The 121896-nt window shown below is 44.2% G+C and overlaps 1 protein-coding gene and 1 long non-coding RNA gene across 6 annotated transcripts; one reads left to right on the top strand and one right to left on the bottom strand.

Annotated features, from left to right (window-relative positions):
* Positions 1–550: 550 nt before the first annotated feature.
* Positions 551–109853, top strand: PALD1 (phosphatase domain containing paladin 1). 5 transcript variants are annotated; one of them, XM_083740689.1, is made up of 20 exons: positions 551–1274; positions 49467–49661; positions 50355–50457; positions 51071–51250; positions 52725–52889; positions 53847–54007; positions 55910–55985; positions 57434–57585; positions 59004–59100; positions 59979–60083; positions 65660–65755; positions 67205–67339; positions 68381–68497; positions 69449–69628; positions 70977–71174; positions 72422–72562; positions 73414–73485; positions 74541–74681; positions 95481–95636; positions 109469–109853. In XM_083740689.1, the coding sequence occupies exons 2-20, from the start codon at positions 49480–49482 to the stop codon at positions 109616–109618; spliced, it is 2607 nt and encodes an 868-aa protein (XP_083596815.1). In that variant the 5' UTR covers positions 551–1274; positions 49467–49479; the 3' UTR covers positions 109619–109853. The 5 variants fall into 5 exon arrangements, with proteins under 5 accessions (XP_083596815.1, XP_083596816.1, XP_083596814.1 ...); XM_083740690.1 differs by lacking the exon at positions 551–1274 and adding an exon at positions 9005–9174; XM_083740688.1 differs by lacking the exon at positions 551–1274 and adding an exon at positions 10849–11511.
* On the bottom strand, positions 5585–10787 carry LOC310845587. Its single transcript, XR_014564847.1, has 3 exons — positions 10681–10787; positions 7106–8388; positions 5585–5980 (listed from the first exon to the last, which is right to left on the bottom strand). It is a non-coding gene; the product is annotated as an uncharacterized lncRNA (long non-coding RNA).
* Positions 109854–121896: the final 12043 nt, after the last annotated feature.

Below are 121896 nucleotides of genomic sequence, written 5' to 3'. Positions count from 1 at the left end.
AAGAAGATCAAACATGTCCATTCTTAAGGAAATCAGCCCTGAGTGCTCACTGGAAGGAGAGATCGTGAAGCTGAGGCTCCAATACTTTGGCCATCTCATGAGAAGATAAGACTCCCTGGAAAAGACCCTGATGTTGGGAAAGATGGAGGGCACAAGGAGAAGGGGACAACAGAGGACGAGATGGCTGGACAGTGTTCTGGAAGTTACCAGCATGAGTTTGACCATGAGGCAGTGGAAGACAGGAGTGCCTGGCATGCTCTGGTCCATGGGGTCACGAAGAGCCGGACACGACTAAACAACAACAAACAACAACATGCTTTCTGGCAAACGAGTAAATCTGCACACCCAAGTTTCTGAAGCCACGTCCATCCTTCGGCGGTTCAAAACATGCACTGAGCTTTAGGTTTGAGTTCTGCATAATGAGGTGTGTGCAAAGAAAGAAAGAAAGAAAGAAAGAAAGAAAGAAAGAAAGAAAGAAAGAAAGAAAGAGGAAAGGAGGGGCGGTTCCGAGTGCTGCTTTTTCCTGGGACGGGCGCAAGAGCAGTAGCTGAAAAGAGCCATCTGTCTGCGCCGGGAAACAGCTGCAGCAGCTGGGAAAGCGCAGCCGGCTGCGCATGTCCCTCCCTCCGCCGCCGGCGCTTTTGTGCGCACATTTGTAGCCAAGCGAGGGCGGCCGGTGAGCCTGAGGGGGTTCCGTCCGCTGGAGAAGAAGCGGCGATCGGAACCTGGAGCTAGGGCAAGAGGCAGGAACTCCGCCCGGCTCCTTGTTTTGGGAGGAGCGCGCGGCAGTGGATGCGCCCCGGGCTCTGGGGAGGAGGAGGAGGAGGAACAAAAGGCTGGCCCAGGCGGCGCCCCTCGGCGCAGCTCCTCTCTCCAGAGCCGACAGGGGATGCCGTCCCTCCGGTGAGTGAGTCCCCTCCTTTGGTGCTCCGCCTTTTGGGTCCGTCCCGCCGCCCTCGCTCTCCGCGTCTCCTGGCGAGCTGGCAGGAAGTGCTGCTGCCTCCGCTGCTGCCTGAGTCTCGTCTCCATGCACCGGTTTACCGCTAAGAGCCACCGGGAAGGAGGTGAGGCAACAGGGGCCGCCTTGAGTTCCCCAGCTCTCGTGACTCCCGCAGCCCGCCGGGGATCGGAGGCCTGCCCTGGCGAGGGCAGCTGTCGGGGCTGAAGGGCAAGATCTCAGCCGTCGCCCCTGCAGACTTTCTTGGATGCGAGACGCTCGCTGGCTTGGCGAAGGGAACCTCGCGTTGGCATCCCGGCGCGCTTCATGCCTACTCGTAAGTAAACCCCACGGGGCTCATTGCAGCTGGCTTCCTAGGAAGAGGGGTTTGGGGTTGCAGCCTCACAGCAGGCTGGTCCATACATGTTTACTTGGAAGTAAGTTTCCTTCAGTGGGACTGAATTGGGTTCGTGTCCTATTGCATGCATGCATACTCTGAATGGGCAGCATGTGTGCGATCCAATATTTTTCCTTTAAAAAAGAACACCAAAACACCCCATTCCTGGTCGGAGACCAAAAGGCATTGTTAAATTAGGCATTGTTCCACGGTTTCCTTTGCATAGGTAGGGGAAGGTGTGGGTGCAATTCTCTGTGTGGGTCTCTAAGGCAGTCATCTCCATCCTGACCTCTCCAGATACCTTGGAGTACCAGTTCCCATCAGCCACAGCCAGTGGGGTCAGTGGTCAGGGGTGATGGGAGTTGTGGTCCAGAACATCTGGAGGACACCAGGTTGGGAAAGGCTTCATAGACGGTATGAGCCTCACTTTGTAAGAGACACAGAGCGAAAGGTCCTGTGTTCAAAACCTAGGCGCACTCTTACATACAGCCCTCTTGCGTTAGTTTGTGGCCATCATCTAGAAATAACTAATGTGAATCTCAGTAGGATCTGGGGGTTTTTTGTATGTGTGTTTAGGATCAGTTTTAAAGTGTGTTAAGTGGTGCTTAGTGCATGGCTAAAAGAATTCACACATGTATTATTGTTGTTTTTACTCAGAGTAGACCTACTGAAATTAATCAACCTAACTTAGCTGTGTTCATTTATTTCAGTGGGCCTATTCTTAGTGAAACTTAGTGGAATGCCACCCTGTTCTGTTCTGATCTCTTGCCTCATGCCTACTGTTTTAAGCACTTCTTTGTTCACACAGTCAATGGGGCTGTCTTATTTCTCTGCAACAGCCTGATCATCCACAATGTTGCTAACTGGGGGGGGGACCCACCTTCCTAGAAAATTGAGCCTTCTCTGCTTCATTTGCTTTCATTTTGACTCTTCAGCCTTTACCCTAAAAATATATACAGTATATCTTCCCAAAAATACCCTCAGGGAAAAAAGAAGAAAACATTCCACATCTCCCCGTGGGATCCCTGATGGAATCAGGACTCTTTAGTCTAGCACAAAAGCCTTGCAACCAGAGGAGGCAGTTCCTTCCATTAGGAAGGAAATAGGTTTGCTTTGCCTTGGGAGTTAGAAGGCCTGCACTGACTGGGAGCGATATTTAGCATTTTCAAGGCTTTCCCTGCTAGACTTGGCCATGTACCAAACCACATAGTGTGCTTACTGCATGAGTCTTCTCCAAATGCAACTGTAATTTCTTTGCTTCACCTCACTTGCTATGCTGCAAGATACAAATGGACACGATCATAATAGAAAACCCTTACTGAGTCAGCACAGGCTGCTGCTGGTTTCCATGGCATGGCTTCTGCTTTTACTTAAATACAGTATAAATGGGTGCATCCAGACCTGTGATGTATTGCCCACCCTCCATCCCCTGACATGTCACTGTCGCTCCTTTCTAAGTGAATTTTCTCACAGCAGCGCCTGCTTCTCCTTATAGAGCTCCTACTGCAATTGTTGTGGACCAGTCTTTCTGAACACTTCCCCTCTTCCCAGCCACTGGCAGTGTTTGCACATAATGCTAAGCCAGCATCCGCCAGCCTTTTGGAGCCTGTGGGCACCTTGGGAGTTTTGAGAGAGTCTCATGGGCAATATTCCCTCTGGTTGCTTCTCTCTTCCACCCCCGCCATGTTCCCCCTACAGAGAAAAAGAGATTTCCTTTGCATAGGTAGGGAAAGGTGTGGGTACAACTGGGGTCCAGGTAAAAGTAGGATCCTGTGGAATTAAAAACAAATCCTCTTGAATTCGCATAACTTTACAAGGAGACTCCAAAAAGCACACTACAAAATGAAAGTTTACAATGGTAGTAAGGCGTTGTAGATCCTGTGCCTGCTATTAACAGGGAAAGAAACCATTGGTCCTCCTGGATATTTATGACATAAGATGGCAGCAACACCATCAACAAATCACAGAAGTCATCCGTAGACAATAGAAGAGACCTATGATTTAACAGAGGTTTTGAGTGGATCCCTTGTAAAAAAAAAAGTTATGAGGATCAAAAGGATTCATGTATCAAGGCCATGTTTTTGCAGGTCATTCAATGGAGATGTGATTTCAGGATGGTTTGGTGGGGATGGAGGGGAGGCAGGATCCATGGGGAGATTATTCCATTTCAATATTATTCAATTTACTGTGTAAATTGCACCTGCCTTAGTTCTCTGGCATTCCCTCTTTCCCCTCTCTGGCACTGTCTCCCTCTTGACTCCTGCAACACCCAGCTTGGTCTTCTTTGCTTCCCCTCCGATCACTGTTTTCCTCCCCCCCAGCCGCTCAAACCCTTTCTCTCCTGCCCTTCTTAGTTGCTCCAGTTTCTGCTCAGGTGCCGCTCTGGGCCTTGAGAAGCATATAGAGCTGAAAGAGGAAGTGGGAAAGGGGACCACTCTTCCCATGCTTGCTTTCATCTCTATGTGCTTCACAAGAAGAAAGGTAACCCTTGCCCCTTCACCAGGAAGTGCGGAGGACAAGCAATAGAGTGTGCAGAAGCTTTGTGTGCACCAGAAGCTTTGTGTGCACCAGGGCACCAGAATGTCTTCAAGGGTGCCATTGTGCCCGAGGGCATCATGTTGGGGACCCCATAAATATGGTTTAGTAAGCCATAATGTGCATAGGCTGTGTCCTGAGAACTCCTGCTTTGCTCCTGTCTTTGCACAAATGTGTAAACAAACCATGATGGGGATAGCTTACCACAGGGATCAGCAAACATTTTCAGCAGGGGGCCAGTCCACTGTCCCTCAGACCTTGTGAGGGGCCAGACTATAATTTTTTTGGAGGGGGGGAATGAACGAATTCCTATGCCACACAAATAACCCAGAGATGCATTTTAAATAAAAGCGCATATTCTACTCATGTAAAAACACCAGGCAGGCCCAACAAATAACCCAGAGATGCATTTTAAATAAAAGCATACATTCTACTCATGTAAAAACACGCTGATTGGGCCGGCTCCGGCTCCCGGGTCTTCGTTTGCTTACCCATGGCTTAGCATGATGTCCAAGCCCAGGATTATGGTTGTGCTTCATTGTGGTTTAATAGGGTGAAACAAACCAAGATTCTGGATTTGAATACCGGGCTATGCAGCTCAACTATCTCCATTGTGGTTTGTTTACTTGCTTGTGCAAGGTGGAGGAAAGCAGCAGTGCTTGGACTGTGTGCACAAGTTAGTTTACTAAACCGTACTGAATGGCTTAGTGTAATGTGCAAACACTTGTCTTTTATTATCATAGACTTTTTAAAAAAAGCAACAACATATTTTTGATGAACGCACATTGTTGCTGCTGTGTGCCTGGTGACCTATACCTCTGTGTTAATTTTATCTGTTGAAAGGGAAGGACTCAGATCTCAGGCAGAAAACATACTTGGAAAGACATTTGACAAGAGGCCTTTTCTGTCCATGGAGAGCCACTGCCAGTCAGAATATTAGACAATACTGCACTGGCTTTGATAGAAGATTGCTTATTATGTTCTTCTTAAAGAGGCTGTAATGTCACCCCTTCACAATCCTCTCAAAGCTTCTCCCATTTTTTGGCTGTGGTTGGAATGTGTCTTTTTGTTGTTGTTGTAGCATACAGTTTATATTTTACTGGCCTTGCATCTGTGGGTGTTCAAATTCAGCATTATCCCCACCTAAGAGTGCCTCTCTTGTCATGCGGATAGTGCATCAATGGCATAATCAAGTGGGTGCTCTCCGCTGGTCTGGCAAACTGTCTGTTGTTTGTTCTACTCATTGCTTTCTGAAGCAGAAATCCTTGTATGCTTAGCTACACCTGTGCATAAAAGACAGCAGTCACAAGCTTGCAAGGGTATCCTAGAGAGCAGCTGGGCTTCTGGTGTTTTGGCGCTCCAAATGTGGAGCTACTAATCTCTTGCCCTTGCTTAGACTGGGTTATGGAGCCTTTGCATGCCTGTATGTTAGTAGTAGTGGTAGTAAGTAAGTAAGTCCATCTGACTGGGTTGCCCCAGCCACCCTGGGTGGCTCCTAACAAAATATTAGAAACAATTTCGGCTTTAGACCTATAACAGTTACCAGAGAATAATTCTCCTTAAATTTCAGTGTAGGCTTACTTTTGAATAGGCATGTATAGGATTGCCCTGTTGATGACAGTTTTGTTCTAGAAATTTGTTTTTGTTGATAGAGAATTACTAGGGTTTCTTCTTGAGTGTTTGTGCTCTGCAAACAAATCCAGAATGGTCCAGAGTGGATCATTAGACTTCTTTTATTTGTTGCTTTTTCACAAAAAAAGCCACAGAACCCCGTCACCAATTGTTATGTACAATTCTTATCCATGCATCTTTTAAAATCTTGTGTTCTTATTATGCAGTTACAACCACTGCTTTTCTCTCTCTCTCTGTGGGGATACTCAAGGGTACGCAGTACCAGAACCTTTTTTTTTTCTAGTAGAAAAGTACAGGTTGCAATTATTTTGTTCTTGCATTCATTCATGCTGGCATCTGATGAGTCTGCAGCCTGTAAGTTTTATCCAAGGAAGAGTGTTGGACAGGCACATCCGTAGGGAGAGTCCAGCTCTCCCTCCCATTCACTGTGGATGCATATCTGAGGTATAAGTCTGAAAGTGGGAGCATAAGCAAATGTCCTGGAAGCAAATTAAAATGCACAAGGCATTAAGACTGGTGTCTGAAGCAGGTAGGTCCATATATGATCTTCACGGTGCATTGTCTAGTGGCAGGCATTTTGCACATAGTTTCAAAGTCTAGAGAAGAGTTTTGGAATTAATTTCCAGTCTGCATGCCTCGCGTTGCACAAGGGCTCAGTAAACAAACACAAGACCTGTGTTGTTAAGGCTGCAAGCTTTTATAGCTGTTTGCTGAGGACCAACTTCAATGGGGATACAAATTAAGAATTTGAAGGTAGCATTTCCTTCTAACGACATATTATGTTTGCTTTATATAAAATTGCCATACATACATTACATTCTTTACAGATAAACTTAAGCAAAAAGGGGGGGGGGTTGCTTGCAATGTGGAGACAGAGGCAAAGAGTCTGAAAATGAACAAGTGCAATTGCATGCATTTAGCTTATAGAAGAGGAGGATTGTGAATGGCAACTTGCAATTTTATATACCAAAGCTTTCTTGCACTTCCTTCAGTATCTCAAAAAGGCAACTCTCCTGTAGTTTTAATAATATGCAGATGTATCCAAGCAAGAGGAGGTAGTTAATCAGCTGATAGCCCTGTGTATTGTAGGGGGAAAACACCCCACAACTTGTAGTGCTTACACATGTTTTGAAAAGTGTTTGATGTGGGTCAGTGGTGTGAAGTAGTACCTGAGCCCTGCTCCACGTTCCAGATCTTAGGAATATGTCATTTGTAAATTTGCCTTCTGTTGTTGAACTGCCCACCACGTGTAAATGGGTAAAATTTCTGTAAAACCTTTCCCAATACAGTAGTTTCAAACAGAGCTTTCTGAACTTTTCATGTTGGTGATACAGTACTCTTTTTAAACATGTGTCATTTTGCGAAACAGTAATTAAGTTTTATGAAACAGTAATTAAGTTTTACTTTCCAGCCCTGGTAGGAGCAAGCTCTGGTTTTTTTGTTTTATTAAAGATTTTGTTGATTTACAAAAGTGTACAATATCTCTCTCTCGTGTTTTTTCTTCCCCTGTAACATTTTTACAAATCAGTTTCATTTGTTGAGACATTAGGAAGAAAAGGGGAAAGATGGGTGGGGTTGGGTGGCGATGTTTCTATTTTACTTACTATATGTAGGGTTTGGTGTGAGCGTTGCTTGTGCAGGTTCTTTGCTGTTCGCTTGTGTTCCTTTGGTGGTGAGAGAGGTTTGGTAAGCTCTGGTTTAAAGGAAGCAGTTTGTGTGGGAATGCCTTACTTTGCCAGAAGAGGTCCCCATTTGACAACTTATTGAAGTTTTTGATATGCTATAAATAAAAATAGAACCGAGCTGTCCTGGTGTTAAATGCGATGGTAATGAATAAAATAATACAGCAATGATTAAAAGGTATAGATCTAGTATTAAAGTAGCTGTTGACTTTTGTGGTTCATATTGATGGCTTTGCTGTGCACCATTTAGAGTTTTTTTAAAATATGAAGTGGTTTAGAAATGAGCTTTAGGTGTGGAAGGAAAACAGCAAATGATTGTGGATGAAAAGTGGTGGGAACCCACTGACCTTCTAGATGTTGCTGAACAGCGCCACCCGCGTCCCTCTACCAACCATTCTTAGATGTGCTCATTCATATATCAGCTTGCATCCCTATGAGTCACAGAGAACCTAATGGCATGTACCATGCCAGAGGCACCTGAAAGTAAAAATAGTGTTTCTGATCTTATTTATGTCAACAAAAAGGCTTGTGGCACCTTAAAGACGGAGCAGATTTATTACGGCATAAGCATTTGTGCATCAGGGTACACTTGGACCTTGGTGCATGAAAGCATATGCTACAATAAATGTGTTAAGGTGCCACAAATCTCAGTTGTTTTATTTTTTGTGGCAAACAACTAAGACAGCTACTTATTTGGAAGATGGCACATTTATGACAACATCAAACAACTTGCACTGCTTGAAGGAGAAAGGCCAGTGGCAGAGATTTTGGCAGGAAACCCCCCCCCCCATTTGCATTATCTTTTTTTCAACCATCTTTTAAAACTTTTTAAACAAGCAGGCTTTTTAAAATCCCAAAACCCATTCACTCAGGGGACTTAATGGAGGCCTGGGGCTACTTGACCTTTACCGAAGTTAAAATGGTTACCAATGCAGAGGATTGTCCCATATTAGGTTGCTGTTGGTGCCGGTACGGCAAATTTGTGTGGTTTCCTTACAAACATTGTTTTTCAGAGCCCAAGCGTCTCTCTCACCACGGAACAGAACTCTTGCAGGCTTCCTTTCCTTAGGAAAGTTAATGCTGAGCTGTTTCCCCCTTTCCTCTTGAGCTCTCGGGTTTCACAAATAGCATTGTGGCAGCAAGAGTTAACAACAAAGATCTGTGAAAGGAAATCTCCACCACTTGGAAACAGCTTGGCAACAGTCCTCATTTGAAGAAGTGGGGGGGGGGGTGAGAAGAGAAAATAAAATGAAAATACTGTAAATCCATTCTCTGGGCAGAATTGGCAACAACAGGAAAGTATCCCCCCCCACCCGCGATTGTTGCAAAATTCTGCTTAGCTTTGAATTTTGCCTTAAAAAGGGGGGGGGCAATATAATGTGAACTTTTAGCTCTCTTCCTTTGTTGGCCTGCTGTGTCTTGCCCATTTTATCTGTTTGAAAGGACCTTTGTAAATCTCCACCACACATTCCTTGCAGGGGAAATTTTCTGATTTCTTATGCCATGCCTTTTAGTTTTCTTGGTGCTCAGAGTGACGTATGCTTGAGCCTATTGAAAGCAAACCCAGGCCACAGCACCCTCAGCAGCGTGGCCAGTAAGGAGTTCCTGGGCCAAGCCAAAGTAAAATGAATTCCTCATGCCAGCTTGTAAGGAGCCAGTGTAGTTTGGCTAGTATCTTAACATCCATAGCATGAGCATTGTATTAACAGCTTTCCAGGCCTTCAAACGTTACCATTTTCGGGCACTGCCTGGGTTCCCTTTACATTCCTCCTGATGTTTATTGGGCTGAATGCCTTTTCACTACTTTTCCTTTGGCTCAGTGGCCTCCTATAAATATTTGGCTTCTCCTTGGCAGCTCCAGTGCAGGTTGGCAGCATCGTAGTAGGAGGAAGCATAATATTTAAAGAGCGTGTCTCATTTATGCATGGTTGCCACTTAATCCAATGCTTTCTCAGATGAAACTTGCTGACCGTAGAGAGAGACTCTGAAAGGTGAGGGATGTGATAATGTTAGGGTGGGCAAAGATATTTCGTAGCCCTACCTGGAGTTGCCAGGGACTGAACCTGCGATCACCTGCTTACAAATAATCGACTCTACGACTGAGCTAGCTGCAGACGTTAAACAGTTTTCCACAGAAATGTTTTAGAAGCCAATAGTGAAAAACGTCACAACTGTTTACTAGCAGAGCTGGCCCTACTATTAGGCAGAGTGAGGCCACTGCCTCATGAAGCTGATTTTGGGTGTCATGAAATAGTAGCAAATTACTGTTTTGATTGTTGTTGTTTCACTCCCAAGGTGAGATGCCTGTGAGATATTTTTTTTCCATTTTGGGGGCCAAAATGTGAGTACGGCACACCTTGACTGGGGGAGGGCACTTTGAATTTCTGCCTCAGGTAGGAAAATGTATTGGGCTGACTCTGCAAAAGAAACACCAAAGCAAAAGGCTATGACATTGGGAGTATTTGGATGTGTGGTGGGCCTCCTTAGGCAGGGCAAGATCTGTTTTGCTGGGTCTGGTGTGTGTGTGTGTGTACCTTCTCTCTGTTTCTGTTCTGATGTCTGCAGCTGAATCTGAAGAGAAACCTGAAACTGAACTTATATATTTATATTAGTTGGACCTGGAAGCTTTTGCTTTTCTTCCCTTGTGCTATGGTGCTGCTCTCTGTTTTAGTTTTTTTTGGGTGGGGCAAAACTGCAGACTGCAGGTGAAAATGGATGGTGGATGAGACACGAGGAGTAATAACCTTGGGGCTGCTTCATGCATTCGGCGAAATAGTGGGAAAGGGATGCGCAACTGACGTGCTTCCAGGTATCGCGAAAGGAGAACGGGTGCATCTCTCCTGCAAAGTGATGCACATTTGGAACACTGACATCTTGCCAGAGAGGAGCTAACAGTTCCTTATGAAACTGCTGAGTCAACATTGTGCCAGCCATCTCAGGACCTTGTTCACTGCGGAAATGATTAGCAGTTCAGTGCAATAAGATGGATATATTTTAAAAATTGACTTGAAGTATTGTTGCATGTTAAGACTAATGGACCTCATATTACCTGCCAGGAGAGTGGTTAATACTAAATCAAGCAATTTCTGGTTCTTCCACCGACCTACACCATAAGAAATGAGTCTTGAGTCTTTGCTCCAAGCAGATTGTAATTTAGATTTTTAAACAGTAGCAGAAGTGATAAGGGATATGTAGAAAAGTTATTGGCTAGGATGAAGCTGAATGAATGCAATCAAGTGCAGTTGCACGTAGGCTATTTTCCATTAGCACCTCCCTTTTCAAAGAGAGAAGCTTTTATTAATTCTCCTCACTTCTCCAAATACTCAAGGCTGCCTATGCTTTTGAAAAACACAATGAAAACCATAGACATCAGTATGCAGCCCCTGTAAAGCCAGCCGGTAGATAATGACACATTCTTATGTGATTGTATGCCAGTCCCTGCCTGTTTAATTTTATATACTGATAGTTGGGTGGGAATAAAATATTTTAGTAATTACCTTGAGAGTGTTGGAGCATTTCAAGGAAAGAACAACCATCAGTCGATTCCTTGTTTTACGGATTCTGCTTTTCCTCCTGGATTGGTGGTTGCTGAGACATCTCCTGAAAAGGAGAATAAACGCGAAAAGCGAATGATGGCAGAAAGCTACATCTAGAAAAGCATCCCTGTCAGGGGAGATGGTGGTGTTTCTCAAAGGTGCAGAAGAAGCCCGTCTAGCGGTTCGATTCCTGAGCCGAGAAATCTGCGCTTTCCTCATCTTCTGTACGAAACCTTGTCCTGTCTTGGCAGTCTCTATGGCCTGTGGTCTCCAAGTGCCTTGTGGCTTTGGTTGCCAGGAATCCCAAGCTTTTCATTGGCAGAGAAGCCCACTGAGCTGGCCCTCTTTTTATATAAAGCCCACCCCCCACACCCTCCAGCGCACAGACAGCCGAGGCTGTTCTGCTCAGAGTGTGCTGATTCTGCCGGCCCCTGTTTTCATTGGCAAACGGGATAGGATTTTTGATCTCTCGAAAACAAAAGTGCTACAGTCTCTCGGCTTCGGCTGAGAAGACTCTGCTGCAGCAATTGTTTTGCCCCCCCCCCCACCCCCAGAGATGGTTTTAACTGCTTAGCCACCAAAGTAGCAGCGGCGACAGCAGCAGCAAAGCCTTTGATGGAACGTCCTGAGAATTTGCAGAGAGAAAGGAGGGAAGAAGCTCCCTTTTAAATCGCTCCCGAGAAAGTTGGGCGGCATCGTTTGAATCGCCGAAGTTTATGTATTTATTTATTGTTGTTCTTCAGTGCACCAGGAAAAGGATACTGGATGCGCTCCCTTGATTCCTCAAGTCAGGTACCTTCGGAATTTTCTCCTCTCTGCTGTTCTCTTTTATGGTTCGAAACCCTTTCCTCCCACACTCTGGGATGGAAAAAGGGTCAGTTCTTCCATGGATGTAGAAATCTTTGATACCTGTTTTGCTTGCCTCGTTTAAACAGGTCCCTCTTCATCTCAGCTCCTCACTTACTGATTTCTGTGGCTACTTAGTAGGTTTGTTTGTTTATATATCTATAAAAGCAAATCAGAAATGTCAGGTGCTTAGCCCTTGGATTTTCTATTTTAATTCTCAGGTTTGTGGAAGGTGCCTTACATTCTTGGGTGTTGCATGTTGTCTTGATGTTGTTGAAATGCAATTTGCTTTGAGCATTGAGCACATTGGAAACATACAAAATTTGCTACCTTTCTGCACCAATGTGCCTTTTTTTTAAGCTATATGAAACAAAAGTAATCTTTCACAAACTGGAGATTGACTTTTAAAAAAGAAAGAAAGCAAGCAGATCAATACATATCGTTTATATACAGCTTTAGGTTGTTCAATGTATTAGCTAGACTTTTAAAAAAGGAAGAAAGCAAGCAGATCAATACGTAATGTTTATATACAGCTTTAGGTTGTTCAGTGTATTACCTAGATAAAAACCCTGATATATGACCAACAGGAAGTTATGAATGTTGGGCTTATCTGTGGAATGGAAAATTATTCTCTCTGTAATCAAGGAGGGACTACCCCCCCCTTTTCTGTTATTGTTTTTAAAGTTAGGATTCTGAGAATTCTAATTTGGAACTTGTGGACAATAAAAAATGTCATTGAGACCCTAGGTGCGCAGTATGTGGTGCGTCCTCGCTATCTCTGTTTTTCTTTTCTTTTTTCTTAAGGACTAGCATGCTGATCTGGAAGTGAATGCTGCTGACAGTGGAATGCGTTTCCAAGTGCGCTTAGAATTAAAGCCATAGTTTTATTTCTTCTTGTGCCAGATTTGGAAAACTCCCATGCAGCAAGTTTCTTTGGCAGTCTCCCAAGTCTATTTGTGCCTCCCATGGCTTGTTTGTAAGCCTAACGGTTTTCAAGACAGTATACTATAGCAAATGGGGGTGGGGAACCCATTGTTTCCCTGGCAGAGGCTAAAGGCACTTTGTGGTGGAAAGGGGAAGGAAAGGCCTTGTGTGATGTTATGCTGAATGGTTTATTTGTTTTTTAAATGCTTGATTGTTCATACTTGCATCTGTGCATCAAATACATATCTTCCTTATTTTACATAAGTCAGTTATATCAAAATGAAAACCCAACAAAAGAATATAAGTCCTCCTGCAATATATTTAGTAAATAAGTTTGACTTCCTGTCCTTTCCCAATTTTTCCACTCTAATAAACCTATTGCCTCATGAAACAATAATTCTGTTTTCTCCCTTTTATATGCCGAATGTTTTAAGGGATGGACTTAGGGCCAGGTCCTTTTCAGTGATGGCTCCAACCTGGTGGAATGCTCTGTCCCATGAGACTAGGGCCCTACGGGCCTATAAGACAGAGCTATTCCACCTGGCCTTTAATTTGAATTCAGCCTGATCTTTTATTTTCCCTTTCTCCCCCCCTCCCCTTTTATGAAGATTACTCGCTCTGGGACCCCACAGCTAATTCTCCCCTGGCCTCCTCGCTGGCCCACGTAGGACTAATTCAGCCAGCTAGCCCTGGTGACTATCTAATGTTTATTGGATGGATTTCCCCCAAATTGATTTTTGAACTTTGAATGTTATTGCCATTCATGCTTTTATGCTGTATTTTATGCTGCTTCTATGTTGTATTACAATTAAGTGTTTTAAATTTGTTGTTAGCTGCCCTGAGCCCGGTTTTCTGAACTGGGAAGGGTGGAGTATAAATAAATAAAATATTATTATTAGGCTGCAATCGTGTATCCCAGGAGTAAGCCCCCATTGAACTCAATGGAACTTATATCTGAATATGTTGTTATAGGATTGTGCTGTTAGTTAGCTCGGAGGGCATCAGAACATTTTGCACAGCCATGTGCAGCCCATGAGCCTGTTTGAAACCTTCAGAATGAGGGTATGGGAAGGTTTGAAATGGGTTTGTGTCCTGGGAGTGGCTTCATTGGTCTGCTGTAGCAAAAGCAACCTTATAGCTGCAGCTGGTTTACTGTATTATATACAAATCATATCCACACCATGGCTTCCCCCAAGGAATCCTGGGAACTGCAGTTTATGAAGAGTGCTGGGGATTGTAGTTCTCTGAGGGGGTAAACCACAGATCCCAGGATTCTTTGGGGGAAGCGACGTGCTTCACATGTGTGGTACGGATGTGACCCCAAGGTTTTTGTGGGCTAGAAACTTGCCCCATCTTCATCAAAGATGTTTGAAGCAGTTTTCTTTCTACTCTCTCTTGTATTGCTCAAACCATTGGCTTACCTTTTGTATGGGAGGGGGAAAAACCATGTGTGTAGGACAATGGACCTACCCCAGCAAACACTTGATGCATGTGATATAGTAGGATAGTGGTTTTCATCTTTTTCAAGTCCACGTCTTTCTTGACAAGCTACATTCTTTCTGCGGCTTCCTTGTGGAAGCCACTTACACTGGGATGCGGGTGTCACTGTGGTCTAAACCACTGAGCCTCCTGGACTTGCCAATCAGAAGGTTGGTGGTTCAAATCCCTGCAATGGAGTGAGCTCTGGTTGCTCTGTCCCAGTTCCTGCCAACCTAGCAGTTTGAAAGCACACCAGTGCAAGTAGATAAATAGGTACCACTATGGCTTCCATCACAGTGTTCTGTTGCACCAGAAGCGGTTTAGTCATGTTGGCCACATGACCCGGAAAACTGTCTGTGGACAAATGCCGCCTCCCTCAGCCTGAAAGCGAGATGAGCGCCGCAACCCTCTTATCACCTCTGATCTGGTAGAAAAAAGGATGAGGTAACTGGAGAACCGAAGTTTCCTGAACGACGTCTACGGGCCTGCTGTTTTCTTTTGTTTGTGTTTGGCATGTACGAGGTCTAATTTTTGAAAAGAGGAGTTTGGGCTTTTATGGCGCTCCCTCTGCCTCATCTGCAAGCCCTACCACACCCTAGATGTGTGAGGTGGGAATGCAGCCTGCATCTTCAGAAGCCCTTAGGTTGGTTCATGCATGCCTCGGCTAGTCTTGACGTTAGTAAATAGGTATCAGGACTGAGGTCTGGCTCAAATTAAGCCCTGGATGTTGAGTAGAACTCTAAAATTACACTTCTGCAGGCACTGAGACGTTTCTATTATGGAGGGTGTGCTGCCAGCTGTCTGACGGGATCAGCCTTTGTGTTCCTAACCCGGCTCCAAACCATGCCTTGTCACAGAACTATTGTTAAGAGGCTGCTATAAGGAGCTATAAGGCAGTCTGCCTGTCTGCCTCTGGATGTCTTTCTGTCTTGTTTTCAGTAATTTGGTGGAGTAGTGAAGCAATCTTAAGCTCGTATGTGCCGGAAAAGTAATTGGCCTTTTTAAAAATTAAGATTGTTATCTAAATCTAGGACATGTGCTAAAAAGAACTTAGATATTCTTGCTGAAGGAGTGGGGAGGAGTGGGATCATATCTTGCTGGCCTTTTTGTAGTGTCCTGTGAAAGATCACTTTCACACAAAATGTGTGAGGCAGTATGAAATATGCTCCTGTTGCTGAGACAATGAGGTTGACAATCCCTCCCTTGCTGTATTGCAGAGAGGATGGCCAGGTAAACTGCCACAGTGTTTTCTCTGTTTCCTTGGCAGTGGGTGTGGGAATGTTCAGGGAGGCAGGAGAGGATATATTGTTTAATGATATCCTATCTATCTTGTGTTAGCAAGTTCTGTGTCTTAGCAGAGTTTAAACATTCCCCTTTAAACGCACAGCGGTTTGCTTATTGCAGGTTCGTCTGAACCTCTCTATATAAGATTCCTGGTAAGATCCCTTATTGTCCCTCTTTAAAAGAATAGACAATCTTATTAAAGTCTATATAAAAGTAATTTACTCACATTCATTCAGTTCACAGTTGGATCCCTGAAGGCAGACTTAGGGTACAAAAGTATATATACATGTGGAACTAACCTATAAGAGATTCAGGTAGGTAGCCGTGTTGGTCTGACACAGTCAAAATAAATAAATAAAAAATAAAAAATTGTCTAGTAGCACCTTAGAGACCAACTAAGCTTGTTCTTGGTATAAGCTTCTGTGTGCATGCAGTGACATGTTCTGCTAACATGTAGAAAAACGAAACGGAGAAGAAGGAGCAAAAGAAGAACATGTGCTCCCCTACCCAGATTAGGCCACGCCCAAATCTAGTCACACGCAGAGGAAGTTTGTCCCAGCTCAGGAGGAAACAGTTATGTTTTCTCCTGGTTGGTACAAAGCATCCCATAGCATGTCCATTCTAGGAATGTTGTACTTGACTGCTAGGTGTTTCATATCCCACTGTGGGTGGGTGGAGGGCACTCCCTTGTGTGCAGGGCAGGGGTAGCCCTGTTTGTTATCAGTATTACCCCACATGGCCAAATATGATACCAAGCATGACTTCATCTTGCTATCTGCCTGATCCTGGATTGGGTGGGATTACTCAAGGAGCCTAGGACTTGCCGATCATATGGTCGGCGGTTCGAATCCCCGCAGTGGGGTGAGCTCCCACTGTTCGGTCCCAGCTCCTGCCCACCTAGCAGTTCGAAAGCACTCTTAAGTGCAAGTAGATAAATAGGTACCGCTTTATAGCGGGAAGGTAAATGGCGTTTCCGTGTGCTGCGCTGGTGCTGGCTCGCCAGCTGCAGCTTCGTCACGCTGGCCACGTGACCCAGAAGTGTCTTCGGACGGCACCAGCTCACGGCCTCTAGAGCGAGATGAGCACGCAACCCTAGAGTCGGACACGACTGGCCCGTACGGGCAGGGGTACCTTTACCTTTACCTTTACTCAAGGAGGTATATAGAATGGCAGCAAAGTTGAGAAATGTATACTGCAAAGTATACAGCTGGGCAAAGAGAGGATGGGGGGGGCATCATTTGCCCCCTCCAAAATCACAACTTTCTTTTTGTCCTGAGAATGTTCAAACATTCAGCCACAGCCCTAATTCACTGTACAGTGGTACCTCGGGTTAAGAATGTAATTCATTCTGGAGGTCCGTTCTTAACCTGAAACTGTTCTTAACCTGAGGTACCACTTTAGCTAATGGGGCCTCCCGCTGCCGCTGTGCAATTTCTGTTCTCATCCTGAAGCAAAGTTCTTAACCCGAGGTACTATTTCTGGGTTAGCGGAGTCTGTAACCTGAAGTGTCTGTAACCCGAGGTACCACTGTACAGAAATTAACACAAAGTGGGACTGTCAAATCCACTTATTTACTTTTGCTGTCATTTTGAAAACTGCTGTTACTGAAACAAGCAGACTGAGGATTGTGGCATAGGTTGCATTTTTTAAAAATTCAGACTTTGTTTACATACAAATGTATTTCTAAGCTGCATAACATTTTAAACATTTGTAAAACGAAAACACTAAAACAATGTAATAAAAGCTGAGAGGAAAAACAGAAGTCCAGAGGTAGTGGTACAGGGTCCAGTCTTCTGGATCAGAGAAAGCCTTTATGCATATGCCTTTACAAGACTCCTAAAGCAAACAATTGATGGTGTTTCTCTTTTATATACAAATATGATCTCCAGTTTATTTACAAATATGATCTCAATGGATGTTTGACTTTGGAAACCATGATGTTTCCAATCTATTATGTAACGTTAAAAAAGTGTTTGTAATTCATGATTTTGAATCGGGTATGCACCCCAAATGCTATTTAACCAGGAAAAGTAAATATTGGGAGGAATCAACTTGGTTCTCTGTTTTGCTAGTTTCCCCTCTGCTTTGGCAGAGACTGTGGCAATGGGGATGGATCAGCTAAGATAATCTCTGCTCTTCTGTTTGTTCTCCTGTTGATTCAAGCAACCTCGCCTCCCAGAATCGCAGAATAGGTACAACCCAATGAAAACATGTAAAATCATGCTAGTTACATAAATTCCCGACCTTATGCATATGTGCCCCATTGCATTCAACGAAATCTTACCTGCATATAAGACAGCACAGTGCAGGATTGCAACCTCCCTCAAGATTCCTTGGAATTAGTGGAGCTTATTTCTGAGTAGACATGTATGGGATTGCATGCTCAACTTAAGGAGATTGACATTTTTATGGCATTCAGTGTCGCAAAATGTGGAATTGTCTGCTAGGATAGATAGTTTAAAATAATAATAATAATAATAATAATAATAATAATAATAATAATAAAAGGCAGATGATGGAGGATTGGCTGCTATTAGCCTTGATAGCTAAATAGAAGCCTCCATCATCATAGGCAGACCCTGCTTGTCATCTTCCCAAAAGCAATTGGATAGCAATTGTTGGAAATGCCATTTCATTGTTTTCTATACCAAACGGATCACTGCGCTTTGCAAGGGAGGGCCTCCTTCCTGCCAGTAATACCCATTAGGATATCTCTTCTGTGCAAGGTAGGAATTGTGTATTTTCTGTGGTAGCACCTAAACATCTCTGTTGTCTTTTTGAGATGAGCATAAACAGTTGTGGACTGTAAAGTGGGACGTCTGCTAAAACCTTTGTTTGCACTGGGCAGGGTGGTGTGCAAGGTTAAAGAGCCCTTGTGCTTTGGCAGCTCCCAGAGAGATGCATAATGAGACGTGGTGTTTGGGAAGCTCACAAGGACTTCAGTTGTTGTCTTCTGCAGTTATATGCTGCTGGCCAGCTCGTATTTTCCATTGCAAGTCTTGGCCTTCTTCCACCTCACTCACCTTCTTTCATGCTCATAGCTCCTAGAAACCTTATTGACATTTATATTCTAACTTTCCTCCAAGAACTTCAAGGGGGTACACACACATGGTTCTCTGTATCTCCATTTTGTCCTCAAAAGGCTGAGAGACTTTGGGCAAATGGCCCAAAGTCACACAGCCAGCTTTGTGGCAGAATGGGGATTTGAACTCTTGACCTCTTGGGTCCTAACCTGACACTTTAACCACTATACCACATTGGCTGTCCTGATGGGAGTTGCAGTCCAACAACTTTTTGAGGACCACAGATTCCCCATCTCTCCTGTAAAGGCTGTTAATCTGACAAAAATACAGTTGTGCCTTGGTTGACGAATGCCTTAGCAGTTGAACATTTTGACTCCTGAAAGCTGTAAACCCAGAAGTGAGTGTTCTGGTTTGTAAATGTTCTTTCGGAAACCAAACATCCGGCGGGTTTCCTGCGGCCGATTGGAAGCCGCGCCTTTTGGAAGTCGAAGGGACTTCCGGAACGGCTTCCTTTCGGCTTCCAAGGTACGGCTGTAAATCCAAAGTTAGGTATTGGAATAAAAAAACTGTAGTGAAAGGGGCATAGATCACCTCGTCTTCTGTTTTAAGGCCAGACCATCAACACATCCCCTCCTGCCTGTGACACACCTAGATTGAGGTTGCAGTGTACCATATTTGGAGAGCAACTGTACCCCTACGGCTGCTGGAGGAACGATTGGCTGTAGGTGACAGAAAAGCTGTGTGTCACAGGGAAAGGCAGAAGCCCCCTCCCTTTCTCTCTTTGCACCTCCAAATACAGTGGAACTGAAATAGAACTGGTCAGGCTTCCCACCCCCAAATTTCTCTCCATGCTGCTCCCTTTCCAGTTACTAGCAGGTAGATGGTTCCGAAGTAAGTTTTATTTGGGTGGTTGCTAGGCTGCATGTGTATAATCTGGCCATGGGTAAGAACAACTTCTATGAGTTGACGAGAGCCTTCCGATAATAAGCATATTGCCTTTCTGGGCTAACCTCAGATTGTACTGCAGCAGCTCCAAGCAAAACTGGAGAGCGCCAGGGTCTGCTGCCCTAAAACAGGGAGGGAGATTTTTGCTGAACTGCTTTGTGATGTTCATCTGGTCCCCATTAACTGGTCTAGTGCTACTAGTCACATAGGATAAAACACAACCAGAGGTGGATCAGGGGCTTAATTCTATTTTGTAAAGTATTGTATTCATGTATTTAGAATGGCCGTGTACTGCATTTAATAACTTGCCCCATCGTCATAGACGATCAAGAATCCCATACAGGGGAATGAGCAGGCTGGTGGAGGCAATGGTTTTTGTTTTGCTTTTAAGAGCGCCCCCCCCCCCCCAATTACAGACTGTGCTCTCAGGTGTCTTAATTCTTTCAGTGTGGAAATATTATGAGTGTCTTGTAAACATGGTCGTTGCTGTTTTCAGGATTCTCTAAATTGGCAGGAGGAATGGTGGTTTTTGCTACGAATAGAACAAAATCATAGTCTTGAGTTTCCAAATATACATCCTTTTGTATGCTGTGTGCTTTTCCCCAGGCCAAAGCTTACACATGAGTGTTTCTTGTTATCTTAAGTGCTATGTAGCATTTGGGTTTAGCCTGGGTGTTTCCTCTTATACTGGGTCGAAAACCTCATACTGATCCTTAGGTTCTTTCCCTTCTCTTGGCTTCTGTACGAAGAGATTTCTGGTCACCACGAAGAGCAGCTCTTTGCAGCTATAGATAACCACTTCATTCTTCTTCTTTTATGCAGAGGCATCAATAGATGTGGTGCCTGTAGAATCAACATGAGCAAAAACACACCAAACCCAGTTTTGTGGTTTCACACACACCCTCTCTTTCTTGACCCAAAGTACATAACAAGATTGTGGGGTGATAAGATGCATGCCATCTATAGCTCTTTAGAGGAGCAGTGAGATACGAAAGAAATGGCAACCCGCTATTTATTGTGTTATGACACCATAATTAGGGGCCTCTCCAAATTTTCCTTGTATTTGTGCATTCATGATGATTTGTTCATGTGATAGTATCGGGTAGATTATACATGATCCTGCTTTCAAAATTGTTTGCTTTTGCAAAAGCTTTGGGAGCAGACACTCTGCTTCATTTCTAACCAGTGCATGCCCTGTGGCTTCCTGCTGAAATCCCGTAATTTTTCATACTGCAAATGTCCCCAGGTTGTTTTTTTTGTCTCGCTTTTGTTGCACAAGGGTGCTCCTCCAGACCTCAATAATGTGAGAACACTGGGGGGGGGGGGAGCATAGCAGAACAAATAATGAAATGAAATGATGTGAGGATAATACAGTATGAAACTACCACAAATTATTGCAGTTGCATCAGTGGCATGCTGCAGAATTTACCTTAAAAAACCCACCTATCTAAAGGGGCCCAAGTCAATTTTTAACGTGTATTTCTCTGCTATTAAAAGAATACTTATGGTCCAAAAACTCTAGTGGTTGTCTCCACCATGGGGAAAAAAATATCCATTTTTAAATTTATCCCAGAATATTCAAGCTGTTCACAACTACCCACTACTCTGTTCCCTTACAATTCAATTTTTGCTGTTAATTGCATGGCTTCAGATGCTTCTCAGATAAAACTGAATTCTGGGCTATAGGATCCCTATTGCAACCCCTGAAATTGGCCCCAAGCAAGTTTTAGGAATAGACCATTAGTTCCTTTTAAAAATGTGGGCAATAGCCTGCTTCAGAACAATATTTTAATAGATGCTTGGAGAAGCTACTGGAAATTGAGGCTTTAAAACTCCATTTGGCTTAAATACTCATGTTTCACTGTGCATAACAGTAATAAATTTGGGGGAAAGAAATTTAATCTCCCTCTTCATGTAAACACACTGAGGTTCTAATAAGCCATCTAGATTCCTTGGTTTTTGGCAAGCAGCTTCTTCCTTTGCATATATTTGATGAAAATTATATCTGTTATGTCTAGGTTTCCACCATTTCTCCTTACACTGAAAACAGATGTTGTTAATAATATTTCCTCAGCAGTGCATGCCTCTGTTAAGTTAGTTCACAATTCCAATTATCATTGTGCGATATCCCTTCTATCTTCTTGAAGCAATAGCTGCTTCAGTTAAGTTGCCCAGTACAGTTATACTGGTAGATATAGTTTAGTTTAGAGTAATTTAGAAGCACAGAATTTGTAGAGTCGGAAGGGATAACAAATTTGGCCGTCCAGCTGTTTTGGGACTACAATTCCCATCATCCTTGACCACTGGTCCTGTTAGCTGGGGATGATGGGAGTTATAGTCCAAAAACAGCTGGAGGGCCAAGTTTGGCCACCACTGGCACTATGAGGATAATTTAGTCCAACCCCCTGCAATGCAGGTATCACTTGCCCAACTTGGGGCTTGAACCCACGACCTTGACACTAAGAGTCTCATGCTGTACCAGCCAAGCTATACCAGCCACAAGAACACTTGGCAGCAGTGGGATTCAAACCCACACCTCCAGAGACTTGCCCCGTAAGATAGTCTCTCTTCCCATTGACATATTATTATAGTATGAAATAACTGCATGCACCCTATTGTCATTTTAAACGTGAAAAAATAACTCCCAAGTTCTACCCTAATGTTTCTCTTCAAGGCAACTAGAACAGCATGGGTTTTTTTTTTAATTTCAGCCCAGCAATTGCAGAGCCTTGCTTGACAGCCTCCACTGCAAGATTTTATTTGGTGAATTCAGCCCTGTATATAGGCTGGAGGGTGTTCAGGGATATAAATTGTTAAGTTGTGGGTGAACATGTCAGACAACACAGCAATTCTTCAAACAGCTCTTGTTTATTCACAGGCCAGAACAGAACTGAAGGGTTCAGCTAGCCTGCTTATATAGAGGTCCACTAGAATGCAACAGTAACCATTTTCTGTAACTATCCAATCACTGAATGTCACTTTCAATCCCTTATTTGTATATGTGGACTGAGTGAAAACTATCTACAGTATCCCCCTGTAGGGTGAGAACTTCAGTACTTAACATATATATTGGTCTAATGAGTAACAACTAAACAAACCTCTACTATCTTGCAGCTGTGCAAAATTTCCTTTGCTGTGCAGTCAAGGTAATTCTCAATTAATTTATGGTTCAGTGAAATTTCTAAGGTTTAACGTATGACCTACTGGGCTGCGAGCCTATGTACGAGGAGGATACTTAATGTGTTACTGCTTTACCAAAGACAAAGGATTATTGTAAGGCATTTCAGTCTCATTAATGCCTGATTTGCTGTTGTCAAAAGCACTCAGCTCATCTACCAGGCAGACTCAGCTTCTGTGCTGCACAGTCTGAAAGCCCCTTAGTGCCCAGTTTAAGAGGTCTTGGCTGCTGTTGACTAGTTTCTTCTTCACTTATTCTATTCTCCGTTTGCAAGATTGGATTATGGTGCATCTGCTATATGTAAGAGTTTTATGACTTAAGTGTAGTGCTGTAGGATGGAGCAGGGCCTCTGTGTGGGAGACCCTGCTTTGTCACAGAGCACCTTGTGTGCAAAACAGCCCGTGCTCAGATGTGAGCTCTAGGGAGACTTGAGGAATTTGGTCTTTGCAAATTGCTTTGCAAAAAGACCTGATCTGCTCTTCTCAGACTATAACGCACGGGTCGGAACATAGCTGTCGGGACCATGTTCTAAAGTGTAGCTAGGCAATGAAGCAGCTGTTACAGTATTGGAAAGCTCTGAAGCGCATAGCCCACTATTTGAAAGGGACTTTGCACTACAGGCTGAGGTTCTCCAGTCAGAAGACTGGTGGTCTTGAAATCTTTGCAGATGCTCGTTTTGGAAGTGACACCACGGATGGTACAAGCACTTCTGGAGTATGCTACGTGTACAATGGTTGTCTGTTTGACTGGCTGTGCAAGAAGCATGACAGTAAGCCTAAGTTCCTGTGAAGCAGAACTCAATGCTCTGTCATTTTCACTCATGGATTGTGAATAGTTGATGCAACTGTTTCAGGACATCAGAGTTTCTGTGAAATGTCCTATACAAGTGTATCAAGACGATAGATCCTGTTTGGCTTTGTTGAACTCAGAGTTGCAAGCAAAGAACTAAGTACTTGCAGATTAAGCTACATCGTGCAAGAGAGTGTATTCAAAAAGGACTCATTCAGGTGTCCTACATGCCAGGAAATGAAATTCCTGCTGATCTGTTGTCTAAGGTTGTTAACAGAGAACAACTTAAGGTTTATGTACAGAGGTTGCAATTGGGTTGAACCACAGGTACTAAAGGTTACATGGAAAGGGGGAGAATGTTAGGATATTTCCTAACAGCAGCATGCTTATTTTCTATTTCTCCAGCTGTGGCAACATAGCTTTTGTTAGTTGACTCTACAAGTACGCCTTTAAATGCGTATGTTGACAGAAAGTGCACATGTAAATATTTTGAGATGATTTAAAAAACAGACAGGCCCACAGATTAACGTGGGAATGAAATGGAGCAACTCTGCCCCGCAGTGCCAAGGACTGCCGATATCCACACGGCAATGTTGCTCCTCCCAGAGTGTTAACTGTGCTGCAAAAGAGGTATAAAGAATTAAAACTGCTAGGCCTTTTCTTTTCTTTTTTGGATAGCCTGTTTGTCAGTGAGATGATGACAGCTTTTGCCTGCTTTGTATAGGTCCTCATGGCTGCAGCCTTCAGCACAGTCGCTCTAGGTTACAGTCCCACTGAAACCAGCAACACACTTTGAAAATTAATGGTTTGAAGACTCTTAATAAGCCCTGCAAGGGAACTCTGAGTTTGAATTGTCTCTATGCTGGAGCCCTGGTCGCAGGGCTTGTTGATGTGCCACAGAGCGACAGGGCCACAAATGTTCTAGGAGCAGGGTGAGATCAGACGAAGAGGTGTTGCCGATTATAAAAAAGGCCTCTCCTGCTGCACAGGAAGTGTCTCTTGGCACAGATTGAGCTTAATTAAACAGCCCGCAAAAGCTGCTGCCTTGGCTTGAGTGGAGAAAACAGGAACCTTTTCCTCCCCTCCTAGAACTGCGTGCCTAATGTTCTTTCCGGCAATTATAAGGGGGCAGGCTGCTTTTGCTTCCAGTCCCTTTCTTCCTTTTCCCAAGAGGTTTTGGTTTCAGTTGGTTTGCAAAGGAACCCCTTGTGCTGAAAGAAACCTGGCGAAATTTGCCCCCCCTGTGCAAAAAGTGGGCCACTTTTTGCAATTCATCTCTCCTTCTGTCACTGTTGACCCTTTGGCTTTTTGATTGACCTGTTTTGAAGCCTTGAAGAAGCAAGGTGCTGTAAACCACGGCGCAATTAGGAGATACTGTGTAATTCATTGGGACAGCCTTACTGTTTTGTTTGTTGAAAATATTCATTACTTGTTTTTCTTCAGTACAGATGCTAGGGGTGGGATGCAGAATACGTATTAAATAACAATATGTATTAAATAAAGTACAGTCAAACCTCCCTTTGGTTACGTAAACTTTGGGATGCGTGTGCGGCAAACCCGGAAGCATTTTACTGGGTTTCTCAGTGTGTGCATGCGCAGAAGTGGTCCTCAGGTTGCAGAAAACTCGGGATCTGACCGGACCTCCGAAACAACAGATCCCATCTGCAACTGGAGGCACCACTGTATATAATCAAATAAATACAGCAGCTGAAAGCAATAGTGCAGCTTAAATAATACAGTTGCTCCTTGGATCCCAAATGCCTTGCAAGTTGAATGTTTCGGCTCCTGAACGGCGCAAACCCGGAAGTGAGTGTTCCGGTTTGTGGATGTTCTTTGGAACCTGGACGTTAGATGGGGCTTCCACGGCTTCCGATTGGCTGCAGGAGCTTCCTGCAGCCAATCACAAGCTGCCCCTTGGTTTCTGAACGTTTTTTAAATCGAACGGACTTCCGGAACGGATTCTGTTCAACTTCCGAGGTATCACTGTAATCAGCTTTAAATGCCTGGGCAAATAAAACAGGTTGTGCCCAATAAAGATGTCCTGTTTTCACAAGGACTTCTGCTTGTACAACAGAAATTCCCCTCCTCTTCCATTTGTGTGTCTCCCAAATATAATATTTTTTGGTGGTGCATTTTGTTGAATAAAACCCAGGGTCTTTTAAATAAAGTATCATCCTCACCACCACCACCACCATCATCATCGTTGTTGTTGTTGTTGTTGTAACAATAGCGGAAAATATCTAAAAAATAAAACAGAATTTTCTACAAGAATACAGGATCATCTTAGACTTAGAACACATAAGACAAACTGGCACATAAAATTGCACCTACCTGCCATAAAACTTAAAAAAGAAAAGAAAAGCTGACATCTGAAACCGAACAGAAGATGACTGGCTGTTACTCATTGCTGAAATATATTATACCATATATGGTCATGGGGGGGGGGGCTGCGGAGCAGGACTACCTCTGTTTATATATTCAGCGAAGCTATGCCTAGTTGTCTCAGAAACAGCGCTGCTTGTGTTATTTCTGACTGCTTTAACCAAACTGGGTTAGCTTCTCAGCTAAAGCTGCCTGCCATTTATTCCTCATGCACGGAAAAAGAGGTAGACTTTAAGGCTGGAGGAAAGAGGCTTGCAAGTGCATGGCAGGTAACAAATCTAGGCTGGATCTAGACACATCAAAGAGGCGTTTCTGTTGAACGCGTTGCATACTTTGTATGAAAAATTGGGTAAGCAAAAACCAAACTCTACAGTGCCATCTGGTGTCACAGTGTTAGAATGCATAAACTGTGCCTGTAAAGCGTTTTTTCTTTGCCAGTGTAGCTGAGTCCCTGGTGGAGACTTGCAAATTGATTGGGGCTGAATAAGGTTTCCAGTGCACCTTGCTCTCCTCCATAACAAGCAAAAGCAAACTAACTTACATAAAACTTAGTGGGACCCTCACCCCACCCACTTGCAGCCCATTTCTGTGCATGCTTACTCTGAAGTAAGTCCCATTGTGGTCCATGGGCTTTATTCCTCACCTTTCTTTTATCCAAAGGAGGCCTTAAAATGGGGGAGGGGAAAAAGAATTTTGGGAGGGGCACACATCCCTTCCATCAGAATGAATGTGCATAAAATGCTATTTTCAGGCAGAGCAGTGCTTTAAAATGTTGTAGCATCCATGTCATACTTTTTGCAAATTTCTTAGATTCAGCAAGATTTACTTAGATTGAGTAGGATATGAGTTATCCTGAATCCCTCATTTTACCTAGTCAACTATGATACATGTCACCAGATCCTATGCATGTTCACTCAGATCCAAATCCAATGAGTGCACTTATTCACAGCTGAGTGTGCATAGGATTTCTGTTTTAAAGTGGTTGTATGCTGATGAAGAGTTCAACGTTTTAAAGTTTAACTGATTTTTTTTGTTCTGTTTTTTGCTACTTAATTGCATTATGTAGCCTCCTCCCTCCTAAACCTGGTTCACACACCAGATTTATTAAGCCATAACTAAGTGTTAGGTTTCTGGGCAGGGTTCACACATAACTGTGGTTTGATTGCTACCAGCAAACATGAACTGAAGCCACAGTTGATTGTTGGCTAAATAATCTTTGTTTCAGCTATGGCTTGGTGCTATGTGTAAACCATTTGGATCCCTTCCAGTCAGGATTTAGGCCTCATCATGGGACTGAAACTGCCTTGGTCGCACTGGTTGATGATCTCCGGTGGGCTAGGGACAAAGGTGAGAGCTGTTTCCTAGTTCTGCTGGATCTCTCAGCGGCGTTTGATACCATCGACCATAACATCCAAGACGGTCGTCTTGAGGGGCTGGGAGCTGGGGGCACTGTCATACAGTGGTTCCGCTCCTTCCTCCTGGGCCGTGTTCAGAAAGTGGTGGTGGGGGATGAGTGTTCAGACCCCTGGGCTCTCACTTGTGGGATGCCTCAGGGTTCTGTCCTCTCCCCCATGCTTTTCAACATTTACATGCAGCCACTGGGAGAGATCATCAGGAGGTTTGGGCTGGGTGTTCATCAGTATGCGGATGATACCCAGCTCTACCTCTCCTTTAAATCAGAACCAGTGAAGGCGGTGAAGGTCCTGTGTGAGTGTCTGGAAGCGGTTGGAGGATGGATGGCGGCTAACAGATTGAGGTTGAATCCTGACAAGACAGAAGTACTGTTTTGGGGGGACAGGAGGCGGGCAGGTGTGGAGGATTCCCTGGTTCTGAATGGGGTAACTGTGCCCCTGAAGGACCAGGTGCGCAGCCTGGGAGTCATTTTGGACTCACAGCTGTCCATGGAGGCACAGGTCAAATCTGTATCCAGGGCAGCTGTTTACCAGCTCCATCTGGTACGTAGGCTGAGACCCTATCTGCCTGCAGATTGTCTTGTCAGAGTGGTACATGCTCTGGTTATCTCCCGCTTGGACTACTGCAATGCACTCTACGTGGGGCTACCTTTGAAGGTGACCCGGAAACTACAACTAATCCAGAATGCGGCAGCTAGACTGGTGACTGGGAGCGGCCGTCGAGACCATATAACACCGGTCTTGAAAGACCTACATTGGCTCCCAGTACGTTTCCGAGCACAATTCAAAGTGCTGACCTTTAAAGCCCTAAACGGCCTCGGTCCAGTATATCTGAAGGAGCGTCTCCTCCCCCATCGTTCTGCCCGGACACTGAGGTCCAGCTCCGAGGGCCTTCTGGCGGTTCCCTCACTGCGAGAGGCCAAGTTACAGGGAACCAGGCAGAGGTAGTGACATCCCATCAGATGTCAAAGCGATAAACATCTACCTGACATTCAGAAGACATCTGAAGGCAGCCCTGTTCAGGGAAGTTTTTAATATGTGACATTTTAGTGTCACCCAGCACCCTTCCTTAACCATTGTGTGTTCGGCCACCCCATGCCAAATGCTCACTAAACTACAAAACCATGGGGCAAGAGCTGCTAGGTAAAGGTAAAGGTAAAGGTACCCCTGCCCGTACGGGCCAGTCTTGACAGACTCTGGGGTTGTGCGCCCATCTCACTCAAGAGGCCAGGGGCCAGCGCTGTCCGGAGACACTTCCGGGTCACGTGGCCAGCGTGACATCGCTGCTCTGGCGAGCCAGAGCCGCACACGGAAACGCCGTTTACCTTCCCACTGGTAAGCGGTCCCTATTTATCTACTTGCACCCGGAGGTGCTTTCGAACTGCTAGGTTGGCAGGCGCTGGGACCAAGCAGCAGGAGCGCACCCCGCCGCAGGGATTCGAACCGCCGACCTTTCGATCGGCAAGTCCTAGGCGCTGAGGCTTTAACCCACAGCGCCACCTGCGTCCCTAAAGAGCTGCTAGAGAACAAGACAAATGTTGGACAAACAGGGTCTGTTTGATTATCTGTAGAACAACTCATAGTTAACTCATGGCTTACGAAACAACCATGGCTTAGCATTATATGTAAACCAGACCCATGAGTTCGCTTTGTTTCTGCACTATGACACTGATATCTGTATACAGTTTCTGAGCTTCAATAAACTTGATTGTTTTGAACCATGTTTTCCCCTAAATTTTCCCAAAGGCCAAAACTAAGACATTTGAATACCTTCGGGTGTGGTTCAATTCTCCACAAAGTTTGAGGTTTTTTTTTTCTTTTTATAAAAAAGCGACAACCCTAGAGAGCCTATTTACTTTCTTCTTCCCACTCCCTCCCTGGCTTCAAAATTCCCAGAAATTTCCCATTTCTGCTCAGTGCTGTCCACCTCTGCAAGTAAAACTTAATCCTTTTAAAATGCCCTTTGCCTCTCCATCCCTTCGTTCTGTCTGAATTTCATCAACAAGCCTTATCCAGTACTGTTTGCTGCTTTTAAAGTCACTCAAAACAAGGAGTGCAAGCTGGTGGCTGCAATTACAGAGATAAGGTCCCATCAAAACCATCTCTGTTGGAAAGAGGACGCACCATTGACTTTAAAAATGCTGTTAACTTTTTGACAGAGGACTTGAAAAGAAATGCATGGGATGTGCCGGATGTTCACTGGGAAATGCCAGAGGACAACCTGCTCAATGAAGTCATTTCCTTCCTTGTTCTCCAGAGCGCTAGCTGCTGCTTTCTTCCACAATAACATTTCCATTTTTACTGCCTGCTGCTGTTGTCCCATTTTCCTCCCATGGTTCAGGTCATCGGCAGATGTGATTCTGAATTTGCACGCTGAGCTTTGAAACGGAAATATCTTTGTCTTCCTTGAATGATCTCTCTTTCCTGTCAAATGAGGCCCTTTCAGAACAGACTGTGTCAGCAAAGGTGCAGTTCTTTTTTAAAACAAGTTCTTTTTTAAAAAAGGAAGCATCAATACTAAGCCTTAGAGATAAAACTAGAACGCTACTTTTGCTAAGGGTTAGCAATGGTCTAAGGGACGTGGGTGGCGCTGTGGGTTAAACCACAGAGCCTAGGACTTGCCAATAAGAAGGTTGGCGGTTCGAATCCCCGCGACGGGGTGAGCTCCCTTTGTTTGGTCCCTGCTCCTGCCAACCTAGCAGTTCGAAAGGACGTCAAAGAGCAAGTAGATAAATAGGTACCGCTCTGGCGGGAAGGTAAACGGTGTTTCCATGTGCTGCTGTGGTTCGCCAGAAGTGGCTTAGTCATGCTGGCCACATGACCCGGAAGCTGTACGCCGGCTCCCTCGGCCAATAAAGCAAGATGAGTGCCACAACCCACGCCTGGACCTAATGTGCCCTCTATTCCTGGAGGTAGGCTTTTATTAATCTTCTTGGCTCTGGTTTCCAAAGGTTATGACATAGACTTTTTCAGCATCCTCTTCCTTTCTGGGGAAGGAGGAAATGGGGAGATGTCATGCAAAACTAGTTGCTTGAGATCCCTTTATCCCCAACTCCCATCCTCCTGCTGTACTCACAGGGGCAGAAGAGAATCATGGACCAGCGTGATGCATGGTTATTCACCAATAGCCCATATCTTACTGATGGCCAAGGTTAATTCTCCTGGTAGGCATCCCCTCTGACAAAGAGGTGGCTCTGAATGTGTTGCGCTCTGTCCCTGTTCGGGTGAATGTACGCCTGACTGCCAGGTAGGGATAGGGCAGCAATTCTGTTCAGTTGACATTTAAAGGCAAACCTACCTGATGTGCACTTTCCAAACTATACACGAAATGATACAGAGTCTTTCTTCAAAATCAACACTTCTCTGAGTTTTGCAATGCAGTTCTCTAGCCAAATATTGTGTACCAAAATGCAAATACTAGAGTAAAGTGTGCATTAAAATGCATATATATATATTAGTGAAAATAGCTTTAAAACATATTAGGGAAAGCTGTGCATATTAGCTAACATTACGTAAAGGTAAAGGGACCCCTGACCATTAGGTCCAGTCATGACCGACTCTGGGGTTGCGGCGCTCATCTCGCTTTATTGGCCGATGGAGCCAGCGTACAGTTTCTGGGTTATGTGGCCAGCATGACTAAGCCGCTTCTGGAGAACCAGAGCAGCGCACGGAAACGCCGTTTACCTTCCCGCCAGAGCGGTACCTATTTATCTACTTGCACTTTGATGTACTTTCGAACTGCTAGGTTGGCAGGAGCAGGGACCGAGCAACGGGAGCTCAGCCCGTCACGGGGATTCGAACATTACATACAGACATGTATATGTGAAGAAAATCACTGATGCATTTTCATGTGGACTCTTTTTAAAAATGCAATCTGACGTGGAGAACTGAACTTAATATTGGAAAAAGGAGAAACTGAAATCAACAGATGCACCCACCCCTCCTTCTAATCTACATGATCAGGAGGTTCAGCTCTTTCTGGACTATATACTATTTTAGCCTTCAGATGTTGTTTTGTGTGCTTACTGTTTGTTTACATGACGGAGTCATACCTTAGCCTTCAGTAAATTCCCAGCAGGGCTTATGAAACTTAAAACCAATGTTATTTTAAAAGGAACAAAAACAAACAAAGAAATGATGCCTGGCTAAATATTGAAAACGAGTGCGGGTGCAACATTTACACATTTCCTACCTGCAGGCTGAAATAGAGCTTCATTGCAACAATTTAGCTGATCATGTGGCTCAACTTGCTTTGCAAGTCTGCAACACTCTTGGGCTGTTTGTACGCATTATGGTTTTCTGTGGTTCCAGGGTGCTTCCTCAACTGGCTTTTGAATCCATGTACACACTGCATTACCCACAATGCAGGGCTGCCCTGCCGTTCCTTGAGAAATAGTGCTGTTCGATGCGTTCCTTCTCTCAAACCACCTTCAACCCAAATTGAAAGCTTAAGCCACATTTACTTCGTAGTTGAGCTGAGATGTACAGAGCTGTCTGAGACCAGCTGTTGCCTATGCGCAGATGACAGCTTCATGAACAAGAGCTAAGGGGGTTTTAAGTGTGCGGAAACCAAGCAGCTATGGGAACTTGCTGTGTTTTAAGCTGCTAACGTGCATCTAGCCTTAAGTTCTGTTATTGAGCAGTAGTCTATTTAACAAGAAAGTAGAGGTTAAAAAACTGTGATTTGCTGAGACCACTATGGTTCTGAGGCTGATGGAAGTATTTGACCAAGTCCAACACTCCAGCCACCAATATTTCACTGGCTTTCAAAATCGGCCATGAGTCTGTAGAAATCCACTTGTGTTGTGAGTATCTTATCTGCTTAGGCATGCTTGAAGACATTTAAGTGCCAGTATTTGGGATGCAATGGGATGAGGGGTGGGTGGAAAAATAAGAATTTTCATGGCGCTGCTGTCTAGCTCACTGGCCTTTCAAGGTTTTTAATTTATCACAGTTATACAGTGGTCCATGGGGTCATGAAGAGTTGGACTGAACAACTAAACAACAACCTCATTGCGAGAAGTGAGGTTACCGGGAACCAGACAGAGGGCTTTCTCGGTAGTGGCGCCCACCCTGTGGAACACCCTCCCTTCAGATGTGAAGGAAATAAGCAGCTATCCTATCTCTAAAAGACATCTGAAGGCAGCCCTGTTCAGGGAAGTTTTTAATATTTAATGTTGTACTGTTTTTAACACTTGATTGGGAGCCGCCCAGAGTGGCTGGGGAAACTCAGCCAGATGGGCGGGGTATAAATAATAAATTTATTATTATTATTATTATTATTATTATTATTATTATTATTATTACCTTCCTTTTCAAACAGAATGTGTTCTGTTCGATTCCCGGAACTGTTCAAAAACCAAAGCGTGGCTTCTGATTGGCTGCAGGAGCGTCCTGCAGCCAATTGGAAGCCACAGAAGCCATGCCAGAAGTCCAGCTTCTGAAAATCGTTCAAAAACTGGAACACTCACTTCCGGGTTTCGATCGTTTGAGAGCTGAGGCGTTCGGCTTCCAAGGTACGACTGTATACCCCTTTTTCCTCCAAGGAGTTCAAGGTTGTTTGACATGGTTTCTCCCTTCCCCATTTTACCCCTGCAACAAACCTGTGAGATAGGTTAGGCTGAGAGACAGTGACTGGCCCAAGGTCACCGTGTGAACGTCGTGGGGATTTGAACCCTGGTCTCCCAGACCATAGTCCAACACTCTAACCATTGTGCCACACTGGCTGTGACTTGGACAGAGGCTTTTGGGGTTAAAGATGGGTGCCTGCATGTTTGGGCATTTGAGGGCGTGAGTCCAGACTTTCCCCCTCCCTTTTTCTTTGCATCGATTCTCTCAGCTTAGAAAGAAAGAAAGAAAGAAAGAAAGAAAGAAAGAAAGAAAGAAAGAAAGAAAGGTGAAGAGATACATCCATTGAACGAGCCCAGTCCTGGACAGATGTATCCTGCAGCTGTGGGCCTCTTTTCTCCTCCCCGATAGACACACTGTCTATATTTAGTTCCATTGTTATGCTTGTCTCTCTGATTCCTTGCCAAGCTCGCTGCTTTGGTGGAATGTAAATTCAAGATGTGTGAATAATTGTGATGCTGGACAACCCAGGGAGAAGAACGAGGCGCCCATGCGAGGGGCTGGTGCAGGATTTTGATATTTCTATGGTAGTTAACTCTGCAAAGCAATTTTTTGAACAAAATGTGGAGTAGCCCCTAATAAGCAAAGGGCTTTTAGATATACTAAAAAACCAAACAAAAAACCAGACTAGGGCTGAGCGATATCTGGTTTTCAACATCGTGATATGTCAGCAGCTAAATATCAGGATATTCCGATATATCACAGTGTCTGAAATTGGAGATCAGGCGTGCGGGTGAGGGAAGGAGCAGTCAAGGAGATCTGGCAGGTGGTGTGTGTGTGTGCAGATCAGGTTTGGGAATGAGGGAAGGAGCAGTCACAGAGATCGTGTGGCTTGCGGGGATGGGGATGGGGCAGCCAGCAGTGGCGACCAGCGAAGATGCACATCCACTGTGGCTGCTGCTGCTTTCTTGCTGACTGAGAAAAGTTGATCTGCCTCAGTGCCAGAGGGAGGTTTTTCCACGGTGCCTTGAAGTGAGGGCAATCAGTTGCCTTGTTCTCCCTCAATGTGAGAGGAAGGCAGCACCTCATAATCGGCTGCCCTAGTCTCCCTCAGCAAGTGGGAAGGCAGCTCAGATCAGCAGCGTTATCGGCTGAAATCATGGCGCGATATCAACGGTTCCTTGAAATCGACTGCCCTACTCTCCCTCGGGCAAGGAGTTGCGTATTGCTGCGTATTGCTGGGTCAAAATTGTTATCGCGGTGCGATTTCAAAACCGATTTTGGCCAACATATCGAATATTCGCATGGTGCAAAAACAGACCATAAAATTTGTGGTATTACCATACAAAAATGACAAAAAATGTAGTTGGGAGGCACGGATGGGGCCGCGGCCCCCTGGGTGCCTTCTGGGGTCCCCGGACCCCTAATTGGGGACCACTGCTCAAAAGAAACACTTGCCTGACAGAACCAGTGTCTTCGGCACTGGGTCGTTGCAGTATTTTTTAATCACATCTCTTTAATTTGGAGCCACGAGAGCTCAAAGAAAAGATGTATGCTGTAAATTCCAATGAACCTGGAAAGCTATCTTCCTTGGGGTACATATGAGCTACCTGCATGTTACTAACTTCTGAGTGACCTATTGTAAAGAGAGAGACAAGTTCCTGCAGCAGTCTTGCCACCTGATCTGATGGTGATTGGAGTTAGCTTGGATTTGGTGTCCTTTGTGGATTTTGAAAGCGGGTTTTCATGTTTAATGCCATTGAGGGGGCAGACAAATGTGTATGCTTTCTAGTGAATAAAATGAAAAGCAAACGCTGACTCAGCAGTTGAGGCTGCAGCTGCTTTGCAATCTGAGAGCCCTTTCCTTGAGATGTTTGGCGCAGAGAGGAAGCAGACTTAATCCATTAAAAAAACCACTTGGAAGACTATAGTCCTTTTAAAAAAAAAGTGTATTTTTTTATTTGGGGAGAAAAAGGCAGATGGTTATTTCTTTGGATGGTTGTTTGGCCATTCTGGAAAGAAACTCTGTGTTTGTTCACTCAGTTGTGAAGCCCCTATTCTCTTTCCCCTTTGTTTCAACTCCTTTCATTCCCCTTTGCCTCTGTCCCCCTCCTTTTTTTTTAATTTGCTGCCCCCAACATTCTTCTGGAAGAGCTGAAGGTTTGGTCTTCTGCCAGACTCTGTTGGTTTTGTGGGGTGCTGCTTTCTGTGGAAACGAGGTACAAGACATGCAGGCATTTCAAGCATTAGAAAGAAAAGCGTGCAGGATGATTTTCGCTGCGCAACAACTTTCCAGAGAATTGCACCAGTCACAAAATTGCATCGGATTGTATGACCATAGGTTCTCTCTGCATTTGATCAGGAATCCTGCACAGTCCCTGGGAATGCACAGTCCCTGATATTTCTTTCTGTAAAAAATTGAGCAAGTTTCTACCCTTTAAGAGAGAGGCTTTAGATTCAGTTTTCTACAATACATAAGATTAATTTCACTACATAGATTTCTGACTTTGCTTGGCCAACTTTGAAATAACTTGCCGATGAGGTAGTTTAAAAGTATGTTTATCCAAACAGGTAAATTTAAGCACATAGGCAAATCTGTATTTGGGGAGCCCGAATTGTTGAGGTGTATTCGACGACAACAAGGAACTGAGCCATTAATGTCATTGGCCCAGTCCTGTGGAATACTCTGCCGATGGAAATTCATCGGGTGCGTTTGTTTCAACTTTTAAATGCCTGCTGAAGACTTCTCTAGTCTATCTGGCATATTAAGAATTGCATCTTTCCACAACAGTTTTCTGTTTTTAACTGTTTTATATGGCTTTTAACGCATGGTTCTATGTACGGTCATTGTGAACCACTTTGATACTTTCCTTAAGGATTAGCAGAATACATTTTTTAAAAAATAAATAAACTAATGTACAGTCCACAGAGTTTCAATTTTTTTCCTTGGCTGCAGAATTTGATTTTAGACTCAGATTTTTTTTGGGGGGGTCTCCTTTAAAAGTACACTTTATACTTGACAGTTTACTATGGTCCTCTGCTGAAAAGAGCTGACAACAAGTGATGATGTACTGACTTTCCTGAAGCTGTTCTATCTTTGGCAATCACTCGTAGCCAAGTAAGGTTGTCTTCCATAACCACGGTTTTAACAGTGAGTCCATAGGTGACTGTGGAGGCCAATTCTGGATCCACATGTCCTTCCACAGTGGGTACATAGGTTTCTGGGTGGGAGTTGATCATGGTGAGGGTTTGCCAAATGTGCCTTCCTCTTAGCTCATTTCTCTCTTTTCTTCTGAGTTTGAGCATTGGAGTGCTCGCAGGCCAGTGTTTCCCAGTTGTTGGTGTTTATACTACATTTTTTTAGATTTGCCTTGAGAGAGTCTTTAAACCTCTTTTGTAGACTACCAGCATTACGCTTTCCATTTTTAAGTTCAGAATAGAGTTGTTGCTTTGGAAGACGATAATTGGGCATCCGCACAACATGACCAGTCCAACGAAGTTGATGTTGAAGAATCATTGCTTTGACACTGGTGATCTTTGCTTCTTCCAGTACACTGACATTAGTTCACCTGTCTTCCCAAGTGAGGTGTAAAAATTTCTGGAGACACAGTTGATGGGATCTTTCGAGGAGTTGGAGATGGCATTTATAAGTGGTCCATGCTTCATAAGCATACAGTAAAGTTGTAAAGGCTGTAAACACAAGTGTTTTTTGTACATAGCACATTTCCTTTGTTATTGTAGATCAGTGGTCCACCTGGTTAAATGTCCATTTCTGGTTGTAAATCCCCCAGCATCTGATAGCTGGAGAGCTCTAAAAGAAAAGTGGAGGTTACATAGGTGACTACCATGGCTATTAGTTACATCCTTCCTCCATATCTTCATCTAATTCTATTTTTAAGGAATAAATAAACATTTAACCCCATCTGCACAATACATTTGAAACAGTATCGTGCCTCTTCAAACAGTCATGGTTTCCTCCCCCCAAAACATCCTGGGAAATGTAGTTTAAAGGTGCAGAGTTGTTGGGAGACCCCTGTCTCTTTGTAATGTACAAAGGTAAGTGCCACATCCATTGAACTACCCGTTTTTGTCTCTAGCCTTGCCCCGCACTGAAAATATGGTCTCTAAAAGACCTACCCCTTCCATCACTTCCTCCAGGTAGACTAGAGTTGTCTACCTGGTTCTGCCCCCGACATTTGGCTAGCAAGCTACTTTTTTAGCCTTGGCCCTACTTTTAGCCTTGGCCTGCCTGGTGTTATATAGCACTGAGAGGTGAGAAACAGCCTGAAATTCTTCTCCCATCCCCCATTTCATGGATAGGCAAACTAAGGCCTGGGGGTCAATCGCCTTCTCAATCCGGCCCACGGATGGTCCGGGAATCAGTGTGTTTTTACATGAGTAGAATGTGTGCTTTTATTTAAAATGCATCTCTGGGTTATTTGTGGGGCATAGGAATTCGTTCAATTTCCCAAAACAAATATAGTCCGGCCCCCCACAAGGTCTGAGGGACAGTAGACTGGCCCCCTGCTGAAAAAGTTTGCTGTCCCCTGCCCCATTTCTTTGCTTGATCCCACCATCACCACACACACTTCAGATGTTGTTCTATAATATTATCCCACTACCTTTGCCTCCAGTGATACTCCTGCATACTTTGAAGGAGTGAGAGTAAAAGAGACAGAGAGAGAGCTGGGAAGAGAATGTCTCTTGTTTCTTTGCAGAGAGAGGCTTGGGGAATAGCTGTCCCTTCTCCTATACACATGTAAATGGGATGCATTCATTCTCTTGTCTTGACTGGAGGACTGTTTGAGGCATGCTCTGTGTGCCAATTTGCCATCTTCCCTGGAACTGGGTCCAGGCGCTGCTGCATAATTCTAGCCTGTCAGTTTGGATTGGCTGTTTGGGAGCTTCACTGAATGAAATGGCGTTCTGTAGCAAATGAGGCTGGCTAAAGGTCCATTTTCTCCAGGCCAGAGCACTGATGCTTAAAACCAGCAGATTTCCCGGTGATGCCGTGAGAGGGAGAGGCTGGTGTACGTTTGGCTGGCTCAAATGCTTATCAATCTTCCTTCTGTCGATGTGGACACAGATGAATTGTGCAAAAACTCCGCTGGTTTTTCTACATGCACCCCACACACAGACAGTTGTTTTGCATGATTACAGCATGATGTTTATTGTCTGTGTGTGGAGGTAATTTCATGCACATTATCAGCAAATGTATGTACAGTTAATCTTAGCTAAAACTAGTGTCTTAGTGTTCAATTTTGCATGCTTCTGAAAAATCGTAGATGGGTGAATGCTAGATTTTATTACTGGAAGAGCATTCTTGTACATTAGTTGGGCATTGCATTGGTGGTTGATGTTGGCTTCTGTTTTCCTATATAAAAGAACATTTCTCCAACGAAATTAGGGACATCCCATTCCATAATGATAATTTTACTATTTATACCCCACACATCTTACCTGATGTTGGCTTCTGTTTTCCTATATAAAAGAACATCATACTTTCCAACATTTCTCCAACGAAATTAGGGACATCCCATTCCATAATGATAATTTTACTATTTATACCCCACACATCTTACCTGGTTGCCCCGGCCACTCTGGGCAGCTTCCAACACATAAAAAACATAATAAAACATTAAACATTTTTTTAAAAACTTCCTTATACAGTGGTACCTCTAATTACGTTCACCTCTGGTTACGTATCCTTTGGGATATGTATGTGGCAAACCTGGAAGTATCTCTCCAGGTTTCGCCGTGCGCGCATGCACAGAAGCTCTGAAACGCGGCATGTGCAGAAGCGGCACCTCCAGTTGCGAATTCCTCGGGATGCGGCTGGAACTCCGGAACGGATCCCATTGGCAACCGGAGATACCACTGTACAGGTTTGCCTTCAGACATCTTGGGAGTCAGATAACTCCATACCCACCAACATTTCTCCAATGAAAATAGGGACATCCTAAGGAAAAGTGGGACACTCCAGGATCAAATCAGAAACCGGGACGGCTTCTCTAAGTCAGGGGTGCCCTGGAAAATAGAGACACAAGAGGGTCTGGAACGTTGTTGAGGGGAATTATGAAAAAGCTTGTGAATTTAATACAATTTTGCAATTCCAAACACAACTTGCAAGACAACCCAAAGCAAGTTTACCTAGAATAACTCTGAATGAACTTGATAGAGGCTTGCTTTCTAGGAAGTGTGTGTGTGTTTCAAGATTGCTAGCTTAGTCAGATAGGGTTGGTGAGGCTTGTGGCAGAAGTCAAGGCCAAAACAGGGGACAGCCTTGCTTTTGTGAAGTATATGGAACATATGCAGTGACTTTTGCTCTGGACTCATCAGCCCAGGAGTAGGCAGCAGATTAGTGCCAGAAAGGCTGACTCCACAAAGGAGACCACTGTGACTAACTGGGGTTCCTGTTCATGTGAAGGAGCTCCAACATGGGTGCACCTGTATGTGCACAGATACCAGATGCCTGGGAGTATGGCAGAGGCTATGGGGTATGCAGTGTTGGGGTAGGCCCTGGAAATGTGGTCCCACTTTCCCTCTACACCAATGTTTCTCCAACTTGGGTCCATAGCTGTTGTTGGACTACAACTCCTATCACCCCTGGTTAGCAGGGCCAGTAGTCAGGGGTGATGGGAGTTGTAGTCCAACAACAGCTATGGACCCAAGTTGGACAGACACTGGTGTAGAGGGAGAAGTTGGGAGTCGAACACTGAACAGCCTCAGTGACTCCTGGTTTCTGTTTGTATTTATTGGTTTGGAGATAAAAATCTGCAAGGGCCCTGGGGTGGCATACAAGGGGCTATTAATCCATTTCAAGTACTTTTGAGGTCTACTAGGCTGAGAAATAGAAATAAGCCACGAAAATCTCCTTCAGGGTTGTGTGTGGGTTTGAATCCACATTTTACAACACTGTGCTGACTCAAAAGCATATTTGACAGGAAAAGTTAAACCAGATCTTTCAAATAAACATTCTCCTTCTGTCATGTGTATCAGCATTTCTTTTTTTAAAAATAAAAATACTCCCATTATAGTAACAAATGAGGGGAAGGAAGAAGCAGAACTGCCTCTGAAGAGAATTTTCTGCCGCTTTCTCTAAGTGTCAGCTGTCGTTTTAAGGACATCGTGTTTCTGTGGGAAGGAGTCCTTACGAACTCCTTCATGTTTCAGATCCTGACAATATAGCTGCCGTCTCTGAGAGCATCGTTTCCATCTGTCTCCTCCAAGCTTTCCTACATCTCTTTGAGACTGTTGTGGTGAAATGTTTGGCAGCGGAAAAGAAATCTTATTTTCTTCTTTGGAAAGTAAATGCGGCTAACCGAGGAGGACTATTAGTAGAGTGGTGACACTTGCTTTCCCAGTGGAAAAAGGCTTTATCAAAATTTGCTGATTGGAGATGGTTCTCTCCACTTGAAGCATTGCATAGTGTTTGCCAGTCAGGAGTGATGCTTCCTACCATAGTAGCCAACTCCTAGGGGCCGATGGTGTGTGGGTACCACACCTTGTGATCAGTTATGTGGGGGAGGGGTTTACTTGCCCCTTGGAACCCCTGCTTCCCATCCCCCTTGCCTCATCCTGCTCTTCTTTCGGAACATAGAAAATAATGAAGCTATGACTGCCAAGCCAATAGCAACGAGTCTGGCCATTATTCCTTCGCAAGAACAGGGCTTTTATCTGAATACGCATAGCTTCTGCACATGGTGAACTTGATAGAGCTGGTGAGGCCCAAGGACCAGATTTAATGCAGCTTGAGGCCTGTTGATATCTTTAATTGCCCTTTCTGAGGTTGTGTGAGGGAAGGAAGGAAAGAGGCGCTTGTGGGGTTTCCTGTCCCAGGTGTGGAAAAAACACCAACCTTCTATGCACCTTGACCAGAACCCCTTCAACCCTCCCCTCCCCTCCCCTCCCCTAGCCCCAGTTCTGTATTCAAAGGGGGTCATAGCTATATGGGAAACTAATGGGAAAGCAATGAGGTCACTGGCCCATACGCTTTCCCTGTGATTCTTCTCCTGTTTGCACTTTTTTTTTAAAAAAAATAAATCACTCCTTCTCCAATTACTAGGTCACAAATTGCCCCCTTCCCATGTCACCGCAACTGTTTGGGACTTCCTTCCCTGTAGTGAAATTCCCATGAAGTGTGGTGAGCATGAATGTGAACAAAGCAACCATATAGTTGGGGGAGTACAGTGGTACCTCGGGTTACATACACTTCAGGTTACATACGCTTCAGGTTACAGACTCCGTTAACCCAGAAATAGTGCTTCAGGTTAAGAACTTTGCTTCAGGATGAGAACAGAAATCGTGCTCCAGTGGCGTGGCAGCAGCAGGAGGCCCCATTAGCTAAAGTGGTGCTTCAGGTTAAGAACAGTTTCAGGTTAAGTACGGACCTCCGGAACGAAATAAGTACTTAACCTGAGGTACCACTGTAGTATGAGACTTGCCCAGCTAGGAGTGAGGAATATCCCATCCAAATGTTTGTGCACCTCTAATTGTTTGTGCCTGCAAAGCCCCTTTCAACCAAGGGAGAATGGGATGTGTGTTTCCTCGGAAACACGCCTTCTGCTTGATCCTCTGAACGGGAATGGAGCGAAAAGTGTTTAGATCTATTGAAGAAGAAGATTGAAAAGGATGAAGCCGGTTTTGGAATCCTACCCAAACACGTTCTTTTATTACATGTATTCTTAAACTCTGTTGATTTTATCCATATTTTGATAATTCTGCTATTATGTCGACTTGTGATTAAAGTCTGTTGATATCGTCATTTTCTTACGCATATTTGCTACTATTTTATGTAAACTCTGTAGATGTTTTTTTTTTTCCTGGTTAAGCAGTCTGTAAAACTTGTTAAACAAAATAACAGAAAGGTTGGGGTTAGCAACTGCATCTCAGTGCATGTTCTTTGCTACTTAGTGCGGCAGCATTTTGGAGACCGGTAACGACCTCTTCTGCCTGGTTCAAACAACAGGAAAATAATGCCCTTCTTCATAGAAATAGGATGCAATGGAAGAGTTGTTGGCAATTATGGGGCAGTTTCTCCCAGTCTCTCCATTCCATTTAGACTGGGAGAAACTGCCCCATAATTGCCAACAACTCTTCTATTTCTTGCAACATCTGGAGTTAACTTCTTTCAAAAGAGAGAATTTGAGGTTTTGTGGCCGAAGGGTTGTTTTGCCTTCTAAAAAGCCATTTCTTTTTAATGATGTGCCAATTGCCCTTGTGCTGCATTTCTTCTTATGTGTGGTGGCAGCCAGGAATATGAAAACACGACTAAATGCTATCACAAATGGCAGCGTTTTTAAGATCAACGATTTACAGATTAACTTTATTGAAAACTAGCTGTGTAGGAAGTTATCCTCCCACATTGGCTGTTTTCCTTTAAGTGTATAGCAATTTCTGGCTGGATGGTGAATATGGTATGCTCAGTTTCTCCTGTGGGCTGTTTTTAATATACTGGGTCTAAGATGGTAACAGTTTCCCATAGACATTGGTGCCATTCAGAAGATTACGTATGTTGAACTTCAGTTTGCTCTTGGGGAAATTACTGCCACAACAGTACACCAACTTGCAATTCACTATTATAGCCTGCTGTTCAGTCCTGTTTGAAAGTGCTATATGCTCGTCCTTTGGTTAATTTCCACAATAACCCTGCATAGTAGCAAGAATGTTTATGCCACTCATTCACCTCAATTGATTTGCTGAGATACAATCTGGTTAAGTTACTTCTGCATTTTCCATATTCGGATCTGTGCAGTGCAATATGAACGGTTAAATATTGCACCAGCCTTTTGAAGTAGATTGTCTCTCCGGTCAGTAAAGTCCTAAATGGACATTTAGGAAGATCAACTACTTTGGGACCTTCTCATATTAATATTTGTGATACGGTTATTTCTATAGTTATATGTAATTTTTTTAAAGCCCCCACTACCATTGCTTTTAAACAATTAATTCTAGGATTTCTCTCTAATTCCAGTGCCTTTGCCTTTAATCTTCCTCTATTGTGCTTCTTGCCATGGTATTTCCTATATGCCTTTCTCATCAGTTCATAGCCTTTAAAATTTAACCCACTGAGAAAGAGAGCTTGCAGCACCCTGATGCTGATGGTCTGTGTATTGTCCTTCATGAACCACATGTCACAAGATGCTTTTGGCTGCTTCCAACACAGAGATAGGAAAGCAGAGTGATATTTATTGTCATGTTTTGCTTCAGAAGCCTTGTGAATCAGTGCATCACAATTGGCCTGGACCAGATTAGCTTCTGCTGCAATTGATCCTGGGGTGTGGAGGAAGTTCAGGTTGGAGTTAGACATTAAGGCAGTTGTAAAGCTGCCGTGGGAATACTTGCGGATCATCCTCCTTGATTACTCCTAGCAATATGGAACATGTGGTGTCATTTTACTGCATGTTTCTCTCTCCCGCCCAAGAAGCAACCAACACAGCAGGTTCAAATTGGGGAAACCTGCAGAATAATGACGACGGTATGTCATGTGTCTTGGGTGACCCAGCAAAAGAGGCGCATGAGAGATGGGGCTGTTGTTTATGGGAGCATTTGTACACCATTCCACTAGAACTCAAAAGTGAACAGAGAACAGGGTAGGGAAGAAAATTGATTCTACCAAGTATGTTGTTCTCGACTGGCTGAGTTACAGCAGCAAGTGTAAGCCAGGGGGTTGGGGAGACTTCACCATCGGAGTTTCGTGTGACTGGCTTTCCGAACTTTCAGCTGTAAACATCAGTCTCTGCTGCTTAGAAGGCAGCCAGCTGCTTTGAGCAGCTGGAACACGTCACCACGAGCGTGTTGTTCTTGGGAACTGAGAGAGCTCCAAGGAAATGTTGCCTCCTTCACTCAAAAGTCACCAGTTCTGGGAATAAACAAATAAAGCGGCTAAAACTTTCACCTAAAAGTGAGCTTCGGAAAAGTAATTTTGTGGCCAAGGCTGTTTAGCAGGAAAACATTTCATGGTTCAACCGTGCCCACTCCCATGCTAATATAGTCAGGGTGTGTTGACTGGGTGGGTCTATATTTGGTGTGCCTGAAATTGCTAGCAGAATTCTTGACTTCCAGGAACAGAGTCTCTGCTTCTCTGATTCCTAGAATTATTTTCCTCCTCCAAGGTGGCACACAGTTTTCAGTCTGACAACAATTTCATTTTTGCTGTTCTTGGTAACGAAAGCACATCCCTCCGTTGCTCTAATGATGCAAAGAATTACTCCACTGCGGGATAAATATACAGTGTAGATGTGGTCACTTGGTTAAGCTGCACCATCCTGCTTGGCGGCAAGAAGAATTACACCATACAATGAAGCCACCCGATTAGAAGTCTGGGGAAACAGTAAAATTCTCTTTACCAGTTGGCAGGATGCTGCAGATGAATCAAATGGCTGTGTGCAAGTTATCACCGGGTAAATGGCGGTCTGAAGCCATCCATGATAAGGCTTTCTTCGATATGTTGCGTCCTAACATTCTCACTAAAAAAACCTTTAGAACACAACAGAAGCATGTTGTAACCCACTCATAACCTTTGACACATGGTTTTTTAAGGGTTTGGGTGGGGTAGGAATGGAGGTAAGGCTATTGATCAAGAGAAAGGCTTTCTTGGCTTAATTGAAGTTCTTGGTCTGCTCCTCTGCCAAACGCAGACCAATTAGGAATACGGGAATGCAGCCAGGTTTGCATTTTGTTAATGAAAGATCCAAGCAAGCAAGGAAATGAAGCTCTGATGTTATGCCCCCCCCCCCCCCCCGCTGTAGCTGTCTTATTATAAACCATTCATATAACACCATCTGTTTTGTGGCACTTGTCAAAAAGAGGTAGGGCTTGTCCCTATCCCAAGAGGCTTACAATCTGAAATAGGCACAGGGGAACAAGAGAGGAAATGGAAGCATGGGCAGAAAATGGGATTGCTTCAATTGCATGCACTTGGGTTGATCATGAGCAATAGACCTAAGTGGGAGAGAATCAGGACCCAGTAAGGAAACAGGAAGTCCCGGGGCAGGAAGTCAGGGAGAGAACCCCACCCATGCTATATCTGAGCTGGAGCAAACTGGTGTGTGAACCTGCGCAGAACTCAATCCAACATTTTACCTCCAGTCTAAATCCTTCAAGTGCTTTGTCACAGGTAAGGATGATGAACTTGCAGCCCATAATCCCCCTTGGGGGCTAGTAGTCAGGGATGATGGTGGTTGGAATCTTAGCATCTGGAAGACCATTGATTTCCTCAGCCTTGCAAGAATGTGGAGGTGCTACTGGGATTAAGGAACGGTAATCCTGTGGGCTATACATGAGGGGGACAATGTGCTGAACAATATGAACAGGCTTTTCAGAGGCCTGGTGTTGCAGTTTACGAGGTAGGAGGAGCCCTATAGAGCCCACCTGGGCAAAGATGCCACGCCCAAGCAGCCTTCCTTGACACACACAGTTTATTCCACCTATTGGCATCCTGCAGGAATATTCCAATTTTAAATATTCTTCTCTGTTTCCCCATGTACACTGTATACAGCCTGAAGGAAGAAGGAAATGTCATTGAACATGCATGTAATAGTGCTTTATAAGGGATGTATTGAGGCTTTTCCCTAATGTTGTAGACAGCACATTCCTATGGACGGCAACAACTCTTTATAAACTAGTCTGACAAAGTAGACTTTGCCAGCTATACAAACAGAGGCCAAGTCTTGTTTAAAATGTTTCAGTAACTTCTGAATATTGTCACACAAATGCTTACTAGGCCTAGCATCTCCCTAGTCTTAATCACCAGGTGTGCTGGGCCAGGTGTTAATGTAGTCTGCTATAGAATCTCTAATTGAATACTAATTTAATACCTGTGGGTCTGTTGTTGTGGGTGCTTCTGGTTAAGTTCTATTTAAATGGGGGAAGACTGGAGTCAGGTCTTATTAGCAAAAAAAAGCCTGGTCTCTGCCTCAAGGTGCTTGCAAAATTTTGACCATGAGTGACTGGAGGCAAGGGTTACAGGAGAGGAAGATAGGCAAATGAAGTTACAGATGCTTGGGCTTTGTTTAGGGTGGGAGTAGGATTAAGCTAAAAGTTTCATTGAAGAGGTGGGTTTTGAGCAATGCTTGGAATGAACTGATTCAGATTAACCAATTCACTGTATTAATTAAAAAAAAATCTCTGAACTGCACCTGAAAGTAGTTCATAGAATTTCTAGGTGAACTGAACATGAATTAAGTTCCTTTGGCAGTGGAACTTTGGGTGATTTTTAATTCAGTTCCAAATTTAATTCATTATGTACTGTGTACATGCTACCCCAGGCAAATGTTACTCTATGGTTTCTGGTGAGTTTTCTTATTGCTTTTCTTATCACAAAAATAAATCTGTATTTTCTTTTTTTTGGGGGGGGGGAGTAGGTCTGTGGCGCAAAAGGTCCATATCAATTTAACTGTGTAACCTGAATAGTCCAGTAGCACCTTAGAGACCAACTAAGTTTGTTCTTGGTATAAACTTACGTGTGCATGCACACTTCTTCAGAGAAATGTGCATGCACACGAAAGCTTATACCAAGAACAAACTTAGTTGGTCACTAAGGTGCTACTGGACATTTTTAATTTTTTAAAAATATCTTTTGACTGTGTCAGACCAACACGGACACCTACCTGAATCTGAATTTGCCAGTATGTGATTGGGGCCTATCTGAAAATAGTCACAGTTTAGAAGCACCAACAAATGGAGAAGAGGAAAAGAACGAATGACCTGGAAAAGGCATTAAGACAGTTGCTCAAAAGCAGACTTGTGATGGGTAAAGTTCTATGCAGATATTTTATGGAGTGTGCTTAGAAAACAAAACTTAGGGTGTCAAAAGCCCACCTGCTATAATCAGTATCATGATATGCTGGCTTGTGCTTAATTCTTTTGGATTTTTGAAGGAGGTGGGCATGTCTCTTTGCTTTTCAGCTATATGCCCATTCACCCACTTGCTCAGGTGCACCATCTGCTGACTGACTTAAAAACAAAAACATATTTGGGCACTTTGATGGAAATTCATTCATCTTTCCCATGCATTTTTTTTAAAAAAGCTGCATCTGTCACAGCAAAATTCTCATTAGAATGAGGCTTCAAGTTGGGTCAGTTACAAATTTGCCCCCCCCCCTCACTACCCATTGGTTAATAGGCGAAAAGGTTTACCATTTTAATTAGTTTAGATGCTAGAAGGAGTTGCAGGGGTGGTCTTTTGCTGCTGCAGCAGCAGTTAAAACCCTTATCATATGACATTTCAAAGACTTAAGGCATTGATAAGATGCTTTCTCAGGAAACGGTCATTCCTTTTCATCTTTCTAGTCCACAAGCCTTACTACATAGAGGAATATACACATAGTTAAGTGGCTTGCGGGATGCGGGTGGTGCTGTGGGTTAAACCACAGAGCTTAGGGCTTGCTGATCAGAAGGTCGGCAGTTCGAATCCCAGTGTCGGGCTGAGCTCCCGTTGCCCGGTCCCTGCTCCTGCCAACCTAGCACTTCGAAAGCACGTCAAAGTGCAAGTAGATAAATAGGTACTGCTCCGGTGGGAAAATAAACGGTGTTTCCGTGCGCTGCTCTGGTTCGCCAGAAGCGGCTTAGTCATACTGGCCACATGACCCGGAAGCAGTACGTCGGCTCCCTAGGCCAATAAAGCGAGATGAGCGCCGCAACCCCAGAGTCGGCCACGACTGGACCTAACGGTCAGGGGTCCGACCCTTTACCTTCTAAGTGGCTTGCGGTGTGCAGCTTTAGGCTGCAGCAATACAGCAAGCTCCATTTCTGCTTCACAATACCCTTGCTGTGAGCTACAACTATTTGTTAAATTGCCATTACAAGGTGGCAAGAGAGCTTGGCCTTAGGAATTGCCCAAGTAAAAAAAAGGTGGGGTGTATAAGGGGTGGGGGGCCGCTGAACATTTTGCACATATTCACAGCCCCCTCAAAATACCAATAAATAAATAAACCAACCCAAACAAAACTGGTAATGCTCGGGTCCCCAAAGCAACAAACAACCCCCCTCCCACTCTCAAAACAAAGAAGAAGGGGAAGTCACTCCTCCCCCCCACAAAAGGAACAGACAACCCCCCCCAACCAAACGATCATCAAAAGTATTTTATTTTAAAAGTTGAAAGGGGTAGGTGACATTGGTGGGTGCAAAGTGCGGAGGCCCGCAGGTGCTGTGATCCCCAGAGGTTGACCGATAAATGTCACGGTCCAGTTCACGGGCCATCAAAGTCCTGGCAGGGGGACCTCAAGACCGGGAGCAAGATGGCAGGGTAGGAGCAGGAATGGGGGGCCAGAAGCCAGGAGTCAGGAAGCCAAGAGTCTGAGGGTCAGAAATCCGGGAGTCAAGAAGCCAAGGGTCCGAGGGTCAGGAAGCAAGGAGTCACAAAGTCAGGGGTCCGAGGATCAAGAAGCAAGGAGTCAAGAAGCCGAGGTTCAAGGATCAGGAAGCAAGAAGCCAAATGCTGCAAGGGAGGGAGCGTGTTGCTGTGGCAAAAAGCCGAAGGGAAATGCTGACCTTATATCCCTTCCCAGCTCTTGCCACCAGGTGCTGTGAGTTACCAATTGGCCTCACCTCTGGGGCCGCACCTTGCCTCTTCAGAACACACTTAGGAAGGCCCCAGTCCTGCAAAGTCCTATTGGTCACGGGGGCCTGGCTTCTGCATGCACACCTGACAATAAATATGACTCTTCCAAGTATTGCCTGTGAGGCATGCTAGACACACGATTATGAGTGTTGCGTTCCAAATATTTACGTGGTTCTGCATGGGACTAGGCATGAAGGCAGTGGCACTCCTGATGCTCTCTGTATAGCTGTATGTGAACTTGGAGAAAGATGGGGAAATAGACTGATAAAGAGAAGCCTCCAAGGCCTATGTGGATTTGATGCTGTGGGGAGGAAAGGGTGAAGAACAGGCCGTTAATTAAAAATGGGATACTGGCTCACACTGTAGTAGCCACAAGCTTCCAGTTCAAATATTGTCTTTGTCACAAGCTCCCTAGATACAAAGCGTGTCCAAGTTCCTGTGAGAGTTGGAATGTTATTAAGCTAGTTATGAATAGGATTAGGAAGAAACAGGGCTCAACTTCGTACTTCGATGCTGGAGTGTGTGTGTGGTGTGTGTCCTGCGTTTTGCAGCTTAACGTGACTTAGTTTCCAAGAGTTTTAATGAAATTGAATCTTTATTGAGTCACCCACTGTTTGTTGCCTTGGGACCTAGAAGGTAGCACTCAAGATGTATCTCTCTGTGTTTTCCCAGTAATGAAAGAAGGCTCATATACCTGGGATTAGTTTGGGGAGGGGGGAAGTCTGTAGTGGAATCCAGCCACGGCAGTAGGCGGTGCAAAAATATCCTGCATATTCCTCGGAGGATATGGCCACTTCCTCAAACTAGTCCTGTACTCCACTAATGCTTAGAAGCCAACAAAACCCATCTATAAATGTCAAGATAAGCGTAACTGGTGGAACTATAAATGGGTGGCTTTCAGACTTACTGCTTTCAGCACCGGCTCATCTGCTAAGGATGCTTGGCACATCTGCCACAGAACTCCAGCACTGCAGAGTGGCTTTTTTGGGAGATGCACAATCACCTGTTTCTGAAGGGCTCAGGCCAGGCCTGTCTGATCTTCCTTTCCTGAACTGAGTGTGCAGCATTCTCTATCACACTTGCATACCTACCGTAGGGGAAGATCAGTGGTGGTAGACAAGCTTGTCAGTCATTGCTTCCCTTTCTGTTGAGGAGGTAATGGTAAACTTCCGTGGAGTTCCAGGGTTTCCCTGAAAACGGTTTAAAACACCGCTGTTCTAAAAGGATTATGTATGTTTGTGTCAAATCCAAATTCCCTCTTCCTGGATATCTTTGTATTCCTTCCTCCTCACTCCAGAAAAAGCAGTCTTTTGATCTTTCCATGTTTCTCTTCTTCACCTTCTGATTTTGCACAGTTGCCTGTGGATTATGGGTACAACTGCCAGCACAGCTCAGCAGACGACGACGGCAACATTTGAGAATATCCACGGCAGCAGCGGAACGATGGAAGACCGCCATTCCCTCAGCATCCACTCCTTCCAGACGGTCGGCCTCCACAACAACAAGGCCAAGTCGATTATTACCAATAAGGTGGCACCTGTAGTCATTACGTGAGTTGCCTCCCAAACAGTGATGTTCCTGAAATTCCTTGAACCTCTGTGCTGGTAGCTTAGAGAAACGTTGTCTTAGACTTGCAGATCATGGAATCATAGAGTGGGAAGGGACCTACCCTGAGGATCATCTAAGTCCAGCCCCCTGCAATATGCAGCTGTCCTATACAGGGATCGAACCTGCAACCTTGGCATTACCAGCACCCTTTTCTAACCATGCTCTTCTGAAATGCATGTGGCTGCTTCCCCCTGTCTTCCTGCGTCAAAGGTTAGATGCAGACCAGACTGTTGGCAGAAAAGGCATCGCTCCATGGTAGAGCATCTGCTTTCAGGCAGAGGGCGCCAGGTTCAATTCCCAGCATCCCAGAACCTTGGAGAGCTGCTGCCAACCAGTGTGGACAATTCTGAGCTATGTGAACTCTGTATAAGGCAGCCTCCTCTGTGATTCTGCCTGTGCAGTTTGGTAGAAGAGGCAGTTTGCGCAGACTTCTAACATCTTAACACCTCTTTTCATCTCTTCTCAGTGCTCCAAACTAACTAGGGGTGGAAAGAAAGTAGACTGGGATCTACTGCCAGATCTTTGGGTGATTTGCAGTATTTGTTAAACTGCTAAAAAAAAGAAAAGCACATATTTAAAGCCCTATTTAATTGCAGAAAACCCCACTATGAATTTCTTCCATGTGCTTCTTACAGCTACAATTGCAAAGAAGAGTTTCAGATTCATGATGACTTATTGAAGGCCAGCTATACTGTGGGGCGGATTACAGAGTCTACTCCAGAGCATTACCTTGTACAGGTGAGTGCCATAGACTTGGCTCAGGGCATCCAGCATGCAGGGACTGAGGCATAAGGATGTAAGAAGAGCTTCTCCCCCCTCCCCCCCTACTGTGACCAGCCAGATGCTGGATGAAAACGGAGCATGAAGTCAGTTGCCCTCTCCTGCTGCTGTCCCATCTGGCAAATGGCCTCTGAGTAGGAGGTTCCCTCCAGCCAAAACAGCAAATAGCCGTATCTTCCATGAATCTGTGTCAATCCCCCTTTAAAGTCATTTAAGCTAGTGGCTATTACTGCATCTTGTGGCAGCAAATTATGTGACCGATTTATGTGTTGTATGGAAAAGTTGGTTGGAGACCGTTCCATCAGTGTGAGCGTTTCAGCATCTTGGTTGGAATGATCTCCCCTTTCCTTCACCTGGACACTGTTTTGGAGGTTCCCCTGACCTTCCCAAAGTCAAGTTTGTGGGGTTTGGGTGCCCAGTGGGGGCAAAAAGGCTCATTGCAGAAAACCTTGCACTGGCTTCTGCTAGCAGGACTTATCAGCTGAATCTGGCCCATAGCATCCTGCCTTCTTTTCCATGTTGAAATATGCATTATACTTTTTCTACTTTCTTTTTCCCTTCCCTATTACAGGGGAAATACTTTATGGTCCGTGACGTATACAGCAAGCTAGATGTCCTCAACACTGCCAGCAGCTGCGGTGCTCCGAACTTTCGACAGGCAAAAGGGGGCTATTCTGTGTTTGGGATGGGCCAGCCCAGCTTAAACGGATTCAAGCAGGTCCTGCAGAAACTGCAGAGCGACGGCCACAAGGTCTGTGTGTGCATGGAAGTAAAGCTAATGCACAACTCAGAATGCAAATGGGAACAACAGTTCACTACTCCCACAACCCTCCACACGTTCTTTCAACGCGTAAGGGGGGTTCATGTGAAGCCCCTGCTGACCATTTTACTTTTAAAAATCCTATTTGCTTTTCGTTTTGAGGTTGTTGTTTTGAACAACCATGGGGTGTGTACATGTTAATGAAACAAAGGATAAATAAATCATTGGGCACCGGCACGATGACCCCCCCCCATTTTTTTGTAAACTTTTAATTATTGTTATTTCTTTTTTTAAAATAATATTTATTAACAGTTTAAACACTACAAAAGAAAAAATGTTAAACAAAACAATACAATACAGTACAAAAACAAAGAGACTATATAACACTAACACTAAGACATTAAACTAACAATACAAAACAAAAACAATTTAAGACACATCAAATAGTTTCAATATCTTATCTTTCATTCACTTGTTTCAACGACCTCCTCACACCTCCCTTTTTGTATTCCACTTCAGTTAACTGTTTCAGCAATTCCTTTCCATCTTCCTCTGTTTTCTGTCCTGTAATTATCTTAACATATTCTAACCTTATTTTTCCCCTTTAATACATTAATAATCTATTTGTACTTAGTTCCTTCTAACATTTCTACTAGAGCCATATAACTTCATTCCAACATTTTTCTAACATTCATTGATTTTACAGTATTTCTGTAAATAGTCTTTAAACTTTTTCCAGTCTTCTTCCACCGACTCTTCTTAATTATTGTTATTTCATTTTGTAATGCATATAAAACAGGGAGTGCAATTATAACAACCTACAAAAATTACAAGGCGAACAAACTATGAAATAGTAAGATGAGCAGTTGCACCGGAGTCAAAATAACAAAAGTCCAAGTAAATGCTGTCAGTTTTATCAGATTGAGGGCACAGGCGCTACTGAAATTCGTTGCCCATCTGTTTCTACATTTGAGATGTTAGCAAAGCATTTTGTGTGTGCCTTTGTGTGCTTCTGATTATGTCATAAGTTCCTATCTGCTTTCAGCTATGATGTGCCGTTAGCCTCATGCTTCCATATCCTTATAACTATACGAATATGTGCGTGGTGTTCTTATACTCCCACTCCCACATGTGTGCATGTGTTTGATGAATCCAAATATAGCTGTTGAGTGGGAACAGAACAAAAAGATTCCACTTTAATATGTACATGAAGACCGTGATGTAGCGACAATCTTTTATTCTTCTCGGAACAGCACCTGGGAGCTTTGCCTCAAGCTGTTGTGCATGTAGCACATAGTCCATATAGTTGGTCAGGGTCATTAGAGTCAAAAAGAAAATGCTAGAGGTTAAAAAGAAAAGACCCATAGGAAAGTGGCAATGCATCAAATGGGCTCTTATCTGATATCAACTTGCAGCTTAGCTTACCGACACGGCTTAGCCAACACTTTCCTCTCTGTTGCAGCAGGAGTGCATCGTATTCTGTGTCCGCGAGGAACCTGTGCTTTTTCTGCACGTGGACAATGACTTCATGCCCTACACTCCCAGGGGAAAGGAGAACCTGCACGAAAACCTGCACAACCTACACAGGGGTGTCAAAGTCGAAAACCTGGAGCTCTCTATTCGGAAAGAGGTGATTTTTCTGAGTGTCCGAGGAAGTTGCATGGTACCGTGGGACCTGCTAGAGATGGGATAGTCCGTTCATTCCTTGTCTCAGTGCCTTGCCACTTAATTCCACTACAGCAGACATAGGAAGCTGTTCCATGTACCTGTTCCTGGATCCGGAAGTGGGGAGAGTGTCTGTGGTGCTCGGATCTTGCTCTGAGGGCTTCCAACAGGCACCTGGCTAGCAACTGTGAGAACAGGATGCTGGGCTTGTTGGGCCTTATGTTCTTAAAGTCATACCATTGATCTGACTTTAGGAACATAAGGCCCAACAAGCAGTTGCACCGGAGTCAAAATAACAAAAGTCCAAGTAACGTGTGACCTTTATTCCAGATCTCCTGGCTTATTTTTTGATATTTTTAAAAAATATAGCTAGATGGTATGTATGCACTTAAATTATTGAGCTGGTCGTGTAGTTTATTGATGGGAAGTCAGTATGTGTGTGTACATTCGCTGATATTTCAGTGTTGTAGTACTGGGAAGCCATATTAGACAACTTCATATTCTGCTGAGAGGACAAATGGGTATATTTATTAGCATGGCATTTCGGGAGCCCCTTTGTCATGGTATAGTCCAGTGTTGTTTCAGTAGCATCTGCCTTACTAAATAGGACTGAGCTAGGGATAGGAAGTGGTTCCCAGGTTGCCATGGCGACCTATCCATGGCCAAACTTGGCCCTCCAGCTGTTTTGGGACTGCAACTCCCATCAGGACCAGTGGTCAGGGATGATGGGAATTGAAGTCCCAAAACAGCTGGTGGGCCAAGTTTGGCCATCACTGCAAAAAAATTCAGCGGGATACGCAGATATCTGCCATGGTGCCTCTCGGTTCAGTGGCACAGGTGTGTGTGTAGGGAAGTTGTGAAGGCATGTTTTATAAAACAAGGCTCTTCTCAGGTTGGTTTATATTGGATTTATCTGTTGAAGATACACGACTTCGCCCAGCTGAAGGAGAACACGTATTACGTCTACAATGATATCGAGCATTTCAAAGACGAGCCCCATTCGGTGAGAATCCGCTATGAAGAAGACATCCATGTGACAGAAGAAGTGTATAAGAGGCCCGTCTTCCTGCTGCCATCTTACAGGTAATTTTCCCATGAGAGAACAAAATGGCCCCTGCTTGATTATATCATTCGTGTTAACTTGGCTGTCTCTTCTTTTCAAATGTTCTTTGCCCATCTTCATCTTCCTTTTCCGCAGTGTGTGTGTGTGTGTGTGTGTGTGTGTGTGTGTGTGTATTAGTAAGGGTTCTGTGCCCCCCCTTAAGGTAATAGAACTATAAAAACATACTGTACTTTCCTCAAGGACAAACATTTTTCCTGTAAATAGATTAGATTAGCAGTAGTGTCCCCGTTAGTATTCCTCTGTTTTCAGAAGTGGTGGCAGCCTGGAAGAGGCCTTTTCTGTGGCAGGCCCCCCCCCCCAAGTTGTGGAACACCCCACAGAGGTGTGTCTGGTATTAAATACAGCCTGGCCTTTGACACTTGAGATGTGTGTTCTCAGGGGGACTATCCATCATATTCCTGTGACTGTAATTTGTTTTAACTGTTTTTAATTCTAATTTTCAAATTGTTTTCAGGACAGGTAATAATAACAATGATACAGTGGAACCTTGGTTCTCGAACTTAATCCATTCTGGGAGTCCGTTTGACTCCCGAAACCATTCAAAAACCAAGGCGCGGCTTCTGATTGGCTGCAGGAGCTTCCTGTACTCAAGCGGAAGCTGCGCCAGACGTTTGGCTTCCAAAAAACGTTTACAAGCTGGAACACTTACTTTTGGGTTTGCAGCGTTTGGGAGCCGATTTGTTGGACAACTAAGCCGTTTGAGAACCAAGGTACCACTGTAATAATAATGGTAGTGGTGTTTAAAGAATAAAAGTATTTTTGTTGAGAGGGGAAGCCTTGCACACAGCCTGTAAGTTCAGAAAGCAAACAGGCTGCTACACCACTGAGGCACACAACAATAGCAAGAACCAAACATGGCCCTACTACAGAGGCTTATAACTGAACAACTGACAAAAGAAAGAGCTGGGGGATGAGTGGAGTGAATTTAGCAGGTTGCCACAGGCATCGTATGTGGGTTCCTCCTCCTTTCCATGCTGGCACATTGAATTAATCTAACTTCTGGGTGAGTGGAATTGACAACCCAGTATTAAAAAAACAAAAATAGGAGTATTGCATCTAGATCAAGGGAAGTAATAGTGCCACTGTATTTTGCTCTGGTCAGACGTCACCTGGAGTACTGTGTCCAGTTCTGGGCACCACAGTTCAAGAAGGACACTGACAAACTGGAACGTGTCCAGAGGAGGGCAACCAAAATGGTCAAAGGCCTGGAAACAATGCCTTATGAGGAACGGCTAAGGGAGCTGGGCATGTTACAGATAGGTAGCCGTGTTGGTCTGCCATAGTCAAAACAAAATAAAAAAATTCCTTCCAGTAGCACCTTAAAGACCAATTAAGTTAGTTCTAGGTATCAGCTTTCGTGTGCATGCACCCTTCTTCAGATACAGCTGGGCATGTTTAGCCTGAAGAAGAGGAGGTTAACGGGTGATATGATAGCCATGTTCAAATATATAAAAGGATGTCACATAGAGGAGGGAGAAAGGTTGTTTTCTGCTGCTCCAGAGAAGTGGACATGGAGCAATGGATCCAAACTACAAGAAAGAAGATTCCACCTAAACATTAGGAAGAACTTCCTGACAGTAAGAGCTGTTCGACAGTGGAATTTGCTGCCAAGGAGTGTGGTGGAGTCTCCTTCTTTGGAGGTCTTTAAGCAGAGGCTTGACAACCATATGTCAGGAGTGCTCTGATGGTGTTTCCTGCTTGGCAGGGGGTTGGACTCGATGGCCCTTGTGGTCTCTTCCAACTCTATGATTCTATGATTCTATTCTATGATTCTATGAAAAAACAAAAAAAAACCCTGCCTATAGTTTTGATCCTGGCTGTTTTTGTCTCTCTGCTCCCAGTAACACCCGCTTTCTTGGCAGGTACCACCGGCTGCCTTTGCCTATGGATGGAGCCCCCCTGGAAGCGCAACTTGATGCTTTCATCAGTTTCCTCAGGGTAAGGGCTGCCAAAGAATGTTTAGGCCTACAAGCTGCCTTGAGTGTAGCATCCTCTGTTTTAAACAGGCGGCAACATGCAAAGCTGTTGTTGTTCAAGGTAGCGCAAGTTGGGTGCCATTGGTTGGTGAAAGATTTATTTTTCCTTCCTTTTGCCTGCTGCTGCCATGCACATACAGCTAAAAGCGATGGCTATTTTTTGGCACTCTGGAGCTTGTAGCTGAATACATGCATTTGTTGGCAAACCTATATTCGCTTTGGGAGCGTGTCTGGAGTTTCACGACCATGTTTGGATGCCTGATGTGAAAAACCCAAATGTCTACCCACACAGGTTTGTTGTTGTTTTTTAAAAAAAGGTGTGTGACCCAGCCAGAAGTTTAAAATACTTTTTAAAATTTTTCATTGATTTCATTTGAAATCAGTGTGGTTTGAAACTGCAAGCATAAGATTGTTTTAGAAATGAGATATTGTTCCATTGATAACAAGAAATAGAAACGTGTTTTTCAATATTTCTGCCTTCCAAGCAGTTTTCAACCATGTTTAATATATGAAACTAATTTGAGAAAGGGGTTTTTTTTGGGGGGGGGGAATAAGATCTTCCTGGCTTTGGGGGATAGTAAGCCATTTTGGAATGTGTTTCTCTTTTTTGTTGTTCATTTTTATATTCCACACTCCAAAAAAGAGCACTCAAGGCAGCTCATTTTAAAAACAAACTAATGGTACATCATAAAAAAAGAAACCAAACAGTAGTAAAAGAAATAGCAGCAGCATGTAAAAATCAATCACTTTTTGTCTTCTTGCCAACTCTTCTGTTTATTTATTAAGGCATCCGGTCAACTGTATCCTCTGTACCACTCCAGTGTAAGTTGGGAGTTGAGGCATTCTGGTTTTTCAGATTCACTTTAGAGACTGATTAGATGAGTGAAGTTGTATGTGTTATGTAAGCCTCAAATAAGTTTGCGAGTTGGACTCAGTCTGAAATCAGTGGTTTCTTTTCCCCCAAAGGTTGCAATCTAGCCTGAGGTATCAATTACAAGTCCAGTGTGCTTGGTGGGATACAGAATCCTATGTCCTTCCAGATGGCATGGGTCTGCAACTCCCATCAGCCCCAGGCAGCAGAGCCAAAGGTCAGGGATGCTGGGAATTGGAGTCCCAGCAGCATTTGGAGGGCTACAGGTTCAGCATCCTTGGATTAAACCATACGTGACATGAGCAACATAACTATCAACCCCCTGATAGCAGAACGAACGAGATGGCGGACTAGTTTGGGAGAAATGCTGCTTTCCTCTTTCTGCCATGTCCTTTTCCTTCTCTCCCTCTTGTGCTTCAGTGATACAAGCCTGTTATTTCCCAGATTGTAAGAGAGGCCTCTCCTCTGGCCCCATCAGCTGTCAATCTGAGGGAATGGTAGCCCAAGAAATGTCCTTGCACTGTATTTTTGTCCTGCAGGAAAGTCCCAATGTGCTCCTTCTCCAAGACCCCAGCAGGCCTCCTCCCGCCCTGCTCTTCAGCTGCCAAACAGGAGTCGGAAGGACCAACCTAGCCATGGTTTTGGGCACTCTGGTTCTTTATCACCGCAAGGGTGGGCTGCAGAAACAAGAGTAAGTATGCCTTTTCATCCTGAGCTATCTTGTTGGTTGTCCTTGACTCTTGTCAACCAACAAGCTGACATGTGCCACAATGCAGGAACCAAAAAGAGAGAGAGAGAGATTTCAGGATCCAATCAGAAGCCAGGATGGCTTCTGTAATTCTGGGATGTCCCGCTTAAAACGGGATGGTTGAAGGGAATACAGTCTCCCCACTGGCCTGATATTTCCCATCCCTGAACTGGGTAAGGAGAACTGGTAAAGAACTCTGTGAGAGAATGTGGAAAATTGTTGTCACTCAGAGGAGACAGTACTAGGCTAAATGGGCCAATAGCATGTTTCAGTACAAGTCAACTTCACAACCCCACAAGCCTTTTGTTGTGCCTCTTCCATACCCAGCAGTAAATTGACAGTCAGACAGTTTCACCCCTGACAAGTTGGTTGACAAGAGTTCCATAATGGAAATGAAGCTGAGAGGGAGGAGTGTTGGTTTGACTGGCATTGGAGATTCTGGCTTCCCTTACATCCAAATGTTGGGACTGTACTCCATTTGGAACTATATAGTTTCAAGGGGACAGAAGACTCTTTTAGGTTTCGCCTCCATACACCACTCTCCCTTGCGGATCAGTCTGTGTACCCTGGTCCACAGTGTCTCACTTTCCATTGTTACTATAACTCGGATTGGTGGGAGCAAGTATGACAGTGCAAATAGTTGTGTCTCAAGTAACTGAGCCACACCATAAACTACAGGAGAAGCATTTGTGGGAACCCTAGACGTTCTAGGGCAGCCTTTCTCAATCTTGGGTCCCCAGCTGCTGTTGGACTACAACTCCCATCATCCCTAGCTAGCAGAACCAATGGTCAGGGATGATGGGAGTTGTAGCCCAACAACAGCTGGGGACCCAAGGTTGAGAAAGGCTGCTCTAGGGTTATTATCCTGGGAAAATGAAGCATGCACTGCTTACTTTCCTACATTGCAGGGGGTTGAAATAGAGGACTGTTTGGGTCCCTTCCAACTCTGCAATTCTATGATTCTATGATCTAAATCTTTGATTCTGTGATTTTAGATGTTGCATGTAGATGACCAAAATGCAGAACAGGAAAATAGGAAAATAGGATTATGAAATAATTGGCTTGGGAGACATTATTGACTCCTGCAGTAGTATATAAGTGGCCAGCTCTTGAAGCGGAATGATATTTCATTGAGTGTGGATGTAATAAACACCATGGCTTGTGTGTGTCTATATGAAGGTGTTGGTATATGAAGCAGGGGATTACATCTGATGGATATTTTTGAATGGGTGGAATTGTGCTCTCAAGTTGACATAGCTGTGTGTGTGTTTGACAGAGAGAGAGAGAGAGAGAGAGAGAGAGAGAGAGAGAGAGTTCACTTCACATTAAAGATATCATATTTTGACCTTTTCCAATTACAGCCTTCCACAGCCCACTAAGTCTTTGCCAAGGGATCGATTTCGAATTATTCAGACCTTTATCGACATAGTACCGAAAGGCCAGCAGATAGTTGAGGAGGTAAGCAAATTTGCATTGATTTGCAGATGGAGCCTTGGCAGTAAAGTCCACGACACCCATCCCCTGCTGCCCATGCCCTTCTCTTGACTCCCTTTCTCCCCCGCCCCATTTCTGCTGTCTGAGGTCATTGCCCGCAGCAGCTACTGATGTAGAACCAAACACGCCGTATCTCTTCAAGGCTAAGATGGTGTTATCGGGCGCCACTTGTTGTTCAGAAGTGATTGTCAAAGCTCTCTTCACAACAACTAGTCAAGGGTGTAGAACAGAGCTTTCCAAACTGTGTGTCGCACAAACACTCCACAAGCTCCTGGGGCTGGAAAGGGGTTAGCTTAACCTCCAGTTTGCTAGTAAAGCTGAATTACTGTGCTGCAAAATGATGCATGTCCAAAAAGCGTGTCACCAACATGAAAAGTTTGGGAAGCACACACTGGTTGCAGTGCTCCTTTAGCATTCTTTGCATAATGGTTAGTGTCGCAGGTTGATGATGGACTTTTTCTTTTAATCAGGTTGTACCTACCAGCACCATTTTGGGGGGGTTCTATACAAATGCATGGAATAGTAAAACAAATTTAATAAAACTTGGATTAAGAGAGCAGCATAGTCAAAACCAAAGCTGTTTATTCTCCCTGGTTCTCAACCCCCCAGTGAAGAAAGGCAATGCATCTATGCTGGAAACTTTTTGATTACCTGTGAACTTGATAAATTTGAAGGTTGTCCAGAAAGTGGCCGCAATTTTGAACTGTGCCGTTAAACTGGGGAGTGCCTTTCCAGGCGAAAAGACCAATGGGGGCCTGCACAAATGTAGCATGCAAGAGATTGAAGGGTACAGAGTCCTCTCTCTCTTGCGTAGATTGACATTTGGCTTTTGGCTTTCTCAGGTGGATTCCGCCATTTCCTTGTGTTCAGAAATGCATGACATGAAGGAAGCCATCTACGAGAATAAGAAGAAGCTGGAAGGGATTGGAGAAGATTATCGGATTCAGGTATCGGTCGGGCGGAGCCTCCTCCTTAAATTTTTAAGCATTTAATTTAATGATTGAATTAGTTTACTACTTAAAATATTGACCTTAAAATCTTGACCGATGGCATTATTAAGTTTCCTAAAGTGGCGTCCACAGCTGGGTTTGACCCATGTTATGATTATGCCTTTCTACGGGACATTGGGATATTTAACGTACATCTATCTAAGCTCACAACTGATGCTTCCTTGGAAGAAAGCCCATTTTTAAGAATTTGACTAAGACCCCATCTGTGTTATACATTAAAGCCGTCTCATACCACTTTAAGCAGCCATGGCTCCCTCAAAATAATTCTGGGAACTGTAGTTTGTTAAAAGTGCCAAGAGTTGTTAGGAAGCCCCTATTCCTCTCACAGCACTACAGTTCCCAGAGTTTCCTGGGAAGAGGGATTGATTGTTAAACCACTCTGGGGATTGTAGCTCTGTGAGGGGACTAGGGGTCTCCTAGGGATGCAGGTGGTGTTGTGGTTTAAACCACTGAGCCTCTTGGGCTTGCCGATCAGAGGATCGGCAGTTTGAATATACACGACAGTGGTGAGCTCCCGTTGCTCTGTCCCAGCTCCTGCCAACCTAGCAGTTTGAAAGCATGCCAGTGCAAGTAAATAAATAGGTACCACTGTGGCGGGAAGGTAAATGGCATTTCCATGCGCTCTGGTTTCTGTCACGGAGTTCTGTTGCGCCAGAAGCGATTCATGCTGGCCACATGACACGGCAAGCTGTCTGTGGACAAACGCTGGCTCCCTTGGTCTGAAAGCAAGATGAGCACCATAACCCCATAGTTACCTTTGAATGGATTTCACTGTCCAGGGGTTCTTTACCTTTACTTTTTTTTAGGGGTCTCCTAACAACTTTCAGGAGCTTTGGGGTATTGGCTTAGTTGTGTTGCTGCAACTCATTCTAGCTAGGAACTTACATTGGTATACAGGTGAAACTTGGAAAATTAGAATTTCGTGGAAAAGTTCATTTATTTCAGTAATTCAACTTAAAAGGTGAAACTAATATATGAGATAGACTCATGACATGCAAAGCAAGATATGTTAAGCTTTTATTTGTTATAATTGTGATATTATGGTGTACATGCACCTGTGACTTTGCAGAATATCTTAGCATCTTGCCTCCCTAGAATCATTAAAAATAAATATTACACTTAGGATTTTATGTAGTGCATTAAAAATCTTCCAAGGACTTCCAAAGGCCATAGAGTAGCATTCAGTAGCCCCATTCAGCATAACACATTTTATAGAAACTTACTTGCTCTCCAGTATATCTGAAGGAGCGTCTCCACCCCCATCGTTCTACCCGGACACTGAGGTCCAGCACCGAAGGCCTTCTGGCGGTTCCCTCACTGTGAGAAGACAAGTTACAGGGAACCAGGCAGAGGCCCTTCTCGGTAGTGGCACCCTCCCTGTGGAATGCCCTCCCACCAGATGTCAAAGAGAACAACAACTACCAGACTTTTAGAAGACATCTGAAGGCGGCCCTGTTTAGGGAGGCTTTTAATGTTTGATGTAGTACAGTATTTTAATATTTTTTTTGGAAGCCTCCCAGAGTGGCTGGGGAAGCCCAGCCAGATGGGCGGGGTATAAATAAATTATTATTATTATTATTATTATTATTATTATTATTATTATTATTTATTATTATTATTATTTCTCCCAAGCTTCATTAGACATTTTCTCGTTTTGCATACCAGTTCACTGTCAGTGTTATGTGTTTCCTCTTATTGGACCCACTGTTGGTAATTAGTGTGTACAGTTCTCAATAGTTCCGGGACTCGGCTCCATCTGTCCTTGCTGCTTCTTAGATTTTTGTTTCGTTTTTTGAGAATATGCACTCTCTGTTCCTGACATGCAGCTTTTTCCTAAAAGTTGACAAGAAATGTGAAAAAGGAAAGATGAGCACAGGGGATACACTGCTTCAATTTTCCTTTTGGGTGCCTCTCTCCCCTGCCCTCCCTGCACCCCCCACCCCCCGCATGCCTAAAGACATAAACAGGATAGACTATAAAATTCTTCAGGTGTAAATTATGGCTATAAACAAGGACAGTTTGTACTGAAAGTCAGAAAGCTTTCCAAATGTTTATTCAGGAAACCGGAAGGATATATTGTTTTTTCAAGAGAACACTTGCCGTTGAAGATAAAAGCGCTTGCTATTATTTGTTTTTTATCATCACATATGTAAAGGAGGATCCAGGCTTCGGGTGGTGCCAGGGCTCACACCAGAAGGGATTTATCTTCTGCGCCACCTCCTGCTTGGCTGAAGACTTACCTGCACTTGCAAGGAAACTGTCTTACACCGCTGGGCAATGTGTGTGTGGTGGCAGGGCTGAACTCTCATAAAAGCTTCCCATACATGAGGGTCTTTTTCTCTTGCCAGCTGTGCCATGCCTTTGTCTCTTTTCCTTCTCTTCCTTCCTTAGCAAGGGCTGTGTCTAACAAGCATGGAAGGTGCAAAGCAGGACTGGTGAGGATGTGGGCTGGGGGGCGGGGAAGGGGCTTGGCTGGGGAAGGGGTGTGGGATGAGGAGAATCTTGAGGGCCGGATACAAGTGTCTGGAGGGCCACATTTGGCTCCCACCCTGAGGTTCCTCATCACTGCCTTAATCCAGCTCTGTTAGCTGCAGTTAGTCTCCTCTGAAAAAAGCGCTATATGCAAGGCTGTGTAAGCAACTCTTGGTTTTTAATTTGTGCAAGGAAGGTGTGGCAGCTGCACCTCGGAAAAGAAGACTGAAGTAACGGTCCTTTAATTGTTAATGTTTCATCAATGTTTACTGTGCTTATTAATGATTTAATTTGTTGGAAGCTGCCCAGAGTGGCTGGAGGCATATAAATAACTTCTTCTTCTACTTGCAGCGTTCCAAAGCCCCAAGTCCTTTGATATTTGCCTTTATAGCAAGGTGCATTAGTAGGCACAATACAGTTAATTAGTTAGCATATAAATGAATTTTTAGAACATTATTCAGTTAAATACAAAGTTCATTCTCTTGATGATACTGAAAAGCTGTTGCCTAGTACTTTAATCAAGGGGTTGAGAACCCCCCTTTTTTAGCCTGAGAGTCTTAATTCCCTTCTAGTCATTGTTCTGGGGGCCACACTCACACAGCCCCCTCTGTCCTCCATCCAACTGAATCACCTGACATCCTGTCACCTGACGTAATGCTTCAAAGCATTATGGGAGTTCACGGATGCATTCTTGCCCATCAGAAACATGCAAAGGAGGGGCACGGTGGGGAAAGGGGATGTGGTCTGACAGGAATCCCAAGGAGCAGGCAGAGAGGCCATGTTCACCCCTCAGGTCTGAGGTTCTCCATCACTGCTCTAATCCACCCTCTGCAGACTGCTTGTGGCAGGACTACCCACCTGTCAGGGATTTGGCATGCTATGGTGTCAGGTGATACCACTTCAAAGGGGGAATCAGGAGTGTGATTTAAGCACATCCTTTGAATTCTTTTAAAAGGTGGCATGTGTAAGCCCTGCTTGCAGAGGAGCAACCTGGCTGGTGTGCCAAGCACTGACCCACTGCTTGAGGCAGCTACCTTACTGTGCCTCATGATAGGGCCCGGCTCTGAGACTCAGGTTTGAAGATCGCTAGGTGAACTTGGGCCAGACACTGTCTCATCACAACCTTATCTACCTCATAAGCGTGTTGCGAGGGGAAAAATGATGGGGAAGAACCACTCCATTTTGCGAATGGAGCTCTGGGGCAGCCATTTTGCGAAAGCAGCCCTGGATTTCCTGCCAGGGTGAATTTCAGTTTGACCTTTGCAGGATGCGGCTGGCGTATGTCTTCAGCGGCTCTGAGAAATAAGCCTTTGGACCCCGCTCTACATTTCAAACACAGGGACTGTTTATTTGAAGTTCAAACACAGCAACAGCTCTTCTTAAAACAATGGAAAAATTTCCTAGGGTTATGTTCTCATTGGACAAAATGTATCATGGAGGAAGAGCGATGTGTGTCTCTGTAAATCTATGTTTATAGTGTATACCATGCCTTTCCAGCTTGTAAATCTCTTGATTCCATCTCAAAAGCCGCTAATGGCTGCCTGCTATAGAGTGGCTAAATATCCCTCTCTTCGCCTCCCCTCTTCCCCAATCTGGAACTGCAAAAATGGGAGAGGTTCACGGGTACCTGGCAGGCCACAGTGGGTGGGCAGGCTACATTTGTCTTGATAAATCACATATAAATCTGATATCTGCACCATTCAGTCTTATTTCACTGAGAAAAGGCAAGAAGGGACCGTTTTGTTTAACAGGCTTGTATATAAGTTTACGCTAACAAAAAACATGGTATCGCTCACTCGACAAATGAATGTTAGAGGGCAACCATAAAGTGTGTCACAATTTTAAACTCTTGCCTCACCTTCACCCCACAGATAATTTGGGAGATTTTAATGTGGAGCGTGCCCAGTTATATCTCCTCTTTCCCCTTTAACAAATAGCTGCATATTTTCCATGCAGGAGAATGTTCAGTTCAGTCCTAAGCATGTTCCTTAATCTTTTTGATAAATGACTTGTGGCCGGATTTCTCTTAAGGGGGTTAACAAGTAAATATTAACAAAAGACAATTATGTAATGTTGCAGATTTCCAGTGGACCGCTTGCCAAATTCTTTCTCTCCCCACACCACACCTCCCCAAAACAGAATGTAGTCCCTTTATAAATAGAGTCAAATGTTAAAGTTCTACATTTTCCATATGGAGAGCCAGTATGGTTTAGTTTTGTAGTTGGACAGGGGAAATCAGTCAAATCCTCACTCAACCATGGAACTCCCTGGGTGATACATCAAAGTGTTGAAAACCAGTTATCGCCTAGCCCTACGTCCGGGTGAGGGCCTCCTGGAGAGACCCTCTTATTAGGATGTTCATTCTGCACCATCGAGCTTTTAGTGTGGTAGCACCTACGCTTTGGAATCCCCTCCCCATGAATGTTAACACAGCTTCTGTCTTCTTAAAGGTAAAGGTAAAGGGACCCCTGACCATTAGGTCCTGTCGTGGCCGACTCTGGGGTTGCGGCACTCATCTTGCTTTACTGGTCGAGGGAGCTGGCGTACGGCTTCCAGGTCATGTGGCCAGCATGACTAAGCCGCTTCTGGCGAACCAGAGCAGCGCACGGAAATGTCGTTTACCTTCCCGCCAGAGCGGTACCTATTTATCTACTTGCACTTTGATGTGCTTTTGAACTGCTAGATTGGCAGGAGCAGGGATCAATGGGAGCACACCCCGTCACGGGGATTCGAACCACCGACCTTCTGATCAGCAAGTCCTAGGTTCTGTGGTTTAACCCACAGCGCCACTCGTGTCCCTCTGTCTTCTTGGTGCCTACCAAATACAGTCCAACTTCAACAAGACTTTTAAGCTGAGATCTGTCCCAGTCTGCGTCTGTTTTGGAATTGCTTTTAAGATGTTTTTATTGTTTTGTCATTTGGTGTTTGCTGCCCAGGGCTCCTTTGGGAGGAAAGGTGGGATGCAAATTTAATAGCAACAACAACAACAGCAATGGCAAGTGCCTCTTATTAATATTACTATTTGTGTGTTTGCATTGTAGGGGAACAGCACCAAAGAGTATTTCCTCCAGAGGACGTTGCAGAGCCTTGAGCGCTACTTCTACTTGATAGCTTTCAACTATTACCTTCACGAACAGGTGAGTATTCTTCCCTGAGCTCCTAAACGATGCTGTGCATTTTTCCACCCTTGCCAGGTGTACCCAGTGATGGGGTGCAGACATCTTACATATGTCAGGGAAAGTGGAACTAGATGTTGCGGTGCCAAGGGGGGGGTAGGAACCGGACACCAAGCCTCTTTCTTCAGAGCCAAAAAAAGGCTCTCAGAGCAGCTTATGAAAGCCAGTTCCAATATGGTCCCTTGCCCCCTAAGACTTGCCATGTAAACACAGGAGGTAAATGAAATGGGAGGGAAGAGGGGAAGCAAGCTTGAAAATGAAACAAAAATATCCTTAAAAGCTGCAAGAGGCAAAAAACAAACAAAAAGCTTTTAAATCAGGCCAAAACTTCTCTTAAAAAAGCCCCATTTTCACTTTACAGCAAAAAGTAATGAGGCACACAGGGTCTCTGTTGGGAAGGGTGTTCCACAGCCTAGGCACCACAGCTGTGGGGTGGGGGAAGCCTGAGCAGACCCACATGGAAAGTGGGGGGTCCTTGCGAAATGCTGAATCCACATTGTTTAGTTCTACCCTTATAAACATTTCACTTGCATACAATGGAAACTGAACGTGAAGCCCAGAGAGACTGAAGTGAATGTTGAACCCTACCAGTCATCAAAAGTTTCTTTGCTGGCAAGCTCTTGTGCAGGCATAGGCAAACTCGGCCCTCCAGATGTTTTGGGACTATAACTCCCATCATCCCTAGCTAACAGGACCGGTGGTCAGGGATGATGGGAGCTGTAGTCCCAAAACATCTGGAGGGCTGAGTTTGCCTATGCCTGCTCTTGAGAGTCTGTGGTCAGATCAAATTGTAAAGGGAGATGGCTTGTGTTAGATAAACTTTTATTGTGCTAGCCAAAGGCCATGGCATCAAGTTGGCTGTTGTCAGTGTCACTGTCGTTCCCACTGCTCTTTACCGTTCACTCAGTGTCCACTATGATGAAAACATTACGAGCCCTGTAATAAAAGAAACCTTCAGCTCAGTCAAATCAAGCAAAACACCCTTGACAATTTGCCATGTTGGTTTACAGCAAGTGTTCCCCAGACTTGGGTCTCCAGCTGTTTTTGGACTACAAATCCCACCATCCCTAGTTAGCAACACCAGCGGTCAGGTTGAGAAACACTGGTTTACAGAAAAGGAAAGGGAGAAAAGGACAACTTTATATCCTGTTCTGCGACAGCAGATTTGGCCACCATGCCTTGTGTCTTCCATACCCAACAAGATGTTTACATAATTCTCTCTGCTGCTAAGATTATGGCCTCAACTAGCAGCATCTTCAGCCAATGCGTGTTATTCCATAAGGAGGAGAAAGTGTTTTTTGTGCCAACAGGATGCCATGTTTTCTAATGATTACTTGTGATGTGTGCAGTATGTTGATTTTCTTCTGACAGTGTCCCTGTCTGTCTTGTCTCCCTTTCCTGGACTGGAAGTACTCCCTTGCTTTTGCCCTAGATTTCAGCCGATGGATGTGCAGGCACTCTGAACTATACAGGCTTCAAGCCAACATGAACCTGTCGGAGCTTATGGTCACAGGGGAGCAGATAATTAAGGGGGCACGAGTGCTGGTGAGTCAACTATTTTGAGTTGCTGTTGTTGTTTTTATTATTATTATTATTAAATATATTTACCCTGATCAGCCTGCCTACACTGCCTGACTTTTGAACACCCTTCCTTGGAGCCGTCTTGGACAGCATCTCTGCATTTTATTACATTTCTGTAATAATAATTATGATTTATTACTACCACAACTACATTTATATCCCACTTTCCCTCTAAAGAGCTCAAGGTGCTGTACACAGTTCTCCTCCCCATTTTATCCTCACAACAACCCTGTAAGGCTGAGGCTGAGTGGGGATTTGAACCCTGGTCTCCCAGGTCATAGTCCAACACTCTAACCACTTTGCCACACTGGCTCCCACTTGTGGATGCAATTGTTCTCCTTGTTAAAGGGTTGGACTATATCCCCTTTCTCCCCCACCCCTACATGCTCAGCCTTCTTCCGAGGATGGAGTCAGGTTTTATGAAACGTAACAGCACGTTCTTCCAGGGATTTTGTTAAACTGAGTGTGTGCAGGCATGCCTGAGCACCAGCGGATATTGGGTGGCATTCAGTGCTAGCCCTACTCAGAGCAGCCCCATTGAAGTTAGTAGATGTGGCTAAGTTAGGTTCGTTAATTTCAGTGGGTCTGCTCCGGGTGAGATATAGTTGAATGCCACCCATTGGGCAGATTACCCTCCGTATCTGCGTATGCTTTGGGTGATTTCAGATCTGCATCGCATTAATGTGCTTTGGGGACCATTGTTGCTATTTCTGTAGGCCACCCTCCCCCAACCTGGTGCCCCCGGATGCTGTTGGGCTGCGCTGCTCCTCATCCCTGACCACAGGCCGTGTTGGCTGCAGCTGACAGGCTTCATCTGGAAAGGCACCATATTAGGTTTTTAGTTTAACTGGGATTTGGAAGGAGGTTGTTGGTGTAAGAGCTGCTGTCCTTCCCAGTATGATCTGGCTGAGGCAGGAAGTGTCTCTGGGAACCGCATGAGCAAAATGAATGTCCAGCTTTTCCTAGTTGTTTGCCGCAGCCTTTAGAGTTCTGCTTCTGCTGCAGGTGGTGGATGAAAGGTTTTCTCCAGATGTGCTCAGCACACTCAAGGAGATGAGCGTGGCCAACTTCCGGAGAGTCCCCAAGATGCCTGTGTATGGGATGGCACAGCCAAACACCAAGGTAATTGAACAATGCTGTGTAGTTTCTGAGAAGAGAGACTGAGATAGGGCCAAAGAGCTCTCGGATTAAAAACAGGCATTATTATTATTATTATTATTATTATTATTATTATTATTATTATTAAAATTCAAAACAGGAATTTGATCCTTAAAAAAATAAAATAAAAAGACAGTGGAGTTTCCAGATTTCCAACACCTGTGAAACCCAGTGAAGTTGTGGAAACAAAAGGAAGCTGACTGAGAGCCCTTGAGAAACAGTCACACAACTAACCAGTTGTAGGGTTGTTGCTTTTTAAATCTTTTTAAATGCAAGCATGATTGTAGTTACTCATTCTCTGACTGATTGATTGCTTTTCAGGTTTATACATTTCACTAATTTTGCAATCACTTTAACATTTCAAAACTTGACTTCCTTCCCCCTCTTTCTGCATTTCCTTAAACTTATTTTTAATATCTTCTGCATATCCAAATTGCTCATAATGTGCTCTTTTATCCATCTACTTTAAATGTATACTCTTATAAAACTGCAGGTCATTACAACAATCCTGCCAATGTTCTTATCTGCTTACAATTTAATCACTAAATATTCAATAAACCATTTCCATTCTTTTATAAAAAGTTTGTTATCTTGGTTTCTTATTCTTCCGGTAAGTTTCACCATTTCTGCATATTCCATAAGTTTTGTATCCATTCTTCCTTTGCTCGGACGTCTGCTTCTTTCCATTTTTCAGCGAGTAGCATTCTTGCTGCTGCAGTAGCATACATGAATAAGTTTCTATACAGTTTTGGTAGTTCTGTCCCTATAATTCCCAAAAGAAAATCTTCTGGCTTGTTTTTATTATTATTATTATTATTATTTTACAAACGTTATTTTAAACATCCTTTTCATTATATATCATTTCCCAGTAAGTGTTAACCTTACTACAAGACCACTATTACTCATTTTCTTCAGGCTATCGGGAATGTCTTGACCTACTTGACAGATGCGAAGAGGAAGTATTCCCACATCTTGTGGGTCAATCTTCGTGAAGATGTGGTCCTAGAAGGGAACGAGCAAACCTACACCATCCGGGAAGTGGGCAACCTGGAGCAGCAGATTACAGTGCCTGCAACGTCACCTGAACAGCTGGAGGTGAGAGCTCAGGCGCTTTTAACTTCTCTTTTTTCCTTCACCAGGCAAATATTGGGAAACTTTTGGGTTGATCTGGGGCAGTTAGCATTTCACAGCAGGCAGCACTCTGCAGGAATTAGAAAATAATGATAGTTCTCCTCTAGGCTGGCTTCTAAGGATGCCATGCAGTTAAAAAGTACCCGACAAGGAGATTCTTACTATCTGTTTACATTGGATGGCATGTTGCATCTTTCATTGTGGCTGTTGTTGTATTGGTGTGACAGGCTAACTGTTGCGCCCCACCACCCCAGGCCCCGGTTTTTAAACTCTTATGATGCAGGAGTGAACAAGGGGGACGCATCCATGGTGGCATTTTGATGCATCCAAGTAAATAATGTGTGCTCATCACAAAGGACATTTTTCAGCCTGTTGTCTTTTTCAGATTTAACCTTTACGTCTCCATATGGAGCTGATCGATCCTCTTTCTTAGAAATTATAGATGCCAGCCTTGCTTGTTCTCCCCCTGCATTATTTATCAGACAAACTGAGTTTGAAAGTATTATTGGCTCACTCCATTTATTTTTTTAATTTCCACCTTGGAGCACTTTGGAGCCTTAAATTGATCAGCTTTCTTTTTTTAAAATTGATTTTTATTGTTTCTCAAAGATTTAAACAAATTTATTTGCATACAATATGCCATTCTCTTGCATATTTCTTTTTGACTTCCCACCCTGGTGTTTTTGTTCATATCCTTGGTTGCTGCATTATGCTTATTATCAACTCCCCCTAACTCCATCTTATATTTTCCCCACCACCACTCATATCTCGAATCCTGCTCACGATTTAATATCGCCATAATACTTCAACAGTATAAAAAGGCCTCCACTTTTTCATAAAAACAGTTCATCATTTGGGTCCCTTAGTTTTGCAGTCAGTTTCTCCATTTCAGCATAATCTATTACTTTTATAAGCCATTCTTCTTGGGTTGGAATCTCTTCCTTCTTCCATTTCTGAGTATATAGAATTCTGGTTGCGGTTGTTGCATGCATAAAAAGATTAGCCAGCTTCTTCAGAGTCTCCATCCCAATTACCCCTAGCAACAAGGCTTTGGGTTTTTTTTGGGGGGGAGCACGAATTTAAACATCTTTTAAAATTCATTATTATTAATGGCACCTGCTTTCATAGACCTCATTCCTTTTTGTCAGATGCACGCAGTTACAAAAAGTAGGCACACAAGGATTGTGGGGAGGGGAATTGTACGTGAGTGAGGCCAGAGGGAAACGAAAAGTGATAATTGCATAGTTAACTGTGGTAATTCCTCATGAGCCTTTTCGTTTGTTGGTTTGGCCTCATTGCTTCCCTCCTTCAGAAACTCGAATCCGTTGTGAAGAATGACCTGCTGAAATCCCAGAAATGGCTTGAGGTCTATCTGGAACAGGAGAAGCAGATGAAAATGTTAAAGACATGCCTGACCATGCAGGAAGTCTTCAACCAGCACAAAAGCACCTGCCAGGGGTTGGTGTATAAACGGGTTCCAATCCCAGACTTCTGTGCTCCTAAGGAAAAGGTAAGCACCACACAGGGACCCCATATCTCCGCCCTCCCACCTTCTTCCACATGGGAAATTTTAAGATGGCTGATACTTAAGCAACCCTTCTCCCCACTTGCTAGTCTTCTACTGAATACAGTGGTACCTCGGGTTAAGTACTTAATTCGTTCCGGAGGTCTGTTCTTAACCTGAAACTATTATTAACCTGAGGTACCAGTTTAGCTAATGGGGCCTCGCGCCGCCGGAGCACGATTTCTGTTCTCATCCTGAAGCAAAGTTCATAACCCGAGGTACTATTTCTGGGTTAGCGGAGTCTGTAACCTGAAGTGTATGTAACCTGAAGCGTATGTAACCTGAACCGTATGTAACCTGAGGTACCACTGTAGTCCAGCCTTTTGTGGGTGCCTTTCTTTTTTGGGTGTGTGGGGGCAGGGAAGTGAAGCCTCTTGTGGAAATATAATTGCACAGCTGCACATAATGTTTTGTCCTAAAACCATTTGTTCAGCTAGACAAAAACCAGGAGCCATTATTCCCTCCCCCTTCCCCCCGTCCACTTGATTTTGCAATAGGGATGCCCCCAGGGATTTTGTCTAGTCTTCGTGTTTTTAAGTAAACAGACCTGATTTGTGCTTCATGAAATGCAGTTGTCCTGTGGTTTTTTGCACTTCTCCAAATTATGTGATACAGTTCACATGACTCAACTAAAGTCTCGGGTTGCTCAGCCCCTGGATGGGGGCGAGCCCGCCCCCCACAATAAACCCTGTGTACGCTTCCTTAAAAGAGGCATTGGAATATGCATTAAAAAAGGTAAAGGGACCCCTGACCATTAGGTCCAGTCGTGGCCAACTCTGGGGTTGCAGCACTCATCTCGCTTTATTGGCCGTGGGAGCCAGCGTACAGCTTCCGAGTCATGTGGCCAGCATGACTAAGCTGCTTCTGGCGAACCAGAGCAGCGCACGGAAACGCCGTTTTCCTTCTCACCGGAGTGGTACCTATTTATCTACTTGTACTTTGACGTGCTTTCAAACTGTTAGTTAGGTGCTATTTAGAATCCCTTTGCAGCAACTTAGTGTGATTAAAATCTGGTCTGTTTGTAGTGGATTTGCCTCATCAGGGCATTGCTGCCACCTAAAGGCCGTATGAGGGACAGAACATACATTTGGCACATGCCGTGAGTACAGTACTGAGCACGTGTGAAAATCACACAAACACACACCTGAGAAAGACTAGACTGCTCACAAATGCCCTTTGTGTGCCACCTTTAGGACTTTGACCAGCTGCTGGAAGCCATGAAGGGTGCTCTGGCTGAAGACTCCCGCACAGCCTTTGTGTTCAATTGCCACAGTGGCAGAGGAAGAACCACCACAGCCATGGTCATTGCTGTCCTCACCCTCTGGCATTTCAACGTATGTACTAATTTGGAGACCTGTCCCACTTTGTGAGGGGTCTGGGATTCTGCAGGGAGGGGTACCTGATATTATGGGCAAAATCCTTCCTGAAATGTGTGCAGTGCCCAGGGTTTAAATCTTCTTGGCTTCTGCAGAACAATTTTAAGGACTAGTCTTAAGTTTCAACTTTTTTAACATATACAATCAAGATACAATAATATATTTTCTCTTATTTTTGTTGACTTCCCACCCCGTTTTTCTTGGAGTTGTTGTTTCTCCCCTTCCGCTGCACCCTATTTTCTATCTATTAAATCAAAACCACAATATTATAATCTAATTACACCTGTTGCTCACAGCTCAAATCCTGCTCGTGAGTTCATCGTACTATAATATTTCTTTAAGTAGTCTGAAAAAGGCATCCATTCTTCCTTAAAACACTCATCATTAGATTCTCTTAATTTTACTATTATTTTCCCCTAGTTTTTCATAGTCCATTATCTTGCTTATCCATTTTTCTTTCGTGGGAACTTCTTGCTTCCACTTCTGCACATAAAGAATCCTAGCTGCTGTTGTTACATACATAAACCACTTTAATATTTTTTTAAGGAATTTTCTTAACCTATGCAAGATACATAAATAGAAATAATGGATAAAGGATACATTTTAAAAAGAATGATAGCTTTTCTAAAACATAGAAAGTGAAAAGTACCAGAATTCTACAATATTCACAGTTCCTTGTGTCTTACATGGCATATTACTAACTTCATAAGCAGCCATATATTGCAGTTAGTAATAATTCTGTGATACTGTTGTTTATCTCCTGTGTTGCTCAATAATCAAACCTAAGACTCCTCTTCTTGGTGCTTCAGGGAATCCCTGAGATGGTTGAAGATGAAATTGTGAGCGTGCCTGATGCCAAGTACACCAAAGGAGAGTTTGAGGTGCGTATCTTCCACTTTTAAAATTAGGCGACAGAATATTCTTAAGGTAATGTTTCTGAAAGGGCAGCCTTAACCACCACAAATAAATAAATCAGCACTATCACCACAAACACATCTGAGTGCACAGGTGATCTTCCATTTTGCTCGGTTGCTGCTGACATCAGTTTCTGCCACATCTCTCCCACCGCCTCTGCAGTAACTGAATTCCGGGGATCCCCCCATATTTTCAAAAAGGGGGCCGCCCCGCTCCCAAAATGTGGTGAACCTCAAAAGGACACACCAGGACAAAGATGTTTAGCCATGCCATATCCTTTTGAGTATTGCCAGGAACCTGGCAAGGTGAAGCAACTTTGGCCCATGTGTCCCTTTGATGATCGCCAGAGCACCTTCCCGGAAGGCGCACAGGCGATCTTTGCCAGGGACGTGCAGGGCGAAGCATCTTCACCTGAACATCCTTTTCAAAAAAGTAAGGTGGCTGGCAGTGGATGGGCCTGGCTGGATTGGGTGGGGGGCGTCACACATGTGACATTATTCATGCGCGTGCGCCCCCCCAATATTGAACGCAACTCAGCACCGCTGCCTTAGTTTGCAGCTCAGAAAAGAAAGGGACAAAAACAAAATATTGAGGAACAGAAACTTTTGTCAGTGCTGATGTGAATCTGGCATGATCCACATCTTCCATGCTGTTGGGTGGGTTTGTACCGCCATACCCAGCAAGTCAGTAAGACATTTTTGCAGGCTGGTCACTTTTGTGGGCTTATTTGCAAGGCTGCTTTAAAGGGATCTAAAGAGTCGGAACTAAGTGTGACGTGTTGATTCCTGTGAACATTCTTGAGACTGGCATTTGCACTTGTCAGAAGGTACTTTTGTGTCCCTTATGTGATGTTTTTGCAAAACTAGTAGGGAACGGAATGCCAGAAACGGGGGGCAAACTATTTCCCTCTTTATTTCCCCCAGAAGAAAATTTCAGTGGCTTAACATTTGCTCTTTGTGAAAGAGAACGTTCCAGGTGGGAAGGTTTCATGTTAAGCTGGGCCCTTGCTTTTGTCTGCCAGGTGGTCATGAAGGTGGTTCAGATGTTGCCGGAGGGACACCGAATGAAGAAGGAAGTAGATATGGCACTGGATACCGTGAGTGAGACGATGACACCCATGCACTATCACTTGAGGGAAATCATCATATGCACCTACAGACAGGTAAGCCTAGCAAACGCGTACCATGGATGTTGCTTTGAATTTCCGCACGCCTTTGGTGGCTCCCTCTGTTCTTTGCCGTTTCACTCTGCTGTTAAGCCAGACATAGATCTGTTGTCAATTAGTTTCAGTAGGCAGGGCTGGACATGCAAATGGAATGGCGGGAGGAGTACAACAGGGAGAGGACAGAGACATCAAGAAGCAAAGGGTGTTTGCTGTCTGTTCAGTTTAGATAGAGATCAACTGCTGACCTCAGGAGCTGAGTGGACAAGTCAATGGGGAACGGGCTGCAGTTTTGCTTGGAAATGGTTTGCCTGCAGTTTCAGAAAGCTCGTCTTTGACTGATCCACATGTTGTTATAGCTGGGGCAGGGAGGGTCTGGCCTCCTGCTGCAGAACCTTCTGCCGAGCTTGTGTTCAGGACTATAAGAAATTCTGTGGCCTTTATCAGTTATAAGCATTAAGCAAGCTTACATAATTTCTCATATTTAGCTTAGTATATTCTCCAGGTGATACTTTGCTTTGTCTCTCTTGGCTTTTGTAGTCATGGGAAAGAGGGCAAGGAGTTCTCTTATCTACCCAGAAGCTATTCTTCCTTGTAAGATACATGCCCTGATTTGCATTGTCTATTAAAAGGACATCAAAGCCTGCCAGTTTCTACCAGAGCTGCTGGTTGGTTACAGCAATCCTGTGCACCAGCGCTAGTGCTCACCATCATACTGCTATCAAACACCCACCCACCCACAAACATATGCACGTCCTCTGCAACAATATATCTGGAAAGGCACTTTTTGCGTACAAGTTTTTGTGAGGCTTTCTTTGCATGATATTTCATGGATTGCAAAGGAGCTTTTTTTAAACAAAACAGAAACATGCTATCACATAAGTAACTGAATTGTAATTTTGTGCTAATATATAGAGAACACTGATTCCAGCACCACCGCCTCCCTGGAGTCATTGAAGCCTGAGACACTCTGACACCAGTTAAAGAATGCTGAACAATGTGGGTCACTGTTTGCAAACATGACACCAGTCCCATGACAGCTTAACCTGTGTGGAAGCTGTTTGCAGTTGTTGATATACTGAGCAACGGTAGTATATATTAGCTGAATAACTAGCCTTCAGGTCACAGAGTTCATTATTTACCAAAAGCCAACAGAGGGCAGCCGAGTGCCTTTGGATTTTCTGATAATATGTATAGATGCTGTTCTGAAATCTGCAAAAATCCAAACAAAAATAATAGGAAGGGTCGCATACCACTTTAGAAAGCTCAAGATACTGAGTCAGTGTGACAGTCATTTTCCTTCCAGTTTAGAGATGGCTCACATCTCCGTGTTTACTGCTTGATGCCCTGCATGTGTGAATGACCCATTGTGCATGAAATTATTTTTATTTTACTCCATTATTACTTACTTCACATATGTAAACACTGCAGAGGGAAATTTTATGTCGTCTCAGAACGCAATCCCAAATGCAGTTCTTTTTTTCCAACAGGCTTCATGGTTATTCTGCCTCCTGTAGTGAAATAAACATACATGCATATAGGAATCGGATCCAAGATCTAGCTTAGGAAGCCAATGTTCGGAGCATTCAATGCCCAGACCCAACACACAGCTTCAAGCTGTTTGCATATAGGGTGGTTTCTGCTAGTCATTAAAAGAGACCTTGTGCAGTATTGCAGACACAGAACTGAGCCTGTGTGTCTTTTTTTTTTCTTTTTCACTGGCTTGTCTTTTCCCCCATTACCCTGTCTGGAAAAACCTGTTTGACTTCCCTGCTATCAAAAGCCCAGCAGTTCAAGATGAATGAAATTTGGCTTTCCTGCCTCAGCCGCAAAGCTCTAGGGGAACTGTGGTTCTTGACAGATGTGGGCTAGTTTAGAGATCACATTGACTTCCGCTAGTGTGCCTAAGGTTTATGAGAAGCAAGAGCCCATAGCTGGCAGGGGGATGAAAAGGGCCTTAAATGTGGAGGTAGGTGATCTAGGTCCTGTTGAAGACCTTGTTGCTTTGATACTTACCCTCTATCTTTCCTTCAGTTAATAAAAATGAAATCCAGCATCCTAACTAATATTTATCCCTGAATACAGCTCTTCTCCCTTTTACAGCTGTGGGCCTTTGTCATCATGTGAAGTTTTTGGGTGTTCTTAGTGAGTGGAAAATCCCACTAGATGGCAGGTTTCAACAGCCAAGCACTCTCAAAGGCTACAGACACAGCATTATTGCATGACATAGTGAAAACAACAAAACCTTAATTTTCAAACCACATTATCAGGGTGTGTTTTAAAATCTCACTGTCAATCTTGTGTGTGCGTGTGCTTTTCTTTAAAAAGCAAACAAACTGTTTTAATATCTCCATATTCTGGATTGTGAACATTTTTTAAAAACCAACAACAACACATTTGTTCATAGAGAGCTGGTGGAGGATTTCCCCTTTTGGTAGCACAGTCTATGCAAGACTTACTAAAACTAGCAATGAATCTGATCCTTGCGTGTGCTGGGCTGCGTGCAGGCATTTCCTCACCTAGCAAATGGTTTGTACTTTGATTTCTAATCAACTATTGGAAAGGAGGGAAAAGGTGGCTGAAATAGACTTCTCGTTGCCTAATCCTGAGCAAATATTTAGTATTGTCAGAGCTGGCAACAGCAGCCAATAGTCTACTAGTGTGTGGGTAGCACACATCCCCTAAATTAGGATATCTATTGTGCAGTCCTGGGTATGCAGAGGACTCTGTATACAGAGGATTTCCCCTGAGCTATGGTCTCTTCTTTCTGACATGTGCAGAGTCCAGTTTGGAGAACAATATGTGTAATCGTGTCTCAACTCCCAAATTGCGCTTGTGAAATTGGGGTTAATTTAATTCATGCATGACTAATATTTTATCAATGATCTCTGTGGCCAAAAGCACTAAAAGTCTGTAATGCATAATTAACATGTCAAATAGGTGGAAATGCCACAAAGATGCAAAAATGGCTTTAATTTTTTTTATTTTATTTTTTGCTAGGAAAAAATACCAACACCATGTCTGTTAACCATTCCTGGCAATAATGCCATTACAGTGTGACACTCTGAATAATAATAATAATAATAATAATAATAATAATAATAATAATAATAACAATAACAATAACAATAACACTTTATTTATACCCTGCCCATCTGGCTGGGTTTCCCCAGCCACTCTGGGCAGCTTCCAACCAAATATTAAAAATAATACATCATCAGACATTAAAAACTTCCCTAAACAGTTGTTAAATAGTTGTTTATTGCCTTGACATCTGCTGGGAGAGAATTCCACAGGGCAGGCGCCACTACCGAGAAGGCCCTCTGCCTGATTCCCTCTAACTTTGCTTCTCACAGTGAGGGAACTGCCAGAAGGCCCTCGGCGCTGGATCTCAGTGTCCGGGCTGGATGATGGGGGTGGACACGCTCCTTAAGGTATACAGGACTGAGGCAGTTTACGTCTTTAAAGGCCAGCGCCATCGTAGGAAGGGCAGTTTCACAGATTTACAGATAAATCAGCCGTGGCAACGGAAAGAAACCTTCACGTTAAAAGGCATACTCATGAATAGCCGATGGGCAGGAAAAATAATAGGGAGGCTATCACTTTCCAGTGCTGTTTGTGAGCTCCCAGAATTACCACTACCGATGAAGTAGGTAGGCTGGATCCAGCTAAGGCATTATCCCCTAGAATACAAAGGGAACAGGGCACCAGGAGACAGAGTCTTTTTTTACATATGAAAGTCCTTGGTATGGTTAGTAACACTTAACAGTTGTTTAAAAAATGGGTTTTAAAACAGCCTACCCCCTCCCTCTCGGATTTATAATCTTCATGAGGGCATATCTTTCAATACACACTTTTTTAGACCCAGGTTTTCCTTCTTTGCTGCCGCACTGATGCTGGGAGCACTGGTGCCTTTTAAGTTTTTCAGGTTTTCCTGGTTGGTATAAAAGGTAAATACAGAGCCGTGGGACATAAGCAGGTAGTCTTCTCCTCCACCTCGTGAAAAGAGTCCTCTTTCCAGTGACCTCGAATCAACCCTACACCACGTGGTGTTTTTGGAAAAAAGGAAAGCAGAAACATTTCAGAAATAACAAGCATACTTAAAAAATAAAAAAAGAAATCCTGGTCAGGATTGCAGAGATCACCTCATGCCGAGTGTTTCAGCAGTGCTTGCAGCCTGCAACGGGAAACAGAAAATTATCTCCTTCCCCAGCTCCTGTAACTCTTCAGTTACAGACTGTGTTATCACAGTCTGTTAGTCTCTCCTAGATTTTCCAGTGTGGCTGTGATATGGCCTTCTGTTAGAGGTACCAGTAGCATTATTTATATGGGTTGGGGATCTATGGCCCTCCAGATGTTGTTGGACTCCAACTCCCATCAGCCCCAGCCAGCATGGCCAGTGGTCAGGGATGATGCGTGTGTTGTCTCAAGCAACATCTGGTGAGACTGGTGATAATATGAAAGAAAGATTTTTATTCTTTCTCCTTCGGCTTTTCTTAGGACTAAAATGTCAAGATGTGCTGATGTTTTGCTTTGTTTTTTAATTTACAAATTTAAAAAGTGCGTATTAAAAGAGTGCGTATTTGGACTGTATTAATGCATAGCTAATCTGCGCTAAGTGATCCTGAGTATGCACTTTTTTTTGCTTTGCTGGATCAGAGCAAGGCCAATCTAGGTCAGCAACCAGCCAGCACTAAGCAATTCACCAGGAATTTGGCCAGTGAGCCATGAACTATCTTGGCAGTGACAGAATTGCTGCTAATAGAATAAGGGTTATTGGCAGGCTATAAAGTGAATAAGGAAGCAACAATTATATATATATCACTCAAGAAGAAAACTCAAGAATATCACTCAAGAAGAAAACAATGGCATGGCCCTCCTTCCTTATATCAAGGGCACTACAGATAAAATTAGCAAAATCCTCCATAAACACAATATCAAAACAGCCTTTTGCACCAACCAAAAAATAGCCAATATCCTCAGAAACCCCAAGGATAAAATCCAGTTGGAAAACCAAGGGATCTATGAAATACCCTGCAAAGTCTGCCCAGCCACGTACATTGGACAAACAAACAGACGAATAAATGCACGTATCGCAGAACACAAGAATGCCGTCAAAAAAGAAGAAAAAACTTCCTCTCTTTTCCAACACATGAAAGAAACAGGACACGAAATTAATTTTGCAGATTCCAAATTGCTCTTTAACACGGAACATCACCACAAGAGAATAATCATGGAAGCCATCGAGATAGAGAAACACCCTCACAACATGAACAAGCGTGACGACACATCCCGCTTGCCAGACATCTGGAAATTAGCCCTCCCCACAAAAACTGACACCAGATCCAGAGGCACACAGAACGCCAACACCAATCAACCACACCAGACCCAAACCCAGACCCTCTCCACAGATGAATTACTGACACCATCCAGTAGCCAATCCATGGTGGCACCTCCGGATGCTGCACCCCCCTGCAATCCCTACACAGATCTGGCTGACACAAGCCACAAAACCACAGCTCGCCCCTATACACGAAGCCAAGCCAAAGCACAACTAAGTGCAATACAGCCATCTTCTCAGGAAAACTCTTCACAAAGTTCAAGAGGTCAAGACACAAAGACTTTAGCAACTAATCCACACCTAATGACCCACCTAAGTGGTACTCAGGATATCACTCAAGAAATCACTCAAGGTATCTCTCAAGTAATTAAGGAACAAAAGAAGAAAAGGCACACTAGCCTGGGAACTTCCTCTCTGCCCAGAACATTGGAGGCTAGACACCACACCCCCTCTACAGTATTTATAGGAACTCAAACATTGAGATCCCGCTCTGTTCCAGTAACAAGAAGCCGAAAGCACCAGCCTGAAGATGACGAGTGAGACCTCGTCGAAACGTCGCCTAGACACCCCAACTTTTACACGGGAAGACACCCGAGGACACCAAAACCTGCATATATATATATATATATATATATATATATATATGCATTAGTGTAACAACAAATTAAAGAAAGACAAAGTTGATTTCCTGCTATAATTGGAAATCATGGCCAATACGATATTTTGAAATTAAAATATCAAATAAAATGGACAGTCTATATGCAAATGACTATGAATCGCTTTATATGGAATTTGGTACTCTGATTAAACAGTGGAGAAAATGGACTCTTCTTTTCAAGAAGAAACTCTATGGATAAAATGGTTTTGTGTGTGGCCAAGTCTAAGGGAATTGTCACTTAACAAGGGCTCCCTTGGAAGTTCATATGCTACACCAATGCTCATTTTTTTTTGGGGGGGGGGTATCTTAGAATTGCTTCTGTCACATGGAAAGCCCTTGATGCACCTTCTGGTGAGTGAAGAACGGAAGCAATAAGGCAACTTTTACTCATTACCTTAAGATTATTACGGGCTAGAAATCAAAATGAATATTAACTGGGATGTTATGAATCCAGCGCCAAGGATTCAACCTCATGTGTAGCCTCCATCCCAAAATTTATAGATTGCTGCTCTTGGCTACATCCAGTAGTCCATTTTTAGGCCACAGCTGTGATGACAGTATTCCAAGGTCAGGGAATTTTTAAATTCCACATCATATATGTAATAGACAAGATTGGTCTCCCAGTGAATCTGCAATTGTTCTAGTAGAGGGGGACTTGTATGTAGGGCTGCTCTAAATATTCTCTTGTTGTCATTTTCAGTCAAAAAATACTGCTTCTGGGTGGCAGTGTGTGCAGAAATATTTCCCAGGGAAAACAAATTTTTGCATTTGAGAATATTCACCATTTATTCTCATCCTGTTCACCAATGCTTTAGCATTTTGTCTCTCTCTAGATACTGATTCTTTCTCCTTCTGAGTTTAACACAGAAGAGACCATGTCACGATGGAGTGACATGTGAGGGCATCACAGACCTGTTACTGCTCAGTTGGAGTTGGCTGTGATGATATCACTGAAGTAAAGCCAGTTGAGGAAGAAAAGATAGTGTAAATCAGCGGTGGGAAACCTTTTACTTTCAGAGGGCCACGCTGCTTTCTGAGTAACCTTCTGGGGGCCAGATGCAAGTGGTGGAAATTGCCAGAGGCAAAAGGGGGCAAAAGGAATGAATGTAAAATTAAGGTTTATACAGAAGGGTAGTTTCTACACACGTCCTTCATTCCGGCAAGCAGGATTCAAAGATAACATTCCAGCCAGACAACATCACTCAAGGAGGATGCAAAGCAGGGCCAGGAGGAGGTGTGGCTGGGGAGAAGGGGGCGTGGCTTGTGGAGTGTCCCAAGGGCCAGGTGGGAGGGGCTTGGGGGCGCTTTTGGCCCCTGAATCTGAAGTTTGACTTCCCCGATGTAAATGAACTAGGTGAACCTTTTTGACAACTGTTGCTGGGAAATAGTTGAGAGCTGTGTGCTTTTTGGAGGAAAAGGTTTCTGAAATGCTCTCTGTTCACCCCTGCTTTGGATGTTTCTGTAAGCATTTTAAGCCTCCGTTCGATACTTAACATGACAAGAAGCGATGTGGTCCTTTGAGACTTAATGTGGTTTATTATGTACAAATGTGGAAATGTTTAACATCTGCCCAGTACGAAATCAGGGGAGGCGTTGCTCCAATCAGGCTGCTTTGGGTTGTCTTTGCACTCTTCAACTGCTGCTGTTTTCACCCCAAGGATCAAGCAAAGCTACTCTGAGGCCTGGAATGTGTGGGGTTGTTGTGTGTTTTTTTTTAGCACAGCAGTGGTTTTTCTTTTCTGTACTAAATGGTTTCCAGGTGACAGGGGAGAATGCCGTGCCCCTGGGTCTCTCCTAAAACACTGGTGGATTTTAAAGGTCTCCCCACACCCCACCCCACTTTGTTTTTAACGCAAGTTCAGGTGCCTTTTAAAACCACGTGCCAAAATTCCAAAAGAGCAGCCTTCGAGCCTTGCCACCGTATTGGCACAAAGCTCCCTTTCTCCAGCCCAGTGAGGTCAGCAAAAGGTCAGCAGGGAAATGGGCCTTTGGCTGCTAACTTGCTTTCAAATATTCATCCAAAGCAGTTGTTATCTCTGCCATTCTCTTGCTAAAACCGGCTCTTGCTCAAAGGTTCAGTCTCCATCAAGGTCCTCCCAGCTTTCTTCGTGACTTGTACCAGCGACCTGATCACAGCCAGATGTGGCCCCTTCAACCTTGCCTGCCACATTAGAAACAATGACGCTTTACCCCTCCTCTTTTCTTGTCTCATGCAAACTGCTGCAGATTTCCTTGGAGAATATTCCCGGTTCGTCATAACCTGTTTGCAAGTCTCTATGTCAATTTCTTTCTTTCGATGCATGCTTGTTCATTCCTTCCAAGTAAACCTCATGGTTCACAGGCCACGATGCCTAAACGGCGGTTGTGTGACTTTTTGCAGGCATTGCCCACGCCATCAAAACTTGCAAAGGGAGGGAGAGAAATAAATTGTTGCATATGGCGTTCATCTATGTGAACGTTGGATTTTTATTGTGAAACAAGCCTTCCAAAAAGCTGCTAGTAAGAAAACTTTGCAATAAAATGCAGGCTACTTCTTCCACCCATATTAGGTTCATATTGCCTGCTTTTGTGTGGCAAGAACAATATTTGCCACACAGAGTTGCAAGAGGTGTTTGGTTAGGCACTAGGTGTGTCTTTGGCAGGAGAACAGCTTCTGTTGAATAGGCTCCTTATCAGATGAGCACGATTTCCAGGTCGCGTGTGAATTTGGATTAGCTTACTTCATCTTGTCCGGATTGTTTTTGTTATTGCCAGGGTAATGGAACTGCTGTGTTTTTGTCCAGCAGCTTTACTCCAATCCCTAGCATTTGAATGAAGGCATTAAAAGGTACCCCACGCAGGTAGGTTACGACATGTTCCTCCCTGCGGATCCTAAATGGCACATCTTACCTGCCAGTGCTGTACCCTGCAGGCTTTCCGGAAACAGCTTGAAGTCTTAACTTTCTTTACAAGCTTTTTTTTGAAAGAGAGGGCTGAGTTGGTGGGTTTGTTTCCTACTGTTGTGCTAGAGGCTAAATCTCAGTAATCTTGTGTCGACTGCTTCTTTTGTTTTTATATATTACTGTTAACAAGTTTGTTTTTTTCTTTGTTATTGTTCACCACATTGTGAGCAGTTTCCTCGAGGTTGACTGGTAGTGCCTATGCATGTTTTAAAACCCAGGGGACTTAATTGGAAGAAGAAGGAAGAAGAGTTTGGATTTGATATCCTGCTAATTTATCACTACCCTGAGGAGTCTCAAAGCGGCTAACAATCACCTTTCCCTTCCTCCCCCACAACAACCACTCTGTGAGGTGAGTGAGGCTGAGAGACTTCAAAGAAGTGTGACTAACCCAAGGTCACCCAGCAGCTGTGTGTGGAGGAGCGGGGAAGCGAACTCGGTTCACCAGATTATGAGTCCACCGTTCTTAACCACTATACCATGCTGGCTCCAGTGGGGGTATTGGAGGGGGGAAAGTGTGTCATATGTGTTTCTAAAAGAAACATATTAAATAGATTTCTTTCTTTCTTTAATCCCACTGTCCCAGCAAGAAAATGTTGTAATAGTATTGGAATACTCAGATACTGTAGGTGAAGAGAAGAAACTCAACTTAAGGACAAGTTTACACAGAGTCTACAAATGAGCATTCAAGCCTCCTGTAAGCCATATAGCTCTGTGCAGATGGCTAATGTTTTCTCAGTGACCAATCTGTCACTTCAATTTCCGAGTCAACACCTGGTGGCTTCTTTGACTTGGATCAGCAGAGGAGAATAAGGATGTTGCAGCTATTGTCTTCTTTGCGATCCAAGAAGAAGCTGGAGGGAGGCTGAGCAACCAGTGGCACTGGCAAAGAGTTGGCTGGGGGCATCGTCAACTGACTGTGGCAGCTGTCATATTTGGTAGCTATTGCAGCCACCTGAAGGCTTCTCAATGCGCATGGGCTCATTCATGGATTCCTCTGTGAACCGGGCAACGGATTTTAGCAGTTGTATTTATTCCGAGCACTATGCAGGGAAACTGGGCTGTCACAGAGCTTATAATGTGTAGCTGGATAATAACTTAAGTGGTAGATTTAGACAGAGAAGTGGATTTGCGGTGGCTTCTAGGATATTTTTTTTAGGATGTGGGTTTCTTCGGGTTTTTTAAAGTAGTGTCCTAAAAATAAAGCTCTAACGGCTTTCTGCATGTTCTATTCAGTTACATAGGACAGAGATGAATAACTGGTCTCTATGGCAGTGGTCTGCCACCCAATCCTGATCTTAAATTGCTATTGATGGCAAACCTCCTGCCTGGTTTGATTGAGCAATTGATCAGCATCATAGTTTGAATGCCTCCTATTGTGCATGCCTGTAAATTAGGTTGCAATGTCATTTTTTCGGTGCCCCCCCTTTTATCCCTGCTGAGTTGGACTTCCACATCAGGCAAGTTTCCTAAGTTCTAACTAGGAGGGATTCATCCACCCCCCCCCAAAGAAAAAGCCTTCTGCCACACACCAGGACAGACAGGCATAATTAAACGAGAGTTTCTCATTGACATCTGTGTATAACTCTCTGGGAGGATGAAACTGAAACATAATTTGTACATTAATGTCATCTGCTTCCTGTCAGCTTCGATCTCAATTTATATGTAGTCCTCTGACTTTTCCGTTCAAGAAAATGACAAATTGGACTTGAGCTCTTTGAATACAGGATACGCTTTATTTATGTAACTTATTTAAAATTCGCTCACATTTTATAAAATGGGGAGCTGATGTAAGTGAGAAGTACATATAAACCCCATGTGGCTTTTATTTAATTTGGTTCCATTTTGATGCAAGAAAGGTTGGGTTAACGTAACCACCCATATTTCAGTCAAGCCACAGGCAAAATTTGGGCTGTGGAGGGGGCTTGTTCATACCCTCCTCACCTAGGAATTGTCTACATGGGGGGCTGCCTTATCCTTTCGAGAATCTCTGCTGTGGAACTGTAAAGCTCAAAAGAGAACTGGCAGGCTAGCTGGTGAAACCTTGTGCGTTTGATAGGCTTAAACTACCGGTAGTTTAATGGTGAGATGAAGGCAAGTCAGGAAGTACTGGTAGAATTATAGTTAATCTACAAGAGTTTATGATTCTCAGCAAATGAACAGTCTTCCCTCTGCCCTGCAAATTAAGTAGTAGATTCCCTGGTGTAGCTTAAGGTGCTGATTTCTACATGTTTATTTGCAGCTCCTCTCATCTCATGGCATGGTGGGTTTTGGCTGCACCCCTTGCCACTTGCCTCTGGTTAATAGACCTTAGGGTTTTTGTAGTAAGCGTAAAGTAGATCGTGCAGACCTAAAGTCTCCCCACACTTGTGTTGGTCTTAAGTTATCCCCAGCTGCTGTTCAGATCCAGAAAGCTTGGTGGTGCCCTTGTTTCTTCCTCTTGCAAGCAACTCTTTCTCAGCTGTGTCCATCCGATCTCCATAATAAATATGTTTGCTGAGCCTTTTAGACCATATTCTTAGACCACAGTAGCCACAGCATGTGCCTGTGACTCCTTGGCCCCTGTCCATACAGGTCAGCCATACAAAGATACATAGTCAAACAGACCAGTGACACATTAATGTTCTCCCAGATTCCAGCATAGCTTCACCACTCCAGGCACCCCTAACCTGACCTGTAAAGAGCCAGTGTGGCATAGTAGTATAGTAGTTAGAGGGTTGGACTAAGACATGGGAGACCAGGGTTCAAATCCTCCCATCAGCAGTGAAGCTCACTTTGGCTGGTCATTCACTCTCAGCCTAACCTCCCTCAAAGGGTTGTTGTGAGGGTAAAGAGGGGGATGAGGAGAACTATGTATGCCACCTTGGGCTCCTTGGAGGTGAGGGATATAAATTAAATTGAGAGAGAGAGTACTTCCAGATGAGACCTGAGGCACAGTGTGGGCAACAGACCGACTGTGCCCTTGCTCAGGTAGCACAGTAGTATTGCTCCTGCCTGGGTGCTGCTCTCCTGGTCTGCCAGCGTCAGGGCACTTCCTTGTGCTGTTGCCTGGGTACCTGTAGTCATGTTCCAGCCCCACTTTTCCGATCTACATGTACCAGGTATCCATGAGAACAAGGCAGACTTACTGGTTGCAGCACCACGGATAGCTCCAAACAAGTAACTTGCCCTGGTGAAGGCTAGAAGCGAATGGAGGCTTTGTTAAGTCACTTCCTCCAGCCCCCGTTTCCTGAGGTCCAGCCCCTGAACCTCAAGAGATGGTGGCTGTTAAAAAGCCCAACCTCTTGGCCTTCATACAAGCACCTTCTGTGGCCTCCCTTCTGGCATGCTCCCTGCACCTTTCATCAGGTGCGGTTACATTGGAAGGGCTTGATTCCTCTGATAAGTCAAGATCACAGAACAGCATCTGTGCTGGCTCAGGCTCTGCAGGCTCCAGACCACCAGCCTTCGGTTCTGTGAGCACCAACCTTTGGCTCTGAAATGCCAGCATCAGGAACGTGGTCCAAGTCCACCCAGATGTGGCTGTTTCCTCCTCCTCTGAGGCCAAGGCCACGGCAGATTCTTGACTTGGAGCCTAGCCTGCAGCTGACTTAACTATGAATCTATCCCAGCAATGTGGCCATCTCTAGTTCTAATCCTGCCAGGATTCACACTTCGGCTTCCTATCTACAACCCAGCGATGAGAGGTGACTCCCACCTCCAGGTGCCTCATAATGGTTGAGCGAAACCTGGCACAGTTTGGCGTCTAGCGTGGTGCTGTGGACACTTGCCAGGGCCACTTTTGCTGTGGCATCCTTCTTCCCCACTTGCAAATCTGAGCCAAATTCTGTGCATGCTGTCTGCTTCCATACAACTTTACTGTGTGGCACCTGCAGCTGGAAATGGCCATGCCCCCAACGCCTGCAGGACTTTGAGACTAGGTCGTAGAAAACACAGTCCCCTCATACAGCTGTAGGTACATCTTTTTGCTTTCTTTTCACTTTAAAGCGCTTATCGGGGGAATGTCTTACTGATACCAATGTTAATCCCCAAATGTAAACTCTGCATTGGCCTTCTGCCAGGCAAGGAACCCCCAGCCGTTGCAATCAGTGCTGAAAATGCACTGGCTAAAAGCATAGCAGATGGTGGCTGTGTGCCATTTCTCTTGGGGGTTGCGTCCTATCTGATGGCTACAGGCAAGCCAAATTTACAAAAGTGATGGAAAATCCCTGCTTGGATATGAAGATAGGTTACCTGAAGGAAGCTCGTGGGAGTCATTTTTCCTGTCCTGGCCTTCCCTCTGTGTTTATCAGTGCCCCCCCCAAAAGCTTCCCAATTGTGGGTGGGGCTGCGGTCTTGACCAGTGTAGGGATGAGGCAAGGTGGTTGTTGGGAGAGGAAGAATAGCAGAGTATCAAGTTAGAACCCCAGCCAATCCAAACGTCATCCGAAGATGGAGCAGCCCCCCAGCCCAGCTGTCGACAGATAAAACTCTTTGAGTTTTATAAATTCTTTGGTGCTATAAGGAAACATCAAAATGAATGTAGCACACCAAAAACAAACACCTGCATAGCAAACCAGATATCACCCGTTGGATGAAGAGAGCCATTGAGAAGGTTCCACAAACCAAAGGTCTTGGAACTTCTTGGCACATCCCAACAAGTCAGGGCTTTTATTCATCATCGACCCGCTGCAAGTTTCCAAGAATGCCCATCTAAGATGAGAGGACAGTAAGCATTTTGGGGAGTGACACAGGATGCTTCTGCAAGACAGATGGTGCCAGTTGTTTAGATGACTTCATTGGCCCTAGGTACCATGGAGGATGCAAACCTTGGTGTCCACCTAAGGTGGCATACAGAATAGAATCATAGAGTTGGAAGGGACCCTAAGGATCATTCAATCCAACCCTCTGCAATGCAGGGATATGCAGATGTCCTATACGGGAATCAAACCTGCAACCTTGGTGTTATCAGTACCATACTCTAACCAACAGAGCTATCCAGGCTGGCAATATGGAGGTGGCCGTTGTCTCTTTAGGGGTCTGCTGCCTGCTAACTCCACACTGATTTCTTTGGCTACGAGTGACCACCTCTGGCCCTGCAGAGTGAAGGGAATAAGCCCTGTTATGTAAAGCTAAGCATTCCTATTTGAAGAGCGGAGAATTTTGTGCAAAATCAACACGCCAGAGCTAATCCAGCTACAGACACCACATTGCCCTGCAGAAACACTGCTGGTGAAACCTATTGCCTCGATTACACTGAAACCCAAATAGAACTTGGGCATTAATCTTCAACCAGCATCTGGAGCCTGTCTAGCTGCATCTGAGCTACTGGCACATACCGCAGCTTGGCTGAGATCATCACATTTTCTTCCTTTGTTCTCTCCTCCCCTCCCCTAATATTTCTGGGCCGGGGAGAGTGCTTTTTGAGAAAACAGGCCGAAGTATTGAATAAGCTCTAACTCAAGTAGGAGCTTTCAGCAGCATCAAGTGTGAAGCTTACATGGAAAATATACTGTCCCCTGGAGAAGCTTTTACCAAGCATCTTTATCTTGCTAGTGGATAAGGCATAAAAAGCTACACTTTCCCTAAAGTACTTTTAGAGTGATAGATTGGAGGGCCTCATTGGTAGGGGGAGAAGTAAGGCCCTTACTGGACTGTAATGGCTTCCAGCCCTTTTGAGTAGAGAGAGGGAGATATATAACTTTAGTATGTAGCAGACAGATTGTCTGCTAAGAGAAACAAATGGCTTTAGCAGACAGAAATAATAGTAAGACACTAAGTACAGGCCCTAAATTTTCTCTGCCGGACTTGCCCCCCTTTTTAATTCTTTAAATAAATCCTCTAACTTTTCTATTTATAATTAAGTTGTAAGAACCTTCTTTGAGTAGATCTTTTTCCTTGGGCAAGAAAAATCAGCTAAGCACAGAAAATCAACACCAAACTGAACTTCCGTTTACTTTGATCCAAGTTCTATTAACATGTTTTACTCTCAAATGCCGTAGTTTTATGACTGCGGATCAATATTGGTTTTAACTATGCAGCTACACACAGAGAGAGAGAGAGAGAGAGAGAGAGAGAGAGAGAGAGAGAGAGAGAGAGAGAGAATCCCCTGTTTATTATTTATAGAGAAGATTACTTCAATGCAGGATTTCGCTTCCCCGCCCTTCTGTTCTCATTGTTTGTTGTTTTCGTTTGTTGCTTTTATGGTGCAAATTGTCTCTCTGGTTTTTATACCGGCCGCTTAGGGCCAGGTTGGTTGAAGAGAAGGAAAGTAAGAGTATCTACATAAGTAAATCCCCCATTGTAGAATGGAATTATGTCCCCCAAGTTAATTTTATTTCACACTGTTTAAATGCAGCTGGCTATTGGTTAATTTTGGAAGGGGGAACCTCTGGGTTTGGGTGGGATATGGACTCTCAAGTTCAAATCTTCTTAACAGTGAAGCATACTGCGTGTCCTTGTAAGTTCCTTCCTTCTATCCTGAACAAACCCACAAACAAACTTAAGAACGATGGTTTCCTCAACCATTCCCTCTTTTTGAAATATCCCTTCATTTTTAAAAAAAATTAAGTTACAAATGGAAGAAAAAATTAATACTTGCATCTGTGTCCCTAAAGTTTGATGCTTTGCATGTCAGAACTGCGCTTTTGCTTACCACAGAAACCATATTTTTTCCAATGGACTTTCTTCTTGGCATTTTTGTGTGTGTGAAATCGAACCTTTATCACTAGACCCTTTTGAAGCAATAGTGTGCGTTTAACCATGCGGATCCCCAAAGAGCATGGGAAAAATACACAGCTGATAGGATATTTGGGTCAGGAAGTGGGTTTTTGGGGGCGGGGAGACGGGTTACCTACACAGCTAAGAGCATACTACTAGACTACTAGAGACATAAGGAATAGTAAGCATTGCTTGGAAGGAGGCAAAGCATTTCTTTGTGTCCATGGAAAGACTTTAAATCTGAATCCATACTGTTCTGTTCTTTCAAGTGCTGAGAAGCAGCTAATATTAAAGGTTTATGATGAAGTTTAATAAAAAAAGAGAACTTGAGGCTGCACATTTTCAACTTTTTTTATTTTTTTGTTTGGATATAGCCGAAGAAGAATGTCCCAATCATAAGCAGGATGAAATCAAAATCAAATGAGTTAATTGTGACATGTTCTAGGCTGTATACCACTGTGATTAGCAGCTCACAAATGCTATGCCTAGGAAAAAAATTGAATGGACTATCCACACATTCCTTGTATTTTTGATGAGAACTTTTTGGATTTCTTTTTGGACCCCAGTTGATAAGTTTTTCTCTTTGCTGAGAATGAATAACATTAAATGAAGTAAGTGTGACTTCTGAAGGGAAATGGGAATATTTTTATGTGCTGGTTATTTTGGGAAGAAGGGACTTGCAGCAATAGTGAGAAACCATATTCCAAATGCCAACCCATCATATGCCAGAAACCATCAGCCTTTTAAGACCACCAACCTGACTGGGATGTTCTCTAGAGATACCTCTTTGGCAGATTGCATTTCTGAGGTCTCGCCACGTGTAATTAGAGCAGCTTTGGAATGCTGTGAACTGTCATATAAATTGCCTTAACTCTGCCTTAAAATTGATCTTATGGTTTTCTCCTTTTGGGTACTGGCACATTTTATCTCAAGACAATACAGAGTTTAGTATCACTCTACTTAATCATTTAGTTTTATCTCATGGATTGTTTAGATCATTTAGCTCATCAGAAAAGCTGTGTATTTTTCAGTCATTGGGGCAGTGAACTGTAAGGAACAGGGCAGAGGAAGAGCAAGCAGATCTTTAGCAGATGCTTAGCGAAGCCAAATCTGAATTCTACATTGGCAGATAATAATAATAATAATAATAATAATAATAATAATAATAATAATAATAATAATAAATAAATAAATAAATAAATAAATAAATAAATAAATTTTTATTATTTATACCCCACACATCTGGCTGGGTTTCCCCAGCCACTCTGGGCGGCTTACAGCATATACGAAACATAATAAAACATCAGAGATAAAAAAACTTCCCGATACAGGGCTGCCTTCAAATGTCTTCTAAAAGTTGTGTAGTTCTTTATCTCCTTGACATCTGAAGGGAGGGTATCCCACAAGGAGGGCACTACTACTGAAAAAGGCCTTCTGCCAGTTCCATCCCACGTGTCTTTGGGTGACCCAGGTGGTTTACCTGGGATCACTTTATGCCTCAACTCTAGACTAAATATGCACATGCAGATGACCTTCACAGATTTTGTAATGGCCACCACTGATTTTTGTACTCAAAGCTTATGTTTTCCCCAAGCTGCAGATGATTCAAGGGATGTAAGTCCAAGAATGAACCACTTCAGAAGCTCACCAATTTGCACCAGAACCTACTTCGCACTCAATATGTGTAGGAAGCTCCGGCATCAACCATCTTTCTGCAGTTTATTTGAAATTCTGCAATGGAATGGCATTGGAATGGTTGCATACATCCTGCATTTTTTCCATTGGGCGGCTTCTGCTTGTTTAGTCGTGAGGTTAAAAGCACGGGCGGGGGGGGGGCGGGGGTAGAGAACCATGTACCCCGCCTTCAGCTCTGGGGAGAAAAGCCAGGATATATATATATATATTGCCAGGATATACATCTATATATGTGTGTGTAATAAATAAATGAATTTACCAAAAAAGGAAATTGGCAATAAAAGTGGAAAATGAAGAATAGCAGCCATTGAATAATTTTGTGCTGGAGATAGATGAAACACAAGGAATTAGCCCAAATGCATGAAAAATACCAGCCCACTGAAAAAAATAAAAATACAAATTACCAGCTCCGCTTCTCTCACACAAAGGTTAATCAATTTGTGGTCAGGAAGAAAGAAAAAGAACTATTTTATAAAAATGTTCTGCTTGGTTGCCTGAAAACAATTCTTACTCACCACAAATGAGCGGCTGTTTACAAGATTGCTGAAATATAATGATTTAAAAGCCAGGCAGAACTCAGGGCAGATAGACACTGTAGTGGAAGAAGGACCTGGCAGCCGTTTGAAACAGAGAAAGTCACAGTAAGATCAGGTTGCTACAAATAATGAGCTTCATGTCCTCTTCCTCCGATTCTTTATGATAATATTCTGGCAGCTATCCCGCGGGTCCATTAATTTTTCAAGACAAGAGATCACAGACGAACAGTTCTGTTTTGGATTCTTAAAAGTTGTTGCATTGCAGTGCTGCAGTTGGAATATGTGTGTGTGTGTGTGTATGTTTATGTTTATGTTGCACGTGTGTTTAATTAGAACGAAATGTCTCTTGAGCGTCTGGGTTGTTGCCAGTTTGGGTAGCTGTCAGTGGAGCCTGCTTTCCAGCTGCGCCGAGTCTGAGTCCAAAATTTGGTCAGTTTGTTAGCATTTGGAATACTGCACCTTCCATCGGCTGCGTTCCTGCCCGCTCGCCTCTCCAATTAATATTTGCAAACTAAACAAAGTGATGTTTAAAACTGAAAATAGTGGCGTGTTGTGAAATTCTGCCAAATCAAAACAAGGAAATAATGGCAGCGTTTGCCGCTGTTTGCTGTCGTTTATTTCCTGGGATGCTTTGGATGCAGTTAAAAGCAAGTTAAGTTGCGTCTAAACCCTGAATGAGCGAAGTGTTAAAAGAGGAGTAGCTGACTTTTCTAAAGGGTTGTAGCTGACAGTCCTATGCACCTCGAGGCAGATACCCCACTGAGCCCAGTGGGGACTTAATCCTTGAGAAATATGTGTAGGATTGCAGTTATAGGGTGTTAGTTAATGGCCCTGTTTTCTCAAGCTCTCAGGTTCTTCCTTTCCAGTTTTGTGGTGTTTCTATTCTATGAAGCTTTAATTGGTGTTTTCTACTTATAGCAAAGTAGCTGCTTAAGAGGTCGTTTTGAACTGGAAGATGGCTGGTCTCCGTGTTTGGCCAGAAACTATGAATAAAACCCCTAACACACCTCAGGCTTCTACCTCGGCTGGCCTACTGTTGTGTGGTCATGACTCAGTTGAGGTCAAGGCAGGGACAGACGATAGGAGGGGACTAATTCTTGGTCACCACAGCCTCTCAGGAATAGAAGCACTATATAAAATAATGGCACTGTTTATAGCTTGGTGTGTGTATGATTATTTTTTTTAATGCACATGTGTACGTGAAAGTAGATGCATACAGTGCTGCTTTAAAAAACAACACTTATTTCGGAGGGGTCTTTGTGTTTAAAAGAGGAAAGCATTTGCCTTAATGAGAGCCTGGGCTGCCAAGTTTAAATGCCACCCTGTTTTAGCCACCTTCCAAACACTGCCGTTTCTCCTGGCATGAGAAGCCGGTTCATTCTAAGTTGACCGCAGCCAGAGTCTTCAAGGGAAGTTTCCCACAATACCGTCCCCCTCCCCCACATGGTTGCAGAAATTGCTGTGTGTGTGTGTTGGGTATGTGTATGCATCGATTTGTAACGTTTGCAAGTCTCTTCCCACACCAGCCCCATTGTCCCTTTAGTAGCCTTTGGATAATGTGCAGCCCTGGCCCGGAGGTTCTTCAGATCACCAGGCCGCTGCTGGGAAGGTTGTTTTCCATGCTTGGCGCACCTCTGTAAGAAGCAGTTTGTGAGCTGCTTCCATAGAGGGGCTCCCATGACTGAAGCATCCCACAGTGATCTTAAATGTCAAAGAGGAACTAGGGTTGAAAACAACTACATAGCAGCAGGCCCAGCCTTTCATCGAAATGCCACAAACTACCCTGCTTTGGGTGGCAGGTCCTAGGGTGGGTGAGTCTTAATCTCCTTTCATTTGTGGTCTTCAAAAGCATAGTCCACCCCCATCCCCCAAAGAAAACCAAAGCTCCCCAGTCTTATGGTGTTGAAGTTGGGCTTCAGGTGCAAAAGTATTTTAAGGCCCCAGGGTCTTTCCCAGCCCTACCTTGGGACTCAGTCTACGACCTCCTGAATGCAAAGCATGAGCTCCACCAAAGAGCTTTGGTCCTTCGCAACCTTTCTACCGTACTCCTCCCATCCGATGGGCAGCTTCAGAGCTCAACCTCCTAGCACATGAAGGAGGAGCCATGCTGCTGCAACTCTCATTCCACCATGGTCATGTCAGAAGCAGTCCTGAGCTGTTGCACCTGCGGCATTTCCTTTGATAAAATGCAAGGTGGCCTGCCCTAGTTTTGGGACTTCCAGAGCAGTTCTGCTGTCTAGTGTTGGCCCTTAAGCAATTGTATTATTATTGTTGTTGTTGTTGTTGTTGTTTTGTTTTGTTTTATTTTTAAAAATATTTTTATTGATTTTTACAAATAATTTCCAAAAATCATATAACATACTTACTTGACTTATACAATGTTTTGGACTTCCATCAACTGCATCTGAAGATTTTTCAGTCTTTATCACTTAATCTGCATTTCATTATTTTCAGTATTACATTTAATAGTCCTTCACTAATAATTCTTATCATAGTTTTCTCTGCAATATTTCACATAATCCTCCTTACAAAACTTCTTGCAATCCTACTAGCGTAGTCTGTTGATTACAATTGCTTTTCAAATAATTCATATATTTACTCCTGTCCTCTGAGAATCTCTGATCCCACAGGTTTCAAATCCTTCCTGTCATATTATCCAATTCTGCATAGTCCATTTAATTTTGTTTGCCATTCTTCTTTTGTCGGTAGTTCTTCCTGTTTCCGTTTCTGTGCCAACAATGCTCTTGCTGCCGTTGTTGCATATAAAAACAGTTTATTGTCCTGTCTATTAATGTCCTCACTTACAATGCCAAGTAAAAATGCTTCTGGTTTTTTTATAAATGTATATTTCAACATCTTTTTCATCTCATTATATATCATTTCCCAGAAGCTTTTCACTTTCTTACATTCCCATATTATTATTATTTTCAGGGGAAAACAGCTAAGGAGGAGAAGGAGATGCGGACATTGCAGCTGAGGAGCCTCCAGTACTTGGAACGCTATATCTATCTCATCTTGTTCAATGCATACCTGCATTTGGGGAAAAAGGACTCCTGGCAGAGGCCTTTCAGTGTTTGGATGCGTGAGGTAAGCGCTTTCCCAACACTATTCACTTCTGGCTGTGCCAAACAATGCCCTGAAAAAGCCCAGATATTAACTTGGAAGGAAGCACGCCAACACGTATGCTTTTGTCTGGTAAGCAGCTCGCCATTCAAACAATTGCAAAGTCATTGTTGTCATTATACTGCCGTTTGCCTGCGATGTGACATTGGTCATCTATACTGTTATAGACAAACCACTGAGTTGCTAACTCCAAATGCTAAGCACTAACACTGGCCATTTAACAGATGTTGAGATTTGTGAAGGTCGCTGATTTGTTTTATTACGTTTTGAACTTGCTGGGTGTTTTCCCAGCCCCTGCTGCTTAATTGTCATCCTTATAAAAAAAAATTGCAGCCATGCTTTTCAGTATGTAAAAAAAATGACCGCCGGAGAGAGCTAGATTCTAACAAAATCATAAGCTACATGAAAGTGCTGTGGAAGCTTAGGTATTGTTTCTGTTGCATATCCCACGCATCGTTGTTTAAGTCTAAAGTGTAATATCTTCGCTCAGCTGGATTGACTGCAGGCATCTCGACTGCTGTGGGACCGGGATGATAAGATGGTTATTAGGCTGTCGGGAGACCCATTACCTTAAATGTCTACATTGTATGTCTGTTCAGTAATGGTGCAGTGGATGGTGATCTATATGGGAACAGCATTTTAGGGTCTTTGGGTTTTGTTTCCCAAGCCCACATTTCTGCCCTCTCAGTTTCACCAGCTGCTGCTGGCGGTTCACCCAGCTGTCGCAGAGAGCTTTCTCAGCCTTCCACTCCACCCATCATCACACCATGCCCTGGAAAAAAAATAAAAGCACAGCAAACACAGCCTGCTGCCATTGCATTCCTTCTGGATTGATTCCCATGGAAAACAGCTGTTTTTGTATTTTATTATTATTTTTGGTTCATTGTCCTCTGAGTATCTTTTTATTTAGTAAGCATATTTGGCAGAGAGCAAGTCTCATCTGAGCGGCTTCAGTTGACCAGGAGCCGTCGAAATGCTCTGGCGGCAGGCTCACAGCTTCAGCAGGACCTAGCTCTTGGTCGGCCAGTAGCTCTGTGAGAGCACCACTTTGAGGGGAGAGTTGCTGAAGGAACCTACAGCCCCATCTTCCTCTCCCTGGAGTCCACATACTTTGGGCCCCTCTTGGGAGCAGCCACAGTTCTGCTCCTGGCAGCTCCAGCTAAAAGGATGGAGGCAAGCTATTCATGGATGCATAAACAGGGTTCTTGACTTCAGTAGGTAGGGATGCACACCTGGCTCCTGTTTCCATAGATCAGGGTGTGTGCTATCCAGACCTATTCCAACAGAAACCAAGAGGCAACTTCATCCATTACTTAGGTTATTATTTACATGTCATTAGTTACCTGGGATGCAGGTGGTGCTGTGGGTTAAACCACAGAGCCTAGGACTTGCCGATCAGAAGGTCGGCGGTTCGAATCCCCGCGATGGGGTGAGCTCCCATTGCTCGGTCCCTGCTCCTGCCAACCTAGAAGTTTGAAAGCACGCCAAAGTGCAAGTAGATAAATAGGTACCGCTCCAGCGGAAAGGTAAACAGCGTTTCCGTGCGCTGCTCTGGTTCGCCAGAAGCGGCTTAGTCATGCTGGCCACATGACCCGGAAGCTGTACGCCAGCTTCCTTGGCCAATAAGGCGAGATGAGCGCCGCAACCCCAGAGTCATCCGCGACTGGACCTAATGGTTCCTTTACCTTTACCTTTTAGTTACCTGCTAACTTAGTCTTTGAGTCTTCAAGACCAGTGTTCTTCAACCTCAAAAGTTGTTGTCCTGCAGCTCCCATCTTCCCTGACCATTGACTAAGCTGGGTGGAGGTGATGGGAGTTGTGGTCAGACAACATCACAACACAAATTTTAAAAATGTGTTAAGAATCAGATCAAAAAACTTCACCATAAAAAATATACCATACTTTTCTGTGTATAAGACGCCGCCTATTTTGGGGGACTCAAATTTAAGAAAATGGGGGGGATGGCACAGAGTTGTTGAGCTTTTTTGGGGGGGGTGCCAAAAATTGCTCACCCGCATGTGTCGCAAAAACTGCCTCCCGTCTGCCATCTGTACCATCACCGGCAGAAGCTGCCAATCTCCCACCCAGCTGCCGCAGCGCCAGACAATCAACACTTGCCATTGATGCAGCAACCAATAACAGGCACAATAGCTGCTGACAGCTGTGGCAGCAGCCAATCAAACGTCCACCCTATGCATTATCCATGTATAAGATGCCCCCACTTTTTAGCATGATTTTTGAAGGGGGAAAAAACCATAGTCTTATACATGGAAAAGTATGGTAATACATGAAAAAGGGATACTGCAATCCTATAGTGGGGTAGCGGGGAGTGTTGCCAGGAAAGGAAGTTGCAGAAAGCAGGGGGAAATAGGTTAATCAGCGGATCAAACAGTTTAGCTTCACCAAGCACTGCATGGAAAATAGAAGCCAAATATATTGCCCCACATGATGACAGGTATGCCGTTCTGTCCCCAGTGTGTCATTTTGGAATGCCGTCAGTGCAGAGGAGTAAGTGGAAGGGAGGCGTTTTAAAAGCAGCTATATGTCCTGGTCAATATGGATGTTTCAATCAGTGTACTGACACGGAAAGCACCCAGTTTTTAAATCACCCGTGGAAATGCTTCACCTGAGCTTTCCCCGACCCTCCAGATATTTAGACGCTGTGCCTCTGCCATGTGTGACCCAAATGAAATAAAATAGCTAAGGGCCAGTTCACATACTAAGCCACCTCATCTAAATTCCCCACTGTATCCAGCGAACTTTGCATGGCATGCAGTGGGGGGGGGAACATTCCTTTTTCTCCAGTTCGACTGATTCCACCGGTAAATACAAATGAGCTGGTATTAACAAACAGCTTAGTGAGGATTGCATGCAACCGCTTGTCTGTATCATCCTGCTGAGTGGTGAGGAGAACATTATCACATGCTCATACCTCATTAGAATCTGGGAAGCAGTAAAATTTTGGGTTTCCCCACTGATACTTAAGTGTTCACTGGAAAGGGGAACTGGTAGCCTCATGCTTTGGTGGGGGGCAGCTTTCCAAAACAAAGTGGACTGGGGATTTTCTAGGGAGGACAGAGTACAAAATAGTAGCCTAGTATTTGAGTGCTGGACGGAGGCAGGATTAGATCAGATAGTCCTGTGACTATCAGGACAGCTGGCAACCCAGAAGAATTTCCTCTTTGCAGGTTGAAGAATGCATTAAATATTTGAGGAGCTGAACAAAAAGGAGATCTGAATATCAGACACCATCCAGAATAGCTGCAAGATGGTTGCTCTTAAGTTGCATTGCGGCAGAGGGTGGGATTCTGCATTGCTGCTTGCCAAGTGGAATGATTGCCCTTCTTTCCCTCCTTTTGCTGTTCTGGGCTCCTCCTGACCCCACAGGGTCAATGGTGGGGGGCACACAAGGGAGGAGAGGGAAGCCCCAGTGCACAGGTGGAAGTCCTAGCACAGGATGAGGCATGTTAGGAGAAACCTTCCCAGAATCTCCAGAGTGCTGCTGCCTTAGAGTGAGTCATTCAGACAGGAGGCTGGGGGGCCTCATTGACCTTTTTGTTATGTTTAAAGCCACCCATTTTGTGCTTAAATAGAAAAATTTGGGGTTGAAAGAAGCCACGCAAATACATCTAGGCATTTTGCCCTCTCTGTCTCATGCTGCTACCCTGTCATGTTCTCCCCTCCAAATATTGGTCTTGTTTAGTGCTTCCTCTTTGACTGCACTCCCAGTTCCGTTCTCTGTTGCTGTGTGTGTGTGTGTGTGTGTGTGTGTGTTGTGTGTGTGTGCCTCCCACATGGTTGTCCTTTCCTGGTTTATCCAGAACTCCCACAAATACTATTATGTTTTTTCTCCTGCCAGTCCTGAGAAGGCACCTCAGTTTCACACATCAAAGATCTAATTTTGTCCTGGAGAGAAAGAATTGTGGTTTGTCCGTAGATGAACTCCCTGCTGTTTCTCTGTTTTGCTCTCCCACTCTTTTACGCAAGCAGCTTAGAGAAGATGGAATATCATTGTGTTAACCTGTCAGGGCTAACCTGCTACACTTAGCAGCTAAAGAAGATAGGTGTGTTTTGAGTGATTCTTGTTTGTCTCTGTCTCTCTCTCTGCTCCTCCAGGCTGCTGGTTTTCTTGCAAGTGTATTCTGCAACATCTCATTGATGAAATTAGAGTGTATTAGTGGTGGATTTATACTGGACCGTCCACACCTCATTCCGCTTTCTTAGTTGTTCTGCGCTGCTTCCTTGGTCTTACTGGAGGGGCAGTCTTGTGCTATAGTGCAGCAAAGGTGGAACAAAAAATAAACCAAAGTGGAAATGAAATGGTTTGTCCACACCAAAACCTGCAGACACAGTGTAAAAAGTGGGATCACATATAACCTCTGCAGTATCCTCCTGAGCACAAATCATCATGAATGCATAATAAGAAGGATGTCTGGAGGGACTCCAAATCATAGGCATCTTCAGAAGTCCCTTTCTGAACATCAACAAGAGCAACAAAAGGCTCATAAAATACACTTCAGAAATTAGGATGGTTTAATTTCCTGGACATCGTCTGGACCTCTGTAAAAAATCAGTCTGTAGGATTGGACCCCCTATTCCTGGCATGCAGCTATTATGCCCTCTAGAACAAACTTTCTCAACATTGGGTCCCCAGATGTTGTTGGACTACAGTTCCTATCATTCCTGACCACTTGTCCTGCTAGCTAGGAATGATGGGAGTCGTAATCCAACAACATCTGGGGACCTGAGGTTGAGAAAGGCTGCTCTAGAAGCTTTTAATCCTTACTTTAATTTGTGCTGCAAATGTGTCATGCTGTGAACAAGCCTTGTCAGTTTCTCCTGCTTCGAATAGCAGAAGTCAAATTAATATTGTCCACTTGCAGCATGGGGGGGGGGGGGGAGGCAGGGATGGAAAGAATGGGGGAAGGGGAGTGAAATCTGCACTGCTTCTTTTCTAGCACAGAAGTGTGCATCTACCTCTACACTTCTCCAAAATAATACAGCTCCATTGTCACTTGCTGAGAGACTCTCAAAAAGGGGGGAAATAGGCGCATTTGACTTTTTGGCATTTGCCATTTCAGTTAAGAGCCTGTGTACCATATCCCAGGACTAGATCTCGGTCTGCTTTCCTTTCCCATATTTTCTCCTTCTTGCCCCCCTTTGAATCTTCCTACCTCTTCATCATTCTTCCTTGCCACTTCCTACCAAACTTTCAGCCATGTCCTACTTTTGGTTTGTGGTGCATGGGAAGGGGGCGGAGCGGAAGACACAGAGGAAAAGGCAGTTCTACCCTTGTTGTAAGAACGTATGTATGTATGTACCGGCATGTCGTGGCTCCCTATTGTTTCCAGCTCTGCTCTTTCCACAAGTGAGGTTTCGTAGTGTCTGTGGCTTGGCGAATTAATCTCCATGCAGTTTGGTCAGATGGACATACACAGAAGGGAATGGAATTCATGTGCATTCTTCACAGATTACAGCTGATTCATCAGCTCTCACCACTTCAATGCGCTATTTTGCTCTTCTCTCTTTGCTGAAGAGAGCTTAGTGACAGCAGGAGGGGAATGTTGTTGCTGGATAAACCTGGGGTGCTGGTGAGGATTGCAAGAGGAGACGTTAAACTCTCTCCCAGACTCCCCTACCTACAGTAATGCCTGCATTTTTTTGGCAGCTCGTGCCGAGAGACCAAAGTGTGAACACATCTTTTAAGTTTTCCTAGGCTGCATCCCTGTACACAGGGGGACTGGCTTTTGAATTAATACGTACAAGATTGCACTGTGAAGAGTACTGTTTTCTTGACAGGTTTTGTAATCTATTTTACTTCTTTTTGCATGGGACAGTTGTGCACAACAGAGCGTTTCTCTGGTACAGTAATAGAGAACAAGAAATATCCATTAACACTCCCCAGATTCCACATGTATCTGAAAAACTCATGCATGTTTAAAGCATGGCATACAGACTTCCCTCTCAAGAGGATGTAGTCTTGCCATTTGTCTTAGAAGTAGGTTTCCACCTAGGGGAATATTTCTCCTCCTTTGTGTCTGCCTTCTGCTTAGGTAATGGATCTTTGCAGGTACATCCTTCTACTTCAAACAAGCCACGCTGCTTCCTTACCCACAAAACAAGTCCATTGCAAAGAAAGTTGACCCCCTTCTCATGCCCACTCATCTCCAGAGACAGTGAATTATGTTGGTGTGAGGTGGCATGGTGGTTCTGTACATCTCCGAAGAAGCAGAATAGGAAGCCATGTCACTATATTCAAAGCTGGGCTGAGTTGCTCTTCCCAGAGGATGAGGTCATGTTGAGGAAGTGAGGGAGATCAACTGCAATCCATTGCAGTGTTTGCCACCAAGGCACAGAGTCCCCGTTTTCATTCATAAGGTATCAAAGCTGTCCCTTGAAAAGCATCCTCCTTCGCCCTATTATTCCCAGGCACAAAAGGGTTTTCAAGGCCTTTCATTTCATTGGACCTTTGGCCTTCCCTCTCTCGTTTTTTTTATCAGCTCTCTGCCTGTGCTGTGGTTGCCCCAGCACTGCAACTTGAAAGGCTTTGTAGAGGCAGCCAGCAATGTTGATTGAGCCAGGGTGGTCCCCTCATCCATCTCTCACCCTCTCTCCGTTTGGAAATGAAAGCTTTTTGTGTGCATGAGAATGGGAGAGGCCTGGAGAATTGTTGGCCGATAGAGCACCATCTCTGTCTTTTGCTCCAGTAGAAAGGAACCTTCCAAGGCATCCCTCTGCAACAAATTAACCCTCCAATTAGCCTCTTTGGTAAGAGACGCAAGCGACAGCTCCATGTTTTACGTGACAGGCATGATTATGCAGGTATGCTGATGCAGCACCAGTGTTTTCTGAAACCAGTATGCAGAATGTGGGTGACATCTCCCATGTTTGCAGATACCCATAAACATGCACCTGGAAACCATGATCAGGCAGCAGTTCTCAAACGTTTTCCTCTCCACCCCAACCACTCTAAAATAGTTGGGGGGTCTTCCCTTGTTTGCCTTCCGTGCCAGCATTGTGATCAAACCATCAGCATGTTATGAAAATCATGGGTGTCCTAAGCCAAGCCACTAAGAAGAGCCCTATATGAGGGGAGGTTGTGGAGCAGAAGCAGGGGCGCCGACTTATAAAAAATATTGGGGGGGCCCATACCGGGGTCCTGCCCCGGGAAGTTTTCTAAATTTTAGATGAAAATTAGTGAGTTTTAAAGTTTTTTAAAAGTATTTTAGAGTCATATGATCAACATTAGAACCCCGAAAACTCGACTCTCTATAACTCCACACTCCGGGAAACTCGACAAGCCTGAAACACTTTTTGGCTTTGAAAAAAGAAACAAAACAAAAACACGCACGGTATTTTCGTAAAAAGCTAATTTAATTTACTGTAACAATTATGCTTATAGACTATTACAGAGCAGTGAATATATAGCTCTGAAAAGACTGAATTGATATTTAAATAAATCCTAAACTATCATTAAAAGAATAAAACATAAAATATTGCTGTCGCACAGTAATAGCACTTTGATTAATAAGTGAAATAGCTAATTTAAGCTTACTTTGAATAAGGCTGAGGGTTCATTAAATAAATATAATATCTCAAAGTTAATGCTTTAATACAGTTAATAAAGTTAATACAGTATGCCTAATACTGTATGTAAATACTGTAATACTGTATGTAAATAACAGGCTTTAATTGGGTCTTACACCCTAAAAGTATTTAAGTATTTGAAAATAACTAATACAGTACTATAGTAATATAGAAATACAGTACTAAACTAGTACTAATATTTCAAAACTGAAAATTTAACATTCTGTATGTATTTAATTCTCTATTTTATAAAGATTTTTAATATCTGACAGTGAGTTTGGAGTAGCCCAATGCAAAAATCCTGAGGATCCATGTGGATCCATGCTTTGTAACCACGTTTTTGCACCACTGTGACCCTAGGCAACAGTGGGTGCGTGATTTTTTTGGTGCAGGATGTAGCCATGGACATGCTATGTGATCTGATGGTGAATTTGGGGTGACCCAATGCAAAAATCCTGAGGATCCATGTGGATCCGTGCTTTGTAACCACGTTTTTGCACCACTGTGACCCTAGGCAACAGTGGGTGCGTGATTTTTTTGGTGCAAGATGTAGCCATGAACATGCTATGTGATCTGATGGTGAATTTGGGGTGACCCAATGCAAAAATCCTGAGGATCCATGTGGATCCGTGCTTTGTCACCACGTTTTAAATGGGGAGGGAAGGAAAAACACAGAAGGGACAAGAAGCACAAGAGGGGTGTGTGGAGAAGCAGCTGGCTAAGAATGCAGGGGAGGAGTTTAACGGGGTGGGGGGGAGGAAAGGAAGGCAAAAGTCCCCCCCCCCCAAGCCAGCCCTCTCTCTCTCTCTACCACCTGCATCCCTAGAGCACGGAGAGGAGGAGGTGGTGGGCTGGAGCCTGCACACAGTGTGACTAGGAAAGAATTAGAAGGAAGGACTCGATCCTTTCCTTAACCCTCTGCTTGCCAGGAGGGCAGGGGATTCCCTGCTCTTTGTTGAGTTTGAGCAAACGCAGCAACACAAGCGGGTGGGCAGTAAGACCCTGAGGCAGAATGCAGGAAAGCAGCAGCTTCCGCCTTCCCTCCGCCCGACCGCCCGATCTTATTTTTTCCTGATTTTTGCCTATTTTTGCCCCTGCGCTCCGGCGAGTCAGCTCCAGGGACCACACATTCGCTCAATAACACGCACAGACATTTCCCCTTACTTTTTAGGAGAAAAAATCTGTGTGTTATAGAGCGAAATTTATGGTAATAATTTTCTTAAATTATTGGGGGGGCGGAGCCCCCCCAAACGAATTTTTGAGGGGGCTCGGGCCCCCTCAGGCCCCATTGAGTCGGCGCCTATGAGCAGAAGGGGTCTGTGGATCACAGCTGAGAACCTCCAAGCGATTTCAGAAGGTGTACATGTGCTTGCTAGTTTAGGATTACACCTTTCATCAGATGAAGTGGTCTCTGCTCTACAAAGGCTTGTGCCGTAATCATTTGTTAAGCCTTTTTAGGTGCCAGGAGGCTTGTTAAAAGAATAATTCTGGAACTCTAAATCTGTCTGCGTATGGAGAAAGATACAAATTTCTTATTGGAAAAGCTGGTGTGTGTTCCTTCTCTTCAACTGCATGTTTTAAAACTCAAGCGAGGCGAAGTCAAAATGAAAAAGAGGATTCCAGTTACTGTTACCAAGTCTGCTGATTGGCAGTTCCTAGGCCAAATCTGGCCTGTACGCCAGTTTCCAAGAAGTAAAAGAAGGGTGTGTGGAAGGAGCGGCGGTGGCTGCAACCTTGTGAAAAAGAAACTTAAGAAGCTGCTTTAGACTTTGCCAGATTATTAGTGCACATAGTCCAATATTGTCTTCTCTTAATAGGTAGTGGGGTCTTTCCCATCACCACCTGCCTGAGATCATTGTCACTGGCGATGCCAGGAATTGAACCAAATACATTTTGCATACAAAGCATGCATGCAAAGGGCAGGTGCAGAAGATGGAGTAGGTGGTCTGATTTTTAAAAAAAGTAGCTGAGGGATGTTTTGGTAAGCTGTGGTTGCAGAATGCAACCTTCCATTGAATTTTGAATGTTGTATTGCTTGGAATACAGACCACCCTCTGAAATGAGACCACAGCTTCTCTATCCTAGAAGAGTGTGGTTATAGGCCACACTCTGGTTCTTTTATAAGCCAGATTTTTGGGGGAGTCGGGGAGAGGAGCGTAGCCAGTGTTCAGACCAATATGTCATTCACTGAATAGTCCCCAAAGAGCCACTTCCTACTTCAAAAGACAGGGTGTTTTGTGTTTTGAAACACACCTTAACATGGGCAAGTGCACTGCAAATGTAGCTCCAGTGGTAAAAAATAAAATAAAATAAATGGGTGGAATTGCACAACAAAAGTGCCATGATTCAAAATAACCGTTCGGTGAGAAGAGAAGGTGAAAACTGTGCAGACAGAGGAAAGCAGTGTGGGTGTCGGAACGGGCTCATTTTATCGGTGTCCTTGAGACGAGCCTCTCTCCCTCTCCTGTTTGTGTCAGCTCTAAGTGGGGAGTCGCTGACTGGTGTGTGATGGGAAAGCCTCGGCTCCTCTCCGTCTCAATTAGCTTTGCTAATTCATATTGGCATGTTTGATCTCTTTGGTGAGAGATGAAAGGGGCATCTGCCAAATGTGGTTACAATCAGAGCCCCGGCCATTCTTGGTTGAAGGGACTTGCTGGAAAACGACATTCACCCCGCATGCATGTCTGGGGCGGGGGGGGGGGGGAGGAAGCGCTGGAGGGGAAATGAACGGGGGGCGGGAACGTTACTGGTGTCCCATCGATGTACAGCATGAAGCGGAGAGGGAGAGAAGGAAGGAATATTATCTGCACGAGCTCACTTCGTGCTTGGTTAGAAAGCAGAATGGAGCTGGAATGTGCTCTGTTGCTAAACTGAGTTAAGTCAAAGATGGTGGCCCTTGTTTATTTCATTCCTCTAGGGAAGAAGGCTCAGCTTCACTCTTTACTCCTGCCTTGAGCAAGTTTCCTTGAGTCAGGAAGGCTACATCACTCCATCTTGTAAAGCCAAATACCATCCAAGGGAGTTTGTTGCACCAGGAAACTGATCGAATAATGTTTAGACTTCTAGGAATACTGAGAACAATGATAAGCACTGGGAGTTCTAAGCCCTGCTTGGCGCCTCCTGACCCATCAGTAACTCACCACACGGTCCACCTTGAAGCCTAGGAAAGGTGACTTTTTAAAAAAAGAAACAAACATGTTGACTTACAAAATGCAATTCCTGGTTTGTTTGTTTTTTAAGCCTTTGCCGATCATTTCAAACATCAGTCACTAGATGTTTGCAAGAGTTAAATTTGTAAAAGCTGCAGTTTCTTCTGTAAAATTAAGAGCACCCACATGAAGAAACCTACAGACTGCTAAATTAAGAACTTCTCAGCGATTAAATGAAAAGATAAGTTTAACTGATTTCTTTTTTAGAAAAAGAATTTGCTTGTTCTAACTAATACAGAGGGTTTTATAAAAAAATTCTATTAAAAATTAATAATGTATGCACATTACATAACAAAAAAATCCAGAAGAAAGGAATACGCATGGAGCAAATTTATGTAAGTGTTCCCTATAAAATACATACGTTGTCCTGCTTCTAAAGAAATTGATTTTAAAAGATGTTTCTATATGTGTTACATCACAATGTTTATCTAATAGTAGTCAGGCTGAAAAATAGTTTTTCTATAAATTTGTTATACAATGAAAGAATGACAAACCGTCTCCAAACATTTCTCCTCAGAGAGGTATGAGTCAAAGGAGAAGCCCAATCATGTTCTTTGTTAGCCGCAAATTTTATAAAGCAAAGCCAGTTCTCATGAAATACACCTTTCTTTCTAGGAACACGGCCTCTTTTTTTATTTGCTTGGCCAGTTTCTCCATTATCACTAGACACAGGGGTTAAGATGAGGTTATGAGTCAATCTTAGTGGGCCAGACAGTTAAAGGTTTTTTCACCACACTACCTTAACAGGAAGGCCCTCCTGAAGGAAGAGCTTCTGGCTATGAGCAAACGGTCCCAAATAGATGGACCAAAAGTTATTTAAGCCACATTTGATTTGATAATGCTTAGAAATTTCCGCTAACCCCAGCAGCAAACATGTTGACGTCACCAATAGCAGCCTTTGCCAAGCTGCAAAACTCCAGATACTTTCAGCTACAGTTCCCATCGGAGCCAGCTGTGGCATGGCAGCACTGCCTGGGGCTGATAGGAGTTGTAGTTCAAAACATCTGGACAGCACCTGGCTGGCAAATGGAAAAGGCAAACCCTAATGGAGCAAGATTTGTAGCCTTGGATGAACTATTCTAATAGGTAAGCATGGATAAGGGACGCGGGTGGTGCTGTGGTCTAAACCACAGAACCTAGGGTTTGCCGATCAGAAGGTCGGCAGTTTGAATCCCCACGATGGGGTGAGCTCCCGTTGCTCGGTCCCTGCTCCTGCCAACCTAGCAGTTCGAAAGCACATCAAAGTGCAAGTAGATAAATAGGTACCACTACTGTGGGAAGGTAAACGGCGTTTCCATGGGCTGCTCTGTTTCGCCAGAAGCGGCTTAGTCATGCTGGCCACATGACCTGGAAGCTGTACGCAGACTCCATCGGCCAGTAAAGCAAGATGAGCGCCGCAACCCCAGAATTGTCCGCAACTGGACCTAATGGTCAGGGGTCCCTTTACCTTTACCAAGCATGAATCCCAGTCGATTGGTTATCTGAAAGGTGCAGTATAATTTGCTAATTCTTAGGGAGGAAAATAATGGAATAGTCTCTCTCTCCCTCTCCCTCCCTCTCTCTCTCTCTCTCTCTCTCTCTCTCTCTCTCTCTCTGTGTGTGTGTGTGTGTGTTTAACTAAATCTATTTTCATACCACCGAGATAGATAGCATTTCCTTATAATACATTTTGTATTGCTTGGAGTCATTCTCTGGCAACTGAAGGTTATGAATGGATGGGCAGTTGGGGTGGGGGTTATGAATGAAAGTTTCAGGGAAATAGTGTGGATTATGCCTTTCTGGAGTGCTTGGGTAGGACGTTCTGGCTTAAGAACAAGCATGGAGAAGAACACAAACAAAGCAGATGTTTGCCTAATCCACTGCTGCAGCAGAAGTAGATGAAACATACTCTGAATGAGTCTCTGGGCTCTCCTCTTGCATGTATCTGAAGTGGGTCAGGGAGACATCCCAGATGTTCCAGGAATAGCATTTCCTTAGGTTTTATAACCTATCACTCTGCCCCCCCTCCTCGCAGCCTCCTTAATACTGACTCCTATGCATTTTTGTTGTGAAATAACTTCACAACGGCAAGAGCTTACATTTCCCACAATCTGAAACTCATGTTAACACAGAGAAGGAAACAGATGCATTCATGTTTTCTCTCTAAGTGTAAAGCCAATTTGAGGTTTTCTGGCCATTACCGGTAGTTCCAGCACATTTTTTTCTATAAAAATAACACCGATTAGGGTGGCTGTCCAAGCTTGATGTGGGAAGGGGACAAGGAACAACAGCAAGAAGACGTAAAAGTGGGGACAAGAAGCCACTATGGGATGGATTTTAAAATATGTATGTATGCTTAAAGGTGATGTGGCAGAAGGGAGATAGAAATTCTTTAAATGAATAAATGATAGCATAGAGGTGCAGGGGGAAGTCTCAATAGCCAGAAGGGAAAGGATTTCAGAATAGCCTACGAATTGCTCCTATTGTATGAAGCCCCATCCCCTAGGCTAGGGAGCCCCTCCTCTATAGGACAAAACCCAAGGTGAAGTGCTGCAGAGTGCAGAAGTGACGCTTGCAGGAAGCACCTGCGAACCCTAGCCGTGTTGAATTGGAGCAGGGTCTAGGTGTGCACACAATCAGTACTTACCTGTCTGCAGACATGTCTGAAATAGAAGGAAAATACAGCAGTGTTCCTCAACATGCTGCTAACGATGCATACAAGCAGTTCTTGCAAGAGATCTAACTGCCAGCTGCAAAGGACATTTTGGACCATTCCTCCTTTCCTGCCCTCCGAAAATGACTTTGCTGTTGCTCTCCAGAGAACCAGAGCTGCCTTACTGTTCCTTGCCACCCTCACCCCCCATATGCCGGTCATTTATTTAGGATGTCGTCCCGTCCTGTCCCCCCACGCTGCAAAATGACGTGCCACCTCTGCAATGTGGACACCTACTCACCTGTATACATGGAGGAATTTGAGAGCATATTTACCTCCCTCATTTTCTTTCCCCTCCCTGCTTCCAGGTGGCGGCCAAGGCTGGCGTCTATGAGATCCTGAACCAGCTGGGTTTTGCCGAATTTGAGAAGCTGGAGGACAAGCCGCTTTCCCAGCTTCGCTACCGCTGGCAGGAGCAAAGCCAAAGTTCACTGCCGTTCCGGGGAGAGTTTGTTTAGGACCTGGCCTTTTCCACAGCACAGTGAGGATCGCAGCGCTTCTCCCCACGCGGCCGCATCACTCTCTTTTTGCTTTTCCAGGTGGATTTTTTTAAAGACTTTTTTTATATATAAATATAATGTGGAGAAATACGTCTTAAGGGAGGACTGTGAACTGAAGAAGACATTAAGCTGCCTCGAAGACGTTTTCGTAGGGTTCGTTCAGACACAATAAAAATAAATTAAGATAACTGCAGACGAGTGTCAAGGCAAGCGGTGTGTCCTTCTCTCTCCCTCCCCCCGAAGTCCCTCCCAAATGGGAGCTGTCCTGCCTTATTTTTACCCCCACCCCCAAAGACTTTTATCCCCTACAGGTCTGTTGTATACTTTATGTGTTAAATAATATGCTTGTGCAGGGAAAACATACGTGGCATTGCTGCGTTTGGAAGTGGGCAGTTTGGGATCATTTCATTCTTCCACATTCTTCTTGATATTTTTTTATGATGAGGTTTTCAATTTGTATGGTACCCTTTTTTGATGGTGCAAGGAGCTACTGCTGTTAGAGGGTTTGACTTGACGAAGAATGGGAGAGGTCCACGGGAGTGTCCATCTGCATATCTCTCCCATGGAACACAGGACGGAGAAAACATAGGATGGTTGTGCATGTGTGGTGCTTTCTTCATATGGCCATTGAGCGCAGCAGAAGGCTGCTGTGCACACATGCTTTCTAATCTCGGTCTAGATCATGCTATGGTAACCTATGGCCCTCCATATAATGCTGGACCAGAACTCCCACCATCCCTGTCCATTAAGCCATGCTGGCTGGACCCAATGGGAGCTGGTGGAGTCCAGCCACAGCTGGAGGGCCACAAGGTACCTATCCCTGGTTTAAGTAAAGACTAGACTGGCCATTAAGGGAGCATCTTTCTGTTCACAAGCAAATGCAGGGCACTAGAGAGAGGGAACTGTTCTGCATAACAGAAGAAGCATTATTGACACACTTGCCCTGATGGAAGGAAGGGGAAGAGCATTGTATGTGCAGGTTCTGCTTATGGTTCTGAGGACCAGGGTAAGTAAAGTGACACCATCCTGGTGGACCTGGTTGAGGACTGGTTGGGGCAGTGAGTAGAAAGACCCTGATCTGCAAAAAGGCATGTCTGAGCAGCCAGAAGTGAATAAGTGTGTCAAATTGTTGTAAACAGTCCATCCTTTTGGCCATTAAAAATTGTTTTACAGTGGGGACTGGAAATAAAGAATCCGATTTCAGGAAATGTAGTAGGAGACACAGATAATGAAACAGGTCACTGGTCCATCTAGCTCAATATTGTCCACACTGACTGGCAGTGGCTCTATGAGGTATTGGGCAGAAGGCTCTCTCTAGCCGAGCTGCAGATGACCTGGGACCTTCTTGCATATGAAGCCAGTGCTCTGCAACTGAGCAACAGTCCATCTGACTTAAAAAGAAGAAGCAAGAGCGTCTCTGAAATACGTGGAGAAGAAATTTGCAGCAACTGAAAGGTCTAAATGTAAAGAGCCCTGTGCACAGCTGGGCCCATTTCTGTGCATTCTGGTGCACTAAAGATTTCCTGTTTCAGTGACTGAGCCTCATGTTGTACTCAGGGGCTATTGCAGATGGGGCAGCACAGTCTGCAAGGATGCTCCTGTGATGCTCAAATGGTCCTCATGGAGAGATGCCGAGAACACCCACTTTCCTCTGGTCTTCACAGAACAGAGAAGTGGAGGAAGCTTTGGTCCTCTAGATGTCAGTGGGCACCAACTCCCACCAGCTCCTGCCAACATATCCAATGGAGAGGAATTATGGGAGTTGTGGTCCAGCAACATCTGTTGAGCCACAGGTTTCCCATTCCTGCCTTAGAATGTAACGGAGCTCCCTTCTTCCAAAGCCTTAAGCCCATTGCATTGCACAGAGCATGCTTTTTTAAAAAAAGAAATTTCTTTGCCCAGGTAATCTGAAGTGTGCGACTTAGTGATCAGATTTGCATCATTACTCCTGTGTTTGCATGCTTTATTTTGGCTTTGCTAGAAGCCCAGCAGGATGCTCCCAAGCATACTTTTGCACCCATGAGAACCAGAAAGATGCCTTTAAAAAAAACAAAAAACGGAGATTCCCAAGAAGCTGAATTCTGTTCTGTGTTTATCTCTTATGTGTGGCTCTCGCTCTCTCTTTTAATCCTCTTGCTTTTTAATGCCTGTATCGGGCACAAAGAAGCTGTGACTCTTCAGGTGTTGGTTCAATGCACCTCCCATCATCTCTGCCCTTTAGACTTGCTGGCTCAAGCTGAAGGTGTTGCAGCTTTAGATCTGGAGGAACACAGGTTCCACAGCATTTACCTAAACAAGTAGTGCCAGCTGTGTTGGAAATTAGGTGAGGTTCATCAGAAAAAGGAAACCAGGTACTTGCAAAACAGCAACAACCCTGCCTTATGAATTTGGAGAATTGCAATTTTATGTGGATGGTAACGAAAAAAGACAATGCATACAACATTTCAAACAATACATGAATGGAAAGGAAGGATCAAAAGCTTGGGTTAGAATAATGGGAAACAGAAGGGATGCCAATCATCATACCCACAACCAATGGTGTACATCATATTGGGGTTCCCGCCCCACTTTGGAGTAAGCTCTGCCACTACTACAAACTCTGAAAGCCTTGTGCCAAGTATCTTGCTTCTGGGAAGGAAGCAGCGTGGCTCTCCTCCTCAAATGTGAAACATCTGATGTAGAATTTTATTGCTCCAGTGGGATTTTTAAATATTTGTTTTTTAGCATTTGAATAATTTACAGGTGATGTCACTGAAAAATGGACTTGGTACAATATGTAGCAGACCGTTTCTATTAGCTGTTTCTAATGCAACTGTCCAAAAGCTAGAATATTACTCCCGTAGACACTTGTGAACTGTCAGAAGTTATATTGTAATTTGGGAATAAAAGGAAGTTGCTGTATCATATTTACGGAGGTGCACTGTACATGTGTGTGCTTGCGTGCACACAGTTCTGGTTTTTTATTGCAAAATCCGCTTATCCTGCTTCTCCAGTCACCATCAGGAACGTGGAACTGAGGCTGCATTTCTTTGCAAGGCAAACTGTGTTACTTTAACTATGTTCTATGTGAAGACCTGGGTGGCGCTGTGATCTAAACCACTGAGCCTCTTGGGCTTGCTGATCAGAAGGTTGGCGGTTCGAATACGCTCAACGGGGTGAGCTCTGTTGCTCTGTCCTAGCTTAGCAGTTTGAAAGCATACCAGGGCAAGTAAATAAATAGATACCGTTGGGGCAGGAAGGTAAACGTGCGCTCTAGCACTCATCACAGTCCACCGTGCACCAGTAGGAGTTTAGTCATGCTGGCCACATGACCCGGAAAACTGTGTGGACAAATGCCAGCTCCCTCGGCCTGAGAAGCGAGATGTGTGCTGCAACCCCATAGTTGCCTTTGACTGGACTTAACGGTCCAGGGTTCCTTTACCTTTTTCTTTCCCTTATGTGAAGAAGTACTTTCTTTTGCTGTGAACCTTCCAACAACATTCTGCTTCATTGGCTGTCTCCAAGTTCAGGTGCTATGAGTTTTTCTTGCCGCTGTCAAAGTCAGTGAGCTCTTGGAGCGGAAGGGGAGGGGAGCAGAAAACAGTGCTTAAGAGGCAAGATCAGACCCCCGAACTGTGGTTGTTAGCCACCCCTACTTTAAAGGTTTTCCCTTTCACAGGCACCGGATGGTACGGACCCATTCCTGCAGATGCTACTACTGCTTTGCAGTCAGCCTGTGTCAAGGTAGTCAGCAGCATCTCAATCACTTCCCGAAAATTGCCTCCCTGCGTCTGGGCCACTGTGCTATGGTGATAACTTGTGAAGTGAAAACAGCAGCAAAATCCCAGCCTCAGCCGCGGATCATCTAGCATATGCTAGAATCGGACCATAGTGAGGTTAAGGATATGAATAAAAACCTCCCAAGCCTGCAGCTTGCCTTGAGATCTTTTGTTTCGTGGGGGGGGGGAGGGAGGCCACGGAGGATGGCGATGATGCATGAGGATTGAATTAAACAAAAGAGCAGATTATAAACTTTCCCAACAATGGCCCTTTTGTGAAATAACTACCCACTTCCCCTCCAGCCATGCCCCTGTCACTCAGCAGAGATCTTTGGAAGCCTTGCTCTAGCCTCCCTGTGCAATTAATTAAGCCGTAATTGCTTCGGAAGTCCACGCTTTTGATCTTATCGGTGTAAATGGAAAGCTGGGATGACATCACCTGGAGGCTTCCTCTTTATTCACCAGGCCCACAGCATTAGTTGGCTTTGATAAGCCTCCTTTCTTGAGCTTTCAGCTTCCCTCTCCCTCCCGGGTATTTTATTTATACCATTAAAACGCAGTTTAATGAGACAAAACGGAGGAGCCGTAGCTCAGTGGGAAAGAATCTGTTTGGCCCACAAAAGGTCCCAAGTTCAATCCTGACATCTCCAAGTCGGGCTAGGGCAGACTCCTGTCTGGAACCCTGGAAAGCTGCTGCCAGCCAGTGTAGACAGAACTGAGCTAAATGGAGCAATGTTCTGACTCTGGAGAAGGGAGCTTGCTATGTTACTACAGTGGTACCTCAGGTTACATACGCTTCAGGCTACAGACTCTGCTAACCCAGAAATAGTGCTTCAGGTTAAGAACTTTGCTTCAGGATGAGAACAGAAATCGTGCTCCGGCGGTGCGGCAGCAGCAGGAGGCCCCATTAGCTAAAGTGGTGCTTCAGGTTAAGAACAGTTTCAGGTTAAGAACGGACCTCCAGAACGAATTAAGAACTTAACCCGAGGTGCCACTGTAATTTCAAACAGCCAATTCTTTGGATTTGCGGGGGGGAAAGGAGCATAAATGAAACCAGTTAGTTCAGGAGGGAGTTTTAGGAAGTAAATAGATGGAGTAAGAGAGAGAGAGAGAGAGAGAGAGAGAGAGAGAGAGAGAGAGACCTAAACTCCACTGAAATGTTTGTGTAAAGTGAAAACGCTGCTAGCTTTCTCACTTGCTTTCCCCTCGTAACACCAAAATGTTTATATATAGCCGCATGTTGGCTGAACGAAATCCATTTTAAAAATAACCTCCAAGTGGAATAACGTGATCTCACTCACTAGATTAGCAGCTTGCCCATCGGACAGCCTCCAAGTTCTTTGGGGAATTGCTTATCACTTGCATCGCAAATAACTGCCAGGAAGCAACTTCCGCTCCTGCCAAATGTCCCACACCCAGGCAAGAGCTCAAAAAATCTGCAAGCTCCAATTACTCCAGGGGGGAAAGGAGGGCATCCCTGATCCCTTCTTACCAAATCTTTTTCATCAGCGGTGGAACTTGGGGTGAAAATGCTCCAGCAATATTCCCTCTTAACCTTTAAAGCCCTATATGGCCTAGGACCCTTGTACCTACGGGACCACCTCTCCTGGTATGTCCCACAGAGGAACTTATGGTCCTCAAACAAAAACATCCTGAAGGTCCCAGGCCACAGAGAGGTTAGGCTGGCCTCAACTAGAGCCAGGGCTTTTTCGGCTGTGGCTCCAGTCTGGTGGAACGCTCTGTCACAAGAGACTAGGGCCCTGCAGGACTTGACATCTTTCCGCAGGGCCTGCAAGACAGAGCTGTTCCACCAGGCCTTTGGTCAGGGCACAGCCTAACTCCCTCCTTTGACAATCTTCACAGAACTCTAGCCCAATGGTTGCCATCAATTTGATTTGAACTAATTTTATAATGAAATGATTTTAGAATGTTGTACTATTTTATTGTTGTTAGCCGCCCTGAGCCCGGCTTCGGCTGGGGGGGGGGCGGGATATAAATTATTATTATTATTATTATTATTATTATTATTATTATTATTCTGTGGTGGTGGTGGACGACAATCTTGTGTGTGCCAGCAGCTTCTCTGCTAACAAAGGAAAATGCCTTTTGCCAGAATGACTGGGAAAGCGGTGTACCTACAGAGCCCCATGGAAGATGGAGAGGAGATCTGCATCTATGCAGATGAAATGGAGGGTCAGGATGCATGTTGAAAGTTCCTTTGGTAGAGAAACACTTAGGGATCGTCCACACTTCTGCTTGCTCCATGCATAGATGGCACCAGTGCGAGAGGCAAGGGTCTGAGTGGTGTTGTCTTTGCCACTCCTCATTTCCCCAGGAAACCCACTCTTTGGTGCTGAATTGGAGCAAACATCCATCTGGAGAAAACCTGATTGACGTTTGCTCCAATTCAGCGGTAAATATTTGAGTTTTTCTGGGGTCAAGTAGCAGGGCAATAGCTGTAGGTAAGAGCTCATAATTAAGTATATATGAATGTATGATACCTAATCAGTTGACTTTGATATAGTTGATCAGTTGACTTTCCCTATAAGAACCTGAGAAGAGCCCTGCTGGATCGGGGCCATGCTGTTCTTGCACCATTCTCTTTTCGCAGTGCCCAGCCAGATGTCTCTGAGAAGCACATAAGCAGGACTTGAGTGCAAGAGGACTCTTTGTCCCCCTGTGGTTTCCAGAAACATACGGCCTTCAAAAGCGGAAGAAGTAGAACATATTGTAACTAGTAGCCATGGATGGTTTTTGCCTCTGGGAGTTTTACTATGGGCTGTGTGAAGGATTATTCTGAACCTTCCAACATTGGATGTCCCCCAATTTCTAATATTATGAGAGAGGAACTTTGATTCATCCATGTTCTCCACACATTGAATAATCTTATATGCCTCTATCATGTCTCCACCAGCAGCACTTGTGGTCCTTTGGCCTAAACGAAAAATATCCAAACATCGTAACCATTTTTCATAAGGAGTTGCTCCACTCTCTTCATTGTTTTGGTTGTCCTCTTCTGAACCCTTCCCAGCTCTACAATACCCTTTCTGAGTTGACCAGTGCTGTCCACTGTATTCCAAGTGTGGTCGCACTATAGATTTGTAGAAGGCATTATAGTATCAGTAGTTTTATTTTCAATCCCTCTTCTAATGTTCCCTAGCATGCAATTTGTCTTTTTCTCAGCTGCTGCACACTAGGTCAAAATTTTCATCCAGCATGAATGACTTCCATATTTTCTTTCCTGGTCAGTTTCTGCCATTTTAGACCCAAGAAATGCTGGAAAGAAAGAACTATGCCCAAATCCATTTCAGATTACAGGGCAAGTTGATTTACTCAATTCTGTTACAAGGTAATGTTGCCTTTCATTGGCTCTTAGATGTAATGAACTACCCACAGGTTTGAAGGTGGGTTTTAAAAAATTATTAATTAAAGGTATGCCAAAACTAGTTCTGGTTTCTCAATGGTGTCGTAAAAAGCTTTGCCTCCAAATAGCTCCCTCCTTTGTTTTGCATATTCCAGTGTTTAGCTTGGGTAGAATGGAGAAGGCCTTGCACTGACAAAGTCCTGTATCCAAAGTGTGCCCTCGGAGCTGAACAGGAGACCTGGAGCAAAAGGAATAGTTCTCATTGTCGCAGCATTAGTAAACTGGCTTTTCGGAGTTCCAGCCGCTCATCTGTCTTAGTTCTCAATCCTTGACGTGGCATTTGGGACCTTGCCAAGGAGAGGTTGTTACCAGAAGGAACAGTTGAAGCATGGTGGGGGGGAAGAGGAGGTTTCCTAACAGCAAACAGACAGATACTCTTGTTTCAGAAATATGCAGCACGGCATGTTTAAGGCCGAAGCAGAGCTTGGCACTTAACACTGTGAAATGGCATTTCGGTCTTTGAAGGGAGACATTCAATTCCTGCGCACCAATCAGGGACACAGCTTGCGGTGGACCAAATGAAATTGACCTTAACTTGCTGGAATGCTAGAAAGATGATAAGGTCAGCCTCCCCACCAAACTGACCCCTTCCTGTGATTCAGACCTCATGTGATCAACATTCGGGAGCACCTGTATCTCAGGACAACTTGCTGGATCTGGATCTGGAAATTAGGAACAATTATACAGACCTGCATACTTGGCGTAATCTCCAGATGCACAAACTTTCCCTTAAAACCAACTTTGCTTTAAAAAGTGTGACTGGGTCAATAATCATTTCAGGTATTAAGAAAGTCCTTGCAATGCACTTGCAGTTTAAAACTTATATGCAAAAGTGAGTCTTCAGATCTCACCAATAATCTTCTCCTGTACCACCAATGAAGTCTTTTTCTGTCCTACCAAAATCTACAAAAAGTTCCTCCTGGCCATTCGCAGAACCAATGTGTGGCTTTGGAGACGTAAAAGAAAATGCACAGGCAAGAAATATGAGCACTAAACAAAGCTGTTATCTGATTGCTGCGCTGTGTGTTCAGGTTGCTATTTAACTGAATTTCTTAGCAGTAATTTCCACTCACTTCTCCTCAGGAGGTCATCTAATGAGAACCATATTGTAACGGGGAACTGGGTCATAGCAGATCTCTGAACCTAATCATCACAGTTCCCTAAGAAATGAAAACAACTTCCCCTGTTTGTAAAGAAAGCCATATTCTATGTCCTAGCATTAACTGGGGTGTGTTTGTGAAGGTTGCCTTGATTGCAGTAAAAATATTCCTTCATTGCAGGGGGTTGGACTAGATGACCCTAGGGAACCCTTCCAACTCTACAGTTCTACGATCCTATGACTCTCTCTTTCTCTCTCTTTCTCTTTCACCATTACCACTGAATTTAATAAATACAGAATCAGACACATGTGTTTGAAGGAATCTGAAGAATATTAAATACAGAAATGACTGCGAAGGGATAAAATTGTAGGGGCTGCCTTGGCAACTTCTAGAAAAAGTAGAAGACATTAAAAAACAGACGCACAGCCATATTCTATATAATTTTAATGTGCTATAACTGTATTTACTTTTCAGCAGCAGACTGGTCTAATTTTGGTATGATTTGTTCCTTCCAATGTATGTGAGAGATTTATTTGTTTAGCTGGTCCATGTTTTGGTTGACTGGGACCTGCAGGTACTGGCCGGAGTCTGCTGGGCCTATTATGGCTGCTGGGAGTTAACAGCAGTTGCTGCTAATGGTCAGCAAAGGAAGCAGGAAGAAGGTAGATAATGAGGGAATAGACTTAAGTCAGACGTCGGATATGTCAGACCCTGAACCCTCTAAGGGGCAGCGGACAATTGCTTGCCCACAAGCTGCCATGGCAATGTGGCACCTGTGGGAGTGCATATTTGTGCCCATGGAAGGTCTCCGTAATCATTACCTCAAAAATCTGTTTCCTCTTCCTGTTCAATTCCTGTTTGCCCTGCCTCAATCTCTCCTACATTGAACACCCCTCTTAAACATGCCTATGTTTCACTGGTTTCCAGGACTGAACAGAAGAAATATGTGCAAGATTCTCTCAAAGAACAAGTGTGGTAGTAGCTAATGTGACCCCCCCCCCCACTGCCGGCAGGCATGCCCCGTCATTTTGCCTCTTTCTCTGATCTTTCAGATGTGGCTACCATTTTGTGTTGTGCCACAGCTCCATGGCAGCCATTTTGTGACAGGCACACCTGGCACTTTCTCAAAATTCCAAATATGGCCACTGACTCCAAAAGCTTGGCGACCCCTGAGCTACAGAGACCAACAGAACCTGATTCACCTTTCCTAGCCCCTCTCCTCAGTGGGATGTGACTAGGTCTTCAAGAGGTCCACATTCTGCCCTGGAGCCTTGCCTTCTATGGTGCTCTGTTTCTAGGCCTGCTGTCACTTCAGCCAAGGATCTACAAGGGAGTATGGAATCCTGGGCAGAAGGTTGGTTCATGGATTTTCCTGAGGGCAGGAGCTACACGCCCAGGTGATCAGCGTAACCATCAGGAACTAGGTGCAACACCTGGCCTTTTCTCACATGGAGGTCCATGGTCCCCCATTCTTCAGGTAGAATTGCCTTTTCCCTTTTGAAACAGGTGCTTCCACGTTGGGTTTGCCAAGCAGGTCTGGGAAGATGAGTTGATTCTCAAAGGATACTACAGATCCTGATGCTTGAAGCAGTTTGGTTCAAGCAGTTGGTTTTGTGCTCATGGGATGGTTTGTGTTTCAGGAAAAGGAGTTTGCAACCACTTGTCCTATCGGGCACTTATTCTGAATATATTTATTACCTATCATGATTACTTGAATGTATTGTCACATTGATATGGTGCAATTTATTGATCTACGTTTGGATAGATTCCTTCCTTCCTTCCACTACTTAGCCATTATGGCCAAGAGGCAAATGGCTACCATTGGTGTGCCCAAGGATTTCTGCATACTTGGTGGAATCTCTGACTTTTCTTTATTTCCGCAACAGTCTCTTGCCTTCCCACGTACACTGTGGGAGGACAGGAAGGGCTGTAAATCAGTTTTTCATGCAGGCTTGATCCTGGCATCTCCTGAAAGGGCTGGGAAAGATCCCTACCTGAAACCCTAGACACCCCTGAGCTTGATGGGCCAGTAGTCTATTTTGGTAAAGGCAGCTTCCTTTGTACCATATCGCGGAACTAATGTTCATTTTCCAAAATGGTTGGCTGTGTCTGTGGCATGCACAGTGCATGACTCCAGCGCACCCCTGAGCATTTGGAGCACAGCTGTGTGGTTCTTTGGATCCTACCCCATACAATTATACACCAACACAAATCATACACATTTCTACGGAATGGGAGGAGGAGCTTTCTGAAATGCAGCGTTATTTTAAAATGTGTTATCTAGGTGGTGCCATGCCTAAATAGAGCACAGCAAAGACAGGCGGGTGATCTGGGGTGGGTCCAGTGTGCTTGCTGTGCATTGTTTGAGCTGCTTGTGGTCTGTCTAGACTCATGACTTCTACTTGGTTTCTGACCAGCTGTGATATTTGTGCTCTTCCTCCCTGTCTTTAACATCAGGGGATGCTTGAGCCTCGACCGTAAAATGACAGCAGTTGAGCTCATGCTTGAATTATAATAACAATGGTTAAATTAAGCTCTTGTGGGAGGGGGACTGAAAGGGTGATGTGTAATTTTCTGGACTGCTTTTTGTTCTTTTATGTGCCTTCATGATGTCACCTGCTTTCTTTTGAGAAATAGACCCTTTTGTTTGGTTTCCCCTTTTATATTTAGAATTGTTGTCAAGCGTTTTCAGCACAGGAATAGATGGTTGCCTTTTCACTTTTCTTCCTCCTCCCCCTTTTTGTAAAAAATAAATTGGTTTTATCAGTTCCATTATTGTATAAAACACATGGGAGAAACCTAGCCAATCAACACATAAATTGCTGCTGCATAACAAGGTACTTTTGTGTCAAACTTTGAATCTAAAGAACATACAAATGTTTTAAGTCTACAATCATTTGTCTATGCTCTTCCATTTAACTTATTTTTTTAAAAAATCTGCATACCCCCATATTTATTCTGTCCCAGTTACAGTACAATGACAGGGAGGAAGAGGGCTGTTTAAAACTCCTCTCTATGCAGTTTTCTGCTGTCCCTTCTTTCCAATCAGAGACTTGTGGATGTGAGGAATTACACCTCTCCCAGCAATAGTAGCTTTAATAAGGGAATCCAATTCCTCATCACTACGAATAGCAAGCTGCAAATGACGAGGAGTGATACGTTTTACCTTGAGATCCTTGGAGGCATTACCTGCCCGTTCCAAAACCTCTCATGTAGAGTTGGACGTTAGATGGAAGGTGTTGGTGGAAATCTTTCTCAAGCAAAGGAAGGAAGGAAGGAAGTCCCTCCCTGCTCATGGAATCCCTATTGCTAGGGGATACAAAGAAGAAGAAGAAGAAGAAGAAGAAGAAGAAGAAGAAGAAGAAGAAGAAGAAGAAGAAGAAGAGGAGTTTGGATTTTATATCCCGCTTTATCACTACCCGAAGGAGTGTCAAAGCGGCTAACAGTCTCCTTTCCCTTCCTCCCCCACAACAAACACTCTGTGAGGTGAGTGAGGCTGAGAGACTTCAGAGAAGTGTGACTAGCCCAAGGTCACCCAGCAGCTGCATGTGGAGGAGCAGGGAAGCGAACCCAGTTCACCAGATTACGAGTCCACCGCTCTTAACCACTACACCACACTGGCTCTCTCTCACATCTTCATCCATTACACCTGGCGGACCACCTCTAAGATTCTTAAAGCAAATGCTTAAAAATGTGGCTGAATGAGACAGAAACTTGTGGGGGGAAACATGCATCATACAGGGACAACTCAGGAGGCAGCCAAGGATTGAATGTATGGTTTCACACTCAGGGTTGTTGCATGTAATGGCTGCCAAACCCCTGGGCACATAAAAGCTCTGGTGAGCAGAGGAAAATAACTGCAGACACCTGTTTCTCCTGCATCCCCCCCCCCATCCCTACTGGTTAGTTGGCGATTGACCAAATTAAAAGATGCCCTTGGTTAAATTGTTTGCA

The sequence above is a fragment of the Podarcis gaigeae genome, assembly GCF_964106915.1.
Source record: "Podarcis gaigeae genome assembly, chromosome: 5".
In the NCBI taxonomy this organism is placed as follows: Eukaryota; Metazoa; Chordata; class Lepidosauria; order Squamata; family Lacertidae; genus Podarcis; species Podarcis gaigeae.
The sequence above is the reverse complement of the archived record's forward strand: the minus strand, read 5'-3'. Positions and strand labels throughout refer to the sequence as shown.

Excerpts from the sequence above, each read along its gene's own strand:
- PALD1 (XM_083740687.1), top strand. Across the intron at positions 52,890-53,846 it reads AGCTCTCTATTCGGAAAGAG|ATACACGACTTCGCCCAGCT; the intron begins GTGATTTTTCTG and ends TATCTGTTGAAG. Across the intron at positions 73,486-74,540 it reads ACACCAAAGGAGAGTTTGAG|GTGGTCATGAAGGTGGTTCA; the intron begins GTGCGTATCTTC and ends TTTGTCTGCCAG.